The sequence below is a fragment of the Amblyraja radiata genome, chromosome 8 (genome assembly GCF_010909765.2).
Source record: "Amblyraja radiata isolate CabotCenter1 chromosome 8, sAmbRad1.1.pri, whole genome shotgun sequence".
In the NCBI taxonomy this organism is placed as follows: domain Eukaryota; kingdom Metazoa; phylum Chordata; class Chondrichthyes; order Rajiformes; family Rajidae; genus Amblyraja; species Amblyraja radiata.
In genome coordinates, this window is record NC_045963.1 from 25248846 (window position 1) to 25393024 (window position 144179).

The 144179-nt window shown below is 42.5% G+C and overlaps 4 protein-coding genes, 1 long non-coding RNA gene and 1 other non-coding gene across 11 annotated transcripts; 3 read left to right on the forward strand and 3 right to left on the reverse strand.

Annotated features, from left to right (window-relative positions):
• Positions 1 to 4246: 4246 nt before the first annotated feature.
• LOC116975970 lies at positions 4247 to 18412 on the reverse strand. Its single transcript, XR_004412826.1, has 3 exons — positions 18402 to 18412; positions 14985 to 14988; positions 4247 to 4428 (listed from the first exon to the last, which is right to left on the reverse strand). It is a non-coding gene; the product is annotated as an uncharacterized LOC116975970 (long non-coding RNA).
• Positions 17048 to 47256, forward strand: LOC116975966 (neuroblast differentiation-associated protein AHNAK-like). Of its 2 annotated transcripts, none has more exons than XM_033025415.1 (7): positions 17048 to 17235; positions 35181 to 35219; positions 37982 to 38138; positions 38283 to 38440; positions 38559 to 39063; positions 40649 to 40993; positions 42647 to 47256. In XM_033025415.1, the coding sequence occupies exons 2-7, from the start codon at positions 35217 to 35219 to the stop codon at positions 46798 to 46800; spliced, it is 5322 nt and encodes a 1773-aa protein (XP_032881306.1). In that variant the 5' UTR covers positions 17048 to 17235; positions 35181 to 35216; the 3' UTR covers positions 46801 to 47256. The 2 variants fall into 2 exon arrangements, with proteins under 2 accessions (XP_032881306.1, XP_032881307.1); XM_033025416.1 differs by having other exon boundaries at positions 17049 to 17235; positions 40649 to 41093; positions 43389 to 47256.
• Positions 47257 to 48231: 975 nt separating this feature from the next.
• On the reverse strand, positions 48232 to 79528 carry edaradd (EDAR associated death domain). The gene is made up of 6 exons (XM_033025424.1): positions 79392 to 79528; positions 61089 to 61141; positions 58849 to 58897; positions 57089 to 57168; positions 52252 to 52303; positions 48232 to 49864 (listed from the first exon to the last, which is right to left on the reverse strand). The coding sequence occupies exons 1-6, from the start codon at positions 79429 to 79431 to the stop codon at positions 49473 to 49475; spliced, it is 666 nt and encodes a 221-aa protein (XP_032881315.1). The 5' UTR covers positions 79432 to 79528; the 3' UTR covers positions 48232 to 49472.
• On the forward strand, positions 63323 to 63486 carry LOC116976557. The gene has a single exon (XR_004412975.1). It is a non-coding gene; the product is annotated as a U1 spliceosomal RNA (small nuclear RNA).
• hyls1 (HYLS1 centriolar and ciliogenesis associated) lies at positions 79525 to 104703 on the forward strand. Of its 5 annotated transcripts, XM_033025420.1 has the most exons (13): positions 83186 to 83377; positions 85779 to 85858; positions 86862 to 86963; positions 87492 to 87563; positions 88841 to 88932; positions 92572 to 92819; positions 94669 to 94727; positions 99099 to 99241; positions 99588 to 99648; positions 100224 to 100287; positions 104004 to 104085; positions 104177 to 104209; positions 104511 to 104703. In XM_033025420.1, exons 3-13 carry the CDS (start codon positions 86864 to 86866, stop codon positions 104640 to 104642), a joined length of 1086 nt encoding a protein of 361 aa, XP_032881311.1. In that variant the 5' UTR covers positions 83186 to 83377; positions 85779 to 85858; positions 86862 to 86863; the 3' UTR covers positions 104643 to 104703. The 5 variants fall into 5 exon arrangements, with proteins under 5 accessions (XP_032881308.1, XP_032881310.1, XP_032881311.1 ...); XM_033025417.1 differs by lacking the exons at positions 83186 to 83377; positions 85779 to 85858 and adding an exon at positions 79525 to 79594; XM_033025419.1 differs by lacking the exons at positions 83186 to 83377; positions 85779 to 85858 and adding an exon at positions 83097 to 83179.
• Positions 104692 to 120665, reverse strand: mrpl4 (mitochondrial ribosomal protein L4). The gene is made up of 9 exons (XM_033025423.1): positions 120507 to 120665; positions 116577 to 116658; positions 115513 to 115675; positions 111616 to 111667; positions 110896 to 111013; positions 108511 to 108617; positions 107447 to 107556; positions 107146 to 107219; positions 104692 to 104866 (listed from the first exon to the last, which is right to left on the reverse strand). Exons 1-9 carry the CDS (start codon positions 120567 to 120569, stop codon positions 104721 to 104723), a joined length of 915 nt encoding a protein of 304 aa, XP_032881314.1. The 5' UTR covers positions 120570 to 120665; the 3' UTR covers positions 104692 to 104720.
• Positions 120666 to 144179: the final 23514 nt, after the last annotated feature.

Genomic DNA, 144179 nt, shown 5'->3' on the forward strand with positions numbered 1-144179 from the left:
AATTGGTTGCACTGGATTTTATTTAGGGGTATCAGAGTAAAGGCGGCTGAATACTTTTGCACGCCACACTTTTCAGTTTTTTATTTGTAAAAAAATTTGAAAACCATGTATCATTTTCCTTCCACTTCACAATTATGTGCCACTTTGTGTTGGTCTATCACATAAAATCTCAATAAAATACATTTACGTTTGTGGTTGTTAGATGGGATGGATAGAGTCTTTATCCCATGATAAGAGGAGTCTACAAATATAGGGCGCAGGTTTAAGGTTTGAGTAGAGAAATTTAAAGATCTGAGGGCTATGTTTTACACACAGAAGGTGATGATGATCTGGAACCAGTCGACAGAAGAGATGGCAAAAGCAGATACAATTACAAAATGTAAAAGGTACTTGGATAGAAAATGCTTAAGTATATGAACCTAACGTAGGGTTTAGTATAGATGGGCATTAGGGTTTGCAAAGCTGAGATGGGCAGAAAGAGCCCATTTCTGTGTTGCACAATTCTATGACATTAGGTTTAAGGAGTGTTTGTGAGTTCTGGATTCCTGACGGTTTTAATTTGTGTTAACAAATACTCGACAGTAAATGGGTGTGGACTGAAGAGATTCAAAGGCTGCTCTCAGATGAATATGTTTTGAAGAGACCTACTTGTGAGATAAACATAAAAAGCTGAAGTAACTCAGCGGGACAGGCAGCATCTCTGGAGAGAAGGAATGGGTGACGTTTCAGCTCGAGACCCTTCTTCAGACTCGTCTCGACCCGAAAAGTCACCCATTCCTTCTCTTCAAAGATGCTGCCTGTCCCGCTGAGTTACTTCAGCTTTTTGTGTCTATCTTCGGTTTAAACCAGCATCTGCAGTTCCTTATTACACACTTCTCGTGAGTTTTGCTGTGTTCCCCTGTGACTATATTACTGATAACAACCGCATAAATATTGCTCATGCCAAAATTCCTTCATTATTTTAGCGTTGATTGGCCTGGCGGTATGATTTCTGTGGTTGCGATCTCAGGTGACTAAATGTTTAAGGCGTCGCCTTTAGTTACCAGTGAGAACAAAAGCATTTCTGACATCCACCAGTGCACCACTCCCAGAAACTCTCTATGGAATGAGAAACTTTGTTAGAATTGTATCAAATGCCTGACTTATGTTGTCTAAAAATTAAATACCTTACTATCTCATTGGTTCCCCTGGGGGAACAAATGCGGATGGGCGAGGAGAGGACTCGGTTGCTAGGCGACCGTGGAAGGTGACAGCTGAAGCCTGGGGCTTGCCTGAATCGGGCACTTCTCTTAACAACCGGAGCATAGACTAGACTTGGAAAATGTAGCCGAACATGGCGTCTCTTGTATGTGAGCTCAGTAGACAAATCTTTACAACTGCTAATCGGGGGTGGTATGGTGATACTCTACTCGACTGTTTCTCAGAGAAGAACACATGTGACAATAAAACATCATTGGGCCAACTTGCTGTTTTCAGTGACAATATCTCTGAAGCCCACTCTAATGAAGATCGCACTAGGGCCTGTAAAAGTCAAAGTCAAAGTAGCCTTTATTGTCATTCAGGCCTTGCAGTCTGAACAAAATGTTGTTGCCTTGCAGTCCTACATATAGTACAAAATGACAAAAACACACAATAAACACAAATTAACATCCACCACAGTGAGTTCACCAGGCACCTCCTCACTGTGATGGAAGGCAAAAGTCTTAAGTCTTTGTCTCTTCCCTCCTTGTTCTCCCTCTGCGCCGAGGCGATCCAGACTTCAGATGTTGTGACCCCGCCGGGCGATGGTAAGTAATGTCAGTCCTGCGGCTGAATCCGAGCTCCGCGAACGGGCCGGTTCAACTCCGCGGCCCGGGGTGGTTGAAGCTGCGGCCCTCCAGTCCAGCGGACGCAGCTGTTGTAATGTTACATGTTGAAATATTACATGTTGTAAATCATGTAATAGCTGCAGATTAATACAGCAAAGGATTCAGTAGCTGCTACATTGCCCAGATAGTGGCTGGAATGTGCAATTTGTTACCAATTAGTATATTGTATTCAGTTTTGGTCACCCTGTTATATGTAAGATGTTGTTAAGATGGAAAGTGTGCAGAGAAGATTTGCGAGGATGTTGCAAGGATTCGAGGGCCTGAGCTACCAGGAGAGGTTGAGCAGTCTGGGACTTTATTCCTTGGAACGCAGGAGGATGAGGGGTGACCTCAATAGGAACTTCTACAGATGCGCCATAGAAAGCATTTTGTCGGGATGCATCACAGCATGGTTTGGGAACAGCTCCATCCAAAACAGCAAGAAATTGCAGAGAATTGTGGACGCAGCCCAGCCCATCACACAAACCAACCTCCCTTCTATTGACTCCATTTACAGTTTACACTTCCTCGGCAAGGTCACCAGCATAATCAAGGATGAGTTTCACCCCGTTCACTCCCACTTCTCCCCGCTCCCATCAGGCAAGAGGTACAGAGGTGTGAAAACACACATCTTCTGTTTCTTTCCAGCTGTTATTAGGCAAATTAACCATTTTACTAACAACCAGAGAGTGGTCCAGAGCTACTATCTACCTCAATGGAGACCCACGGACTATATTTAATCGGACTTAACTGAACTTTATTTTGCACTAAACATTATTCCCTCTTTCCTGTGGATAGCTCGATTGTAACCATGCATTGTCTTACCATCGACTAGTTAGCATGCAACAAAAGCTTTTCACTACACCTCGGTACATGTGACTATAAACTAAATTAGCTAACTAAACTGAGGGTAATTTTTTTACACAAAAGGTGGTAGGCATATGGAACGAGCTGCCTGAGGAGGTAGTTGAGGCAAGCACTATCATAACATTTAAAATACCATTTGGACAGGTACCTGGATTGAAAGGTTAGAGGGATATGGGCCAAAAACAGGTAAGAGGGACTCGTGCAAATGAGACATGTTGGTCAACATAGGCAAGTTGGGCCTGTTTCCACAAGTGAGCAGGACAGGTAAAATACTGTAAAGGTCTCTTAGCTAAAATTTTCCAGAGCCCTAGTGAAAGAAGGCTTCTATACAGCAGAGGTGTTGACACAAAGGGGTGCCAGCAGTGCTGCTGGTAGAGCTTCTGCCTTACTGTACCAGAGACCCGGGTTCCATCTTGACATCGGATGCTGTCTGTTTGAAGTTTGCACGTTCTCCCTGCGACCGCATGGGTTTTCACCAGGTGCTCCCAAAGGCATGCGGGTTTGTAGTTTATTGCCCCTCATTATGAAGAAAGACTGGATAGACTCGGCTTGTACTCGCTAGAATTTAGTAAGATTGAGGGGGGATCTTATAGAAACGTACAAAATTCTTAAGGGGTTGCACAGGCTAGATGCAGGAAGATTGTTCCCGATGTTGGGGAAGTCCAGGACAAGGGGTCACAGTTTAAGGATAAAGGGGAAATCCTTTAGGACTGAGATGAGAAAAACATTTTTCACACAGAGTGGTGAATCTGTGGAATTCTCTGCCACAGAAGGTAGTTGAGGCCAGTTCATTGGCTATATTTAAGAGGGAGTTAGATGTGGCCCTTGTGGCTAAAGGGATCAGGGGGTATGGAGAGAAGGCAGGTACAGGATACTGAGTTGGATGATCAGCCATGATCATATTGAATGGCGGTGCAGGCTCGAAGGGCTGAATGGCCTACTCCTGCACCTATTTTCTATGTTTCGATGTTTCTATGTGTGTAGGGATTGGATGAGAAAGTGGGATAATATAGAAGGAGTGTGAATGGATGATCAATGGCCGGCATGATCTCGGTGGGTCGACGTGCCTCTTTGCATGCTCTACATCTTTTAAGCGTTCAAGCAACAAAAAAGCAATGTTGTTGGGCTGGATGGCTGCTCTCACTGCTCTTATTCCATTTAGTTGCAAGTGAGTGGTTTTGCAGCTAGTGAAGATGGTTGCGAAAGATTGCATCAGGATCTGGATCGATTGGCCAGGTGGGCGGAGTAATGGTTGACGGAATTTAATACAGAGAAGTGTGAGGTGTTGCATTTTGGGACGTTGAACAAGGGCAGGACCTATACAGTAAATGGTGGGCCTCTGGGTAGTGTTGTGCAGCAGAGGGACCTAGTACAGGTGCATGGACAGATAGATAAGGTGGTCAAAATGGCTTTTGGCATTTTGACCTTCATCGGTCAAAGTGTTAAGTATAGAAGTTGCAGTTTTATAAGACGTTGGTGAGACTGCATTTAGAATATTGTGTTCAGTTCTGGACACCTTGTTATAGGAAAGATATTGTCAAGCTCTAAAGGGTTCAGAAAAGATTTACTAGGATGTTGCCAGGGCTAGAGGGTGCAAGCTATAGGGAGAGAAGAGTAGGCTGGGTCTATTCCATGAAGCGTAGAAGGATGAGGGGGGTCTTATAGAGGTGTACAAAATCATGAGAGGAATAGATTGGGTAGATGCACAGAGTCTCTTGCCCAGAGTCGGGGAATGGAGGACCAGAACACGTAGGTTCAAGGTGAAGGGGAAACGATTGAGTAGAAATCCGAGGGGGTAACGTTTTCACACAAAGGGCGGTGGGTGTATGGAACAAGCTGCCTGAGGAGGTATTGAGGATGGGACAATCCCATGGTTTAAGGGACAGTTATACAGGTACATGGATAGGACTGGTTTGGAGGGATATGAACCAAGCGCAGGCAAGTGGGACTAGTGTAGCAGGGACATTGTTGGCCGGTGTGGGTAAGTTGGGCCGAAGGGCCTGTTTCCACACTGTATCACTCTATGACTATGACTCTAAGTAAAAGGGACTGGATTTAGTTCTGCAGATTATCAGGGAGCTGAGCCAAATAATGCAGTCGAGTTTTTTTACGCATGACTCATAATGTATGTGAAAGACGGTAGGACTCAGGAGCCTTTCGGGAACACCCATACATCCATTAGGCCGTAATCTAGTCAGTCCATCTTTGTCCGCAGTCCATCTTTGGGCTGCACCCTCCCATTCCTCAGCAATTCCAGTGCACGTCGAGATACCTGTCAAACATGGTGAGAATGTCTGCCTTCACCACTTCCTCAGACAATTTATTCATGAGTCAGGAGTGTTTAATTATTGCATGTACTGAAACAGAACAATGAAATTATTACTTGCCGCATCATAACAGGTTTCCAAACACTGAATAGATAACGTAATAAACCCAATATAGTGCAAAACAAAACAAAGCTCAAAGTCCCGAGTGCAACCGAGGCAGTTTGTAGTTCGGCCTGTAGTTGGAGTTCATCGTGTTCAATAGCCTGATAGTCGTTGAGAAGAAGCTGTTCCTGAAGCTGGACATTACAGTTTTCAAACATATACACCTCCATCCCGATGGCAGAAACATATAAAATTATAAAAGGACTGGACAAGCTAGATGCAGGAAAAATGTTCCCAATGTTGGGTGAGTCCAGAACCAGGGGCCACAGTCTTAGAATAAAGGGGAGGTCATTTAAGACTGAGGTGAGACTAAACCTTTTCACCCAGAGAGTTGTGAATTTATGGAATTCCCTGCCACAGAGGGTAGTGGAGGCCAAATCACTGGATGAATTTAAGAGCGAGTTAGATAGAGCTCTAGGGGCTAGTGGAGTCAAGGGATATGGGAAGAAGGCAGGCACGGGTTATTGATAGGGGATGATCAGCCATGATCACGATGAATGTCGGTGCTGGCTCGAACTATTTTCTATGTTTCTATGTTTCTATAAGTGAAATGAGAACGTGGCCAGGGTGATGTGGGTCCTTGATGATGTTGGCTTCCTTTTGAGTCAGCTCCTCCTATAGATCCCATCGATGGTGGGGACATCAGTGCCCATGATGGGCTGGGTAGTGTGCACCACATTTTCTAATCTCTTTCATTCCTAGTCATTTGCATTGCCAACCACTTCCCATAGAACAGCACAGCACATGAACAGATCCTTTGGGCTACAATGTCTGTGCCAAACATGATGTCAGGTTAAACAAATCTCCTCTGCCTGCACGTGATCCATATCCGTAAGATCATTAGGTTCCATAGAGACAGGTCTTTGGGGTTTAATGCACAGATACTTTTATGAATACATAGTGTCTATTACCCAGAATAGGGTGAATCAAGAACCAGAGGGCAGTAGTTTAAGGTGAAAGGGGAAAGATTTATTAGGAAACCAACAGGTAACTTTTTACACCCAGGGTGGTAGGTATATGGAACAAGCTGCCAGAGGAGGTAGTTGCGGCATGTACTATAAGGCATGTAAACACCATTTGGATGAGTACATGGGGAGGAAAGGTGTGGAGGGATATGGGCCACATGCGGGCAGGTGGGACTAGCATAGATGAGACATCTTGGTCGGCATGGATGGGCTGAGGAATCTGTGCTGCATGACTCTATGACTAACTCAGCGTTTATAATTCAAATTAATTACAAGAAGAGAATCCTACTGGGACTTAGAGGCCCAATCATTCATGGTGTTTTTTTGGAACTTAAGCAAACTTGTTTTGTTTCTTGCATGATCTACCTATGAAAATAAATTGACAATGTCAGGAATGGTTGCACAAAAGTTTTTATTAGCAAACTTAAGTCAATAGCACACACTTGTTTCTCGGTCTGAAGAATTTGGGCTCAAGTATCCCACTAAAGATATGAGAATAACAATCAAGACTGATCAAAATGAAGAGGAGTAGACCATGCTATTTGTTTAGCCAATGCAATTGTTTGCCTTTTGGGCGAATGTTCAGATTATATGGCATTTAAAAAATAGCAATGGAGTTACCCCAGTCTCATGGCAAATATTATCCCCGAATCAACACTGCAAAATAAAAATCTAGACATTATCACTTTGCCTTTCAGATAAGGTTTTGTGCAAATTGGGATGTTTCCTGCAACAATGACAAACGTTTAAAAGCTACTTCAGGGAACAAGGATAGGTGCTATTTCAGGTCAGGATTTTTCTTCAGACTGGGTCCCAACCTGAAATGTTGCCTATTTATGTTCTCCAGAGATGTAGCCTGACCCGCTGAGTTACTCCAGCAATTTGTTTCTTATTTTGTAAATCAACATCTGCACTCCCTTGTGTCTCCATTTAAGAGCTTCTTCATTCACTGAGCATGATTAGGGGTTGCCTCAGAAAGGCCAGCAGCATAATCAAGGACCAGTCTGATATTTCCTTTGTCCTGTATCTGTACACTGATTGATTGTAATCATTTACAGTCATTTCGTTGACTGGATAGCACATACAAAAAAGCTTTTCACTATATCTCGGTACACGTGACAATAATAAACTAATCTAAACAATCCAAAACTAGGAAAGCTTCTGTATAGTATAGAATACTTCCTTTGTTTGTTCACAACTCACATTTGAGGTATGTTTGACAGTGATTTTCAAGCACATTGGATTCATTCTTGCCCAATTGTTGCCCAATTGATTGAAAAATACAGCAGGGAAACAGGCCCTTCGGCCAACCAAGTCCATGCCCACCATTGATCTCCCGTTCACACGAGTTCTATGTTATCCCACTTGTGCATCTACTCCCTACACACCAGGGGCAAGTTCACTTTAGTTTATTGTCACGTATACCGAGGTACGGTGCCAGTCTGCGGAAAGACAATACATGATTACAATCGAGCCAGTGTATAGATACATGATAAGGGAACGTTTAGTGTAAGATAAAGCCAGTAAAGTCTGATCAAAGATAGTCTGTGGGTCATCAATGGGGTAGATAGTAGTTCAGGACTGCTCCCTGGTTATGGGAGGATGATTCAGTTGCCTGATAGCAGCTGGGAAAAGACTGTCCCTGAATCTGGAGGTGTGCGTATTCACACTTCTATAGCTTTTGCCTGAAGGAAGAGGGGAGAAGAGGGAGTGGCCTGGGTGCGACTAGTCCTTGATTATGCTGCTGGTGGGTCCCCATTTGTTCTCGACGGCTCCCCACCAGGTCTCTAAACTAAACTGAACTAAACTAAACTGAACTGAACTATCGTTCTGCCTTTGACAATTTGGTCATCTGCTCTCCTGTTATAGTGAGAAAGTACCTGCAGATATTTTCTCTCCTTTCAGAGAGGGACTGGGTCTTCCAGCGGGTTGAGTCAGGCCTGCTATCAGATACGGCCGTGGCTTGCTGGGATCCTCCTTGCCAGGATTCGGCTTGCTGGAGTACAATACCTTGCTGTGCTCCTCCCTCCGACCACCTGTACTGTGGCTATTATGAGCTTTATTCCCATGACCTCCCTATATCCAAAACCTACACGTAGCCTGCTGCCTGTTCAGGTGCCCCTCCCTCCTCCTGCATTTTCTCACCTTAGCACTGGATGGAACTAAGACATCACTACGCAACAAATGGTCAACAGAACTAAGCATGGGAAAAGCTCAGGAATAACACTAAAAGCTGTAGAACATATTCCTTTGGATAGAAAGGTGATGATACAACTGCTGATGGTAGTAGCATAATGAATTCTGAAGTGTATAGACACATCCTATCTGCTCAAGTTCAAACAAATGCCTCAAAACGCATTGGCCGGCGGTTCATTCTACAGCAAGACAATGATCCCAAACATACTGCTAAAGTAACAAAGGAGTTTTTCAAAACTAAAAAATGGTAAATTCTTGAGTGGCCAAGTCAATCACCCGATCTGAACCCAATTGAGCATGCCTTTTATATACTGAAGAGAAAACTGAAGGGGACTACCCTCCAAAAGCTAAAGATGGCTGCAATACAGGCCTGGCAGAGCATCACCAGAGAAGACACCCAGCAACTGGTGATGCCCATAAATTGCAGACTTCATGCAGTCATTACATGCAAAGGATATGCAACAAAATACTAAACACGACTACTTTCATTTACATGACATTGCTGTGTCACAAACATTATGTGCCCTGAAATGGGGGGGACTATGTATAAACACTGCTGTGATTTCTACATGGTGAAACCAAAATGTACAAAAATGGCCTTTATTAAAATCTGACAATGTGCACTTTAACCACATGTGATTTTTCCTATTACAAATCTCAAATTGTGGAGTACAGAGGCAAATAAATAAATGATGAGTCTTTGTCCCAAACATTATGAAGGGCATTGTAACCCTTGTTTTCCATCTCTCTCCACCCCCCCCCCCTCCTTGTTCTCCGACAAATCTTTGACTGTCCCCCTGATTAAAAGTTCTCTCTGCATGCTTCATTGACTACTTCTAGTTAACAATGATATATTCTACATTTTCCTTGAGCTTCATCCCCTTTGATGTGTCATTTTCACACCTTATACTTCCTGACCTCTGTGTCACCCTCTCCCCTGACTCTCAGTCTGAAGAAGGGTCCCGACCCGAAATGTCACCCATTCCTTCTATCCAGAGATGCTGCCTGTCCCACTGAGTTACTCCAGCATTTTGTGTCTATCTTCGGTGTAAACCAGCATCTGCAGTTCCTTCCTACCCAACACTTATCTGCCTGCACCTAACCCATATTCCTCCATTCCCTGGATATCCATGTGCCTATCCAAGGCGAAGCTGGAAGAGGGTCTGGGGAGTGATGGATGGATACAGGTGAGGGGGTGAGGGTGGGGTTGATTGGCAGAGAAATGTGAGGTGTTGCATTTTGGGAAGTCTAACATAGGCTGGACCTACACAGTGAATAGTCAGGCTCTGGGTAGTGTTGTAGAAAAGAGGGATATAGGAGTGCAGGTACATGGTTCCTTGAAGGTGGAGTCTCAGGTAAACAGGGTGGTCAAAAAGGCCTTTGGCACATTGGCCTTCATCAGTCAGAATATTGAGTATAGAAGTTGGGCGGTCATGTTGCAGTTGTATAAGACGTTGTAAGGCTGCATTTAGAGTATTGTGTACAGTTCTGGGTAAGATGTTGCCAAGCTGGAAAGGGTACAGAAAAGACTTAGGAGGATGTTGCCAGGACTAGAGGGTCTGACCTATATGGAGAGTTTGAGTAGGCTGGGACTCTATTCCTTGGAGCGCAGGAGGATGAGGGGTGATCTTATAGAGGTGTATAAAATCATGAGAGGAATAGATCGGGTAGATGCACAGAGTCTCTTGCCCAGAGTAGGTGAATCGAGGACCCGAGGACATAGGTTTAAGGTGAAGGTGAAAATATCTGATAGGAAACTTTTTTACATACAAAAGTTGGTAAGTGTATAGAACAAGCTGCCAGAGGAGGTAGTTGAGGCTGGGACTATCCCAATGTTTAAAAAACAAGTTAGACAGGTACATGGATAGGACAGGTTTGGAGGGATATGGACCATACGCGGGCAGGTGAGTCTCGTGTAGCTGGGACATGTTGGCTGGTGTGGGCAAGTTGGGCCGAAGTGCCTGTTTCCACACTGTATCACTCTATGACTATGAGATGGGAAGACAAGTGTGAGGTAAGGACATAACAAAAAAAAGGCTAACCGTGTCAGGATTCCAAGCGCCTTTACCAATGCAGTTTGTTTGTTGTAGTGGAATTCTACTGTCTCAATAAACAATAGACAATGGACAATTGACAATAGGGGTAGGAGTAGGCCATTTGTCCCTTCGAGCCAGCACCGCCATTCACTGTGATCATGGCTGATCATCCACAATCCATTCCTACCTTCTCCCCATATCCCTTGACTCTGCTATCTTTAAACAGCTCTGGGTAACATTTCTGTCATTGCAGATTTGTTGTGCAACAATACAACTTAAAATTATCTTTAGGACAAGGTCGTGTGTTCAGGATTCTCTACTGAGTTGCTGTTGCTGGGTGTGGCATTAGTTTGCATTATTATTTACAGTATAGTAACATGATGTGGTTGAATGAATTTCTGGCCTATTTGTTTTGGAGAATTACAGAAGCTTTTAATTTATAGAGTCATAGAGGGATACAGGGTGGAAACATGCCCTTTGGCCCAACTTGCCCACACTGGCCAACAATGACCCAGCTACACTAGTCCCACTTGCCTGCGCTTGGTCCATATCCTAATCGACCTCCTCTGGCAGCTTGTTCCATACACCCACCAGCCTTTGTGTGAAAAAGTTACCCCTCGGATTCCTATTCAATCTTTTCCCCTTCACCTTGAACCTATGTCCTCTGGTCCTCGATTCCCCTACTCGGGCAAGAGACTGTGTGCATCTACCCGATCTATTCCTCTCATGATTTTGTACACCTCTATAAGATACCCCCTCATCCTCCTGTGCTCCATGGAATAGAGACCCTGCCTACTCAACCTCTACCTGTAGCCCACACCCTCTAGTCCTGGCAACATCCTCATAAATCTTTTCTAAACCCTTTCAAGCTTGACAATATCTTTCCTATAACATGGTGCCCAGAACTGAACACAATATTCTAAATACGGTCTTATACAACTGCAACATGACCTCCCAACTTCTACACTCAATGCTCTGACTGATGAAGTTCTCAGGTCTTGGTACTTACTTGGCCCTTATCACATGTATGCTTCTCTGCATATGTCGGAAGTGTTTTAGAATTGAAGGAATTTCAGCAGATTGAGGTCACTTGTCCACCACCAACACACTAAGTGCTGGAGTAACTCAGCAGGTCAGGTAGCATCTCTGGAGAACATGGATGGGTGACCTTTCCCACCGGGAACCTTCTTGAATCTGAAGAAGTATCTCAACCCAAAACATCACTTATCCATGTTCTCCAGAAATGCTGCCTGACCTGATGAGTTACTCCAGCAGACTTCAGAGATACAGTGTGGAAATAGACCCTTCATCCCACCGAATCCGCACCGACCAGCGATCACCCCGTACACTAGCCCTATCCTACACACTAGTGACAATTTCCTTTTTTTTAACCAAAGCCAATTAACCAACAAACCTGCACGTCTTTGGAGTGTGGGAGGAAACCGTAGCATCCGGAGAAAACCCACAGTGTCCCAGGGAGAACATACAGACTCCGTACAACAGCACACGTAGTCAGGATCGAATCTGGGTGTGCACTTTCAAAGCACTTTGTGTCTTTTTGTGCACAAAGCGTTCCGACCTGAAACATCACCTATCCATAACCTCCGGAGATGTTGTGTGACCTGCTAAGTTACTCCAGCACTTTGTGTTGTTCCATGTCTGTTCATCCATTACAAATCTGGCAATTCATCATTGTGGATGACAGCTAAAGGACAATCTTATCTCATGAATGCTGCCTCACCTCTGAAAGCTATCTCTTTTATCTACACTGTACTCCTGCATTCTTTCTCTCTCTCATCTCATTCCCTCTTTCTTTTTTTGTGCTTCTATGACGTCTTTTCAATGGATATCTAATTGAAATTTGCAACCTGCAAGTGAAATGAAACTTTTTGAGATAACAGTCACTCACAGAAGCTCTGTGGTTTTAGTTGGAAGAAATGGACACGTGGAATATAGAGTTCTTGGAATGTGCAAGAGTCTTCGCTGAGATGTTTATTGGAAATGCTGTCCCAGATTTCTCGCAGAACTTGCATCCTCTACTGATTGGCACCCCAGGGCTGCAGAATGTGCAGAGGGCTCGGAGGGGAGTACAGCAATGGAAGACTGCACACACAACCTATAATTACTGGCGATGGACACAAAGTGCTGGAGTAGCTAAGTGGGTCACGCAGCATTTCTGGAAAAAAGGACGGGTGAAGTGTCGGGTTGGGATCCATCTCCAGTCTGAAGAAGGGTCCCGGTCCAAAACGTCACTCGTCTTTTTTCTCCAGGGATGCTGCCTGACGCGCTGAGTTACTCCAGCATTTTGTGTCGATCATTGGTATAAACCAGTATCTGCAGTTCTTTGTTTTTGTAATTACTGGCATTGCCTTCCCAGCTCCCACCCTCTCCCCCAGGAATGCAGTGAGAATACTGCCTGCAATCTGAGATCTGATCAATGCCTGCTCGCAATTTGTTTTTTTTAGCACCACATCGCTTGTGAAGTGGACACATTCCACAGCACTGAAACAAACAGGTGGAGCAAGAAGAATGTGGGGGAGCGGGAGGAGAGTGTTGGTAGGATGCAGAGATACTATTTCAGTTGAATCACAAGACAAAAAACCCAATGTACTGCAGAACTACAAGGTGTATTTGATTCCTCCAAAATAAACTTTTTTTATGTTAAAAAAATCTAAGAACTGCAAAAACTCCTCAGACATTCTCCATGTCTACATATTCAATGGTGTCATACTCAGTAGTTCAGTTTGGTTTGGTTTAGTTTAGAGATACAGCATGGAAACAGGCCCTTCTGTCCACCGAATCCCCGCCGACCAGCAGTCCCTCGCACAATGCATTTCGTTGTCTCTGTACTGTACACTGACAATGACAATTAAAATTGAATCTGAATCTGACTAGTTCTATCCTGCAGACCAAGGACGATTTACAGAAGCCAATTAATCTACAAACCTGTGTGTCTTTGGAATGTGGGAGGAAACCGAGCACCCAGAGAAAACCCACACGGTCAAAGGACAGACATACAAACTCCATGCAGTCAGCACCCATAGTCAGTATTGAACTCAGGTCTCTGGCGCTGTATCCTTGCCACTCATGTGGCCCCCTCAGGTGATGTTCCTTCCTTGTTTGAGGGGTTGCCTCACTATATCAGCAGTGGAAGAACCCAAGACTGTGGTCCTACCCCGCAGAGCCTTGGCGTTGGCTGCACCAAGTTTCACTGCGTCCCTCAGAACGTACTCCTGCAGTCTGGTGTGGGCCAGTCTGCAACATTCCCTGACGGACATTAAGTTTCCAATTTGATTTGGGTTTTGGTAAGATACCCTTCCAGCATCAAAAACTGTCCGCGTAATTAGGCTCAGTTTCCTTTGATCCAAGCTAAGGGCAAAAAATAATTTATGCTGTTTTCTGATGTAGATTGGCAGATGACCAAAGAACACCCAGATTTAACAGAAATAACAGAGGAACTTTTACTCACGTTGAATAATTCTTTAGAGGAAGCCGTGGTATCAGGGAATTGGCAGTTGGGTAACGTTATGTGTGTGGGAACTTTGGACCATAATATTGGTAGAAGCAAAATCATTGAATCATACCGCAAGGAAACAGGCCCTTTAGCACAAATCGTCCATGCTGACCAAGATGCCCCATCTAAGCTAGTTTGCCCGCATTTGCCCCATATCCCTGAAGGTAAGAGTTGGTTTTGGCATCGTGTTTGGCACAGATATTGTGGGCCGAATGGCCTTTTATTGTGCTGTACTGTTCTATGTTCTATCTCTCTAAACCTTTTCTATCCATGTACCCGTCCAAGTCAAGTCAAGTCAAGTCACATTTGTTTATATAGCACATTTAAAAAAACAACTCTGGTTGGCCAAAGTGCTTTACATTTGTTATAAGAATAGTATAAACAAACAAACTACATACATATATACATATAGCCCTCGCTCAGTGGGCGTCAGGAAAGGCTTGGGAGTATAGATAAGATTTTAGTCTTGACTTAAAGGAGTTGATGGAGGGGACAGTTCTGATGGGAAGGGGGATGCTTTTAAATGTTGTTATTATATGTGTCTCAACTCCCTCCTCTGGCAGCTCATTCCTTACACCACATCCAATATAGAATTTAAAAAAATCAGTAATGAATATCCTCATGGATTTCAAAAATAAAATTCTTGTTGGAGTACTGAAACATAGCCTGTTCATTTCCCTCCACAGATGCTGCCTGACCCGCTGAGTTACTTCAGCAATTTGTGTTTTGCTGTCATTCAATAAGATCTTTTCTAATATTTGTCTTCAGCCCCACATCGCTGCAATTAGCATCTACCCACTGATTTCAAATAATTTTTTACATTTCAAAAATAAACTTCATTCAGAATTAAAAATATGCACAAAACAAAATCTCTTCATATGTTCTCTATCAGTTTCAGCAAAACCAAAGAGATTGTGATTGACTTCAGGAAGCAAAACGGTACACACATCCCAATATACATTGATGACGCCGAATCAATAGCTTCAAGTTCTTTGGAATAAATATCTCCAGCAATTTGTCCTGGACTAGCCACATTGAAGCAACGAACCAAGAAAGCACACCAATGCCTCTACTTCCTTAGAAAGCTTAGCAGGTTCAGCATGTCCTCAACAGCCCTCACCAACTTCTACAGATCTGCTGTAGAAAGCATTTTATCGGGTGTATCACAGCATGGTTTGGGAACAGCTCCATTCAAGACCACAAGAAATTGCAGAGTGTTGTGGACGTAGCCCAGACCATCACACATACTAATCTCCCTTTCATTGGCTTCATCTATACTTTACGCTGCCTTGGCAAGGTCACCAGCATAATCAAGGATTAGTCTCATCCTGGCCACTCCCTCTTCTTCCCTCTCCCATCAGGCAAGACGTACAGAAGTTTGAAAATGCATTCCTCCAGATTCAGGGACAGTTTCTTCCTGGCTGTTATCAGGCAACTTAAAGCCCCTCTCCCACTGTACGAGGTAATTCAAGAGTTCTCCCGAGTTTCCCCCTGATTCGAACTCGGAGAATGCACGTAGCGGGTCCGTAGAAGTTCGTGGATGTTTCGTAGCGGCTTGTAATGCTAACGGTAGGTACTCGGGACATCTGGTAACTCGTGACGTTTTTTCATCCCTGCAAAAAATGTCCACGAGTAAAAAAATACTCGTGATGAAAAAAATTGTTACTTTTTATACCTACAGTTAGCATTACCAGCCGCTACGAGACATCTACGAACTCCTACGGACCCGCTACGGACATTCTCCAAATTCGAATCAGGGGAAAACTCGGAAGAACCCTTGAATTACCTCGTACAGAGGGACAGGGGCTTAACTATTCTGTCAACAACTAGAGAGCAGTTCTAACCATCTACCTCATTGGAGACCTTTAACCATCTTTAATCAGATTTTACTTGACTTTAATTGCACTACATGCTTTCCCTTTATCCTGTATCTGTACATTGCGGATGGCTTGAATGTAATCATGTATAGTCTTTACTTTGACTGGACAGCATGCAATAGAAAAGCTTTTGACTGTACCTTGGTACATGCAGGGGCGGAAATCGCGGGGGGGGGGCCAGGGGGGGCCAGGGGGGACACGCCCCCTCCCCCAGTTTTGAGAGGTGGGGGACGATCCCCCCCATTTTTTGTAATCCGGATTTTAAAACCCGGTGAAATCTCCGCTTTCCGCGAGACAGTGGAGGTGGGACTACTGATCGAGGGCGCCAATTTGACAAGAGAGACGTCGGTCAGCAGGCAAATGGGCAGGACATGATAATTCAGAGCGATCATTGGAGGAGGGAGGTGTCGGTCAGAGGCGGAAGTAGGGGGGGGGGAGGGTGGGACTGAGGATAGAGCGCGGTGATTGGAAGAGGGAAACATGCCAAAATACTCTCGGTAGCCCTGGACACAGACCTGCGCCTCATCCGCAGCCAGGATCGATCCCGGCTCTCCGGCGCTGCAATCGCTGCCGAACCGCCACTGGACCATCCTCGTCCCCACCCGAGTGCCCCCCCCGGGGGTGGCCAGAGACGTTGGGGTCAGACGGGAGCGGTACTCCCAGGCCCACAGCCAACACAGTGAAGCAGAGCTAAACCCAGCTCAACTCTGCCTGCCCCGCCAGGTTAACCTACAGCCCTGCCTGGACTTACAGGAACGACAGCCCAGGTTTACAGCCAGCGCGGAGAAGCAGGCTGTAAACTACGAGTTCCGTGCCTGACCGTACATGTGACAATAATAACTAAACTAAAACTAATATTCAATAGTCTCATACTCAGTACTGTTTACACTTATCTTTAAACAAAATACCCCTGATACTCACAGTGATTTCAAATAATGATCAGGGGAAATGTCCCCATCTGATTCCTTTCCCCCTATAGAATCTGGAACTGTTCCAGCTTGTGGGGCTCAGTTACCCTAACCATGAGGGAGTGTAGAAACAGTTGTTTATTTAAGAGTAACAAATGCTTCGAGCCAGAAATTTCCCTAGCAGGTACTTTGTAAATGACCCACTTTGGCAATGTTATTGCAGAGCTCAATAAGCTTTGCTAAAGTGAACTCAGGAAACGAAGAAGGGAGTAGGCAAAGTTATGTTGTGTTTCCAGGCTGCCTGTGTTGTGTTGAATTGCTCAGTGACTAAACCGGTGTATGCGTCCAGGCCCCTCCTCGAGGGGATTTTAAAACACACCTACCCAGTGTACTTTCTGATAAACCTGTCCGATGACTTTAGAAGTTGATAGAGACAACGGGTGTAGAGCGTCACTGCTCCAGTACACCTGCTACACTGGGAGAAGCAACACCGTGCTGAATACAGAGTGAACACACCGAGCGATATCTTGTACTTCAGGGGAACATTGATTTCACTTCAGTCAGTAACTACTAAAGTATCAAGACATAGCTGGCAGGTGAGCGGTGTTTTCTTGTGAATGTGCAAAACATTTTTTTTTTAAATCTTAACTTAGGACTGTTTTAGTTCTGGCTTGGGCTTAGTACCAGACTAATTGAACCCCTTGTCATTTGGTGGAATGCCTATAAACATGCCTAGGTTTATCTATATGATTCCTCTGCCAAAGTTTGGATGGAGATTTAATATTGCAAATTGAAATGGCGATCTGGCTGTACAGAAATTATACAAAATGCTGGAGTAACTCAGAAGGTCAGGAAGCATCTCTGGAGAACATGGATAGCCGATGTTTCGGATCGGGACCCTTCTTCAGACAGAAATTAGTTAATTGTCAATCGATTTAGATAGAAAGCAAATAATCTTGAAAAAGGGTTCCGACCCAAGATGTCACCTGGAGGTGCTGCCTGCCCGCTGAGTTACTCCGACACTTTATGTCTTTTTTCTCTAAATAATCCTGCATGTCTTCACTCAGCAATCAGATTTTTGATCGAGATTGCATTACAAAACTACCAAAGACTGTCAAAATTGTTTAATGGTAGGGTAAATCTCACGGCAAGAGGTCGAGTACTATATTGTTAAACTAACAGGTGTTGGTATTACTTAGTACAACTGAGTACTTAAGACAAGTACTTGATACTTTGTTTTTGTTTCCTCTTGAGTCTGCCAATTTGATCCTTGTGCATCCTCAGGTAGATGAAAAATGTGTTCTCTAGATATCAATGTGTTAAGGGCCTGTCCCATGAGCATGTGACTCCATGCGGCAAGCGCGACCTAACGTGGTCGCTTGAGCCATACGGCCTCGCGGGGCCGGTCCAACTTCGATCGCCGGAGCCGTATGGAGTTGTGCGGAGCTGGTCCCGACATCGGGCGGGGCTCCGAAAAACTGACCGTGTTTAAAAATTCCGCGCGGCAACGGCCTGCCGGCCCGCAACCGCCTCGACGCCGTACGTCACGCGCGAACTTCCCGCGGACTTCGCTCGAACTTCATGTCACTCACTCGACCTCTGCGCGGCCCCCGCTTCTGGTTTGGTCGCGCTTGCCGCATGCAGGCGCATGCTCGTGGGACAGGCCCTTTAGTGACACAAAACATCATAAAGAATTTCACTCTTTTCATTTTGAGTAAAATCACAAAAGAATACAAAGCTTACAATTTCGACAGAATATTACTACCTTTGGAAGTAGTGACACTTTTTATGGCATCATAAATGAGCACATTGACAGATTCTTGATTAGTATCGGTGTCAAACATTATGGGGAGGAGGCAGGAGAATGGGGTTGAGAGGGAAAGATAGATCAGCCATGATTGAACGGCGGAGTAGACTTGATGGGCCGAATGGCCTAATTTTGCTCCTATAATTTATGAAATTATGAACAATGACCAGAAGTTTAGACCATACGGCAAACGCGGCAGAGTTGCTTCCTCACAGCGCTGGAGACCCAGGTTCAATCCTGACTACGGATGCTGTTTACACGGAGTTTGTATATTCTCCCTGTGACCACGTAGGTTTTCCCCAGGAGCTCCAGTTTCCTCCCACATTCCAAAGACGTACAGGTCCGTAGGTTAATTGGCTTCAGTAAAAAAATTGTAACGTTTCCCTTATGTGTGGTGTGCGCTCATGTAATGGGGATCGCTGGTCGGTGCGGACTCGGTAGGCAGAAGGGCCTGTTTCCGCGCTATATCTTTAAACTAAACTCAGCGGATCTGGCAGCATCTCTGGAGAACATGGATAGGTGACGTTTCATTTTGAGACAGAGTTTCTGACTCGTTGAATTGCACTAGCACTTTGTGTCCTCTGCTGTTTCTAATTTCTACATTTTTCTGTACAAATTGGCTAGTTTTGAGACAAAGAGAGATTGAAAAGTTATAGCACCATTAATAAAATGTAGTCGAACCAAAAATAACCTGGATAAGTATAGGGGTACTTAAAATTCAGACTTCTGGAATAGGCCAGGAAACAATAAAACCAACCTGAGGGTCAACCAATACATGCCATTCCTTTTAATGTTTAACAATATCACACCTACCCAAAGCAAACCACACTCACACGCACGCACACACACACACACACACACACACACACACACACACACACACACACACACACACACACACACACACTCTCTCACACATTCACATATACACACACACACTCTCTCACACACACACACACTCTCTCACACACACACACACACACACTCACACACACACGCACACTCTCTCTCACACTCACACACACACGCGCACACACACGCAGGCACACACACACACACACTCACACACATTCTCACACTCACACAGACGCACTCACACAGACGCACACACGCACGCAGACACACACACACACACACAAAGACACACACACAAAGACACACACACACACACACACACACACTCTCTCTCTTTAAATCAAGTATTCCTGTTCCATTACCTGGGGCGTATCTTAGCCAGCTGGCCAAGCATGACTGCTTCTTCATCTACATCCATGCTTCTTATATGAAACAGGATATTTAGCATAAACTTTCTGACCCCAGTGGATAAAAGCAAAGGGAATTGGACTAAGTGGACTTTGGCCAATTATCTTGATGGATGAGTATGGGAAAGCCCTAGAGAGTGCTGAAGGACCATAAATGGATTGATTGTAATCATGTATTGTCTTTCTGCTGACTGGTTAGCACACAACAAAAGCTTTTCACTGAACCTCGGTGCACATGACAATAAACTAGACTGAACTGAACTCAGCAGGTCAGGCAATATCTGTAGAGAAAATGAACAGGTGACGTTTCGGGTTGGGACTCTTCTTCAGACCCGAAGGGTCTGCCCTGCTACCTGCAAACTGACTTCCCAATGAATATACATAACTATACATATACGTGAGAAAGGGCACTTTGTGGGACAGATGGAGAATGACTTTGATAATTAAATAGTTTTCTTACTGGTTTGGCAAGTAGCAGCATTGGTTAGGACCCAGCCTTTGCCTGAAGTGCTGAATGCTCTTCTGCAATTTGGTTCCCTTGAATATTATGAGCAGAGCAGAATGTGCAGCTAATATTAAATTGCATGTTGGAGGCACAAGGGACTGGAGATGCTGGAAACTTGAGCAAAACACAAAGTACCGGATGAATTTGGCAGGCCAGGCAGCATCTGAGGAGGGAATGGACCCTTCTGTGAAAGGGTCCCGACCCGAAACATCGCCTGCCTGTTTTCTCCACAGACGCTGCTGACCCTCTGAGTTCCTCCAGCACTTTGTTTTTGACTCAAGTGCCGTATCACACGTATATCTATAGGTGTACATTGCCTGCTATTGTCAACAGGAAATTTCTTCTCCATATCTTTTGTTTCATAACAATTGTAGCCTCCTAACAATATTAGCTTTAACAAGAACAAAGTCATAATTGTATTTTAATTGGAATTAGTATTGGTTTATTAACAGGCCCTTTGGTCCAACTTGTCCACACTGACCAACATGCCCCATCTACACTAGTCCCATCTGTCTGCATTTGGCCCATATTCCTCTAAACCTGTCTAAATACTGCTTAAACATTGCAACAGTCCCTGCCTCAACTACCTCATCCAGCAGCTTGTTCCATACACCCACCATGCTTTGTGTGAAAATGGTACCCCTACAGATTCCTACAGAGAAAATGCAGATTAAAAAGTGCATGTGACAATAAGTGTGTGCACCGTAATGAGGTAGATTGGGAGGTCAAGAATTCACCCTTATGCCCCTGACCCACTTAGGAAACCTGAACGGAAACCTCTGGAGACTTTGCTCCCCCACCCTCCAAGGTTTCCGTGCGGTTCCCGGAGGTTTTTGTCAGTCTCCCTACCTGCTTCCACTACCTGCAACCTCCGGCAACCACCTGCAACCTCCGGAAACCGCACGGAAACCTTGGGTGGGGCGCAAAGTCTCCAGAGGTTTCCGTTCAGGTTTCCTAAGTGGGACAGCGGCATTAGCTGATGAAAGGCCCATTCAAGAGTCTGATAACAGTGGGAAGGAAATTGTTCTTGAATCTGGAGGTATGTGTCATCACACTTTTGTTTCTTTTGCCCAATGGGAGAGGGGAGAAGAACCAATGACCAGGGTGGGATTGGTTCTTGATTATGTTGCCTGCTTTCCCGAGGCAGCAAGAAGTGGAGAGGAAGTCTTTAGACTTTCGAGATACAGTGTGGAAACCGGCCCTTTGGCACACCGGGTCCACTCTGAGCAGCGATCAGCCCATACACTGGCACTCTCCTACACACTAGGGACTATTTACAATTTTACAGGAGCCAAGTAACCTACAAACCTGTACATATTTGGAGTGTGTGAGGAAACCAGAGCATCTGGAGAAAACTCATGGGGTCACATGGAGAACGTACAAACTACGTACAGAGAGCACCCATAGTCAGGATCGAACCCGGGTCTCTGGTGCTGTAAAGCAGAAACTCTACCATTGTGCCACTGTGCCACCCCTGTGTGTTTAAAGAAAAGACTGGAGTAACTCAGCAGGTCAGGAAGCATCCCAGGAAAACATGGATAGGGGATGTTTCAGTTCGGGACCATTCGGGACGTGGCTGCTTTCACAATTCGTTGCAAATTTCTTGCAATCTTGGACAGTGCTGTACCAAACTGTGATGTATCCAGGTTGTTTCCGCTGGTACATCTGTAGAAATGAGTAGGATTAATTGGAGATGCTGAATTTCCTTTGTCTTCTGAGAAAGTAGGCATTGGTGTGGTTTCTTGGCAGTAAGTGCGGATAATTTTCAGATGGTTTATTTTGCAAAAAATTCCATTGATATGATCAATCTACAGAAACTGTTGATGCCTTTGTCTAATTAGTGGGAGGGAATATATTGGATAGCAAGCTTGGCCACTGAAGGCAACCAAAACTGGTTAGTAGGGAAGAAACCGAGTTGGAACAAAGGGCTGTTTTCAGTGTCATTGGTAATAATATCTAATGGAATCCAAACTTCAGGTAATGTCAAAATGAGAGTCATTTCTAATTATCTTGAAAGCCAAAGGAAACTGGAAGATGTGAATAAGAGAATCGTTAAATGGGCAAAAAGTGGCAGATGACAATTAGATTGCCATCAAAATAGGAAAAACTAATAAGACAAATGTTGTCTGATATTTGTATTGGTAAAACACATATTAAACTTTAGCAGACAACAGTAGGACGTGGCACTCCTTAGTCTCACAGAACTGGAAGGTGCTCAGATAATAGATTTACTCAGAAGGTTCCTGGGATAAAGAAACATACAGTTGTGAGGTAGATTCCATAAATCAATAAAAACGAGAACATAGAATATCAAACTGTAGAGCACAAGAACGGGTCTTTTAGTCCACAATATCTGTGCTGAACATGATGCCGAGATCACTATTATCTGCCTGCACATAACACTCCATTCCCTGTATATCTATATATCTATCCAAAAGTCTCTTAAATATCACTATCGTATCTGTCTCAACTCCAACCCTGGGGAATACAACTGTGACCATCCACCTTATCTATAGCACTGATAACTTTATAAATCTCAATAAGGTCACCTTCACTCCAGGGAAAACAGTTCCAGCCTATCCGGTCTCTCATTATAACTCAAGCCCTCCAGTCCAGGCAATATTCTTATGAATATCTTCTGCACCCACTCTTGCTTAATCACATCTTTCCAATAATACGGCGTCCAGAACTGTATGCAATATTCCAGGTCACACCAACATCTTGTACAGTAGTAACATGACGTCCCAACTTTTGTACTCAATGCCCTGTCAAGGCGAGCATGTCATAAGCCTTCTTCATCACTCTGTCTACTTGTGTCACCATTTTCAAGGAACTATTTACTTGTATCCCTTTCTGCTCTGCAACACTCGCCAGGGCCCTATCATTTACTGAGTTTGTTCTGTCCTGGTTTAATGTTCTAAAATTAATCACTTAGCATTTGTCGGAGTTAAATTCCATTTGCCAAACCTTGTGCCCATTTCCCAGTTGATTTTGATCCTGTTGTAGGCTTAGACCACTTCTTCATGTCCACCACACCTCCAATGTTGGTGTCATTCACAAACGGACTTGTCATACGAGCCACGTTCTCTTACAAATCATCAATATGTGACAAAACAACAGTTGACCCAGCACAGATCCCTGCGGCATACCGTTGGTCACAATCTGAAAAACTATCCTCCAATAACACCCTCTGTCACCTTCCACCAAGCCAATTTTGTAACCAATTGGTCAGCTCACCCTGGATCCCATGTGATCTGGCCTCCCATGTGGGACCTCGCCAAAGATCTCGCTAAGGAATGATGCGGGTGAAGGCATGAAAACAGTGATACATCTTTTATAGCACTTAACAAGATCTTGATCTTGTCTCAAGGCACTTTACAGCAATTTTGGAAGTGTAGTTATCATTGTGGATAGGACAGGTTTAGAGGGATACGGGCTAAACACAGGTAGGTGGGACTAATGTAGATGGGGCACATTGGTGAGTGTGGGCGTTGGGCTGAAGGGCCTGTTTTCACACTGTATGACTATTATAGTAGCCAGTTTCTAAATTGAAATGGGTTGCTCATCGTTATTCCCTTTTACATCAAATGTAGAAAAGAGAAATGGGGAATAGATAAATAGAATGGATCAGTTTATTTGGAAAGTATGGTTTACATGCTCAATCCATTGCCAAAATCTAATGCCAAAATAAAAAGGTTGAAGGATTTGTAGAGCCCATGTACAATACTTACTTTTATATTGCGCTTTTTTAAAATGTGTTTTTTATTTCCAAGTCATGATTGATATTGTGAACTATTCTACTTATGTCATAACATAATTATTTGTTAATGAAGGAAATTGAGGATGGACTTTGGAAAGATAATTGTTATGATTAATATGGTAATTTGTGAGTTGTGAGTCAGTGAAATAATGTTTCTTTTTCTCCACCCGTTGTCCACACCTCAACCTGGTATGTAGTTTGGATTTGCGGCTGGTGGAACAACAGTACAGCTCATAAAACCAACATTGAGCAAGACATGGTCCTGTAACTAACGTGCAAACTTGCCCTGACCATGGAAACCTTTGGACCTTGGGCTTTCTCGCCTTAATTCTCTGTCTATTGGCTTGTGTAAAGTTGAACCTTACCACAAGAAGATAAGAAATCGGAGCATGTGGGCCAATTAGCCCTTCGATTGCTCTCTATTCAATAAGACAGTTCAATAAGAATACTTCAATACCACTTCCCGCAGTTTGCCTATATTAAATCCTACAATATTAAATAATCTACTATTTATCTTCCTCTCTCCCTTAAATATGCTCAATGACTGACAATTGACAGTGGGGTACAAAAACATTCGAAGGATTCACAATCCTATGAGTTAAGACATTTCTCTTCATCACTATGTATTTGGTACCTTATCCTGACACATTCACAGAGTCACAAAATTAGAGCACAAAGTGGTGGAGGAACTCAGCGGGTGTCAGGCAGCATCTGGGGAGGGAATGGACAGGCAACATTTTGGGTCTTCAGACCTGACCCAAACATTGACTGTGCATTTAAATCCACCCCACTGAATTCCTCCAGCACTTTGTGTTTTGCTCAAGATTCCAGCATCTGCAGTCTCTTGTGCCTTCATAGAAATCCAGAATGTTTTTTTGTTTTAGAGGTACAGCATGGAAACCGGCCATTGAGCCCAACGAGTCCACGCAGACCAGAATCACCCATACACTAGTTCTATCCTATACACAAGGGGCAATGTACAGAAGCCAATTACCTACAAACCTGCACGTTTTTGGAGTGTGTGAAGAAACCGGAGCACCTGCAGACAGCACCCGTAGTCAGGATCAAACCCAATTATCTGGCACTGTGAGGCAGCTACTCTATCGCTGTGCCACTGTGCTGCCCCAAAGTTATGGCGCAGAAAATAATGTTGGAGCTTTATAGGACTTTGTTTAGGCCACATTTGGAGTATTGCAAACAGTTCTAGTCGCCCAATTACAGGAAGAAGGTGAAGGTTTCGGAAAGGATGCAGAGAACGTTTACCAGAATGATGCCTGGATGAGCTGCAAGGAGCAGTTAGACAGACTTGGATTGTTGCGGGGAGGCCTGATAGAAGTATATACAATTATGAGAGATCTCGACAGGGTAGACAGTCAGAACCTTTATCCCAGGATGGAAAAATGAATTACAAGAGGGCATAGTTTTAAGGTGAGAATGCAAAGTTTAAAGGAGATGCGTGGGGCAAGTTTTTTATATAGAGGGTGGCGAATGCCTGGATCACGCTGACAGGTAGTGATGGAAGCAAATGTGAAAGTGGCATTCAACAGTTTTAGATAGGCAGGGAATAGAGGGATATGGATCACATGCAGGCAGAGGAGATTAATATAACGACCAAGTTCGGTATGGACATTGTGGTCTGAATAGACTGTTCCTGCTCTGTTTATTAAAGTTCAGCATGATTTCCTTGCATTTATACACCAATGTCCCATGGATAAATTGATACTTTTGCAGTCTTTCGCAACCTGTCCTGCCACTGTATTGTCTGGCCACCTACCTGCAGGGGTGGTGGTTGATGGCACTTAAGAGATTTTGGATAGGCAAATGGTTATGCAGGGAATGGAGAAATATGGATTATGTGCAGGCAGATAAGAGTTGGTCTTAGATCACGTTCGGCACAACTGAAGGGCCTGTTCTTGTGCTATGTTTTCACCACTGTTGACTTTACCTAGTCTTACTTTAACTCACGAAAAGTTTCCAGCCTTTAATCCAACACTGACTTTTGTGGCCTGTGGCCCTTTGGAAGCGCTCTTTACATTAAAATCCCAAACCTCCAGCCCTGAGCACGATGATCTAGATGCCCCCCCGGTGAATAATAGAGAGATTGCCCTTTGGCCCACCAAGATTCCCAACCTGCGTATACTAACCTACGCATACTAACTAGGGACAATTTATTTTACAATTTACCAAAGCCAATTTAACTACGTATCTGTACAGTGCCCTCCATAATGTTTGGGACAAAGACTCATCATTTATTTATTTGCCTCTGTACTCCACAATTTGAGAATTTGTAATAGAAAAAAAATCACATGTGGTTAAAGTGCATATTGTCAGATTTTATTAAAGGCCATTTTATACATTTTGGTTTCACCATGTAGAAATTACAGCTGTGTTTATACTCATTTCCATTTCCAAATGCCCCCATTTTAGGGTACCATAATGTTTGGGACACATGGCTTCACAGGCATTAGTAATTGTTCAGGTGCGTTTAATTGCCTCCTTAATGCAGGTATAAGAGAGCTCTCAGCACCTAGTCTTTCCATCACCTTTAGAAACTTTTATTGCTGTTTATCAACATGAGGACCAAAGTTGTACCAATGAAAGTCAAAGAAGCCATTATGAGACTGAGAAATAAGAATAAAACTGTTAGAGACATCAGCCACAGGCTTACCAAAATCAACAGTTTGAAACATCATTAAGAGGAAAGAGAGCACCGGTGAGCTTACTAATCGCAAAGGGACTGGCAGGCCAAGGAAGACCTCCACAGCTGATGACAGAAGAATTCTCTCTATAATAAAGGAAAATCCCCAAACACCTGTCCGTCAGATCAGAAACACTCTTCAGGAGTCAGGTGTGGATTTGTCAATGACCACTGTCCGCAGAAGACTTCATGAACAGAAATACAGAGGCTACACTGCAAGATACAAACCACTGGTTAGCCGCAAAAATAGGATGGCCAGGTTACAGTTTGCCAAGAAGTACTTAAAAGAGCAACCACAGCTCCGGAAAAAGGTCTTGTGCACAGATGAGACGAAGATTAACTTATATCAGAGTGATGGCAAGAGCAAAGTATGGAGGAGAGAAGGAACTGCCCAAGATCCAATGCATATCACTTCATCTGTGAAACACGGTGGTGGGGGTGTCATGGCCTGGGCATGTATGGTTGCTGAAGGTACTGGCTCACTTATCTTTATTGATGATACAACTGCTGATGGTAGTAGCATAATGAATTCTGAAGTGTATAGACACATCCTATCTGCACAAGATCAAACAAATGTCTCAAAACTCATTGGCCGGTGGTTCATTCTACAGAAAGACAATGATCCCAAACATACTGCTAAAGCACCCAAGGAGTTTTTCAAAGCTAAAAAATGGTCAATTCTTGAGTGGCCAAGTCAATCACCCGATCTGAACCCAATTGAGCATGCCTTTTATATACTGAAGAGAAAACTGAAGGGGACCATCCCCAAGACAAGATGGCTGCAATACAGGCCTGGCAGAGCATCACCAGATAAGACACCCAGCAACTGGTGATGTCCGTGAATCGCAAACTTCAAGCAGTCATTGCATGCAAAGGATTTGCATAAAAAACTGAACATGCCTACTTTCATTTACATGACATTGCTGTGTCGCAAACACTATGTGCCCTGAAATGGGGGGACTATGTATAAACACTGCTGTAATTTCCACATGGTGGAACCAAAATGTATAAAAATGGCCTTTATTAAAATCTGACAATGTGCACTTTAACCACATGTGATTTTTTTCTATTATTCTCATTATTATTATTATTATCATTATTATTCTATTATTCTCAAATTGTGGAGTACAGAGGCAAATAAATAAATGATGGGTCTTTGTCCCAAACATTATGGAGGGCACTGTGCATCTTTGCAATATGGGAGGAAACTGGAGCACCTGAAGAAAACCCAGGCAGTCACAGGGGAAACGTACAAGCTCTGTACTGCCAGCACCGGTAGCCAGGATCAAACATGGGTTTCTGCCGCTGTAAGGCAGCAACTCTACTGCTGTGCTGCAACATTAAATTAGGTGCTGTTTAACTCTCAGGTCAATGCAAATGATCTTACGCTTGAAGAACAGAGGAGTTGTCTCTGATTAACCCTTTAGGCAATATTATAATAATACAATTTGCTTATTATCACAATGTCATTTGCAGGAGCAATTATTTATAACATAGATACATGGACAATAAATGCAGGAGTAGGCCATTCAATGTGATCAGGGCTGAGCATCCACAATCAGTACCCCGTCCCTGTCTTCTCCCCATACCCCTTGATTCTGCTAGCCCTATCAACCTTTCGATGATTGCAATTCAGAAGTACCTCATTAGTTGTCAATTCTTTGGGCATCCTAATTGGAATTAGCTGGCCATTTTATAAATTCAAGTAATTTTATCTTTCCTCTGGATTCTGGCCAACTGGCCTAATCTGTCTCTTGAGAGGCTGTAATCAAGTCAAGTCATGTCGCTACCTTCCTAGCTGTGGCGATTGTTCAGGTATGTAGGACATCCAGCAGGATCAGAAGTAATCCATCAACATTGTTTTGGTTACTTCCTTTAATGAAAACTTGTATGAAGGAATTCCGCTTCAGGGGGGGTCTGTGGATTTCAGCCTCATTAACATCTCCAGAATCATTTCCTAACCCACACTAATTTCTGTATGTTCCTCATTCGAAGCATATTTTTGGTTCTCCACAAATTCTGAGGTGTTTTTCTGCCTTGTACTATGCAATTACCAATCATTAAGTTGATCTCTTTATTGCCCATTACAAATTCTCTTGCCTCTGCATGTAAGAATCCCAAATTTAATTCTGTTTCATTTCATATATTTATTTATATCTTTTGGTGATTTTCCTATCAGCATTATATTTTCGCTTGTTCTCAATATCTTGATCATCCTCTATGGAATTTAACTGTACTTCCAATGCTCAGCTTTGCTCTGAGACAGGGTGGCATGGAGGTGCAGCTGGTAGAGACCTCGGCTCAATCCGGACCTTGGGTGCCATCTGTGCGGAGTTTGCAAGTTCTTCCCATGATCGCGTGGGTTTCCTCCGGGTGCTCCAGGTTCCTCCCACATCCCAAAGACACACGGGTTTGTAGGTTAATTGGCTTCTGCAAATTGCCCCCAGTGTGTTGGAAGAGGATGAGAAAGTGGGATAATATACAACTATTGTGAACAGGTGATCAATGGTCGGCATGGACTCAGTGGGCCGAAGGGCCAGTTCATAGTGTTGAATTTCAGAGAGCAGGTATTTCAAACCTTGGACTGAACGTATTCTTGAGATGCCCTGGTAAAAATTATACCAATGGGAATTTTGTTGGGGGAGGGTGCAGGGAATGCAGGAGGGTGGAAGACTACTCACTGACCCAACACAAAGGGTTTTGGTTGTTGGGAGTCAATAATCTCCACCTCAAGGTATCATTGCTATAAATTATTACTCACTGAATAGTGAAAGGCCTGAATAGAGTGGATGTGGAAAGGATGTTTCCACTGGTAGGAGAGTCCAGGACCAGAGGGCACAGTCTCAGCATAAAAGAATGTACCTTTAGAAAGGAGAAGAGGAGGAATTTCTTTAGTCAGAGAGTGGTGAATCTGTGGAATTAATTGCCATAGACTGCTGTGGAGGCCAAGTCATTGAGTATTTTTAAAAAGGAGATTGACAGTTCCTTGATTAGTAAGGGTGTCAAAGGTTACGGGGAGCAGGCAGGAGAATGGGATTAAGAGTGAAAGAGAGATCAGCCATGACTGAATGGCAGAGTAGACTCAATAGGTCGAATTACCTAAGTCTGCTCCGATGATTTATGAACATGAAATCTTCAGGGCAATATCCTGAGAAACTATGGCCAGTACTGTCAAGAAGGTGAGGCATACCAGCCTTTGCAAAGGTGCACAGGAAATATAACTCTGTAGTAGCTCTTGAAGTCAAAAACTTTGCGGTGGTTTTGCTGGTCTCTTGCTCAAGGACCTACTGAATGCATCTTGCACAGTCAGCTTGTGCACCAGAGAAATATCCAAAATGGCTATTGCATTCACCTATTTCATGCAAAAGGCCACCTTGCTCACTTTCGATACGATACGATACAATAGAACTTTATTTATCCCAGGAGGGTAATTGGTCTGCCAGCAGTCATAAAACACAAGACACAAGAAGGGGGAGGAGTTGTACAGTTTAATAGCCATAGGGAAAAAGGATCTCCTGTGGCGTTCTGTGCTGCATTTTGGTGGAACCAGTTTGTTGCTGAAGGTGCTCCTCAGGTTGACCAGTGTGTCATAAGAGGGTGGGGTGAGCTGTATTGTCTAAGATGCTCCGCAGTTGAAGAAGGATCCTCCCCTTCAAGGCCACCTCCAATGAATCCAACCTCCCCAAGGACAGAGCCAGCATTCCTGATGATCTTATTAATTCTGTTGCCGTCCGCGGCCTTCACACTGCTATCGCAGCACACAACAGTGAATAAGATGACACTGGCTACCATCGATTGGTAGAACATCTGCAGCATCTTACTGCAGATGTTGAAAGAGCGGAGCCTCCTCAGAAAGTACAGCCGGCTTTATCCCTTCTTGTACAGTGCCTCAGCAGTCCTGGACCAGTCTGGTTTACTGTCCAGATAAACTCCAAGGTACTTGTACTGCACATCCACACCCTTAATGGAGACAGGGGACAGGAGTGTTCTTCTCTTCTTAAAGTCCACCACTAACATCTTAGTCTTGTCGGTGTTGAGCTGCAGGTGATTCAGCCCACACCACTCAACAAAGTCGTTGACTATGTTGTGTTTGATGGCTAATAACTCACAATCGACTCTTATTGTTCCGAGCCTGTCATTGTGTTTATTTCAAGACAAAATGGCTGCGTTGAAACTAGTCAAGATGGCGGACTCATTCCGAGGAAAACATACATTTCGGGGCAGAGTCCTCTAGTGGTGACTGTAAGGACAGTTACCCAGACACAACATCCTGGGGGCATGAACATTGAATTCTCCCAATTTTGTTAGCCCTTGCTGTTTCCTCCCCATCCTCAGCCCTCGGGCTGTCTCCTCCCATCCCTCAGCCCTTGGGCTCCTCCTCCTCCTTTTTCCTTTCTTCTCCCCGCCCCCACCTCTCATCTACTTGAGAGACCAGACAGGACCTCAATTCATTACCAGATCCAAAAGATGACCTCTCGAAAAGTGCAGCATTCTTTCAGTACTGCTTTGAAATATCAATCTAGACCTTTGTCCTCATATCTTTGGAGGGTTTCTGAATCAAGAATCTTCTGACTTGGGTGGATTAGAGTCTAGAGTGAGGTAGTTTTAATTGAGGTAGTTTTAGTTCCATTTACTTGTTTAGGTTTATTATTGTCACATGTACTGAGGTAAATGAAAAGCCCTGTTTTGCATGCGATCCAAACAGATCAGATATGTCTGAATCAGGTAGATACAATGTTCAAACTCAAGTATAACAGATAGGGTAAAGGGGAAGATAGAGAATGCAGAATATAGTGCTCAACGTTGTCACGCAACAGGTCCATGGACATAAAGAACCATTGAATCATTAAACTAAACTCCAATGTCCATAATAGGGTAGAGGTGAATCAGACAGCACCCTACCCTATGGAAGGACCATTCAGAAGCCTGATAACCAAGGGGGAGAAGCTGTTCCCAAAGAATGATTGGATGTTATAAATCTATAAGATGAACCCCAATTATTAGTTCCACCTGAAAGTCTGACCAGTATACACAAGTGAAAATCCAGTGACTGGTTGGTTTAGAACTGATGCTTGAGAAAAGGTCTTTACTCAATAAGGACAATAATCTGGCAATGAAGTAAGCAAAAACATTGATTAAATGCGACGATGGAGAATTAGTCTACTGAACAGGTGACTTTCCATGCTTGGATGGTCTTCTCTCATCCATGAATGTCTGCTTCCTTCATTGGAACTCGGAGGAGAATCAAGTCAAGTAGCAAAGCGCCACTGTGCAGTACAATCTGTTATTTCAGACTCTGCCATTTGATGATGTCTCCCAACAAAACAAACAAGACTTGCTCTGCATGTTGATGTAGGGCGGGAAAGAATGTTGTAAATCCCATTACACAGGCCCCATTCTTCTCTTTTAACAAACAACCTCATATCCCTTTCAGCAAAACTGGATTATGTGCCAATCCTTTTTCTTCTTCTTTATTACCAGATGCATAGAATTGAGGAGGTCTACAAGTGTGTTTATTGTACCGATTGATAGGTTTTGCAATAGGATAATTATATTTTCTTGATTGGAGTGCTATGAAAAATGAAAATTGGGGAAGGACAGTGTACAGAGGGCATATCATTTTCTAGGTCAATTACATTTTAGCAATCGTTTTCAATTTTCTTTTTCATAGTGCATATTTATGCTAAGTAATTGTTCCATTCTGTCTGACACATCATCGTGACAGAGAGTGAGTGAGTCATACAGTTTGGAAACAGGCCCTTCGGCCCAACTTGTACATGCCGACCAAGATAACCTTGCCTTTCCCATGATTGTTCTTAAATGTATTGAGTCATTGTGAAAATAGAAGCATGATATAATTTAAATATTTAAGAAGAACTGTATTTAAAACTATACATTCTTCAATGCCTCAATGAAGATGAGTGCATTGACCACTGACTGCAAAAGGTGAATCCTAAGGGTGGGCGTGGCCATGATCCCTGAGAAATCTGCAGCAACATTTTTCGTTGAGTACCCACGTGAAGTATAGAGACTGAGGTTTTGGACATCCCATTCCTTCCACATGCAGCAAGTTCTGCCCTCAATAGTCTGCCCAATGGCCACATGTGCAACATCCTTTCACGGCATAAAAAAGTGTTTCTCCCTGTTGCAAGCATATTCAAAAATGGATAGTACAGAGAGGGCTCCCAGGATATGAATCACTGCCCTTTGGCCCCTATATTGTTGCTCCTGCAAATCTATCCAAGTGAACAATGGGACAGAGAACCTGGTGGGAATGGGAAGGGAACATCGGGACATTGGAGACTTAAAATTAGAAAATTGTGCATACGACACTGTATCTATGTCTACCTATGCTATTCCAATTTTCCAGAGAATATTCCAGGTGATGTATATTGAACAGATGAATGCTGTTATTGTTTACATTCTGAAATCATTTAAGAGATAAGGATGTATTTGTCTAGTGCAAAATATTACCAGAACCAGAATATCTAATCTCTAAATATACCGCGAGTCTGTGTATTTCCATTTAATTGCCAGCAAGCCTTTGTCAGTGTAGTACTGCCTCCCAGTGGGCCAATGATGCATAACACTGCTTTCCTGGAACAGAGATGTCCAAGATGCTATCCATTCTTTCAGGATTCTCTGCTCCTGGCTAAATTAACATTCCCACAATGATAGCTATAGCGTTAAATTTCTTTTCATCAATTGTTTCTCTCTACAGGCTGTATATGTTGGAATGCATTGTTATCAAAATAGCATGACCTGACAACTAAAAAACAGCATAACTTTATATATGGATAAGTGAATGGAAGTGAACGTGCATCTCAGATTTCCTTTAGGAAATCCTCAATTATAATTGTGTGTATTGTTTAGTAAGGGTGTCGAGCTTTATGGGGCGAAGGCAGGAGAATGGGGTTGAGAGGGAAAGACAGGTCAGCCATGATTGAATGGCGGAGTAGACTCGAGGGACGAATGGCCTAATTCTGCTCCTATGACTTACGAACATGTATTTGGTAGGGTTTAAATTATCAATAATGCAGGGAGAATCAAAGTTTTTACTATGCATTGTGGAGCAGACATGATCCAGGACATTGAGAATTCAATGATAAAAGGTAGAAGCAAGGAACTGCATATGCTGGTTTACACAAAAGGACACAAAGTGCTGGAGTAACTCAGTGGGTCAGACAGCATCTCTGGAGACCATGATGTTTTTGGGTTGAGAGCCTTCTTCAGGCTTCCGAATGGCCTACTCCTGCACCTATTTTCTATGTTTCTATGTTTCTTCACTTATATTAAAAGGTGTCTTGATAGGGACAGTAGATGCAGAACCAAAGTGTGCTGATTTTAAATTAATGTGTTTGCAGGAAATCTGGATTTTGTTTCATCCAACAGCAATGGATTTACAGCAAATACAATGCATCAAACTGCCAGACCATGTTCAGTTCACAAGTGATATCCCCAACAGGCAAATACCTCCTTGATAATCAGCATTTACAATACAATACAATACAATACCTTTTATTATCATTTGAACCTCACATGAGGTTCAAACAAAATTTGGTTTCTGCAGCCATACAAAAAAAGAACCTTGAGACACACACCAACACAATTCAATTCACATAAACATCCATCACAGTGAGTCCTCCTCACTGTGATGGAAGGCAAAACTTAAACATATCTCTCCCCTGCACTCCCCTCTCCCCCCCATGTCAGAGTCAAAGACAGAGTCAAAGCCCCCGGCGGGCGATGTTAAATGTCCCGCAGCCATTAAAGCCACACCGGGCGATGCAAGGCCACGCACCGGGTCTTGGTGTTGGAGCTCCGGCGGGCTCTTGGTGTTGGAGCCCCAGCGGGCGCTCACAAAGTCCCGCGGCCATTCCAAGCCGCGCGGGGCGGTGATGTAAGGCCCCGCTCCAGGTAATCTTCAACCCCGCAACTCGGGCGGGAGAAGTCGCCGCTGCGGAAGCCCCGAAATGCGGTCTCCCACCAGGGACCCGTGGGCTCCCGGCATTACCGTCCACAGACCTGCGGTAGGAGCTTCCGAATCTCCGGGTGTCGGGTCACAGCAACGCTCCACCACAGCTCCACCCGCTCCGGACTCGGCCAGCTCCGTGATGGTGAGTAAATCCGCAGCTCCGCGACTGGAGCCCCAGGTCATTCTTGTTGGAGGCCGCTCCACGTTGCAGCCCCAACGACAACGGAGACCCGACAAAGAAAAGGTCGGGTCTCCCGTGCAGGGGAAAGACCTTAAAGTTCCCCAACCCCACCCCACCCCACCCCACCCCCACACACATACCCCGACAAAAAAAACAATAAAAACTACATAGAACAAGACAGAATTTAGACTTTAAAGAAACACCATAAAGTACCAGCAGGCATCTGGTATTTGTGGAATGAATCAGTGAATTTGGAAACATAAGGAAGTTGATAGCAAAACTAAATAAGATGTAGTGTTAAAAGTTTTAAAATAATACGGACAAGATTTTCATTCTGCATTTCTGTTTTCAAGGATATATTTTGGAAAAGAAACGACTGAGACAATAAAATGGTATGTATTGTTTACACTACTAAACTAGCAAAATATTATTGATGATATTGGTGTGTTATTTGCCTGAAAATCCTGGTACTTTCTATGATTCTTACACTCACTCACTGCATTTTTTCGTCAAAAGTCTCTCTGATTTGTATCTCCACCTATTTATTAATGATTGAAAAATGTACCTCACAAAATGTTCACAATAATGAGAGCCCTCCTTCACTGGCATTTTATGCCTGCATTTTTGTTCTATATATTTAACCTCTGCAGCAACTCCTCAAGGCTGTTTCTATCACAATTCCCACAGTATTGAGGAAATTGGTGCAAGGGTGCTGCACTGCCTCTGTTTTCAACTGTAAATCACTCACCGTTTTAGATTGGATGTTTATTGTTCCCTCTTCATGGTTGATAGGCTTGAAATTGATTATTGGTGTATTGCTGTCACAGGCACTAAGGTACAGTGAAAAGCACTGTTTGCATGCTATCCAGTCAAATCAGACCATACATGAGTGCAATCAAATCATGCACAAGTATAATTGGTGGTGCAAAGAGAAAAATAACAGAGTGCAGAGTAGAGTGTTTACAGCATTTTAGCTACAGAGAAAATGTAGATAAAAGTGTAGTACAAGGCCTGCAATGAAGAAGTTTGGAAGATCAGGACTACACCCTTGCTTATGGGAGGACCATTCAGTCCTGGGAAGTAGCTGTACCTGAATCTTGTGGCATATGCTTTCAAGCTTTTGTATCTTCTGCCAAACAGGAGGGGAAAAGGAATGATTGTGGTGAAAATTGACCTTTATTATGTCGGCTGCTTTCCCAAGACAGCATGAAGTGTAGATGGAGTTTATGATGGGGAGGGCGGGGGGGGGAGGGGGGGGGGGGGGGGGGGGACGAAGGCATCGCCACCACTGATGCTGACTGGAGCATGTAAACAACTCACTTCCTGAAGTCAATAACTAGCTCCTTCATCTTGCTGAGATTTAAGGAGAGTCTCTTGTCTTGACACTATGTTATTAAGCTCTATCTCCTTTCTATACCTGGTCTCATCATGGTTCAAGATCAGAACCACTATGTTCATGTCATCTGCAAATGTGTAAGTGGAGTTAGAGCTGTATTTGGCCACAGTCGTGCGTGTGTAGGGAGTATAGTAAGAGGTTGAGAACGCATCCTTGTGGAGCACCAGTGTGGAGGATGTTCTGTCGCCTATCTTCACTTCTTCTTGCGTTTGAGGCAGCAGAGGTTATGTAACGCTCTCCAGACGCTGTAGCCAGTTCAATTTGCTGTTGTCGAGGGCCGTGAGGTCTACCCCTCCACCAGGGGGGCGAGGACAGTGCAGTTGAAAATGACGTGCTGCGCTGTTTGCTGATCTGCTCCACACATGCAGGCTGCTGATGAACGCAGCCCCCAGCGATGCATGTTGGCGTTGAACCGGCCGACCCCTGTACGGAGCTGGTTCAGGACGACCCACTCTTTACGGGGCAGGTCCGAGTTGGGTGGGGTTGTGGTGTTCGGTGCAACAGTGAATTGCGGAGGTCGTGAAGTCTGTTCGCAGCTGGTTCTCCAAGCTCCTAGTGTTGAAACCGGAGCCACAGAGGGTCACTGCGTGACGGGAGAAGGGGCGACAAGATGACAGGCATTAAGGTCCCAGTTGCAGTGGTTCAGGGCAAGGTGGTGCAAAGGATGTTTGGTGTCCGATGGGGCTTTGCACACCAGCCTGTGGGTGAAGTATTTTCTGCGAAGCTTGGCGGGTGCGATACCTGCGAGCACCGGCAGAAGATACATCAGGGTAGGGTGCAGGCAGCCGGTGATGATCCACATGGTGTTGTTGAGGATGGTGTCTAGCTTGCTAAAATGAGCGCAGCGGCACCATGCTGGGGCGGTGTACTCAGCGGCGCTGTACACGAGTGCAAGAGCATTGGTTCGGAGAGTAGATGTCCTGGCGCCCCATGACGATCCAGCCAAGCAACGCAGGATGATGTTCCGCGTCGAGACTTTAGCACGGAGAGCTTCAAGGTGTTGCTTGTAGGTCAGCTGCCGATCTAGTTTCACCCCGAGGATGTAGGAAATGGGTTATAGGGTAGGGGTGACCCATTGAGGGTGACGGTTAGCTGGCGTTGAGCTTCCTTGTTGTTCAGGTGAAAGGCTGTTGTGGTGGTTTTTGCCACACACAGTTTTAGTCTCCAGGTCTTAAGGTAGCTCGCGACAATTTCCATATCCGCTGAGAGCACATCCTCCACGATTGACCAACTCCTGTCCGAATGCAGGAGGGCCAGGTCATCTGCGTGTCCGTAGTGGCGCGAGGTCGTGCGTGGCAGATCGCTGATATAGAAATTGAAGGGCATGAGGATCGTTGATAGATCGCATGGAGATCGTTGGTATAGAGATGGAAGAGCCTATCTTCACGGAATATAGTATATGGTTCAGGGAGTCAGGAATCCAGTTGCCATTTAGGAGGCATTGAAAACATTGATATCAAATTCGCAAGTTAAACAGAATGAGATGTCCGAATAGAAGTATTATTTCTAGAGGCACAGGTAATGTGAATAGGTAAAGGAGTATGCATTTTGTATATAATTTTCCCCTTCTCATCCCTGCACTCCAAATCATTCACACCGAAGTGAGATTTGAAGTGTGAGTGGGTGGTGGGAGAGAGGGATTCTTTCCCTTTTGAACTGCAAAAAATATATAATTTTTCTTAAGATGAATGGATGAATGGTTTCACTTTAAAAGGATCATTGCAGGCACTTACATCCATATTTCCTTTTTTAAACTAGAATTTCAGCATGCACAGAGACACGACGGTGGTTCTCCCCAGCAGTGAAACAGCGCTCTCTGATGAACTTACCCTGACTGATTCACCTGGTGGAAGGGTTATCATTAAAGACATACAGCAAGACTCCCCTGTTGCAAGAGTTGGCACCCTGAAGAAAGGTGATTGTTCTTAATTATATATAATCCGGGTGCTCCAGTTTCCACCTTGAAATATATTTCAAGACTTTGTTATTTAAAGAAATTTAGTACATGGTAATATCACTCCAATATATTTAACCAAAATGTACCATTATTGTTTTGTAGGTGATCAACTAAATGCAGTAACAATACATTTTGACAATCTAAACAGTAAAGAGGTTGGCGAAATATTGAAATATACAGAACCATACAAAACAAGTCTAAAATTGAATACAAACGATGAACTCAGAACTCCAGCTTATGGATACAAACGTTCTTACATGGTAAAGATTCTTATTTACTTTTAATTTATACATATTCTCAGTTGAGGAACAAATTATTTACATCCTTTAACAATTCAAAGTTCTGTATTTACATTAAAATGACTTTCTGTCCTTTCAGGGAAGCAATGATCAAACTTACTTAAAGTTGTACAACAGCAAGATCAAGCCCCATCTTAAACTAGCAAAACCAAGTCTGGAAGCACGTAGTCTGATTGTTAATGGAATGGCACCTTCAATTGATGGAAGGAGTCCCAAGATTTCTTCTGAATTTGACACGAACCTAAAGGCTTCGCCAACTATTGGTTTGAACACCCCTAGTTTTGATATCAATGGTCCACATGGTAAAATACAAATGCCTGATGTTAAAGCTTCAACACCGAATGTTGAATCACCAAGAGGGGCCATTAAGATGCCAGGCATGGACTTCAAAGGTGCAGGTTTTGAAATGCCATCAGCACATTTATCTGGGATTGAGTCTACATCTCCGAAAGGGGGTTTTGATGGCAATCTGCCAAGCGCAGAACTACATGCACCAAAGTTTCAAATGTCATCACCCGATTTACATGGACCAAATGTTTCAGCATTGGACACAAACCTGAACTTTAAAGCACCTAATGTCAAAGGTAACAATGAATTTTCTCAAAAATAACAATACATATCCTAACACTCCTATCTTGTATTAAATTCATGTAATGAAGGAATAATAGCAAAATAATTGCTAAGAAATTTGCCATGAGTCACCGTAACCAAATAGACAATACATTCAGGAAGGCTGGTTGTACATCTTAAATCTAGTTACATTGAAGACACCTTCTTAAAGCGCTATTCAGCAATAAAAGACCTTATGTGGATTTGGATGGTAATCTTCCAAACATTATTTCTTAATGTATTATATTATAATTAATGTATTACTACAAAAGAACAAAGAAAGACGCAGAATATAATTTAGACTTTTAGATTGAAATTGTTGATTTGGAATAGTCAATATTTAAAAAAAAATTCATTTGTATCACCAAGAAACTTAACTACGGTATCAGGGAATGGAGGTAAATTCTGAAATTCAGCTTGGCATTATGGCCGAAGCTAATTACCAGTTAACATTAAGATTCCAAATTAATCTTTCCCTCAATGGTTGGTCGTGATACATCAATTCCAAAGCCTTTTATTGAACCATAGCTGATCTGCGCACGGTGGCGCAACGGTAGTGTTGCTGCCTTACAGCGAATACAGCGCAGGAGGCCCGGGTTTGATCTCGACTACGGGTGCTGTCTGTACGGTGTTTGTACGATCTGCCCGTGACCTGCGTGGGTTTTCTCAGAGATCTTCAGTTTACTCCCACACTCCAAAGATGTACAGGTAAGTAGGTTAATTGGCTTGGTAAATGTAAAAATTGTCCCTAATGGGTATAGGATAGTGTTAATGTGCGGGGATCGTTGATCGGCTCCGAAAGGACCTGTTTCCGCGCTGTATCTCTAAACTAAACTAAACTATTAATCACATAGAAATTCAGGAATGTAAAAATTGTCTACCCATTCAAATGTAGGATCAAGAGAACATGTAGAACTTCAATACCACACTGAAAGTGACTAGCTAATTTATGAGTTCAAATGTTTAAGAGCATGTAAAAAGTCATAAACACAACAGCTATTGATAAGATGGGCCTAAGGTATATGTAGCAATTAATACTTGAGATGTCGAACAATGAAATATCAGTATACCATCTTCCCATTAAAAAAATTTGTATTAGTGGGATGATTTATAAGGGAAGTATTCCGGACCCATATAATGTGATTATGCGAGGGATTAACTACTCTACAAAGTTGCATTCTTCACCATCCAGCAGACAGTTTAGGGAACATGATCATCAAGATCTTAGTCGTTGCATAAATACACCGATATTAAATAGCTCCAAAATTAAATGTTCCCCTACAAATAAGATTGTGCCTAATCGTTATTTTCAGCAGAAGGTGCAATTTGAAGGTTCTAAATTTAACGTCAGGATAAAATGAACACCAAATTAGATACAGTACAAATATCTAATGGCTGATCCTTAGCTGCAGGTGATACAGCAGAGAAATTATGTCATTTAAATAACCATGGGTGGGCAAATTGCAAAATAATGGTTTAGAACATGTTTTAACTGCGAAATAAAGCCATAATATTAAAAATGCTCTTCATTAACATGATAAAAAAATGTTTCCATTTCAGATGTCGGCCTCAATTTATCGTCACCAAATATAGATCTTGAAGCTCCAAACTTTCAAACTTCAAACATTGATGTAAGTGCTCCGAAGGTTGGTGCAGGAATAAGGATCCCGAAATTTAAAAAACCTGCATTTTCACTCACTGGAAATGATCCAAAAGGGCCTGAACTAGATTTGTCTATACCAGGGGTGAAGACAGATATAAAGACTCCTGATATGGATCTCAATGGAGGAGTAGATCTCCCTGATGCAACGGGGAATTGGAAAATGCCGAAAATGCCCTCCTTTGGATTATCTGGACCCAAAGGACCAGATGTGGAATTTGATGGTTCATTAAAAGCACCCGGTGTTGATGTGTCAGGTCCAGATCTTAAGGGGAATTTTGAATCTCCAAATGTTGACTTAAAACTTCCAAAAGGAGATATAGATGCAAGCTTGCCAGATGCCAAATTTAAAATGCCATCTGCCAATGCAGCTTACAATATGCCTGACATGAACCTTGATGTTCCTGACGTAAATCTGAAAGGCAAAGGCATAAAGAAACCTTCACTCAATATGTCTGCAGGAAAGATTTCAGCTCCAGATGTGGACCTCAACCTGTCCGCACCAAATGTGGACCTTGCTTCCCCAAAATTACAAGGAGATTTCAAAGGGCCAAAAATTGACATAAATGCTCCAAAGGTGGATGGCATTGACACAGAAGGAAAATTTAAGTTCCCAAAATTTAAAAAGCCTACTTTTTCACTTTCCGGAAATAAACCAAAAGGGCCTGAACTGGATGTATCTGTGCCAAATGTAAAGGCAGATATAAAGACTCCTGATGTGGACCTTGACGGAGGAGTAGATCTCCCTGAAGCAAAAGGGAAATGGAAAATGCCGAACTTCCATCTGCCCTCCTTTGGATTATCTGGACCCAAGGGACCAGATGTGGATTTTGATGGTTCATTAAAAGCACCCAGTGTTGATGTGTCAGCCCCAAATCTTAAGGGGAATTTTGAATCTCCAAATGTTGACTTGAAACTTCCAAAAGGAGATATAGATGCAAGCTTGCCAGATGCCAAATTTAAAATGCCAACATTTAGCAAGCCAAGTTCAAATTTGTCCATTCCAGACACAAGCCTGAATTTAAAAGCACCGACAGTGACAAGCGATTTTGATGCAAAACTGAAGAAACCCAATTTAGACATTTCTGGAATTAAGGGACCTGATGTGAACTTTGGCGGTAATCTTAAAATTCCGGATGCTGATATTTCATCTCCTGACCTTAACGCGGGATTCGGATCTGCTGGAATAGGTTTTAAAAAGCCCAAAATTAATGCAGCTTACGATATGCCTGACATGAAGCTTGATGTTCCTGAGGTAAATCTGAAAGGCAAAGGCATAAAGAAACCTTCACTCAATATGTCTGCAGGAGAGATTTCAGCTCCAGATGTGGACCTCAACCTGTCAGCACCAAATGTGGACCTTGCTTCCCCAAAATTACAAGGAGATTTCAAAGGGCCAAAAATTGACATAAATGCTCCAAAGGTGGATGGCATTGACACAGAAGGAAAATTTAAGTTCCCAAAATTTAAAAAGCCTACTTTTTCACTTTCCGGAAATAAACCAAAAGGGCCTGAACTGGATGTATCTGTGCCAAATGTAAAGGCAGATATAAAGACTCCTGATGTGGACCTTGACGGAGGAGTAGATCTCCCTGAAGCAAAAGGGAAATGGAAAATGCCGAACTTCCATCTGCCCTCCTTTGGATTATCTGGACCCAAGGGACCAGATGTGGATTTTGATGGTTCATTAAAAGCACCCAGTGTTGATGTGTCAGCCCCAAATCTTAAGGGGAATTTTGAATCTCCAAATGTTGACTTAAAACATCCAAAAGGAAAAATAGATGCAAGCTTGCCAGATGCAGAACTAACTGGAGGAAAGTTTAAGTTACCAGGGGTAAAGTGGCCAGGTCATAATCTGTCGTTGTCAGGTCCGGATAATGATCTGAACCTACCAAAAGGTCAGATAGATCTTTCTGCTCCTGACATTAAGGGGGATATCAAAGGTCCCAGCCTCGATCTCAAAGGCCCAAATATGGACATCAATGCTCCAAGAGTTAATATGCCTGATGCAAATGGAACATTAAAAATGCCAAATATAAAGATGCCTTCATTTGGATTTTCTGGGCCCAAAGGACCAGGTGTGGATTTTGATGGTTCAGTAAAAGCACCCAGTGTTGATGTGTCAAGTCCAAATATTAAGGGAAATTTTCAATCTCCAGATATTGATTTGAAACTTCCAAAAGGAGAATTAGATGCAAACTTGCCAGATGCAGAACTTAATGGAGGAAAGTTTAAGTTACCAGGAGTAAAATGGCCTGCCAATAAATTGTCATTGTCAGGTCCTGATAATGGACTGAAGCTACCAAAAGGTCACGTAGATCTTTCTGCTCCAAACCTTACGGGAGATATCAAAGGTCCGAGCCTCGGTCTCAAAGGACCAAATGTTGACCTTAATGCTCCGAGTGTTGGCATTCCTGATGCAAAGACAAAGTTTAAAATGCCAAGTTTACCTATGACTTCCTTTGGTATGTCAGGACCAAAAGTCCCTGATCTGAATGTTGATGGTTCTGTGAAAGCCCCTAGTATTGACATGTCGGCTCCAAATATTAAAGGAAATTTTGAATCTTCAGATGTGGACATAAAACTTCCAAAGGGCGACCTTGATATCAACATGCCCTATGGTGACATTAAGAAACCAAAATTTAAAATGCCAAAATTTAACATGCCAAGCACAAATATGTCCATTCCAGACACCAGCCTAAATTTAAAAGCACCGACAGTGACAGGCGATTTTGATGCAAAACTGAAGAAACCCAACTTAGACATTTCTGGAATTAAGGGACCTGATATGAATTTAGGCGGTAATCTTAAAATTCCAGATGCTGATATTTCATCTCCTGACCTTAAAGCGGGATTTGGATCTGCTGGAATAGGTTTTCAAAAGCCCAAAATCAAAGCAGATTACGATATGCCTGACATGAACCTTGATGTTCCTGACGTAAAACTGAAAGGCAAAGGCATAAAGAAACCTTCACTCAATATGTCCGCAGGAAAGATTTCAGTTCCTGATGGGAACCTAAACTTAGCAGCTCCAAATGTAGATCTCGCTGCCCCAAAATTACAAGGAGATTTCAAAGGGCCAAACATTGATATAAAATCTCCAAAGATCGATGGCAGTGGTGCAGAAGGAAAATTTAAGTTCCCAAAATTTAAAAAACCTAATTTTACCCTCAACAGAAAGAAACCTAAACTGGACGTGTCTGTGCCAAATGTAAAGGCAGATATAAAGTCTCCTGATGTGGACCTTGACGGAGGAGTAGATCTCCCTGAAGCAAAGGGGAAATGGAAAGCGCCAAGCTTACATCTGCCCTCCTTTGGAGGATTTGGACCCAAAGGACCAGATGGGGATTTTGATGGTTCATTTAAAGCACCCGGTGTTGATGTGTCAGCCCCAAATCTTAAGGGGAATTTTGAATCTCCAGATATTGATTTGAAACTTCCAAAAGGAGAATTAGATACAAACTTGCCAGATGCAGAACTTAATGGAGGAAAGTTTAAGTTGCCAGGTGTAAAGTGGCCACATAATAAACTGTCATTATCAGGTCCTGATAAAGATCTGAAGCTACCAAAAGGTCAGATAGATCTTTCTGCTCCTGACATCCGGGGGGGCATCAAAGGTCCAGGCCTCGATGTCAAAGGCCCAAATATTGACCTCAATGCTCCAAGCATTGATGTTCCTGATGCAAAGGCAAGGTTCAAAATGCCAAATTTACATATGCCTTCCTTTGGTCTGGCAGGACCAAAAGCACCAGGGCTGGATGGTTCTGTGAAAGTCCCCGATATTGACGTGTCAGGTCCAAAGATTAAAGGGAATTTTGAGCCCCCAAATGTTGACCTAAATATTCCAAAGGGGGACCTTGATATCAACATGCCCAGTGCAGAAATTAAGAAACCAAAATTTACAATGCCTAACTTTAGCATGCCAAGTGCAAACTTGTCAACTCCAGACACCAGCTTGAATTTAAAAGCACCAGTGGTGACAGGTGATTTTGATGCAAAATTGAATAAACCTAACTTAGACATTCCTAGAATTAAGGGACCTGATATGAACTTTGGTGGTAATCTTAAAATTCCGGATGCTGACGTTAAAGCGGGATTCGGAACTGCTGGAATAGATTTTAAAAAGCCCAAAATCAATGCAGATTACGATATGCCTGACATGAACCTTGATGTCCCTGACGTAAAACTGAAAGGCAAAGGCATAAAGAAACCTTCACTCAACATGTCTGCAGGAAAGATTTCAGCTCCAGATGTGGACCTAAACTTAGCAGCACCAAATGTGGACCTTGCTTCCCCAAAATTACAAGGTGATTTCAAAGGGCCAAACATTGACTTAAATGCTCCGAAGGTGGATGGCATTGATGCAGACGGAAATTTTAAGCTCCCAAAATTAACAAAACCTGCTTTTTCACTATCTGGAAATAAACCAAAAGTGCCTGATCTGAATCTGTCTGTGCCAGATGTGAAGGCAGATATAAAGACTCCTGATATGGACCTTAATGGAGGAGTGGATCTCCCGGAAGCAAAGGGGAAATGGAAAATGCCGAAGTTGCATCTGCCCTCCTTTGGAGTATCTGGACCCAAAGGACCAGATGTGGATTTTGATGGCTCAATAAAAACTCCTGGTATTGATGTGTCAGCTCCAAATCTTAAGGGGAATTTTGACTCTCCAGATGTTGACTTGAAATTTCCAAAGGGAAAAATTGATGCAAACTTGCCAGAAACAGAACTTACAGGAGGGAAGTTTAAGTTACCAGGAGTAAATTGGCCAAGTAGTAAATTGTCATTGTCAGGTCCTGAAAAAGAATTGAACCTACCAAAAGGTCAGGTAGATTTTTCTGCTCCTGACATTAAGGGGGATATTAAAGGTCCCGGTCTCGATCTCAAAGGCCCAAATATGGACATCAATGCTCCAAGTGTTAATATGCCTGATGCAAATGGAAAATTCAAAATGCCAAATTTAACGATGCCTTCATTTGGGTTTTCTGGACCCAAAGGACCAGGTGTGGATTTTGATGGTTCAGTAAAAGCACCCAGTGTTGACGTGTCTGCTCCAAATCTTAAGGGGAATTTTGAATCTCCAAATGTTGATTTGAAACTTCCAAAGGGAAAAATTGATGCAAATTTGCCAGAAGCAGAACTTAAAGGAGGGAAGTTTAAGTTACCAGGAGTAAATTGGCCAGGTAATAAATTGCCATTGTCAGGACCTGATAATGGACTGAACCTACCGAATGGGCAGGTAGATCTTTCTGGTCCTGACATTCAAGGAGATATCAGAGGTCCCAGCATTGATGTGAAAGCACCACATTTGAGTGTTTCTGAACCAAAATCGAAGTTTCAAATGCCAAAGGTCGAATTGCCATCCATCCGAATGTCTGGACCTAAAACACCAGATCTGGGTGTTAATTCTTCAGTAAAAATGCCTAGCGTTGATGTGGCAGGTCCTTCTATTAAGGGGAATTATAAATCCCCTGACTTTGGGATCGATGTTCCTAATGTGTCTCCGGGAAATGTGGACCTCAATCTACCAACAGGAAATATAAAAGGAGGTGCAGGTATTGACATGTCTGGATTAAACAAAAGAAACATGCAGGGTGCAAACATAGGTGTTAAAGATACAAAGTTCAGTGTTAGTTCTCCAAATCTGAATGGCGGATTTCGTGAAGTTGGTGTTGACGTGAACTCCCCAAATCCTTCTGCTCAACTGTATTCTCCCAAATTAAAAGTAAGCACAGATGAAAATATCAACATGCAGAATAATTTTTCAAGAGAAACATTTAAATTAAGATCATCCTCTGCATCTGATCTAGATGATGTAACTGCACAAGGAAAATACAATACCAATTTACAACCAAGAACATCTAGTTCCATAAATGTCAATGATCCCTCCGTGAGTAAAAAAAATAAGTTCAAGTTGTCAAAATTATTCAATTTTAATCATAAATCAAAGGGATCAGTTGATTTCACAAAGTCTCAGGCAGCAAAATCACCTGGAACATTTCAACCAAACTCTCTATTCCCACAGGTTGAGTTTGCTGTGTCTAAAGATTGACGATAAATTGCATTTGCTGCTATTAAGACATGATTTATTCCAGCAACAGATATACAATTCACCTAAATTAGCCTCAATAAATATAAATAATCATTGGTGTATTTCTACAATAACATTTTATTTGGCCTTATTTAGTAAAAACAAAAAGAATATTAAATTCAAAATGGCTGGCCCAATGCAGTAAATTGGGCTACTCTGGAATACTATATTTTTATGGATACACATTTAAAGACATTTAAGATTGTCGAGGCTAGTAGACCTGCTTCCCCACTGCAAAAATAAGTCCGGGTTCAAACCTGACCTTCACTGCTGACTGTGTAGACTTTGCAAGTTTCCTCCAGGGGCTCAGGTTTCCTCCCACATCCAAAGACGTGTAGGTTGGGTAGATCGATTGGTCCTTTTATATTTTCCCCAGAGTGTAGGTGAGCGAGTTGATGGGAATGTGCAAGAATAAAAGAAATAGGATTAATGTAGGATTGGTGTAAATGCATGTTCTGTGATTAGTGTGTACTCTGTAGATCAAGGCATCTCATTCCATGCTGATTAATTCTATAACTCTATTTCTAGCCTTTTGATGGGTTGTCGTGTGGGACTTACATGAAAGGATGTTTACTTAATGAACCTAAATGTAAAGTTAACAACCTGAAGAAATAGAAGGTAGACAATCTACATCGGTGAGACAAAGTGTAGGCTTGCCGATCATTTCGCCGATCACCTCCGCTCGGTCCGCTTTAACCAACTTGATCTCCCTGTGGCTCAGCACTTCAACTCCCCCTCCCATTCCGAATCTGACCTTTCTGTCCTGGGCCTCCTCCGTGGCCAGAGTGAACACCACCGGAAATTGGAGGAGCACTTCATATTCCGCTTGGGCAGTTTACACCCCAACGGCATGAACATTGACTTCTCTAATTTCCAGTAGCCCTTATTGTCTCCTCCCCTTCTCAGTTCCCCCTCAGCCCTCTGGCTCCTCCTCTTCCCTTCTTCTCCCCCCCCCCCCCACCCTACATCAGTCTGAAGAAGGGTTGCCTATTTCCTTCGCTCCATAGATGCTGCCGCACCCGCTAAGTTTCTCCAGCACTTTTGTCAACCTTCGATTTTCCAGCATCTCCAGTTCCTTCTTGAACAACTTGAAGAAATACTTTATCTAAAAATTCTGGAAGCACCTTTATTGCCTTGTACCATCCTTATCTTTGGAGATTAGATCTTTTTCAGTCTTTCTTACAGGGTCTTTTTTTATTCTAACATTTACCAATTTATTTGTGTATCAGCACAAAAATTTGGAAAAGTAAAAAAAACCCTAAATTGGCAAAACATTCAACTCAATTCTGATCTTCTTTGAAAGTGGCATCTCTAAACTAGGAACCTGATTTCAACTTTCATATTCATAAAATCTTGCAAGTTATTTTATTATCATGACTCAAGAGTCCAAAATTATACGCATCTCATATTTAATTGTCATCTTTGAATAAAGCTTCACTTCAAACTTACATGTAATGGAAATGTTCATACCAGGTAGTAACACATAGGGATAAGCTAAAGATATTTACTTAAAATAGAGGTATATATTTATAGACCAGGATTGTACAGGGTTTTCTTAATTCTTCAATATCAAATTCAATGTATAAAATAGTTTCTTTGAAATTTGAATGTAAATTTGAAATATATTGTGATTCTTGAATAGTCAAGCCTATGTATTAAATGTTATTGTTTTATTCTAACATAAAAGACTCCTGTTTTATTGAAGGAACCACGTTACAAGGATATTTATCGGAATATATTAACTCTGCATTGGGATAATTTGCTTGATTTTGTAACTGTTTTAATATGATGACTGCACTTTACCTGTACATTCTTATGTGGATAATATAATGCTTTCTTATTCAACATTTGTTCTGAACTCATTGATTTATGATTTCACATAAATGTTTCTGAAAATATGAGTTGCAATATGTTTCCTAAACCAACCAGGTGATTCATGATAACTGAAAATTGAAAGTATTGAAGGGCTACTACACATTACGGAGTTCTGCTATACTTTTTGCAACAAGTACACAGAATCTTCGCAACCATCCTGCTTTCAGTGAATTCAGATGTAAAATGTGTAGATGTATCAAGAATCCCTCTGATGGCTTTTAACTTTGTGTTAACGAATTGTCTTGATGCACTCCAAAATCACTATGCATTGATGCAAAATGCAAGCAAATATTTACTCCCAGTCTTTTACATTACAGTTTGAAACAAGCAGCAAAACAAAGTTATAACTGGAAAAATAATACTTGAATCTATTAAGATTAAAAAATATTCCTAAAGTTTCTAAGACCCGAACAAACAAATACATTCAGTCTTACCAGAAATTCAGTAGGTTTGGATTGTCCTGATGTTTCCAATTTAAAATGAGCTACATTTTTTAACAGGTATAGAATAGAAAGGCAGAGGAATAAATAGACACACAAATTATCACAATTCTTTCAGCTTTCCTATTGCTTCCTATTACTTTATATATTTCCTTTAAATGTTTAGCACTGAACAGTAAAGAGTAAACACCAAGACATCTAAGCTCCATCTCTAAGTGTTTGACACAAAATGACAGAAGAAAAAATGGAACTTTCCCGAAGTAAAATGATGACAACAGGAAATTATGAATATAAATTCTGAACTTCTTTTAACTTTGTTTATTTTGAATGCCACTGTTTAGGCCACTCTTTCTCTACCCACGCTTCCAGCACTTTCAGAATATCCACCCTTTTGTAAAACTTGCACAGGTCAATTAGCTGCGCTACAGTTCGGTCACTGTTCTTCAGCAAAAACTCTAAGGTTGGACTTTGCTGTTTCTGTTCCAAAAAGCAGAGTTCGTCATAGGTCATGCCCCATTTGCTGGCAAAGTTCCTCCAGTTTTTGATGGTTGGGTGCAGTGGATCCAGCTTTAACCTCAGTGTGTACAACAGATCTTCATCGTTCATCATGTCACCAATGCAAGGAGATGGAGTGATGCATGTTGAAGTTAACAATGACTTTCTGCATGTGGTTTCTAAACAATATGTGCATGAATTACTGTCTTTCACATCTGCAAATGAGAAGTGGAGAATAGGTTTAAGAAACTGCTCATCACTTAACATTTCATTGCATTTATCACTGAAAATGCCATATTTGAAATAACATTCCAAGGCTCTGCTGGAAAGTGTGCACATAGTCATTCACTAAAAGTTTAAATGTGATGGGTTTCTGCCACTACTACCCTTTGATGCAGTGAATTTCAGATCCATATCATTCACCAGATGGACAAAGTTTTCTTTCGCTCTGCTCAAGCCTATCCAATCATTCCTCATAGCTACAATTGACTAGATCTGGCAACACCTTCCTAAATCTTCCAAAATAGAGCAATCATTCCAGTAAAATCACATCTATCTCGTAATAAATACAGTGACCAGAATTATATGCAGTGCTTGAATTGTTGTCTTACAAGTGTTCTTTGCAATTCCTGCATAACCTGCTTGCACTCATATTCCTTGAATATGCCTGAAATTGCAGCAGGACTAGATGGAGAGCTTGCCAGGTCTGGATTTTTCCCAAGTTCCTGCCTTTCTTCCCTTAGCCCATATTCCTCAGCAATATCTCATCAATAGATGTGACAAATGCCCTCCTTCCCATAATTCTAAAATATTTCAATATATTTCCATCTATTATACTCTGAAGCAACACACCAAAAAACTATCGGAACAAAGCTTCACTGATTGAGAAGAATGCAAAAATCAATCATACGGAAAGTAAAAATATAATAGAACATGAACAGTACAGCACAGGAACATGACCTACGGCCCACAATGCCTATGCCAAACATGATGACAAGTTAATCTCTGCCTGCACATGATCCATATCCCTCCATTCCCTGCATTTACATGTGTCTATCTAAAAGCCTCTTAAATGCCACTATCGTATCTGCCTCCACCACCACCCATGGCAGCGTGATCCTGGCACTCATCACTCGCGGTGTAAAAGAACTTACCCCACGCATTTTCTTTAAACATTGCTCCTCCCACTTTAAAGCCATACCCTTAGTTCCTTGACATTCCACCCTGGGAAAAAGGTTCTGACTATCTACCTCATCTATGCCTCTCATCATTTTACATTCTTCTATCAGGATTCCCCTCAACCCCTGATGTTCAAAGAAAACAATCCAAAACAAATCCAACAATCCGAGACCAACATTTTTAGTACTCATCCACCTTTTTGTGACATCTCTTGAACTATGAATGCATGTAGATGCTCATATGGGTTAAGAAAGATGAATGAGTCAGAATGTTTCATCAGTGGCAACAATAGTAACCAAAATTCTAGATCTGATTATTCCCACCCCACGATAAACCAAAATGCATCACATGCTTCGTAGACCAATTGCAATCCTGGAAGTTTCCGTGAACATGAACATTACTAGCTTTCAAGAGCCTCGGGCCAATAGACAATGGGTGCAGGAGTAGGCCATTCGGCCTTTCTAGTCAGCCATTCAATGTGATCATGGTTGATCATCCCCAAGTTACGCAAGACTTCATCATGGCTTCTATTTGGTGCATGGAGGTCTGACATTGAGAGGAGTATGGATAACTGCATTAAATCAGTGGGTGACCTTGTATGTGCTACCAATGCTAGGGTATACACACCTTTGGCAATTGAATAATGAAAGGTCTTGGGGAGCAGATATAAAAAGATCCCAGTTTTCTAGGAACATCAGTATTCATTGCTATTGCCCGTGAGAATCTAGAATCACTGCTCAAGGGAGAAGATCGCTGCAGAGATCCAGAACTTCAGTTTTCTGAGAACACACCTTCCAGCTGCCTTATTTGCGGGTGGCTCAAAGTACCAACTCAAAAGCAGTGTGCGGGGGTTTCATCAGCTATGCTTATAGTCAGCAGCATGCAAAGAAATCCTAGAAATAATTCATCAAATTTATAAAGGGAATAAGACTCAATCTATGGTTCTAGATAGTTTCCCCGAATATCCGATCCAGAGAAAGATGCAGAAAAGTAATGCAAGCTACCTAAGGATTAGTACCTAAAAATAAAAGATCAAAAACCTGAGACTGCAGTATAAATGGCTGGTTTAAACAAAACTGTGTGTATACTTTTCGTGCAATATTTGTCAAAGTATCAAACTTCTGAACGGTCCTTCCTCATTGCGGACAATTGACTTGTTTTGAGAAATACACTACAATTCTGAGAACCTATATTCTGCACTCTGGTATTTTTATCTCCAATCTAACTTTTGTCCTTATGTTTGGGTTGATTTTATTCCTTATCGTATTATCTGATTTGATTAGAAAGCACACAAAAAAAAGCTTTTCATTGTACGATTCCGTATACACCTAAATTACAATTGATCATGTAGCATTTTACTTCAATCCAAATAAAAATAGGTTTTATGGTCATGACGTGGAATGATAGAAATGGTTCATTTTACCTTCTTCTGATAAACAATTTCCTTCAATGTGTTGACTCTCGTTATCTCCTGGCTGCATGAAATTACACAACAAAGGAGTTAGTATTATGTTCTTAAACTTGCAATATTTATTTGTAGTTCGGAGAAGAATAGTTAACCATGAAATACAAAAGCGTGGTTTCACATGCATGCTTTCAACATGCTTGCAATGATATCAGACCAGCCGTACTTTATTGATATACAAGATCCAATGCATCCAAATCACTGCAAACAAACAGTCAACTCTGATTAAACCTTAAAAAATGCAATGGCCATTTCCAAGAATGCCCTGGGGATACGGGGGATTCCTTCATGCTGTTCAAGTCAACCTAAATAAATACTGTACAATGTATACAAAAAGATGTGGATGCCTTCAATTACTTCTTATGACTTTTTTATTCTTCAACCTATTCCACAAGCAACCTCATTTCATACACTTTCACCTCAAATTCAACAAATTATTGGCTGAAAAGTTATTTTGTGCAGCACTCAAAAACTGACTGTACAAGTGAAAACTAAATTAATATTTTTCAAGGGGAACATTTTTGAATGAACTAACACCACATATTAATAACACATAGACATTTTGGTGCATGAATTTTGCTTATGCAGTGGAGTTTTTCTGAGCTGCAGTCATTCAATTGCCATCAATAGTTGCACAAAGCCAAAAGTTGGATTTTGATAAGATTTTCAACCACACAGGTCTGAATGCAGTTTCTAATCGCACTGAATGCCAATGTGCAAATGAAAGGATCAGATCTTCAGTGATTGGCAAAGTGCCGCACAACCTCCTGCCAAACAAACCTCAACATGATTGAGCCAAATGATGATCCGATCAATCACAAACCCGTACATTCCCAGTCAAAACGAATCATCATAAATGTCATCAAAAAACACCATACAAAGCAAAATGGTTCACTCTTCATCAAAGTAGAATTAAGTAGAATAAAATTAAATAAAATTAAAGAATTAAATAGAAAGAAATAAAGAAACAAGTCTGCACCGACCAGCGATCCTCGCACACCATCCCTAACCTACAGTTTAAGAAGAACAGTTTAAGTTGACCACAGTTTAAGCCATTTAGAACAAAGACGAGGAAACACTTTTTCTCACAGACAGTTGTTGAGTCTGTGGAGGGCCTCAGACCGGTGGAGGCCGGTTCTCTGGATACTTTCAAGAGAGAGCTAGATAGGGCTCTTAAAGATAGCGAGAGTCAGGGGATATGGGGAGAAGGTAGGAACAGGGTACTGATTGGGGATGATCAGCCATGATCACAGTGAATGGCGGTGCTGGCTAGAAGGGCCGAATGGTCTACTCCTGCACCTATTGTCTATGTCTACACACACAAGAGACAATTTACACTTTTAGCAAGCCAATTAACCTATGAACCTGTACGTCTTTGAATCCAGAACACCTAGAGAAAACCCACGCAGTTCACGTATAAACCCCATACAGACAGCACCCGTAGTCATGATCAAATCTGGGTGTCTGCCACTGTAAGGCAATTCTACCACTACGCCAACATGCCACCCCCGTGTGAATGGAAAAGTTGCATTTACAGTATCAAACTGGAAGGTCTCTCACTTTTCTGTTGTAGCTTTTCTTGACTTCTGCAATGCAAGGATTCTGAGGTGTGATTGACTTTTAATTCCACTGTTAGAGCAATGCAAACACTTCAAGTTCAAGTTCAAGTTTGAATTTATTGTCACATGCACCAAAAGGTACAGTGATATTTGAGTTACCATACAACCATACAAAGTGAAAAGCAACAAGACACACAGCCACATAAAGTAAAATTTAATATAAACATCCACCACAGCGGAATCCACATTCCTCACTGGGATGGAAGGTAATAAAGTTCAATCATCTTCCTCCTTGTTCATCCTTGTTTGCTACTAGATGTTTGTGCGAGGAAGCTGTTTCTCTGTACATGGTTCCGCAGATACCTGGATAGGTTCCTCTGCTCCTCTGTGAGGATATTGCCAACCCCCTTCCAATTATTGAAAGACGTCCTTCAATGAATGGAGGATAACTCCCTGGAAACTGACAGAGAACTGATTGTTTTCTGTGGTGACCCTTTAAGAAGTATTTTCTCATGTCTGAGCTATGATGAAAAATGTTACTAATTCGATAAATTTGACCTTTAATTCCTGTTTTTCCTGAAACAGGGTGGTGTTACATAAGGGTACCTTCTAACATTGTTGTGGAATTATGTGCTAATAAAGTACGCCATTTGAAAAAATCTGAAGCAGCATTAGGGAGGTTGCTGAATGCTATTTTAATGTTAGAAAAGTGGCAAAGACATATTTATGGGCAATGATCTTTTTCTTTGTTGTTTTCCAATTATCTGCTGACATTAATATTCATTCTTAATATATCACAAGAGAGAAATTTTAATTTACCTTCCTTAAACCATTGAACCATTGTTTCGTGTAATTGTAATGGTAATTAATTTATTAGCCAAATATGTAAAACCATTCAAGGATTTGCCATACAGTCATACCAAAAAAGCAACAAGACACTCAGCTACATAAAAATCAACATAAACATCCACCACAGCGGATTGTGATGGAAGGCAATAACGTATTATCTTCTTCTCTCCTTTGCTCCCACGGTTGGGGCAGTCGAACCATCCTCAGTCGGGACCATCAAAGCTCCCGCAGCCGGCGATCGAAGCTCCCACGATCAGGGCGGTCGAAGCTTTTGAAGTCGATCGCTAACTCCACGATGTTAAGTCCGCAGGCTCCCGCGGTTGGAGCTCCCAAAGTCGATCCCTAACAAAGCGAACGCCAGCTCCACCATAAGGAAAAAGTCGCATCTCCATCGAGGAAAGAGATTAAAATAAAGTTTCACCCACCCCCCACATAATACAAAACTAAAGATACACTAAAACATACATTTAACAGCAGACTAAAAACAACAAAAGAAGAAGACGAGACAGACAGTTGGCGAGGCTGCCATCGTACGGCGCCACCCGGTGGCTGCTTATAAAATAAATGTAGGTATTCCTTGATTTACAAAAGGAATGTTTCATTCAGGGAAAAATTGTAAAGTGAAAAGCATGATGGTTGATGTGGGCTCAGGTGCAGACGTCAAAGACCGGAGGGCATAGCTTTAAACTGAGATGGACAAAGTTTAAAGGAGATGTGCAGGGCAATTTCTTACTCACATAGGGTGGTGGATGCCTGGAATGTATTGCCAGGGTGGGGATGGAGACAGATACCAAAGTAGCATTTAAGAGGCTTTTGGATAGACACATGGATATGCAGGATTTTTAGGGATATGGATCACCTGCAGGCAGACTAGGATAGTTTAACTTGGCATCATGTTCGGTATGGACATTGTGGACTGAAGTGTCTCTTCCTGTGCTGTACGGTTCATTGTTCTATGTTCAAAAGGTACACTGAGGCTTTGACAAATTCAAAATGGTATAGAAGGGAGTATGAAATGCTAATGAGTGGAAATTGGTACATTATTTATGATAGCGATAAGGGCATACATTCTATGAGGCGGCACAGTGGTGCAGCGGCAGAGTTGCTGCTCTACAGCGCCATAAACCGTGGTTCAATCCTGACTTCAGCTGCTGTCTGTACGGAGTTTGTACGTTCTCCATGTGACTGTATGGGTTTTCTTCAGATGCTCCGGTTTCCTCCCAGACTCCAAAGATGTACATGATTGTAGGTTAATTCGTTTTGGTGAAATTGTAAATTGTTCCTAGTGTGTAAGATAGTGCTAGTATACGGGTGATCACTGGTTGGTATGGATTCGGTGGTTCGAAGGGCCTGTTTCTGCACAGTTTCTCTAAAGTCCTGAAAGTCTAAAGTAAAGTACAATAAAACAGTGGGAGAACATAGAACAAGTGTATGGGTGATTGTGGGTCGGCGTGGACTTGGTGGGCCTGTTTCCACGCAATATCTCTGAACTAAACCAAGCTAAAAACTAAACATATGATGAGATTGCACTGAATAGATATTACATATTTTATTAAATTATTTCTGATCCATTGGTATTATGCTGGGCAAGCACTTGAAATCCCCTAAATTCCAGAATGTATTTTGTGTAATTTCTGACGTTCAGCTTGGGCCTGAGACCACAATAGATGCTATGCACTGAAGAAGATGAGAAATATGCCAAAAAGAAAGTTGATAAACAGCCGTTAATACAGAAATATTTTTAATGTATGGATTAAGAATAGAAGGGAAAAACATCTGAAACTAATAGAACTGATTTGCAACTCTCATATACTGGAGCATATATTAGCAGCAATGATTGTCTAATGGGAAAGCTGCCTTTGGTTGTAATTGGCATGTACCTCAGATGGACGAATTCACCACAATTCATCAATAACATTCTACAACAAGTACCACGGGCCATTTGATTTTTCAATCCTCTTAAAGTGGAACCACTTTCTTACTTAATCATTCCTTACCCCAGGCAGTAGATGGGATTCCCAAAGGCTATTCAATGCAAAGATGAGGAGATGCTTGTCATTCATTTTTCATTTTCTCCTCCTATGACATTGTACACAGATGTGCTGTCAGGTGCACTGCAGGCTGTTCCAGAAAATTGTCAGCACAAGCTGACATTGCCATCTTGTTGCTCATATTACTTTGAAACCACCTTATTTTGATATCTCACTTCAGAGGGTGAAGGAGGTAGTATTGCCACAAGACCCTTGGGCAGATTGTGGGAAGAAGAGAGAAATTAAAGCATCTTTTCAACAAGCTGGCTAAAGTGAGGGCAGAATACTTTGAAACTTAATCTCTACATAAGCTCATAACCAAGGAAAGGAATAAAAAAGAGATAAACTTGTCCCTACCCGTCTTGTCGTCCAAGGCTGTGCAATTAAACGCTCCAGGTTAACTGTTGCTGTATCTTGTACCGGGAGATCTGAAGAACCTGTCAGCAATATTAATTGAGCTTTAATAGATACTGATAGGTGGCAGTATTCAAAAGCTATAATAACCAGTATGAAATATACCAGCCCCACCCCCCCAGCCCCTCAACATCTCCCAACTTTAGCTATATTATACAGGGAGTGAATAATTCTTGACAAGCCGATCCTGATAAAATATAGACACATGTTAATGACACCATCTCAACATTTGTGAACCACATCTTACACTTTTCTGCTTAACAGACCATATGGTGATAGAGCATTGTGGAGCTTGGGGCTCCAATACTCTGCAGTATAATGTGACATCTTACAGGTTAATGCATGCAGTTCTGCACAACGGAAAACAGCAGAAATACTGTTCATGAAAGATAATTAATGATGTCTCATCACAGGTAAGAAAGGAAGAAATGTTTTGCAGCACTCATGTTTCTTCAGTATTCTGGAGCTCTATATTAGCATCAATGATCGCTTAAAAGAAAATCCACCGCCTGCTTTGTTGATTTCAAATTAACAAAGTAGTGCTTCATTGTTGGGCATGATGTCATTTGAATGAAACAAGTAATTGAGGTTTAGCCTTTCCTTTCAGAAGGACATGAAAGATATTGGAATAATTTTGGTGAAGTACAGGGAAGTCATTCCTGATATCTTTTCCAGCATTTATTACTCAATCAACATGGAAAAATAAAATAGCTTTTCTTGCCGTTATTATTTTATTAGTTGTCATAATTGTTCTAAGCACATTTGCTGCCACATTACCTACACTAAGCAGTTATGGAGTCACAAGCGTTCAAAATGAATGTGCTTTCTTTCACTGTGTCCTCAGAATCTCTTTATATTAGCTTTATGTAGGGTTTACCTCCAAAAAGATGTTCGGGTTATTCCAACAATTCCAAAACAATTCGAAGTGAAGCATACTTTTCAAAATTTCCATTGTAAATGTACAGGTTGACTTTCCCTTATGAAAAATTGAATTCTGTTAGTTCTCTAGATGATCTGCGTTTAGATTCTGTATAAGGTTCTTGCTCCAGTTTCACGTCATGAGAGAGGCATGGAATGCAGGGCTCATGTTTCCGCAGAGAAACTGGAAAACTTTCAAATGTCATCACAGACTATTATTAGTAATTTCCCCAAGGATGCATCATGAAAGAAAGTCCCTGCAACAAATGTGCATTGATAGAAAATCAAGCAGAACTGAATCAGCACTCTTTTAAAAATGCTAATTACTGTAACCATATGAAATGTCTTTGTTCCTTTAACAAGGCACTGGTTCATTTATTCCAACATATTTATTTAGCAAATTACAGGTTTGTAGGTTAATTGGCTTTGCTAAATTGTAAAATTGCCACCTCTACTTCCTATATACTAGGGGCAATTTCCCAAAGCCAATTACTTAAAATCTGCACATCTTTGGGATTGGGAGGAAACCAGACCACCTGGAGGAAACTAAGCAGTCACCGAGAGAACATGCAAACTCCACACAGACAGCACCTGAGGTCAGGATCGAACCTGGTTCTCTGGTGCCGTGAGGCAGGAGGTTTACCAGCTACCATTGCGCCATCCATAAACTCTGACCCTACAACAAAATGACAGCTTTTATTCCCTATAAAACACATTGCAACTGCTTCATTCTGTTAGGTGAAAATTCTGTCTACCATATGTTCTTGGGTCAAGAATATTGATACCTTTAATGGAAACACTGCAATCTGTAGCTTGAATAGGATATTTTTCAATCTGCGGATAGAGAAAGATATGTATTACTTTACATATACTTATAGTCTTTCAGTTAATTGGTGACTATGCACAAATCCTCGCATTGGTTTTATCAGCGCAAAGTAACATGCTACTTGTATGTGGCCCAAAAGAAGACCATTCTTCAAGTGCATGGAGATGTAGAGAAAAGATGAATGAATCTTGGGTGCACATTCAACTGAGTTGATATGATAATTTACATTAATGAGATTTGGATAGAAGATGAACATCCTAATTTAATCATGTCCCACAGAAAGTATAGGGGATCTGGCTAAGGGGAACAAATACCATCAGTGTTTACTTCAACAGTTACAGATGATAGAACAAGAAGGAAGATTCAGCAGAAATATTTATGAGTAGAATCGAGAAATAGAAAAGGTTGTAAAGTGTCAGATTTTATTAATCATGAGATTAGACAAGCATGCAGTAAAAACAAACTAGTCTTAATAGAGAATTTAAACTTTTTAACAGATTTGGATCAACAAAAAGAGTGAATTCCAAAGTGCTCTGGACAGTTTTCGACATGCAAAGAGTGCTATAAGTTTGACACTTCCTTCCACAAATGGTGGTTGATTTGTCGTTTGTGCCAACTGTTTATTTTAAACCTGAGATTTATGTATTTCTGCAGAGCAAGAATATAAAGATATATGATATAGAGGCATGAGTTGCATGGAAATGGATAGAGGACAATTGGATTGTATCATGGGTCAGTCATCATCACCTTGTTGAACACAAATAAGCCACAGAGGTTAAATGGCTTGCCTCTAATCCCATGTTCCCATCGCTTGTGTTAGAGAATAAAACATTCTACACTGAGGGAGTAAAGTTCAGATAAAAATGTAATTTTCCCAAAACTCACTCACCATCAAAATACTAAGTTCTTTTGAGGGATAAATATGAATGAAAGGCAATTTAATTCTACCAATATTCAACCTTCCTATCTGTAAAAGGAGTGTACACTATATTGATGAAAAAGAGTGGCAAAGGTTTTTACAGGTGAATATCATTAGTATTCACTTCTTGCATTGCCATCTATATATATGTTACTAAAACTCTCATCTTGTTTGTTTGTTTGTCGGTTTATATGTACCTATATTTACACAAAAGCGGTACACGATACCGCTATAATTTTGCACCACCTTACTCACCATTGCCCTGTGATGTCAATTAAACAAGTTTTGTTCACATTGATGGTATATTTTACAAGTCATTGACATTTTAAACTTTACAAAAAACATTTATTTTCCACTTGCCCTGCCTGTCAGCAGTGTTCCACCCCACAATGACATCACAATGGGATCTCTTTACGTCAAACGCTCTGTTTAAAAAAACACAGCAGCGTTCCACCTCACAATGACGTCAAGGGGGTAGGGAGGGCAATGGGGTTATGGAGGGAGGGAGAGAGTGACTGAGGGTAGGGGAAAGGAGAGGGAGGGAGAGATGAGGAAGGGAGTGGGGGAGAGGAGGAGGAGAGGGGAGAGAAGAGGGAGGGTGAAGATGAGGGGGAGGAAGTGCTGGGGATGAGGGGGAATGGAGGAGGATAGGGGGAGGAAGAGGGATGGCGAGGTGCACTTGGGGAGGGTTGCCGTGACTCGGGTCACAACGGGGATCTCTGGCATCACAACGGGAACCCATAAGCCGCTCCTGCGCAGTTGGGGGCCATGGGTGAGTGGTGGAATATTGCGTTGGGGGACCAGCCCTCCCGTGTGACAGGGACCCACCAGGTACACTTGGTCTAGTTATTAATAAACTACGGGTCTCTGTCGCAATATGAGCTTGGTACAGTGCTCAAAATAGCAGATATATGCAACATATCCTGTGAAAGAAAATATTTCAAGAACATAAGTTCTATACACCTCAATCTATAAATTCCCTAAATACAAGGAGTAAGTGCTGGACATAATTTCAAGGGCTTGTGTCCATCATGTATAGCCTGATATGGTTCTATGATCTGGGTAATCATGGTCATCACCTGAATTTGGAGGCTTCAGGATTTGTGAATAGGATCAATAACTTTTGTGCAAATTTCATTCATCCAGAAGGATGCTTTGTTATTTCACAAGCATTACTAAAAATTATCATTCAACATCAAAGCAAGTAAGTGCATTAAGCAGAATCCATGTTATAAATGAGCATGTTCTGAAAAGGTTCACTAAGTGTACATTAGCCGTACCTTTTCTGAAGGGACACTAGGATCAGTGTCCTCAACAGCGACTCGGGCAACCTCTATTAAAAAATAAAATAACAAACGTCAATGATAACGAATGTCATAAATGCAAGACAACATAACTATGAACGTTGTAACAAATTAAGCACACGCATTTGCAAGCTTTTCTTCAAGGCAACGTGTTGAAATTGTGCTTCAGCTTGCTATTAATCCCAGACACTCACTTATAGAAAGTAGTGAAGAGAACTAGAGATCTTCACACAGAAGTAGGAATAGGACATTATACAGAAAGGATTCCTTCGAATCAACAGACATATGTTTTATTGACCGTAATTCAGCAACATTGGTCATGGTATGAAGGTAGAACATCTGACCAAGTAAGTCTGGCATCTGATGTAGGAAGCAATAGAAAAGGAGAAAAGGAAAAAAATAATTTAAATAAAAATCATTAAGAAATGTAAGAACACCTGTTATGGAAAGATGGAGTCATTGAGGTATATAGCAGGGAAACAGGAATCGGTGCAAATTGCCTACTTTTGATCTATCCCTGATGTGACTGATCACTATATTTCATATCAAACCATACCATTACCCAACAGCAGGCCAACACTAGGATGAGTAATTACTTCGGTACACAAAAATGCTGGAGAAACTCAGCGGGTGCAGCAGCATCTATGGAGCGAAGGAGATAGGCAACGTTTTGGGCCGAAACCCTTCTACTTCCATTGCTTGGACTTCTCTGAAGGAGCTCTGCACACTCTCATTTGTCATCTTATTGTCTCTTATTATGTAGCGTGGTTAACATTTTCCGAGATGAATATATGATTGCTTCTTTAAATATGATTGTACATATGTTGGCCTATATTTATCATTGGTAATGGGGCATTCGGACTTCTGATCAATCCTAGTTATTGTATAACATTGAATGATTGTGTCCATTGCCACACCAAATCGGAAATGCCCTCGCTCTTCAGGGAACGGGGATTCCCCTCCTCCACCATAGATGAGGCTCGCACCAGGGTCTCTTCCATACCCCGCAACACTGCTCTCTCTCCCCATCCCCGCACTCGCAACAAGGGCAGAGTCCCCCTAGTCCTCACCTTTCACCCTACCAGCCGGCAAATACAACAAATAATCCTCTGCCATTTCCGCCACCTCCAACGTGACCCCACCACTCGCCACATCTTCCCATCGCCCCCCATGTCTGCCTTCCGCAAAGACCGCTCCTTCCGCAACTCCCTTGTCAATTCTTCCCTTCCCTCCCGTACCACCCCCTCCCAGGGCACTTTCCGTTGCAACCGCAAGAAATGCAACACCTGTCCCTTCACCTCCCCCCTCGACTCCATTCAAGGACCCAAGCAGTCGTTCCAGGTGCGACAAAGGTTCACCTGTATCTCCTCCAACCTCATCTACTGCATCCGCTGCTCTAGATGTCAGCTGATTTACATCGGTGAGACTAAGCGGAGGTTGGGCGATCGTTTCGCCGAACACCTCCGCTCAGTCCGCAAGAACCTACCTGAATTCCCGGTGGCTCAGCACTTCAACTCCCCCTCCCATTCCCAATCAGACCTCTCTGTCCTGGGTCTCCTCCATTGCCAGAGTGAGCAACACCGGAAATTGGAGGAACAGCACCTCATATTCCGCCTGGGCAGCTTGCGTCCGGATGGCATGAACATTGATTTCTCCCAATTTTGCTAGCCCTTGTTGTCTCCTCCCCTTCCTTAACCCTCGAGCTGTCTCCTCCCATCCCCCTGCCCTCGGGCTCCTCCTCCTCCCTTTTTCCTTCCTTCTCCCCCCCCACCCCCCATCAGTCTGAAGAAGGGTTTCGGCCCGAAACGTCACCTATTTCCTTCGCTCCATAGATGCTGCTGCACCCGCTGAGTTTCTCCAGCATTTTTGTGTACCTATGAAATGTTAGTCTTTGATATTTGGCTTTACGTTTAAATACCATGAGATTTTCTCTTTACAGTTGGATAGTACTGATAAACTTTATGTTTGACTTGTTTTGCTTTCAGCATAACTTCTTGTAAACTATGACCTCTAAAATACTCTCAACAAATTGAAGCGTTGTCCTCACATTATATTTTCAGACATTCATTTTGTAGGTTAATTAGCTTTGGTAAAATTATATATTGTCCCGAGTGTGTAGGATAGCGCTAGTGTATGGGGATCACTGGTCAGTGTGGATGCTGTGGGCCGAAAGGGCATGTTTCTGTGCTGTATCTCCAAAGTCTGAACCAATACTTACTTGGCAGGGAAGAGACCGTGATCAGAAAAGTGGTTCTCCCAGGACGAGGCTCTCCCATTGCTCTTCAGGTGGGCTGACGCCTGCGATGTCCCCAAATGCGGGATACTCGACTGCAAAATTTGTGGTAGTGGGGGACTGCATTCACGCAAAAACAATTAAGGGCGGCACGTTGGAGCAGCTGTAGAGTTGCTGCCTTACAGCGCTTGCAGCGCCAGAGACCCGGGTTCGATCCCGACTACGGGTGCTGTCTGGACGAAGTTTGTACGTTTTCCCCGTGACCATGTGGGTTTTCTCCGAGATCTTCGGTTTCCTTCCACACTCCATAGTCGTACAGGTTTGTAGGTAAATTGGTTTGGTATAAGTGTAAATTGTCCCTAGTGTGTGTAAGATAGTGTTAAAGTGTGGGGATCGCTGGTCTGCGTGGACTCAGTGGGCCGAAGAGCTTGTTTCCGCGCTGAATCTCTAAACTAAACTCAGCAATGACCATAAAATTATTACAAATATATTTTTAAATAAATGGCTTTGTCCTTTCTTCTGCCGATCAAACCCGCACCCACCAGTATTGACCTATCACTTGCCACACTGTTCCATCCCCACCTCTCTTTCAATTTCCTCACTCACTTCTACAATCAGTCTGATGAAGGATCCCGACCCAAAACAAGGCCTATCCATGTACTCCAGAAATGTTGCCTCACCCACTGAATTACTCCAGCACTTTTGTCTTTTTCTGTAAACCAGCATCTGCAGTTCCTTGTGTCTACAAATATATTTTTGCTCCTTGGACTAATGATCTGTTGCTTAATTTTTATATAAGGCTTTTGGAGTTTGTAAAAAGGCAGTATGATTAATGCTTACCCTAAGGCAATACTGATGGTTTGATGTTTCATTTTCTGAAATTGGAAAGTTGTTAAAGTGTATGGAACTGTTCCACAGAGTTATTTTGTAAATCTACTTGATGATTGATGTTGTACTCTGCTGTCTGATGGAGTGAAGAATTAAGCCTTCAGGGCAAGACTTTTGAGAGTGAATAGTCTGCTAACAACAGTATAAGCGTAGCTACCATGGGATTTGGACACTTCTGTGCAGCATGTCAGAGTATGCATGCAGTTAAAAACTTCTGAATCATCAAGATTTGCCTCATCAGGAGTTATTACTTTCTAAGGACACAAAGGTTGGATCTGCAACGGTTGTAATGCAAGGCCAGTCACCCTGACAAGAAAGATATTTTAGGTGGGACATCAGAATTGAATCATTACACCAGTTTCTAGAATCAGAAGGTAGTGTAAGTCATAAGGATGTGGAGACATAGCCCGAACAATTCCGTAACAGAGAACTCTCTGATTTATGGACTGTTCTCAGGGACACAGTACGAGATGGACATCAAGTGCTGCTGGAAGGTCATCAACGGTGAAAGACACTCCTTGGTTGGCCCGAACCTTGTTAACCTCCAAGCAGAGCAAGATGTCCGTCAAGTAATGTGGCTAACTGGCCCACTCCACAGACTGCAGGAGTACGTGCTGAGGGACGCGCTGAAGCTCGGTGCATCCAACGCCAAGGCTCTGTGGGGGAGGTCCACAATCTTGGTTTCTTCCGCTGCTGCACATTGGGGGGCAGGGTGTGGTGGAGCCACCCCTCAAACAAAGGAAGGAATCTCACCCCAGGGGGCCACATGAGTGGCAAGGGTATAGTTATGGTTTTTGGGAACACTACAAAATATAACGCTAATGAATGTATGTGTAGCCGCGGAGAATGTCGGATGAATTTTGCCATGTGAGAACAGTGAGAAATGTAATGTGCTCTTAAATCTTTCATTCTTATAGGATTGGTCAGGTTTAAGGAGTGGTAAGTGGGGAATGGTTGGAGTTGTGACCAGTTGGGGAAGCAATGGGGGATGCAAGAGTGAGGCACATCGCTGACGTTCTTTAGATCATGGGTTTGTGGCTGCCACCATGTAATCTTTGAACTCTTTCCCTTACATAATATGGACCAAGCAATGTCTGGGACAGAGACTGGGTCTATTGATGTAATGAGGGACTGGTTTGTGGGGGGGGGGGGTGTAGAATGCAGGAGTTACTCGAAATAGAGGTCAATGTTCATACCGCTTGATTTTTAGTTGTCCAAGCAAAATATGAGGTGCTGTTCCTCCAATTTGTTGCGGAGGGAACTGTCTCTGTGGAAAGTAGAAAGGGATGAGGATGGGAAGATGTGACTACTGGTGAGATCTCATTGGTGGTGACGAAAATGTCGGAGGATGATGTGTTGTGTACGACGGCTGAGGGGGTGAAAGATGAGGAGTTGGGGGGCTGCCCCTGTTGTGACTGTGGGGAGCTGGAGCAAGAGCGGAACTACATGGTACAGAAGAAGCACGTGTGAGGACCAAACAATTTTTCCAATAGATATGGGTGCCTACATTTGACCCAATAAGAATCCACACTTTAGGAAAGTATCAAGAAAGGAAACTGTAACATAAATGTTGCAGGATCTTGTAGGGTTAGTGCCATTGATGAAGACTAGAGATAAGAAGAAACTACATTATCTTTGATCATGAAACATATTCCTCGCCATCAATTAAAATTGGTTGTATGAATGCCCTCATAAAAGGAAAAGTAAGGTATTTCTAGTCTTACTCGTGTTCTAACTGCGCTCTTTGGATTAGCATGTTGCAGTTGAAAGGTTTCGCTTTACATGTTTCCACATGTCAAAATCTTTGAAGTGAGGAACATGAGCTGTGAAGAAATGCGTTGCCTTATTTTTTTAATTATCTGTAGAACGCAAACAATTGGTTAACTCCTCAAATAATGTATCATCTTTACAATATCAAAACATAAAACGTGTGGCACAGAAAACTATGTGCTGTAGATTATAAAATATTATAAAAATATTGTTACAAATTATATAATATTCATAAATATCTAATGGATTCTAATGAGACCTTGGCCTCAGCAGTCAACTGTGTCGGTGGATATTGAACTTTCTCAATGAACGCCCACAGACGGTGAGACTTGGACCCTACACCTCGACATCCCTGACCCTCAGCACAGGAGCACCGCAGGGCTGTGTGCTCAGTCCGCTCCTCTACGCCCTATACACACATGACTGCTTGCCCCATCACCCCGCAAATAGGATCATAAAATTTGCGGACGATACAACCGTGGTGGGGCTCATCTCAAATGGGAACGAGGTCGCCTATAGAGAGGAGGTGCACAGACTTTCTGAGTGGTGTGCTCATAACAATCTCTCTCTGAACACTAAAAAGACAAAGGAGATCATCACTGATTTCAGGCGACATAGAGCGGAGCTCAGGCCACTGGAGATAGGGGGCGAGGAGGTGGAGAGGGTGCCTAGTTTTAAATTTCTGGGGATCAATATCAGTGAGGATCTTAAATGGTCTGTGAACTCTGCTGTAGTTGTAAAAAAGGCGCAACAGAGACTTTACTTCCTCAGAACACTGAGGAAGGCCCATCTGTCTGCTAAACTGCTGGAGTCTTTCTACCGCTGTTCGGTAGAAAGCATACTGACTTACTGCATAACTGCCTGGATTGGGAACTGTTCAGCAGCTGACAGAGCAGCTCTCCAGAGGGTGATAAAAACTGCCCAGGGTATCATTGGACTCCCCCTGCCCCCTCTGGAGGACATTTACCACTCCAGATGCCGCAGCAGGACCTGTAATATCGTGAAAGACATTACACATCCTTGTCACCGCCTTTTCACACTGCTGCCCTCAGGAAAAAGGTACAGGTCGCTAAAGTCACGCACTGCCAGACTCAAGAACAGCTTTTACCCATCAGCAATCTTGGAACTGAACTCTGTCTCGGGAGCGGGTTATGGGGAAGGAGGGGGGGTGGGAGACAGTGTTAATTTATGTAAATGTGAATCCATGGGTGGGTTTGGGGAGGGAGGGAGTGTAAAAAGTATGAGTATGTGAATGTTTGAAGTTCTTTTAAATGGAGAGACACAGTAATCTCGTTGTATGTGACACATGCAATGACAATAAAGCATTCTGATTCTGATTCTGATTTCTGGCTATATTAGCAGTATCTTAATGTTCATAATGATTTAAGATGGTCTTATTCAAGTTAAATTGATGTCCCAGAATTCTTCAAGCTGGGTAGCAATAAATGATTAAATTATTTTTATGTCACCAAAGTCATGTTGTTCCCAATGTTTTCTCAAGACCAAGTAATGTAGGAAAGTGGGAATAAAGAGTACCTTGCTTATGTTCGAGGAATTCAGCTAATAGGAATATTACCTGATATTGCCATGAAGGGAGTTAAATCTGGGCCTAGCATCTGAAACTATTCATTAGGATAGAGAAGGACAAGCAGATAGTACAGGGCTGAGGTAGCACCAAGGAGGGAGTATTGTAGAATGTTCTTAAACATCAATGTCTTCCTGATCCACCAGAGGGTTTGATGTCAAATCAACATTTGGACTATTCATTTCCGAATGTATTTACATAAGGTTAAGAAGATTAAGTCTTTAGCAGATTTTTTTGGATTTGCATTTTACTTCCTTAGGTTTATTCCAGATCCAACTTGGCCACCATTTTTTGACTGAGTATATCTGCTGCCTCAGAGATCCAGCAAACTAGGTTTGATCCAAACCTCCAGTGCTGGTGTGAGGAGTTTGCACTTTCTCCCTCCTGTTTCCCCCCACATTCCAAATGAAATGCAGATTAATAGGTTAACTAGACTCTGTATATTGTCTCTGGCATGTAAATGAGTGTTAGAATGAAGATGGGTTAATGGGACTGTGGGGAGAATAAAATGAAATGACTGCAGGACTAATGCAAATGGATGCTTGATGATAAATTGGTGTGGTCTTGTTGGGCAGGAGGGCCTGTTTCTGTACTGTGTGACTCCATGAGTGGTTCAATAGACAATAGGTGCAGCAGTAGGCCATTCGGCCCTTCAAGCCAGCACCGCTATTCAATGTGATCATGGCTGATTATCCATAATCAGTATCCCGTTCATGCCTTCTCCCCATATCCCCTGACTCAGCTATCTTCAAGAGCCCTATCTCTCTTGAAAGTGTCTAGAGAATCGGCCTTCACTGCCCTCTGAGGCAGAGAATTCCAGACTCACAACTCTCTGTGTGAAAAAGTTCCTCATCTCCGTTCTAAATGGCTTACCCCTTATTCTTGAATAATGTCCATGCTTGGTTAATTGCTAACATCAATTATCATCTGGCTTCTAATGGAGATACCAAGTATTCTGCTGGAATTGTGAAGGAAACTCTCAAGGACTTTTAGATTTTGTCACCAATTTCAATCGTCTTTCTTGAATCCATAAACCTCTGACATTGCTCATATGCCCCACTTGTATGACCTCAATGACTTTATTTGAAACTGAATTATTTCCAGATGACATTGTAGTGTTATTTTTGACTAGAATATTTCTGTTTAATTCTTGAAACCAAATTTAGTTGGACAAGGCTCAAGTATATTAAAAATCCCCACCTTGTCAAGATTTCTGCATGAATTGTTCTGTATTTCTGCAACAAATTGGCCAAACATTGTTTAATGCTGAGCTTTGAATATTCTTGCTTCTTGACAGCATAACCATTCAAACTGATCTCTTGGCTTTCTTACAGTTTGGCTTTCTTCCCAACCAATTGTTCAAGCGCTTTTGATTGCAACATGCGCCTTAATTTAGTTCAACAAAGAAACTGACAAGTTACTAAAGAACCTCCTGATGACAAGAAGGTATGAGAATATATTTGATACCACATAGTTTCATAAAGTTTGTGAAAAGAGTAGATTGTCAGTTTGGTCCTCCTGATTTCCCTCTTAAGTGCGCTCCTAAACCCTCCATACTCCCCAAGAGATTCACTGGATCCCAACTGTGTATACGTGGCATATGCCCTGCTTCTTTTATTTGGCCTGAGCCTCAATATCTTTTGGGATCCCCACTCTTCCCAATCTTGGCATTCACTCTAACAGGAACATGCTGGTCCTGAGCTCTCTCTATCTCACATTTAAACACCTCCCACTAACCAGCCATCTTTTTTATCTGCAAACAGCATCCCCAATCAACCTTTGATAATTCATGTTTAATACAGGCAAAATTGGCTTTGCTCCCAAATAGGACTTCAACATTTGGACCAATCTTATCCTTTTCCATAATTATTTTAAGAGTAATCATTCAGCGTTTTTTTTGGATCAAAATCTTCCAGTTACTTTACAACATTTACAATTATATCATTCACTTTGCGTCATAAGAATGATAGTTGCAGTTCAAGAGGTGAAACATGACCACCTTCTCAAAGACAGTTAGGGATAGGCAATAAATGAAAATTTAACAAAAGGAAATATACTGTTCCCTTTGTCAATTTATGATGTCCTCCGAGAGGCACAATGTGTCAAAAGATATTGGGATTTATTGGCTTTCATTTCCATGTTGAGATTTTAATCTGGCAGACCAAATATTTGTGATGTAAACAATGAGAACACCATCTCACTTCTCTCTACACTAAGGATCACAATATGTACACACACACATTGATAAAGAGAAAACAACACGTCCAACGTGAAGCACTAAATACCAGAATTGGCTGATGTCTCTCTATATTGAAGAACTTTATGTCATTCAATTTCCAGGCAAACACATGCGACAGGAATAGTACAAACAGATCAACACATTATTGCTGTCAACAATCTGTGCTAAAAAGGATGACAACAAAAACTGATACAGCGACAAGGTTGAGAAGAACCATCAATGTTCTACCATTCCTGTACAGGTTCCAGATTCAAGAGACTGATGCCAATGCATAACATAGCATTCCACTGGGGTCTCTACCTTTCCAATCCAGTCAGGCCTTGCATAGAATTGCATGTCTCTTCAAGGAAAATTCTTGGCTGATCATATTAAATTATTTTATTTTAATATTTCTGTAAAATATGTTTTAATATTCTTTCTTTAGTTACTTTAAAACAATTTTGTTCATTATTTGTCACTTGCATTTATATTTTTAAATAAAAGAGTTTATAAAAAGCCTGAAATAAGGTCCCAAGCCAAAATGTCATCGACCCATTTCACTCCATGGATCCTCCAGCATTGTGTGTTTTGTTTAAAAAGATTTACTGGCTTTAATAAGATACAAAAAGGTGCCTCCTGACAATTTTTATCCAACCTTTTTGAGGGAGGGAGATGTGCAGGGGAAGGGGCAGGATGAGCAGTACACGAATTGAAGACTCATCATCAGAGATCACGCAGTCAAGTATCATTGTATTCCTGATGGGTCAGTTCAGTGTGTCTTAACTTGCACCTGCAGGGCGATATATGTCCATATACAGTACATGAAATATATATGATTTCATGTATATTGCACTAACAGAAGGCTCAACAAGATGGAAAATCCAGACCTGAATATTATTTACTCTAAGATGATAAGTTAAACTTTATAGAAAATATTTCCCCCATCCTTAGCAAGAATTTATGAGTATTTAATGAATTTAATCACATATTCCATTCCCAAATCAGTTCTGACCTGGTAAGTTGGGTTTATGTTAAACATTTCTATGTTGGAATAGACCCAGGCTCATAGAAACACAACTCTTTATAACTTTAAAAAGTGTAAAATTAATTTTCTTCATCCACAAGGTAAATATTACATTTAGCTACACAAAGATAATTTGCAAAGGTACGCTGTTTTTATTTGAAATGTACGTTGATTTTAGCTAAATATATGAGGTAATTATAGTCATGGAAATTACAGCCCGGAAACAGACCTTTCAGCCCACCAGGTCCATGCTGGCCATCAGAAACCCATTTTTGCTCCAATCCTATCCAAATCCATTTTATTCCTCCACATTCCCATTGACAACTAAATGTTATCACATATCTACACATTACAGGTAATTTACAGTGGCCAATTAGTCTTGTTAATTGGTGAATTCGAGCTGTTAGGAAATATTTTCTGAAGAGAAGAGACCTTAAATTCTTGAATTGAAGCATATTTCCTTTTTTTAATTTTCCTCCATCATTGTGTATTTTACAAAACTTGTTCTGTCCATGTATTTGTCTTCTTCCCTGATCAGTATCTTTCTCAGCTTACCTCGCTCCCTACTATTTTTGTGATGTTGTCATTTCCATGCCAGCCACATAATAGAGAGAATAGACATATCCTTGCACAATATATACCAGTATATAATAGCTGAACTGTTTTGAACCAGTCCTCGTAGGAATTAATCCAAAGTATTTAACTCTGAACTACTTGACAGTTTATACGCATAATTACACATGTGGAAGCCCGAACAATGGTAAAATGTACACGTGTACATACATTACTCTTCTAGCACTGGACGGAGTACTATTTAAGAAAAATTAAAGCAGCTTTAAATGGAGTATAAATGGTGCAATGCTGTGATATAAACAAATGAACCTTTGTGCCTCATGTTCAAGGAACATTGTTATGAAAAGAGGTTTTAATTCACTGCCCTGAAGGTAAAGCACACTGCTGTTAGGCCTAAACCCTCACGTTGGTAGAAGCCAAATATGTTCATTGCCTCAGAGCCAGATCATTCTGCTGGTTCGACACTATTAAAATATGCTGTAATTTTTCAGCTGTAAGCTACCTTTATGAACACTTAAAGATGAAAAATATGAGTAAGTGTTCCATTTCAAAGCTATTTTCAAAATATTATATAAAATACATTCCAAAATATATAAGAGGGTATTATAGAGAAAGGGCTAGTCATTGCACTACTGATACATTATACAGCTTTACAGCCATTAGTAACTCATTACTTAACACACCTTTCAACAGTCTTTACAAATAATTTGATTTAGGAACACCAACAGTTCCCTTGAACTCTCTCCAGTAACCTCCAATCCAAGTATTCCCCATGTCGACTATAATTGCAAACAACTGTAGTCCTTTAACATTCTCCCCTCCATTCAAATGTACTGTCATTCTCCCTTTCACAGAGATGGAGAAAATAAAATGAAGATCCTAACCTATCTAGGACTCCTTCATCAATTATTGAGTTTGTAATTCTGCGAGGATAGAGGCACTGCTTGTTGGACACAACATAAATCTATTTGAGGAATTAAGCGTTTGTAAATTAACTGGGAGGAGTAACCACAAAATATTAATGTTTAACCTTAAAATAGAAGATGCAAAATTGTCCAAATTAATGTGGTAGCAACTGAAAGATATTCAAGACCACAACCCTTGGACTAATGTTGAGAATTTTATATTGTACGGCTTGGATGTGCCATATGAAGGTGGTAAGCTATCAACATGATGTTCTCATAAGAACTATCTTTAAAATTAAATCAAATGAATGGCTTCTGATCCTGTGACATCTCAGCTCCACAGGATGGTAAAGAATCTGAATAACAGAAAACTGTTATGAAGGTGGTTGCCGGAGGTTACATGCAACCTCCGGCAACCACCTTCAACTAGCATCGCAACCGGCTTTGACTAAAAAATTATCGATTTTTAAAAAAGCAACCTATTTTTAGTCGCAGCGGTGTTGATTTTTTTGAAATAATCGCTAGAACATAGAAGAAGCGGAAACCACTTTCGACCATTAGGGAGACTGACAAAAACCTCCGGGAACCTCCAAAGGTTTCCGTTCAGGTTTCCTAAGTGGGACAGGGGCATTAGGTTCACCACTGTATGATCCAGGAAATATTAAGTGACTAAGTTAAAAAAATTAATTGTTGAGAGTTGTGGATGTAGCCCATTCCATCATGCAGACCAGACTCCCCACCATTGACTCCACCTACACTTCACAATGCCTCAGAAAAGCAACCAATATAATCAGTCTTGCCCATCCCAGTCATTCCTTGGCCCCATAGCAGAAGTGTCCATGTTGCGGGGCTGGAAACTGGAAGTATCCCAAGCTAATTCTGCTACCACCATCATCTATTGCAAGAAGTGAAGGCTCCCACTGATTGTCGCCGACAGCTTGCGTCCTTTTCAGGACGGACAATGTCAACATTTGAAATATAGAAGATGGACACGAAAGAAGAAGTCATTCCTTCTTCCCACTCCCATCACGCAGAAGATACAGAAACTTAAAAGTGTGCACCACCAGTCTCAAAAACAGCTTCTTCCCTTCTGTTATCAGGCTTCTGAACAATCCTACCATAAGCTACGGTACTGTCCAATTCACCTCTACCTCATTACGGACATTGAACTTTATCTATGGAATAGGTGTACTACAATGCTGAAACAATATTCTGTACACTGTATATTCCTCTTAGCTCTACCTAGTGTGTTTGAGCTTGACGATTGTATTTATGTATAGTGTTATCTGATTTTATTGGATAGCAGGCAAAACAAAGCTTTTCACTGGACAATAAACCTAAACCTAACTATCCATTATATCAATGGAGGTGCAAATCTTAATCCGTCTAATTTGTAATTTAGAATAAGAACTGGCACATTTTTTTGCTTTGAAGTATGTCTAATCCTGGATCCAAGAGCCAATTCATCACTGTAAACGTTGGGGAATCTCCATAAAATTGAGCCGTTGCCACTGGATTCTATGGGAAGTCCTGCTGTGGAACATCTCGAAAGATGCTGCTCAGTGGTTCTGGACTTCCGCATTTGACTATAAACACAAGGAAGTCCTGGATTTGCTTCTACTTAACCAGGTAAAACTCGGCAGTCCTGTCCAGACCACTGCTACTCTTTGAAGAGCAGATTGTATGAATATTGAATCAACTCAAAACAATGCAAAGGACTTATCTAGCTATCAATGCTAAATTGATAGTTAATCAAATTTGCCATAACTAGTCAAGCACTAGAGCATTTATAAGGCGTGGAATCAAGTTAGATAACTAGGGCTAAAATACAAGACACATAATCTAATTGAATTAACAGGCCTGAGAGTCAAATGGCCTTCTCTCACAGTAATATTAAAGATTCAAATTTTCTATTATTTTCCAGACAAATAGTGACACAGGGAGAAATGTAATTGAATTGTAGCAAATAGCCATGATAAAACACATGAACAAAGCTCAGTTCAAAGATAACAGAGATATGATTGTAAATAATTTAGATATGGATTCTGTGAGAGTTTCTATGCACAGTTGACAAATACTGGTAAAATCCTGTTGAGACAACAAATGCTTGCTCAGCATTCCTGTTCTACAGTAGCTAATAGTTCAAAGGAAAATCACTTCTGACAATTGGCAAGGAAGGAGATAAAGGTGCAGCATCTTACTGTCATATAAACTTCAGGTGGGTTTTGCGGTTGTCATTACTCTTAGCTCATCAGCTAAATTGGAGTTTGTATTTTCCTTTCTTTGTACCACTGTCTCATTGTCATCTATATAAATTTTTAGACGTTTCTGGTGCAGAGATGTATATAGCACAGAATAAGAACGTAGCAGAAAGTGAACCATCTTACCCTCAGACATGTTTATTCAAATCAAATTTAGCTGTTTTATTTTATCCTAATCCCATTTACCTACCATGACTCAATGCTCCCTGACCATTTTGGCAATTTGATTATCAGTCTAAGAGCATGTTAGTTCTCTGTCACAAAGTTGTCTGCTAACTGCACCTAGCTATGTTACACCAATCTCCTGACGAAAGGATTCAGGGCAAAGAAAATTCAGGACAATATGACAACATATTTGAAACAAAATAGTGTGTTTACTGGAAATATGAAATACAGGTAGAAGATGCTAGAAATTGTTAAAACATTATGGGCTCATAGAGTCATACAGAACAGTCTTTTCAGTCCATTCAGTACAATCTGGCCATCTCACATTATATTCCATATCTTTTCTCCACACATTCCCATCAAATCCCATCCCTAGATTCTACCATTCACCTACATACTGGGGGCAACTTACAATGGATAATTAACCTACCCATAAGTTGTGAGAACAAGTCAGAACACACAGGAAATCCATGTTGTCAAAAGGAGACTGTAAAAACTGCATAGACAAGATTGAACCCAAGGAACTGCGAGCCAGCAGCTCTACTAGCTGCGCCACGGTGAAACACTGAATACTTCCAAAATGTTATTCCTTATAAAGCACTAATATCCAACGTCTTTAATCATTGTATTAGTTACAGACAGAACTGTCCTGGGAGTGAAACGAGTCTGCCTTTTTTCATGTAGAAATTTACACATATATTGTACAGCCCTAGTGAGACCACACCTGGAGTATTGTGTGCAGTTTTTGTCCCCTAATTTGAGGAAGGACATTCTTGCTATTGAGGGAGTGCAGCGTAGGTTTACAAGGTTAATTCCTGGGATGGCGGGACTGTCATATGCTGAGAGAATGGAGCGGCTGGGCTTGTACTCTCTGGAGTTTAGAAGGACGAGAGGATATCTCATTGAAACATATAAGATTATTAAAGGTTTGGACATGATAGAGGCAGGAAACATGTTCCCGATGTTGGGGGAGTCCAGAACCAGGGTCCACAGTTTACGAATAAGGAGTAAGCCATTTAGAACGGAGACGAGGAAACACTTTTTCTCACAGAGAGTTGTGAGTCTGTGGAATTCTCTGCCTCAGAGGGGGGTGGAGGTAGGTTCTCTGGATGCTTTCAAGAGAGAGCTAGATAGGGCTCTTAAAAATAGCAGAGTCAGGGGATATGGGGAGAAGGCAGGAATGGGGTACTGATTGGGGATGATCAGCCATGATCACATTAAATGGCGGTGCTGGCTCGAAGGACCGAATGGCCTACTCCTGCATCTATTGTCTATTGATGGTAGGTTACACCTCCATCCCCCATCTAGACGGTCTCAAGTGCCTCCAGTTCTGCCATGAACAGAGACACAATCAATTTCCCTCTACTAACATCCTCCTCCACCTGATGGAACTTATTCCCACCCTCAACAACTTCTCTTTTGACTCCTCCAACTTTCTTCAAGTGAATCACCCATGGGCACTCGCATGAGACCCAGCCATGCCAGTCTTTTTGTTGGTTACGTCAAATAGTAATTGTTCCATCGCCAACTCTTTCTCCGGTGTGTAGACCGACTGCATTGGGGATGTCTCCTGCACCCGATCAGAACAATGATTTTATTAACTACCACCAACTTTCTCCCTGCTCACAAATTCACTTGGACTATCTCGGACACCTCTCTCCCCTTTCTTGATCTTTCTGTCTCCATCACAGGGGACAGACTATCAACTGGCATCAACTACTAACCCACCAATTCCCCAATTATCTGGAATATATGTCCTCCCACCCTGCATCTTGCAAAGATGCTATCCTCGGTTCTCAATTTTTCCGTCTCTGTTAAATCACCTCCCAAGATGAGGTTTTCCATTATATGACATCTGAGATGTCCTCTTTCTTTTGTAAATGTGGTTTCTCCCCTTGTATCATAGATGGATCGCAGGGGCTATTGCATCCACAACTCACTCATTCCTTCCCACCCAAACCACCCCCTGCCCCGGTATTTCCCCCTGCAACTGATGAGATGTAACACCTGTCCCCCTATCACCTCCATCCAGCAGTCCTTCCAGGTCAGATTCACATCCACCTCATCTACTTTATCCAGTGTTTCCAATGTAGCCTTATGTACATCGGCGAGACCAAGTGTAGACACAGCAACAATTTTGCCAAACACTTACGCTCAGTCTGCCAAGGCCTACTTGATCTCCTGGTGGCAAATCATTTTAACTCCCCTTCCCATTCCCAAACTGACTTTTCTGTCCTGGGCCCCCTCTATTACCAGAGTGAGACTATATGCAAATTGGAGGAACAGCACCTCATATTCCACTTGAATAGTAGCCAATGGTGAGAACATTTAATTCTTTAATGTTTAGCAACTACATACGCCCTCCCGCTACCACCCCGTTCTTTTCTGCCCCTCCCTCCTGTGCCCCACCCGGGCACATCTATTTCTTCCCTCCCCTTCCACCTACATACCTTCCTCTAGCTTCACAATTTACAACACTAATCCTTTTGTCTAACACTTCTGTCTTTTCATCTCTGGCCTTTGCCTAATAATAACCCCCCTAACCTGTATACACCTTTCATTTGTCAACCCCTGCCCCTTCCAGCTTTCTTTCCCCAGCTCCCCACAATCAGTCTGAAGAAGGGTCCTGACCTGAAAGCTCACTTCTCCATGTTCTCGAGATGCTGTCTGACCTCCTACGTTACTCCAGACTTTGTGTCTTTTTTTTCACACCAGCATCTGCAGTTCCTTATTTCTACTTTATAATCATTCCTTTAAAAAAAACGAAGTAAACAATACTATGGTGTGCTATTTTCTTCTGCTAAGCTTCCCTATTCCCTTTGTCCTCACCTGCTGTTGCGTATATTCCACTTTCACAAGTAGGGCAGAAGGAGGTTTGCCACATCCACCGTAAAGATATTTTAGATTTGGAAGTGGGAAACAAAAATGTCAAGATAGGCCAACACTGTTATGATGTTTAGTTAAGTTGAAACAAAGTTGAAATGAGCATTTTCACATAATACAGTCGTAAAAAGAACTACAAACTGAAATCTACAAGAGAAAGTTAGGATACTTGTAAGGTCTCAAACATGCCAAGTGGGATCAAGGGCAGTCACGGTGGTGCAGCAGTAGAGTTGCTGCCTTACAGCAAAATGCAGCGCCAGAGACCTGGGTTCGATCCCGACAACAGGTGCTGTCTGTATGGAGTTTGTACCTTCTCTCTGTGATCTGCGTGGGTTTTCTCCAAGATCTTTGGTTTCCTCCCACACTCCAAAGACATACAGGTTTGTAGGCTAATTGGCTTGTTTAATTGACTTGATAAAAAATGTAAAAGTTGTCCAGTATAAAAAATTGTCCAACTTCCAGTGCTGCGTGATGCTCTACCTGGAGCTTTTCAGCGTACTACATCCAGATCCAGATCCAGGTCAAGTTGTGTTGAGTCAAGTCAAATCAAGTTTGGTCTTTTACCATATGCACACTTCTTCATGATTACATCTATGTACTGGGCTTAGGACAGGTCATCTGAGGTGTTAGTGGCCAGGAATCCCTCCACCACTGTCCCACTAATTAAAACTGCATTAAACACCACTTGTTTCATCAAGCCCATGCCATGATCCTGCAAGAGCACACCTTTCACTTTATTCAATCGCTTTTCTCTGATAGCTTTGCTATTATTTCTTCCACAAATATCTATTTCCTTTTGAAAGTGACAATTAAATCTACTCCCCGCAGGCTGACACACCATTTTCCTTGTGACAGTTTCTCTGCTCTAAAGTGAATAATCCCAATTTCTCCTGTCTCTTATCCCTTAGTGCAGTCTGCTAAGTCATTCCTGCACCCTCTTTTTGGCCTTCCTATTGTGCTATAATCGGAAGATAGACACGAAATGCTGGAGTAACTTAGCGGGACAGGCAGCATCTCTGGATAGAAGGAATGGGTGACGTTTCGGGTCGAGACCTTTGCTATAATCACGTGCTATAATCAGACTTGTTTCGAACAATCTAATTGCAATAAACATTGTGCGTTAGTCCACCAAAACAGTTGGCCAGGGAAACACCTACATTTGTTTTATCCTGGTGTAAGTCACCGGGAGTTTAAAAGTATGACATTCTTTATCTACCAAGCTGCCTGCACTGGAATACAAGTGGAAGTCACTAAATGTAAAAGGACATTTCCATTAAGCAATTGGCAGAAAAGTACGATTCATTTCTAAATTATCAGAGCAGTATAGTTACAATCGGAAGCGTTCTGGACAGCAGGGAAATTCTGAACAATTCTTTGCAAGGAAAGATAATAATGAGTATTTTTTAAATGTATGGTCATTTATTTTTAAATTTGGATTCAAGACAAAGTAAAATATCAAATCAAACACGAATTAATGTTCTGCAATCATTCACCATTACACGACTTGAGCCACCTAATATATTACTGACTTGAAGCCCTTGTACAAATTAAAACTGATCATATACGATATTCGATTGCTTATATTCTTCGGAATCAATATGCCCCAATCAATGCATTGCAAAAGAGAGCAATCGAAATGACAGACTTACTGTAAAACCACAAGCATCAAAACGTGGCGAGCGCATTGTCTTGCCTTTATTATTTTAAAAAACCCTGAGGAAATAAGGTAAAATCAAACAGACGGAGCAACAGCTGCAGCACAGGTTTACATTACCTTCAGACAATTGGCCGTCCAGTGGATCAAGGGTCGCCATGCGAGCAATGTCTGGTGAGGCCGGTCGGGAGAGCCGCTGTAAATGAACTGAAGCGAGAGTGGAGGGTGTGCAACAGTGCGGACAGTAGCGGGGCTCCACTTCCCGGGAATGGAAGGCGCGGTGCACAGTGTGTTCTTGAGAGGTGGACGCGCGCTCTCTATAGGTATGTCACTCAGCTGTGGAGAATGAGGCGTGCAAGTTGAAATGCTATTGCATTAAGTAGAAACAAGCAACCACATATGCTGGTTTACACAAAAGGACACAAAATGCTGGAGTAACTCCAACACTTTATGTTCTTTTGTTGTTGCATTAACCTGAATTATGAAACCGCGCGGAAATCCAGTGATCCAGTACTGCAGTGTGCGAATGGCACTATTGTTTTTGCAAATTTGGAACTGAACTTGTTCACTAAAGCATCGGAAAGGATGAATCTTGAAGACAAATGTCCTCTTACAAGCTGCCCACAGATTCACAATGCCCTCTTGTAAAATGCAGAGGGCCTTTCTAAATCTCAAGATTTGTACACAACACACCCAGTAGCTCACCCTTACTTTGCTAGTCACATCTAAAATAGAATACCAGTGGATTAGTCAAATGTGATATTCCTTTACATGAATCTTAGGTGGACTCTGCTCAGTCCTGTATTTTCTTCAAGGCATTCTGTAATTTTATGCTTCTTTTTACAGATTCCAGCATTTTATCGGTGTCAATGAAAGGCTAACAGGTCAGAAGTTACCTGCTTTCTCTTTCTCACCTCAGGTTCCTATGGACACACTGATGCCTACTATGTTCTGTTGTGCTGAAGCAAAGCAAGAATTTCATTGTCCTATCAGGGACACATGACAATAAACTCACTTGAACTTGAACTCTATAAGATCACCCCTCAACCTCCTGCACTCCAAGGACCAAAGTCCTAGCCTGCCCAATCTCTCTCTAGAGCTCAGGCCCTCGAGTCCAGACAACATCTCTACACTCTTTCCAGTGTCATCCTCCAGCACTTTGTATTTTACTCCTTATCCCTGAAACATAGCATGTAGTGGTGGAGCTGCTGCCTCACAGTTGGAGAGATCTGGGTACAATCCTGACCTCGGGTGCTCTCTGAGTGCAGTTTCCACGTTCTCCCTATGACCATATAGGTTCCTCCTGGAGCTCCGGTTTCCTCCCACATCCCAAAGACGTGCACGTGCATGTATATTAATGATTTGCTTGAAGGCTTTGTGGCCAAGATTGCAGATGATACGAAAATAGGTGGAAGGGCAGGTAGTGTAGAGAAAGCAGGGACTCTGCAGAAGGACTTGGAAAAGATTGGCAGGGTGGGCAGAGAAGTGGCAGGTGGAATATAGTGCAGCAAAGTGTGGAGTCACGCATTTTGGTAGTAGGAATAAAGGCGTAGACTATTTTCTAAATAGGGAGAGAATCCAGAAATCGGAGGTGCAAAGGGACTTTAGGAGTGCTGGTGCAGGATTCCCAAGAAGTTAATCTGCAAGTCGAATCAGTAGTATAGAAAGCAAACTCAATGGTAGCATTTATTTTAAGAGGGCTTGTGTACAAAAACAGAGATGTAATACTGAGGCTTTATAAGGCGCTGGTAAGGCCGCATTTGTGAGCAATTTTGGGCAGTATATCTGAGGAAGGATGTGCTGGCTCTGATGAGGGTCCAGAGGAGGTTTACAAGAATGATCCCAGGAATGAGTAGGTTAACCCACTATGAGTATTTGTCGGCACTGGGTCTGTACTCGCTGGCGTTTAGAAGAATGAGGGGGGACTCATTGAAACATACAGAATAGTGAAAGGCTTGGATAGAGTTGATGTGGTGAGGATGTTTCCACTAGTGGGAGAGTCTGGGACTAGAGGTCATAGCCTCAGAATTAAAGGATGTTCTTTTAGGAAGGAGATGAGGAGAAATTTCTTTGTCAGAGAGTGGTGAATCTGTAGAATTCTTTGCCACAGAAGGCTGTGGTGGCCAAGTCAGTGGATATTTTTGAGGCAGAGATGTAGATTATTGATTAGAACAGGTGTCAGAGATTATGGGGAGAAGGCAGGAGAATGGGGTTAGGAGGGAGTGATAGATCAGCCATGATTGAATGATGGAGTAGACTTGATGGGCTGAATAGCCTAATTCTACTATCACTTATGACCTTACGATGTTTGTAGATTAGTTGGCCTCTGTAAATTGCCCCTCGTGTGTAGGGAGTGGAAGCAAAGGTGATATAACATAGAACTAGTGTGATCAATAGGAACCTGAGGGGTAACTTTTTTTACACAAAGGGTGGTAGGTGTATTGAATGAGCTGTATTTGCTGGACTTTATCTTGCACTAAATGATATTTCATTTATCCTGTATCTGTACACTGTGGACAACTTGATTGTAATCATGTGTAGTCCTTCTGCTGACTGGATAGCTCACAACAAAAAAGCTTTTCACTGTACCTCGGTAAATTTTACAATAAATTAAACTAAACAAAACAAGTTGATAGACACAAAGTGCTGGAGCAACTCAGTGGGTCAGGTAGCATCTCTGGAGAAAGGGAATAGATGACTTTTTGGGTTGGAACCCTTATTGAGACTTCTAAACTATGGGAATGCACTCATCATGGGTAATATATGTGAAACAAATAAAAACAGTACATTAATAACCATTAACCATGGAATAGATAAGGTAATTGGATAGTGTATTTTACCCAGAGTAGGGGAATCAAGAACCAGAGGACATAGAGAGGGGAACAATTTAATAGGAACCCGAAGGGCAACTATTTCACACAAAGGGTGGTTGGTATATGGAACGAGCTGCCAGAGGAGGTAGTTGAGGTCAAGAGTCAAGAGTGTTTTATTGTCATATGTCCCAGATAGAACAATTAAATTCTTACTTACAGCAGCATAACAGAATATGCAAACATAGTAAACAATATAATAAACGAGAAAAAAAGTTCAGTATATATATATATGATTAAGGATAAGGGGGAAATCTTTTAGGACCGAGATGATGAAAACATTTTTCACACAGAGAGTGGTGAATCTCTGGAATTCTCTGCCACAGAAGGTAGTTGAGGCCAGTTCATTGGCTATATTTAAGAGGGAGTTAGATGTGGCCCTTGTGGCTAAAGGGATCAGGGGATATGGAGAGAAGGCAGGTACAGGATACTGACTTGGATGATCAGCCATGATCATATTGAATGGCGGTGCAGGCTCGAAGGGCCGAATGGCCTACTCCCGCACCTATTTTCTATGTTTCTATATCCTACATATGCACACATATACATCCATACATATAAAACAACAAACTAACAATAATAATGCAAAAAGACAAAACCAATGCCCCCAAGTCTATGTAGTTCAGAGCTTATTTGGAGGTTGTCGTGTTTAATAGCCTGATGGCTGTAGGGATGAAGCTGTTCCTGAACCTTGACGTTAGTTTTCAGGTTACTGTACATTCTTCCCGATGGCAGGGGTGAAATGAGTGTGAGGCCGGGATGGTCTGGGTGTCTGATGATGCGGCTGCCTTTTTGAAGCAGCGACTCTTGTAAATCCCGTGACATTCGGACAGGTACATTGATAGGAAAGGTTCAGCAGTATAGGGCCAAACGCAGGCAGATGGGGCGTATTGGTGGGTGTGGGGAGGTTGGGCTGAGGGGGCGTTTCACTCTGTATGACTCTATGAGACTTGCCTAGAGACGGCGACGCGACATCACTCGCTGTTTCCGCCCACAGCTGGCGCAGGCGCAGTAGCGCGGGTTCGGCTCATTTTAACGGTCGGTGTTTGAACCGTCGGTTCCTTCCCGCGGGTGGGCCCGCGCGCGGAGAGAGAGAGGGAGAGAGCGCGCGGCGGGTGGTGGCGGTGGCCCGGCTCGGCCCGCGCGCGGAGAGAAGGAGGAGGCCGGCAGCTGTCGGTCGGGGAAAAGAAGGACGGCACGGCACCGCACCGTGTGTTGCACCGGGCTGGGGCTCGGGTGAGATCTTAGCACCGTGTGTTTGGTATTAGAAGGTGGTTATGGTGGAGTGCAGGTGTTTGTAGCTGAGTATCGGTAGTCACGGCGGCTGGGGAGAGGTTGTGATGGCGATAATTAAAAGGAAAATAAACGTGCTGGAGGAGCTCAGCTGGTCAGGCAGCATCTATGGAGAGAAACACAAATATGTAAAGTCTGTAGAAATGCCCCGACCGGAAAGGTCGCCGATACAAGTACAGGTACTATGTTTCAGTTGTGCTGCTGCAAGTAAGAATTTCAATGAGGACTACAGATACTGGTTGTATAGGAAGGGTACAGGAACTTCAGGTGAGGGAAAAAGAGGAGGTGTGGGGTTGCGTTGTTGGTTAAGGAGGATGTCACTGCTGTGGTCAGAGGTGACATTGTGGATGATTCGTCTAGTGAGGCTATATGGGTGAAGCTGAGGAACAAAAAAAGGGATGATCACCTTGTTGCGGGTGTACTACAGACACCCGAATTGTCAGCGGGAATTAGAACAAATGTGATGGGAGATTGCAGACAGCTGCTGATTAAGTAAGGTTGTTGTAGTAGGGGATTTTAACTTTTCCAATATAGACTGGGAAAATCATAGTGTGGAGGGTTCAGATGGGGTGCAATTCCTCAAAAGTGTTCAGAAGAGTTTTCTTAAGCAGTATGTGGAGGCCCCCGCACGTGAGAGTATTGGGAAATCGGGAAGGGCAAGTTAATGAAGTGTGTGTGGAGGTGCTTTTTGGGACCAGTGACTAGGTTTAAGATAGTTATGGATAGGGACGGAGAGGGACCACGTGTTAAAATGCTCAACTGGGGTAAGGCCAACTTTGAGGGTATGAGAGAAGGTCTCGCTCAAGTTGACTGGTGCAAGCTCGGGATGTGTACGTCTCGTTATAGTGAAGGACAAAGCAGGCACACGTAAGGAAGCTTGGCTGACGAGGGAGATTGAGACGTTGGTCAAAAACAAGAAGGATGCATGGGACAGGTATAGGCAGTAGGGATCAAGTGCATCCCTGGAGGAGTTTCGGGAACTCAGGAGTAAACTAAAAAAGGAAATCAGATGGGCAAAAAGGGGCCAGGAGGTAGCTCTGGTGGATAGCATTAAGGACAATTCCAAAAGATTTTATAAATACATAAGTGGGAAAGGTTAACTAGAGAGAGAGTGGGACCTCAGGAATCAAAGCGATCACCTCTGTGTGGAGCCACAAGAGATGGGCATGGTCCTAAATGAGTATTTTTCCTCTGTGTTTATTGAGGAGAAAGACAATAGTATGGAGGAAATTGGAGCAATCACTGGAAGTGTCTTGAGAGCAGTCAGGGTTACTGTCGAAGAAGTACTGAAGGCAGAGCTGTAGATGTTGTGTACATGGACTTCAGTAAGGCGTTTGACAAGGTTCTGCATGATAGGCTGCTCTGGAAGGTTAGATCTCATGGGATCCAAGGAGAGAGAGAGAGAGATAGCTGAATGGATAGCAAATTGGATCCATGGAAGGAAGTGCAGGGTAATGGTGGAAGATTGCGTCTCAGACTGGATGCCTGTGCCTAGTGGTGTGCTTCAGGGTTCGGTGCTGGGCCCGTTACTATTTGTCATCCAGATCAATGATTTGGATGAGAACATACAGGGCAAGATTAGTATGGATCTCTATTCCATGGAGTGCAGGATGTTGAGGGGAGATCTTATAGCGGTATACAAAATCATGAGAGGAATAGATCAGGTAGATGCACAGAGTCTTTTGCCCAGAGTAGGGGAATCGAGGACCAGAGGACATAGGTTCAAGGTGAAGGGGAAAGATTAATAAGAATCTGAGATGTAACTTTTTCACACAAAGGGTGGTGGGTGTATGGAACAAGCTGCCAGAGGAGGTCGTTGAGGTTGGGACTATCCCATTGTTTAAGAAACAGTTGGACAGGTACTTGGATTGGACAGGTTTGGAGGGATATGGACCAAGCGCAGGCAAGTGGGACTAGTGTACCTGGGACATTGTTGGCTGGTGTGGGCCTGTTTCCACACTGTATCACTCTATGACTCTTAACGACGGATTCTGGTTTATGCCGAAGATAGACACAAAGTGCTGGAGCAACTCAGGCAGCATAACTGGAGAGAAGGAATAGGTGATGATTCGGGTGGAAACCCTTCTTCAGACTGAGAGTCAGGGGAGAGGGAACCGAGAGATATGAAAAGCTACATAGAATAAATTAATGAAAGATATGCAAATAGACAGAACACAGAGGGGGTGCAGTGAGATAGGGCGTTGCAGAACCTTAATACACAAAAGGACACAAAGTGCTGGAGAAGTTCAGTGGATCAGGCAGCATCTCTGAAGAATTTGGATAGCACTGCAAATGTTCTCTGCAGGCGTGAGCTACTCGAGCACTTTGTGTCTTTATATTTTAGGAGGTGGTTATGGCTGGGTGTCGGTTGTCATGGCAGTGACAGTGAGGTTGTAATGGCGATAATGTGTTAAAAATGAAAAGGAAAGTGCTGCAGAAGTCCTTATCTTTCCTTTTTGCTGGAGGTTCTCAGCTGGTCAGGCAGCATCTGTGGAGAGAAGCACAAAATATCAGCGTCTGCAGAAGGGTCCCAACCTGAAAGGTCGCCTATTCATTCCCTCCAGAGACGCTATCTGGCCCGCTGAGGTACTCCAGCACTTTGTGTTTTGCTCAAGATTCCAGCATCTGTAGTTCCTTGTTTCGCAATGTGTGGAGGAAAAGGATTGACGATGTTTTGGGTCGAGATCCTACTTCGCTGTTTTCACCACAACCCTCCATCCCCATCTCCAATATTGAACAATCAGTCTTCAGCAGAGGTCTTGCCTTCATACACCTGTGCCACACTTCAACGAGTTTCAAGCCAGGCATGATGTCAAGCTTTTTCTGTCGCTTCGGGGCATATTTCTCCGACAAGGAGCCCCCTTTCTCCCGCATTTAACTGTCCTCCTCTTGTACTCCCATTGCCTGCCTTCTACCCTCTCTCGATCTTTTCCTCTCTAACTGCCCCCTTACCCACCCCTAATCTCGCACATTTCGAACGTGCAGCTCTGCTCTTTCACTGACAATCCCAGTATTGTCATTGGGGGTGAAAAGGGAGGTGCCATTTATAGTAAGAATATTTCAGACATTAATTCGTTTTGGGATGTATAAAGGATTCTAAAGATCATAACAATGTACAATATTATTTCCATAAAATGAATAGAGTTAAATTTTTGGGGCAATCAAGGCATTTAAAAGCATTTAATTTGAAATGAGGATGTAAAAGATTTGCTGCAGCTTCTGTGGCTACTCAAAATGTAATCAGTATTTACACATTATTTTATCAGTGTCCTGATATGTCAGCCGTTTCTTTCTGGAGATGTAACCACTGTTTTCTGTTTTTAATTTATTTTAAATGTTTTCACAATAATTGACCTTGGTCTATATTCTCTGAAAATACATCAGTAAAATTTGGCAACAGTCCAAACAAACATTTTTGTTTCTTCAGTAATGGCAGGACTTAATTTCACTGATCAAGATATTCAAGAGCAGTTGAGTTTGTTGGGCTACCACAATGTCCCACAACATCAACTTTGTGAGTTCAGAAAAGGTAAGAAGTTGCATTACACTGATATGTATTTGTATTAAATAACTATGTATTCCATGAGCAAACTGTTTTACACCCTTAGAGATTCACCGCTACTGGTTGGGTTTTTACTTTTAATTCTTTCCTGAAGAAGGAGATAATTAATGGTATATTGCAAATTATATAATCTTGACCAAGTGGACCATTTTGAACTGACCAATCCTGTTTAAACCAGGCTGAAGAAGTTGAGGTAGAAGAACATATGATTGCCTGTTCCTAAGATTGAGCACGATGTAGTGCATCTTCTAAGAAAGTAATGGAACGTAACAGCTATCAGGATATCTTACTTAATGAAGAACATCCAAGTTCAATATCAACATTCCTAAGTCTTTCTCCTTCAGCAAATTCTCGAACATCTTGCTTTATTACTATTGATTTATTATTGCTTTAAGATAAACTAATGGCTATTAAGACAACATAGTAATATCTAATGAATAGTTCAGTCGAATAATGACCATGGTTAAATGCATTAATGCTGTTTTGTTTTTCCAGATCTGGAAGAACTGATCAAGCATGAGAGTTCAAAGAGTCAAGGCTCCAGTAAAGCCAGTTCAGAATCATGTGGTACTGTAAAGCCGTTAAATTATTTTTGCAATATTTTTGATAAAACAACTTGTCAATCAAAGTGGGATAAAGCAAGTCAAATATAAGCAGTGAAACAGTCTCAATCTGCATTTTAAATCTCAACTCTGTGGGAGAATCAAAAGTTGGGAGGACTTCTTTGAGCCATCAACATTTGTGGCTTTGGGGAGATATGAATGGTGAATCAATCAAGTAGATTTGATAGGCTGAATTCTGCTGATATCACATGAACATGCTCAATTAAAAAAAAAAAATCTTAATTTATTATTGCAAACCCCAGTCCCTGGCAGACATTCCTTTCCATAAAATGAATGGAATTGCACCATGTGCCACATTGCTGTATAATTCTCTAATGTACCATACATACAAAAACACATTACAATACAATACAATACAATTTATTGTCATTTGTTGTTGGTAAAGAAATGTCAGTAGTTCACCAACTTTTTAAAAATCATTCTTTGGGATATTCATTTGTGACCATTATTTCTTGTCTCAGCCAAATTCATGTCATGTGAATAGCTTAATTTCATCAATACTATAGTAATTCACATACATTTTACAAAAAAAGTAAATGGAATTATTGATCTGTTGTAATAATAATAATAATGGATGGGATTTATATAGCGCCTTTCTAATACTCAAGGCGCTTTACATCGCATTATTCATTCACTCCTCAGTCACACTCGGTGGTGGTAAGCTACTTCTGTAGCCACAGCTGCCCTGGGGCAGACTGACGGAAGCGTGGCTGCCAATCTGCGCCTACGGCCCCTCCGACCACCACCAATCACTCACACACATTCACACACAGGCAAAGGTGGGTGAAGTGTCTTGCCCAAGGACACAACGACAGTATGCACTCCAAGCAGGATTCGAACCGGCTACCTTCCGGTTGCCAGCCGAACACTTAGCCCATTGTGCCATCTGTCGTCCCGATCTGTCGCCATCTGTCGTACCTACACAGAATACAATTAAACCAATAAAAGCATGTTAATTACAATTATTATTGGGCCAGAAAAAGCAAGTTTGAAGCAAAGTATCAATTATCGATGAATTTTACCTGTAAAGTGTTATATTCCTTCCAACAAATAGTTTTTCCGTTTCCATGGCTACAAAATTTGTACTCTTCTGAAGTTTCCATCAATAGTTTGAAGATTAGAACGTATCAGGATTTGCTGTATTTAAATTCACTAAGTGGTAAATGTTTGTGAAGGATGCTGCTTTTTTTTGAAAATGTGATATGGTATTTTCCTATCAAGATATACAGATGAAAAGTAGTTCCACACAACAGCCCATTTTAGCAACCCAACCTAATGATCGACGAGAGTTCAACTCTGAAAAAGAGAATCGGGTGAGTAGAATATTGTTTTCTAAATGATGGAGAACTGGAGAGAGGCTATAGCTAAAGATTTTGTCACGGTCAAAAAAACTGAATATTGAAACTCTTGAAAAAGTATTGAAAATTGAACAACTGAAAATATAAAAACTGAATTTCGATATAATTTGGCCGTTTTTGAAAAGGAGACCATTTAAGGGAAATTAGGTAAAAGTTTCTCTAAAGTGTCACGAGTCATTGGAACTTCATGAAAGTGCAATAGAAGCTGAAATTTTGAATATTTTTGAATAATATTGTTTTTTTGATAAATGATTGTTTAGAGCAGGGTGGTACAGTTGAGGTTACAGTCAGGTCACCCATGATCTTGTTAAATAGAGGGCTTTAGACCCAGATGACCTACTACTTAGTCATGGTGATATACAGCACAGAAACATGCCCTTTGGCCCAACTTGGCCTTGCCATCCAAGTTGCTTAACTAAGCTAGTCCCCCTTGCTTGGGTCTGGCCTATATTCCTCCAAACCGTTCCTATAGGGTGATTTCACGAAAGGTCACTGGAGCGTAGATCCACACCCACGTGACCGAAAATTTTAACTGGGGGACAAGCGTCACTTCAAAACACGCACTTTCACACCCGTTAAAAACATCGAAAACGGCCAGTTTTTGAGCTGCAATTAACTGTGCCAGTCGGGGTGACCGTGAGGCACAGCTACCTACATTTACAGTCCAAAAAAAAGATAGAAACTAAGGTAAATTCAAGAGGGAGCTGAAGGTGTAAATACAGCGGAAGTTGTTATCGGACATTTGCCGTGGAGATTTAAAGATCCAAAATATCGGGAATTATCGCGTTTGCTCGCTGCATTTCATCAAAAGTAAGGCATTATTGACTTTTTATCTTTATTCATTTGTTATATGAAAAGTATTAAAAGTTAAAAATCCGTCAGTAAAATTGCAAAATCGCCCATGGTTCTCAGGTGGGTTTTAACATGCAAAATGAAAACGCTTCTGAAGCTCCATTTACCATTTAAATAATCGTAAACTATCAATGCATTTTGAAATAAATTTTACTGAGATGTAAGCTAAGGAATGTTTAAATGGAATGATGTCAACAATCCTGATTGGGCACCCACTGTGAGCAGGATAGACAATGTGCACAAGAACGCCATCAACTTGCAGAGCTATAGATGCTTGAGCTGCAACCAAATCTGCTTTAATACTCTCTTCTTGTTGCACGTGCATGGCGTTCTTGTGCACATTGTCTATCCTGCTCACAGTGGGTGCCCAATCAGGATTGTTGACATCATTCCATGCTGCAGGCTTGTCTGTTATTACATGATAAATAAATAAATAAATAAGTAGTTTGGGTGATTGTGCAGGCTTGAAACAAGAAACATTGAGAAATATATTTTGGCAAATAATAAAATGTCCTGCTTTTGTCCAACTAACAGCTGACAATTATCCCATTCCTTAGCTTGCATCTCAGTAAAATTTATTTCAAAACGCATTGATAGTTTACGATTATTTAAATGGTAAATGGAGCTTCAGAAGCGTTTTCATTTTGCATGTTAAAACCCACCTGAGAACCATGGGCGATTTTGCAATTTTACTGACGGATTTTTAACTTTTAATACTTTTCATATAACAAATGAATAAAGATAAAAAGTCAATAATGCCACTTTTGAAATGCAGCGAGCAAACGCGATAATTCCCGATATTTTCGATCTTTAAATCTCCACGGCAAATGTCCGCTAACAACTTCCGCTGTTTTCACACCTTCAGCTCCCTCTTGAATTTACCTTAGTTTCTATCTTTTTTTTGGACTGTAAATTTAGGTAGCTGTGCCTCACGGTCACCCCGACTGGTAACAGTTAATTGCAGCTCAAAAACGGGCCGTTTTCGATGTTTTTAACGGGTGTGAAAGTGCGTGTTTTCCTATTCACTAACATGTACCGGAAGTGACGCTTGTCCCCCAGTTAAAATTTTCGGTCACGTGGGTGCGGATCTACGCTCCAGTGACCTTTCGTGAAATCACCCTATACATGGGCCAGCAATGGGAAGAATTTCTGGGAATAACTTGGAAGATGCAGGGTCTTTTCATTCCAAAGAGGAAGAAAGATTCTAGGGGGAGAATGAGGTGACCATGGCTGACAAGAGATATCAAGTACAGTATAAAACTAAAAGAGAAGGCATATAACATTGCAAAGATTAGTGGGAAGCCAGAGGATTGGGAGGCGTTTAAAGAACAGAAGGTAACTAAAAAGTCAATATGGGGAGAAAAGAGGAAATACGAAGGTAAGTTAGCTAATAATATAGAAGAGGAGAGCAAGAGTTTCTTCAGTTATATAAAGAGGCAAGAGTGGACGTGGGATCGCTAGAAAATGATGCAGGAGAAGTGATAATGGGGAATAAAGAAATGGCAGAGGAGTTGAATAACTTTTTTGCATCAGTCTTCACAGTGGAAGACACCAGCAATGTGCCTGAAATTCAAAAGAGTCGGGGTGGAAGTTAGTAGAGTGGCTATTACTAAGGAGAAGGTGCTTGGTAAGCTGAAAGGGCTGAAGGTGGATAAGTCATCTGGATTGGATGGACAGCACCCTAGGGTTCTGAAAGAGGTGGCTTCAGAGATTGTGACGGCATTAATAATGATATTTTAAGAATCACTAGAGTCAGGAGTGGTTCTGGACGATTGGAAAATTGCCATTATTACCCCGTTGTACAAGAATGGAGCAAAGCAGAATAGTGGGAACTATTCGTCTGACTTCAGTGGTTGGTAAGATTTTAGAGTCCACTATAAAGGGTGAGGTTACGGAGTACTTAGAAGTACACGATAAAATAGGCTGACGTCAGCATGGTCTCTTAAGTCTTTTACCTCTCACCGATGCCCTCTAGTTTAGCCTTCCCTACCATGGTGGGTGGGAGCGGCATGGGGTCTCGCTACTCACTTTCTCTTTGTCTCTCATGATTGTATAAACATTTATAAGGTCACCGCTTGGCTTCTGGGCAGTGGGCAGGTGCTGTAGACCTGCATGGGAAGGTAGACGCTCCTGCCCCCACGAGTCTTTGGCAGATGAGGACTCGTCAGCCTGGGAAGGCAGTCCATCTAGGAGAGGGAGAACTCTGATTTAAAACCTCCACTGCCTTGTGGCCATAGTTAGTCATGGAAAAGGCTCCAGGAGTAAACCTCAAGAAAATCCGTACTTGGAGCCCCTCAGGCAGTTCGTCGTTGTTTACAACCTCGTTCTGGCAGCTTCTGCGACGGCGCTGGTGCCAAACTGTAACGGCCCTGCTGTTCCTTTGGATCGATCAGCGACGTGGAGAGGGGGGACATGCTGCATGAGCAACAGCCTGTCCTCCATTTGACATTGCCCAGGCTTGCATCCGACCAGTCATGACCGGGGAGGGCCTGCTATACCCCTTGGCCACCTATGCATCTAGGAAAAAGGTCCAAGCTTATCGAGCCTGTCTTTATAACTCAAAATCTCCAGACTCGGTAACATCACTGTTACTTGTATCTTAACACGGTCGAAATGAGTCAGCTTGTTGAGATTATCTCCTGAGATCTAAACTAATCCACGGAACCTGAGTTCAATGACTTGCCTATGAAATAGTTGTGCATAAATTATCATTTTAATTGGTATATTCCTTGATGTTTATAGATTTCATATACGAGGGAGATTTTCCAACGTTTTCCTACAGGATTTCATCAGTCTGACACATACAGCAGATATACAGTGGCACCAAACCTGTTCAGAAGCACATCAGCACCGTCAAAGTTAATTCTTCAGAATAGCCCTGATCAAGAGAGTGATATCAGTCAGATGCAATCTGAGAACAGTGGGACGAGCAGCCCTGAAACGTTCCCTGAAAACACTAGGAAACCGATTATTAAGAGAAAAGTGTTAAGGTATGTAAGCTGACAATGATTTTGTATGAAGACTAAATATGTTAACCACATTTTCCAACTAAATTGAAGTGTTGAAATAATCCTTTAATCCTAAATTTCAATGTCCCAAAATATTTTTAAGCATGCTGTTCTGAATAACCTGTAATGAAATTGAGGATTCTTAAGTCACTACACTTTTCTTTGTTTCCTGTAAGCAAATTAAAAACATGTTGCATATTATATCCTTGGTAAATATTTATTTGAATTTTTGAATTTATAATGCTTTTTGTAAATGTCAATTTTTTGCTTTTGTAAATTTAGACCAACATTAATCCTGTTTAATTTAGTAAATTTAGACTAACATTAATCATGTTTGATTATCAGCGATTTTCTCCTGTTGGGACTGTTTGATTTTTCCTTACTTCTCTTGAAGATAATTAAGCATTAACACAATTCTAGAGAAAAAAAACTGCTGCAGGAACTCAGTCGGACAGGATGATGCCTGACCCACTGAGTTTCTACAGCATTTTGTCTCTTGCTCTAGATTCCAGCATTTGCAGTTTCTGGTGTCTCCAACACAATTCTAGACTTTTGTAGCTCTGTGGTTTTATTTGTGATTTCAGGTACAGCTACAGAGAGCTCTTAAAATACAGAAAGAACATACATTTTTTTTGCTGTTCCGTGGAAATATTTCAAAACATGTTTCATGTTTATACACAGGAACAAAAGTTACAAATACCCAATGTTGTATGATTTTAAATGGTTGAGAGATCTGTTAGAGATCCGGTAGGCGGCGCGACTCTCGTCAGCTGCGGCCTCTGCAGTCCGTCTGCGTTTTTATTATTTTATGTCTATGTTTTTATGTAGTTTTTGTTATTTTTGTTGGGGTATGTGTGTGGGGGGGGGGGGGTGGGGGTGGTGTGGGGGGGTTGGGGGTAACTTTTAAATCTCTCCCTGCACGGGAGACCCGACCTTTTCTTTGTCGGGTCTCCGTTGTCGTTGGGGCTGCAATGAGGAGCGGCCTCCAACAGGAAGACCGGGGGCTCTGGTGCCGACTACTCACCTCACCGTCGCGGAGCTGGCCGAGTCCAGAGCGGGTGGAGCTGTGGTGGACGCTGCTGCGACCCGACCCCCGGAGATTCGGTGGCTGCAACTGCGGGTTTGGCGGGCGGCACCGGGAGCCCGCGGGTCCCTGGAGGGAGTCCGCTTTTCGGGGCTTCCGCAGCGGCGACTTCTCCCGCCCGAGTTGCGGGGTTGAAGAGCACCTGGAGCGGGGCCTTACAGCACCGCCCCGCGCGGCTTGGAATGGCTGCGGGCTGCGAGCGCACGCCGGGGGCTCTAACACCAAGACCCGGTGTGCGACCTTGCATCACCCGGCGTGGCTTTAATGGCCACGGGACAATCGCCATCGCCCGCCGGGGGCTTTGACTTTGACTCTGACATCGGGGGGGAGAGTGCAGTGGAGAGAGAAGTTTTTTTGGCCTTCCATCACAGCAATGTGATGGATGTTTATGTAAATTATGTTGTGTCTTGGGTCTATTTGTTTGTAATGTATGGCTGCAGAAACGGCATTTCGTTTGGACCTCAAGGGGTCCAAATGACAATAAATTGAATTGTATTGGAATTGTATTGTATTTTCTCCATTCTCACATTTTTTAGACTCTGCCCTATTATTACAATTTTTTTTTAAATTGCAAAATAAGAGATTAAGATGAAGTATTCTGTTCCTATGAAAATTGTATTAGAATTTGGAAGCTGATCACTTTCTCATATTTTGCATTCAATTTCTAGTTTGTGTTGTGCATGTATTAGATGCAAATATGATTACTTTTGTGATGTATTTTTTTTAATGCATTGCTCTATAATGCAGGAAGAAGAATGGACAGTTGCATGTCTGTGATGAATCAACCTTCACTGAAACTGATTCTGGTAAATACCACGGTCTGGCTGTCTTCTCAGTCTTTGGGGCATCCACGTTATTATGAGTTATTGCAGTACAGATTATTCCATTAGGAAGATTGCCTAAAATAAGGTTTGCTTCTCTGTTCAAGTATTGGTTCTACAGTAAATGAATCCTTCAAATCCTCCTCTAAGCCTCTTACTGTTATTTTCCTTGTGAAAGAGCTAGTAAGCCTGTCCATCTGCTGAAATGTGTTGCTTACTGTGAAATAGAAAGATAGACTGGTTGTTAATTAAGAAATCGTGTATAAATCAATACAATGGCAGTGATAATTTAAAAAAAAACGAACCTGCTTTCGAATAAACAATTTGTAGTAAATGATAATACTCCCCAGCCTTTGGAGATGTCGAAGGAAGAGGCTTCCTAGACCATCATTGAGTCAAAACAAGATAGATTCACAGGCTTAAACCAACTATACGTTAACTACTTGCACTGAATGGAATCGAAAAGTTTGTCCTCGAACACAGATTTATTTAGCCATCATTGCATTCCCAGTAAACATGAATCTTTTTTCAACTGTATTTTGGGAACATATGATGATCATTTATTGGGGGGGGGGAGGGGGGGTTGGCTTGATGGCTTAATTACACATACTTGGTTTCTTTGGTTCAAATGCATGTAAAATGCAATGTTCAGAGCTTCTTGGTAATATTTATGAAAACTTTATGTTTTTAGTGGTTAAAAGTAAGATGGGAAGGTCAATGTATTGCAATGACAAGTTTGGAACCTTTGTGCCTCGTCTAAGGTCATGACATATGGATACTAAATATAAAACCACGTGGCCAGATTTGTTTTCAGTTTTGTATTCCAGATGAGGGAAGGGACTTCAAGTGCTATGGAGTGCAATGGTGTCCATTTTGTTTATTGGCATTAGGGACTGCCAGGTCACACACGTATAGGCACAATGTTTAGATCAAAGTATATCTGCTTCATTCTCCAAAAACTTAGTGACTAATGCTGAAATGTGCTTCATTCTGAAGTGAAAGATACAATAGGCATTACATGTTAAAACAATCTGATTGAGTTTTTCACTATTCTACAAGCTACAGAACTATTTCACCAACAACCTCAAGGGACCACCCATATTGAAGCAGCGGCCAAGAAAGCACTCCAATGCCTCTACTTCCTTAGCAGGCCTAGGCAGTTTGGCATGAACCCAACAACTCTTACCAACTTCTACAGATGTGCCTTAGAAAGCATTTTATCGGGATGCACCACAGCATGGCTTGGGAACAGCTCCATCCAAGATGGCAAGAAATTGCATAAAATTTTGGACGCAGCACAAGCCATCACACAAACGAAACTCCCATCCATTATCCCCATGTATAGCTCATGCTGCCTCAGCAAGGCCAGCAGCATAATCAAGGATGAGTCACAATCTGGCCACTCCCTCTTCTACCCTCTATCTTCAGGCAACAGGTGAAAAAGTATACATCCAGATTCAGGGGCAGTTTCTTCCTAGCTGTTATCAGGTGACTGAATTATCCTACCACAATTATAGAGCAGTCCTGAATTACTATCTACCTCATTGGAGACCCTCAGACTATCTTTGTTCTGACTTTACTGGCTTTATCTTGCACTAAACGTTCCTCACGTTATCCCCTTTATCATGTATCTGTACTGTGAATAGCTCGAATGTAATCATATATTGTCCTTCCGCTGACTGGTTAGCATGCATCAAAAATTCTTCACTGTACCTCGGTCCATGTGACAATAAATAAACTATTTAGTTTCCTATCAAATATGATATGAGGCAAGAAAAACCTGCAAATGTGTAAAGCACCAAGTTGTAGATTAATTCTACTGCATGGCAGTGTTATGACTGGTAGTGTTTTTATGCAACACAATATTGGAATGAATCGGCTCTGTCTGACGCCACCATTGCCCTTAAGTGACTTGCAACAGGTTTTTCACTCTTTCATGTAAATATTTTTCATCTAGTTTGAATTTATTCAACTTCATTTACAAACCGGAGGACTGGGAGAGCAAATCGGAGGACTGGGAGAAATTTAGAACTCAATAGAGGAGGACAAAGGGGTTAATTAAGAGGGGGGGGGGGAAGAGCATGAAAGAAAGCTTGCGGGAAATATAAAAACACTTCAAAAGCTTCTTTAGATATGTAAAAAGGAAAAGATTAGTGAAGACAAATGGCAATCAGAGACAGGTGAATTTATAATGGACGACAAGGAAATGGCAGAATAGTTAAATGAGTAGGTACACAAAAAAGCTGGAGAAACTCAGCGGGTGCAGCAGCATCTATGGAGCGAAGGAAATAGGCAACGTTTCGGACCGAAACCCTTCTTCAGACGGAAGTTCCTTCTCAGAACTGCAGTTCCTTCTTAAACAGTTAAATGAGTACTTTGTTTGTGTCTTCCTTAGTGAAGACAGACCCAATCTCCCAGAAATACTAGGGAACCAAGGATCTAGTGGGAGGGAGGAACTGAAGGAAATCTACATTAGTCAGGAAATGGTGTTCGGTAAACTGTTGGGACTAAAGGCAGATAAATCCCCAGGGCCTGATGGTCTGCATCCCAGAGTATTCAAGGAGTTGGCCCTAGAAATCTTGGATGCATTGATGATCATATTCCAATGTTCTCTTGTCTCTGGATCGGTTCCTGTGGACTGGAGAGTAGCCAATGTAACCCCACTTTTTAAGAAAGGAGGAAGAGAGAAAATGGGAAATTATAGACCAGTTAGCCTTCGGTAGTGGGGAAGATGCTTGAGTCGATTGTTAAAGATGTTATAGCAGCGCATTTGAAAAGTAGTGACAGAGTCGGTCAAAGTCAGCATGGATTTATGAAGGGGAAATCATGCTTGACTAATCTTCTGGAATTCTTTGAGGATGTAACAAGTAGAATATGTCCATTCACTGGGAGAGCCAGTGGATGTGGTGCATCTGGACTTTCACTAAGCCTTTGACAAGGTCCCACACAAGAGATTAGTGTGCAACATTAGAGCACATGATAGTGGAGGTCGGGGATTGACATGGATTGAGAACTGGTTGGCAGACAGGAACAAAGAGTAGGAATTAATTGGTCCTTTTCAGAATGGCAGGCAGTGACTAGTGGGATGCCGCAAGGCTTGGTGGTGGGACCCCAGTTATTTACAATATATATTAATGATTTAGATGAGGGAATTAAATGTGACATCTCTAAGTTTGCAGATGACACAAAGCTGGGTGGCAGTGTTAGCTGCGATGAGGATGCTATGAGTTTGCAGGGTGACTTGGATAGGTTGGGTGAGTGGGCAGATGCAGTATAATGTGGATAAATGTGAGATCCACTTTGTTGGCAAGTACAAGAAGGCAAATTATTATCTGAATGGTGTCAGTTTAGGAAAAGGATGTGCAACAAGACCTGCGTGTGCTTATACATCAGTCACTGAAAGTATGCAAACGGGTACATCAGGCAGTGAAGAACACTAATGGCATGTTGGCCTTCATTGCGAGAGGATTTGAGTTTAGGAACAAGGAGGTCCTACTGCAGTTGCGCAAGGTCCTGGTGAGACCGCACCTGGAGTATTGTGTGCAATTTTGGTCTCCTAATTTGAGGAAGGAAATTATTGCTATTGAGGGAGTGTAGCATAGGTTCACCAGGTTAATTCCCGGATTGGCGGGACAGATATATGATGAAAGAATGGATCGACTGGGCTTGTATTCACTGGAATTTAGAACGATGAGAGGGGATCTTATCGAAATATAAAATTCTTAAAGGATTGGACAGGCTAGATGCCGGAAAAATGTTCCCGATGTTGGAGTCCAGAACCAGGGGTCACAGTAGGCCATTTAGGACTGAGATGAGGAAAAACTTCTTCACCCAGAGAGTTGTGTGAGCTGCAGAGGACAATTCACTGGATGTTTTCAAGATAGGGTTAGATTTAGCTCTTGGGGCTAATGGAATCGAGGGATATGGGGAAAAAGCAGGAACGGGGTACTGATTTTAGACGATCAGCCATGATCATATTGAATGGCGGCGCTGGCTCGAAGGGCCTACTTCTGCACGTATTTTTCTATGTTTCTATTCTAAGTAGTAAGTAAGCAAGCTCTATCTTAACACGTATAATTGAGTAACCAAGTTGTACAGACTGATAGCACTATAATGATGATCCTTCATGAAAGTTCTACAGCTAGTTAAAATTGTAAAGAATTTCTTAACCTTCTCACTTCAGAGGGAGTAGGCAAAATTTAGGAAGATTGTTAGTCTATCTACTGCTTATTCATGCCCTTGGAGAAATTAGTTCTTCCTTATTGCTTAAAGTCAATTGTACTTGTACAAGAAATGCTGGAGACCTTTTGTATTATTTTGTAAATATAACTATCTTTTGATTGGCAACTTTAAAAGATGCAGGCAGTGAATTGGGACAGAAGATCAGCAAATTTGATGTCCTTCGCAATAAAGCAGAATCTGACACAGAAAGTGAAGAATTCTTCGGTCTACCTGGAAGGCGACCAAATTCCACCCAAACTTTCTTTGCCAAAAATCTGGTAAATAATTCCTAATTATTGTTGCCATTCGGGACAAGGATATTAAACCTTCATTTCGTTGGCATGCAAGATCAAATTCTTATTGTAATTTTAAAATGTGGAATTAATCTTTATTTTTTAGATTACAGAACTAAACACAATTGATTTTTGGTTAATCACATTTTGAGATGAGAGAGACCTTATGGAGTGCATTGACTAATCTCAATTAATCTTGTGTGCATTCAGCACTAATATGCATGGTAAAGGGATCTTGTACTGATGAAACCAGGTGATTATTCCCTGGTTTGTCGAGAACATATGAATAAGACAATATGATAATTTAGAAATATTTCCCTCTCCACTGCAGTGGAACGAAAATCTTTTGGGAGGTGAAGGGTACAGTTGTCCCTCAAATGCTCCAAAGTCATGTAAGTGATTTTTTTTTAACTTTAACATGTATTAGCTTCTAATTTAACACCACATTTTTGTACAAAGATAATAATATCCAAAAGATGTATTCTAATTAAGTATTATTAGAAATCAAAGACCAAAAATTAAACCAGTTTCATATGTTTGTTTTTAGTTTTGCTTACAGAATGATGGTGCTTTTGTTTGCACTCTGGAACTGGCTATTGATTGTGTAGTGTGTTTATTGACCCATGGAAATAGTATAGAAACTATAACGGTGGTTTGTATAAAAAGCTTTTGCACTTCAACACGTAGCAGGTACTCTATTCAGTAATGCCAGTGGTTCTATTTCCCCTAAGAAATTGAACTGAGACAAATGCCTGACAAATTGGGCATAAAATCCTGTAACACCATGGATTTTTTGGAAATTTCTCTTGATTCCTCAAAGACAACTTAACTGGGCATTCATCCTGGTCGTTTATAAAACTAAGCTTTAAATTAACTATGCTTTAAGATATTTTAATGTGATGGAAGTTTACACTTTCGAACCAAATTTGCTCATTGTTATTAACTTTTTCAAATCTATGTGTGGAAGTTATTAGACCGGTAATGGATCATCCTCATACAAGAAACTTAAAGAAAACTGATCCTGTGGCAAAGTGAGTGCTGAATTCATAATTATTTCAATTTCATATACAAATCGTAAATTTGCTTTCAACCATGCTACCTTTGAACTGATCTGATCCTCCCATGAACTTCACTCTGCAACTTGTTCATTTACATTTTCATGAATCAATTTAGGTATATTCAGTGCTCAATTGAGGACTATACAGTGGCGCAGCAGTAGAGTTGCTGCCTTACAGTGCCAGAGACTAGGGTTCAATCCTGACCTCGGGTGTTGTCTGTACAAAGTTTGTACGTTCTCCCTGTGACCGCATGAGTTTTTTCCGGGTGCTCCGGTTTCATCCTGTGTTTCAAAGACGTGCAGCAATGTGGGTGACTTGGCTTCTGTAAATTGTCCCTGCTGTGTAGGATAGAATTAGTGTAGACAGATTGCTGGTCGGCATGGACTTGGTGGACGGAAGAGCCTGTTCCATGATGTATCTCTAAAACTACAATGCAACAATCAGGAACTTTAGGATTCCGTATTGCCTTGCATCAATGGAAGTCACATGCTCAACTGAATCTCTTCAACCTGTTTTTTCTACCATACACCCAAATAGGGATAACAGTGTAGTATGTTTGCCTACTTACTTGCTTTTAGGACATGAGGAAATTGGAGCTCCCAGGGAAATGCACCATCACAAGGAAAATGTGTATACACCAGAATGGCAGCCAAGATCAACATTGAGCAGCAGCATAGCCTCCCACAATTCCATCACCCTTTCGTTCAAACAACTTTGGCCCTGACCCGAAATTCTGCAGTTGAAAACACAACTTGAGTTGCATTTATTGATTCAGATTGATAATTGGTGCTGTAGGAAAGAACTGCAGATGCTGGTTTAAATCAAAGGTAGACACAAAATGCTGGAGTAACTCGGAGGGACAGGCAGCATCTTTAGAGAGAAGAAATGGGTGACGTTTCAGGTCGAGTCCCATCTTCAAACTATGTCAGGGGAGTGGACGGTAGAGATAAAATGTAGTTGGAGACAGCAAGACCGGTGGGAGAACTGGGAAGTGGGAGGAGACGGAAAGCAAGGGCTACTTGAAGTTAGAGATGTCAATGTTCATACCGCTGGGGTGTCAGCTACCCAAGGAAATATGAGGTGCTGTTCCTCCAATTTGCGCTGGGCCTCACTGACAATGGAGGAGGCCCAGGGCAGCAAGGTCAGATTGGGAATTAAAATGCTGAGCAACCAGGATATCAGGAACGTTTAGGTGGACTTGTTACGAGTGGGGGGAGGGGGAGCAACAGCGGAGCTGCTGGATATCGAGGAGACCCTGGTGAGAACCTAATTTATAATGGAAGAAGTGGAACCCCTGTTCCCTGAAGAATGAGGACATCTCCGATGACCTGGTATGAAAACCTAATCTTGGGCGCAGATGCGTGTAGATGGAGGAATTGGGAGTAGGGGATAGTCTTTACAGGAAGCAGGGTGGGAAAATGAGTAGTCGAGATAGCTATGGGAGTCAGTAGGTTTGTAGTAGAAATGCCGCAAGAAATGCAACAAGTGTCCCTTCACCTCCCCCCTCGACTCCATTCAAGGTCCCAAGCAGTCGTTCCAGGTGCGACAAAGGTTCACCTGTATCTCCTCCAACCTCATCTACTGCATCCGCTGCTCTAGATGTCAGCTAATTTACATCGGTGAGACCAAGCGTAGGTTGGGCGACCGTTTCGCCGAACACCTCCGCTCAGTCCGCAATAACCTACCTGACCTCCCGGTGGCTCAGCACTTCAACTCCCCCTCCCATTCCCAATCCGACCTCTCTGTCCTGGGTCTCCTCCATTGCCAGAGTGAGCAACAGCGGAAATTGGAGGAACAGCACCTCATATTCCGTCTGGGGTCCTTGCGCCCTTATGGCATCAACATTGAATTCCCCCAATTTGGCTAGCCTGTGCTGTCTCCTCCCCTTCCTTCACCCTCTAGCTGTCTCCTCCCACCCTCCCATCCGCCCGCCCTCGGGCTCCTCCTCCTCCTCCCTTTTTCCTTCTTTCTTTCCCCACCCCCCATCAGTCTGAAGAAGGGTTTCGGCCCGAAACGTCGCCTATTTCCTTCGCTCCATAGATGCTGCTGCACCCGCTGAGTTCCTCCAGCAATTTTGTGTACCTTCGATATTCCAGCATCTGCAGTTCCCTTTTGAACGGTTTGTAGTAGATGTTCGGTCAATAGTCTGTCTCCTGTGTTGGAGACGGTGAGATCCTAAAACGGTAGGGAGATGTCGTAGATGGTCCAAATGAATTTGAGTGCAGGATATAAATTAGTTGTGAAGTTGATGAAGTCAGTGAGTTCTACATGGGTGCAGGAGGTAGCACCAAAGCAGTCATCAATGTAATGGAGGTAGAGTTCAGGGATGGTGCCAGTGTACACCTGGAACAGTGATTGTTTGAGGTACCCAACAAAGAGGTAGGCATAGCTGGGGCCCATGCGAGTGCCCATAGCTACGCCTTGAATTTGGAGGAAGTGGGAGTAGTCGAAGGAAATGTTGTTACGGGTGAGGGCCAGTTCTGCTAGGCGGAGCAGTGTTAGAATCAGCTGGTACTGGTCGAGGAAGAAACTGAGGGCTTTAAGACCTTTCTGTAGAGTAACTGGACATCCATATTAAAGATGAGGGAGTGGGGCCTGGAAAAAGGAAGTCATTGAAGAGACGAAGGGCATGTGCGGTGTCTTGGACATAGGTAGGGAGGGATTCGACGCAGTCGAGGTATTTGCAAATTAATTCTTTGGGGCATGAACAAGCAGAAGCAATGGGTTTGCCAGGGCAGTTCTGTTTGTGGATTTTGGGGAGAATAAAAAATCGGGCCGTGCGGGGCTGGGGAACGATAAGGTTGGAGGGCAGACAGCCAGAAGTAATTAAATCAGAAATAGTGTGATATTAAGGTCTGATGCTCGTTTGTGGGATTACGGTCCAAGGATAAGGAGAAGGTGTCTGAGTTGTCACCTGTCCTCAGCCCGGTAGGGGTCTGTGTGCCAGACTACCACGGCACCTCTCTTGTCGGTGGGTTTGATTATCTATTGGTGCAAGCGGCATCTGGCATTTTCATTTTCTTGGGCATGTAGGAGACTAGCAGTTTGATGAGGGAGAAGGAAAATAGATCAGTTTTCTTTCCATTTGTTAACTATGCAGCCAATCTTTTTTCCACCCCACAGTATTTATACTTTACATTTAAAGTTAGTTTTTGTACCTCATCTTGAATCAATGTATGCAACAAAAGAACTAGCATTTACTGGAGATATTTAAATTATTTCATCCTGTTCATTTTTACCAATACAAATTCAAGCTTTAAATCATGTTTTTTTCTGCATCTCATGCTGCAGTTAAGTTAAGGCCTGTCACACTGTATGAGGTAATTTAAGAGTTCTACCGAGTTCTCCCCCGATTCGAGCTCGTGTCATGTACGTAGGAGCTTGTGGATGTCACGTAGTGGCTCGTACGAGTAACGGTAGGTACTCTGGAAATCCAGTAAACTCGTGACGTTTTTTCAACACTGAAAAATGTCCACGAGTAAAGAAATACTTGTGATGAAATTTTAAAAAACTTTTTACTCGAACAAGCCGCTACGAGACATCCACGAGCTCGAATCAGGGGAGAACTCAGAGAACTCTTGAATTACCTCGTACAGTGGGACATGCCCTTAAATAAATTTGGACAAATTTAGCAGCGCAAATGTTAATGTTTATAGTATTCTGGGCATAGATTTTATTTTTAATTTCAGATATTTTGAATACAAACGAAACTGGGAAACTTTCAAAACACCTGGAGAAAAAGATAGGAAAGAATTACGATGGGGGATAAGGGTATGTATGCAACTATTTCATAAGGAAAGCTACAATTTCTAAAACATTTTAAATTCTTGGACTAACCTCTCAATCATCACTGTTTTATCAGGAACAAATGCTTTATAAAAGTCAACTACCTCTGGTAAGTAATCTTTGTTTTCCTGCAATCTTTTCTGCAGCACAAGCACTGCAGAACAGTGTTTGTCGCCTTAATTAGATTTACAAAATTTAAGCACTTTCCAAAAAAGTAATGGATTTCTAATCCATATTGTTTTAGTATCTACAGTATTTCTAATTGCAAACTTTGCCAAGAGCAATGAGTTAATTAATTGAAATCACTTACTGAAAAATGATTTCCATTTTGAATTGACAATCTGGGTATTAAATAAGTTTCTAGATAAGTACTTTATCAACAATAACTTCTCTTGAATTTTTCCGTTCAGAAACCTCAACATATTTACGTTCCAAATAATTATGTTGTACCAACGGAGAAGAAAAGATCTGCTTTACGATGGCAAATAAGACACGAGTTAGCACATGGAACTGTTCCACAGAAGTTTTTCTGCGCATTGTAGCAGTACAAACTATATGCCTATGATTTTAATGAAATAAGAAAATAAAAGGTCTTTTTCTTAACACCTTTACATTTATTCTTAAGGAAAGTCTCTATAAGGTAGTTTGAATGGATAAAGGGGGGAGAATCTGGTATCATGCCACAAGAGTTTTTTCTCTAGAAGATTGACTGCATCCAACGTAAGAACCAGGGTCTCATGTTTCAGCATGCTATGCACATTCAGCCCTGAAAGAGAAAACAGCAACATTTCAGAAAACTTATGCAGCAAAAAATAATTTAACTTGTAGTTATATCAAGTTAGCATAAAGTACAAGTCCATACTACTACAGGTGCACAACCTTTTATCCGAACATCCAAATAACGAAAACCTCCGAATAGCGGACATTTTTTCGGTCCTTGAAGAAAGGTCCTTGAAGACGTTCAACGAGGGCGGCCCGCAGAGGTGACAGCGGAACCTCCGGTCGGTCCTCGAAGAAAGGGGAACTAAATCCCCATTCATAAAAGAGAAGGTGAGGGTATATTGCGCGGGAGGGTTAATAATTGACAATCTGCTGCTGCCTGCCCGCTGAGTTAAAAAGTTCCCACGGTAGACTCACGATACACAGTGTATCGTGAGTCTTGCGTGGGAACTTTTTAACTCAGCGGGCAGGCAGCAGCAGATTGTCGCTCCCTTCAGTTTCACCTCACCTACACCCCTCTGCTTCCCGGCCATGTGTGTGACCCCTTCCCTCCCCTCTCCAGCTCCCCGCCCATTGCACCGGTGCGGGGGCTTTGCACTGTCTTCACGTCGGCGATGCCTGCAGGTCAGTGCCAGTCACCGGAGACGTCAGGACCAACGGGACACCGACCCCCAGGCCCACTGCAAGCACGGAGATCCCAGAGACCCACAGCCAGCAGCAGCCCAGCCCCGTCCCAACTCCAGAGGAACACGCTCCCTGTAGGGACAGAAGCTGATGGTGTGCAAGGTACGTCTTGTTCTTGGGGTTGCGGATGAGGGGGCGCAGCTCGGGCTGTGACGTCTCCAGCCACCCCCCTGTACAGGAGCTGAGACTGGGAACTGTGGGGTTGTTTGCAGAGGGAGGGGGCAAGGGCGGTACAGTTCCCACTCAGCTCCAGTCCAGGGGGGTGGCCGGAGACGTCAGGACCAACGGGACACCGACTGCGAGCACGGAGATCCCAGAGACTCACAGCCAGCAGCAACTCTAGCCCAGCCCCGCTCCAACTCCAGAGGAACCCGGGTTGCGGATGAGGGGGCGCAGCTCGGGTTGTGGGCGAACTGCCACTTGTCGCTGTAGCGGCCCATCGGGGAGCGGGTTCCTGTTGGTCCTGACGTCTCCGGCCACCCCCCTGGACAGGAACTGAGAGACGTCAGGACCACCAGAAGCCGCTCCCCGATGGGCCGCTACGGCGACAAGTGGCAGTTCGCCCACAGCCCGAGCTGCGCCCCCTCATCGGGACACCGACCCCCAGGCCCACTGCAAGCACGGAGATCCCAGATCAGCAGCTCCAATTCCAGAGGAACACGCTCCCCATAGAGGCAGACGCTGATGGTGTGCAAGGTACGTCTTGTTCTTGGGGTGGCGCAGCTCGGGCTGTGGGCGAACTGCCACTTGTCGCCATAGCGGCCCATCGGGGAGCGGATTCCTCTGGAGTTGGAGGGACAGGGAGACACAGCGGCTTTTGAGAATGGTGGGCAATCACTTCCAAAGTTCTGCCCACACAGTCAGTACATCTCTCCTACACTTGTCTCCCGCACTAAGATCATCTCGCAGAGAATGATCCCAGCCTAACCCTCCCTATTCTCCTATTCTGCAAGAAAAAACTACATTGAAGACTCAAACTCGCGATCGAGTAACTGCCGGGATCGAGGCGCAAACTCGCGACCTTGCGGATATGAGCCGAGCACTCTACCACTGAGCCAGCCGTTAAAATCTAAGCTAAAAATCTCCAATCCGAAAGCCGAAAAATTCAGAATTACGAAAAGTGTCTGGTCCCAAGGCTTTCGGATAAAAGGTTGTGCACCTGTACTATAATTTAAGCTTCAGATAAAAGGTTGAGGGATGTGGGCCAAATGCAGGCAATGGGACAAATTATAGATGGGACATCTTGGTTGGCATGGAAACACACCCCTGGCCCAACTTGCATTACTCTGAATTAATGGTATTATTTTTGAATAAATAGGGAATTCTGACCTTTTAGACAGGAATTTATATACACAGGTTCTGCATCTTATTTCCCCATATAACACGTTGTCCTGGAATAGAAATAAAGGCTAATCTATGAATGATGAGTCTATTAAAGCGAGATAAATTGCCTTCGCACATCTAATATCTAAATCAATTGTGAGAAAACGTATGGCAAATTGCAATCTACTGTTCTCCTTTAAGAGTGTTTTGATGTGGAGAGACTTGAAAGAAGGTGGTAGTTGCTATTTGCTTTTCTTCCCTCTTCACTGAACATTGACTACTCTGACCAATCAATATGAATTCAAAATAAATACTTACCTAAAACAGGAATCACTGTTATTGTTTTGGAATTTTTTGTTGCCTCCAATATATTTTCTGGCATGTCTTCATTACTAAAGGAATAAAAAAGTGTTATTCCATTTCATGATGTAGAGGCCATTTAATTGTTTCCTCTTGTTTTGAAAGATTTTTTGGTTGATATGTATAGAGGTAAGAGTTAATTTTAAATTCTGATGGGATTAAATGGCTTTTACTAATTCTCAAGCCAGTTGTATCCAATAACTACAGGTTGTAAATGATTCACACTTTGTAGCAAGAACAACAAAAGAAAAGTACTCACGCATCAACAATAAGAACAGAGTCTCCCCAGTCCCTATGTAATGCCAGGTCACGAAGATATTCAGGGTCTGGACTGGGCATCTCCAAGGAATCAATAATATGAAGGTAATCCTGAGAAGCAAGCCATCACATTAATGGGAATTGCAACAGTACATGGTGTTTTAAAAGTCAAAAGGCAGTGATGGAACATCCTTACAATATGTTGCATGTCCAATAGTTACACTGGCAAAAAACTTAAATATTTATAACTACCTTGCATACCATTTATTCAACATGAGCCACCAATATAAATCAGTCAATGTAACAGATTAAGCAGATTATTAGATTAGAGCTACAGCATGTAAACAGGCCCCTTGGCCCACCGAGTCTGCGCCGACCAATGATCTCGCAGCCACTAGATCTATGCTATCCTAGTTTTGCACTCCATACACTAGGGGCAAGTTACAGAAGCCAATTAATTAACACATCTTTGAAATGGGAGGAAACCAGAGCACCCAGAGAAAACCCACGTGATCAGAGAGAACGTACCACTCTATTGACAACACCCGTAGTCAGGATTTAAACCAGGTCTGGTGCTGCAAGGCAGCAACTTAGCCATTGTGCCACCCTTCAACCCATCACAACTGAAGGACATTACACCAAGCAGATGCCATGTGGTTATTAAATAAATAAAATTCTGTATGCAATTATAATATAGATGATTCACAGCTCAAATCACAGCATAAAACAGAACTATTTTGTATATAACACGGTAATATGCAGAATCTGATTACATATATTAAAAAAAGTTTGATTAAAATAATGCATACTACTTGCACCAAAGATATTTCTTTCAAACTGCACTTTGCTCTTTACTAAAAAATTCAATCACATATCAAGTAAATTTGGATCATGCTTTCTTGAGGAATCTGTACAATATGCTTAAGAAGTTGGTGGACCGGATACAAGAAGAGGAGCAATGAAGAATATAATTCCTAGTCACAACTAAGAAAAGCATACCAGTCATGCAGTCACACAAGTGAAAAAGCAGATGTTAAATTTGTAAATCAGGATAAATGCACTTACCTGAGCAAACTTCATGGTGAGAGCTACTTTCAGACCCATTACACGAACTTTCATGGGCAACATATAATAGTAGCTTGTTGGTCCTCGAGGACCATGGGAAATACCGCCTATGAAACAAAATATATTTTATGCTTGGAACAGATCTTTGCCCAGCATATCATTGGCTGAATTCTTCCTCCACCCTGTGCTCTAAAAATGCCTTGCAACAATTGTTTCAATAGCAAAAATGATTTTACATTTTAAGACAAAGGAATTTACATGAAAATGGTAAAAGCACTGCTACTTTAAAAAATATAAAATCTGCATTCATCCCAAAATGGTGCATTAATCTAAATAATAACATTATTCAAATTTTAAAAGCCTGGTTTTCTCCAATCATTAAAAAATCTTCTGTTAATTTAATCCGTATTTTTTAAGGAATTGTAGCTTGCGCACTCTTCTAGGGATAAAACAGGAGGGAAAAAAGATGGGCTTCTTTGAAAACAATGGTTAAAAGAAACATATTTTTTAAAGCAGTTTAAAAAATTGCCTTTTATTTATTTAATATACAATAGGTGCAGGAGTAGGCCATTTGGCCCTTCGAGCCAGCACCGCCATTCAATGTGATCTTGCTTATGGATACAAAGGACATTTATTATCACATACACCAATTGGTGTAGTGAAGTTTGACTTGCCATTGCAGCACACAAATAAAGATAAGACACAACATCAAAGAATTTAACAGTAAACATAAAAACATTGAAGGCAGCAAAAGTCCAGTCCCGTCCCCTGTTCACCCATAGTCGGGCCTATTGAGGCCTCTGCAGTCGCCGATACGGCAGCCCGATGCTTCAGGCCCTCTCGCCAGATGATGGAGTTCTGGCGTCGGGTCAACACTCTCAGCGGCTTGGAGTGTCTGGGGCGGCCGCTTCCTCCCCGGAGACTGCGGCTCCCGGAGTCCACGGGCCGCGATGGTCGGAGCTCCGACCCTGGAGATCTTGTCGTGAGATCCCAGGCTACGCGGTGTTTAAAGTTCAGCGCCGCCCGCGGCTGGAAGCTCTGCAGACTGCAAATCGCAGACCACAGTTGGAGTCGGCGGTCCCAGCACTCCGGAGCTTACTGCACGGCGACTCAGGTAAGGCATCGCTCACTCCACGATGGTGCCTCAGTGCTAAGCCGCCGCCGAAGCTGAAGTCCGGGCCGGACCTGGCAGGAAACGTCGCTCCAGTCTGCCCATAGGCCGCGAGGAAGGGGCGAAAACACGGCTCGGAGAAAAGCCGCATCTCCAAACAGGTAGGGGCTGAGAAAAATAGCTTCCCCCTTTCCCCACCCCCCACATAAAAAGACTAAAAGACCTCCAACACAAACACTTTTAACTAACTACATTTTTTTTTTTTAAGGGTCAAAAGACTAACAGCTGCTGGCAGGGCAGCCATATTCGACGGTGCCCCCCTAGAGGCGTGCACAGCCTAAAGTTGTAGGACAATTTGTTCTATTCGATTGTGCACACCGGGTTGATTGCATTCGTCGAAACAGGGTGGACTAAGTGAAGGTTGCAATCTTCCACCCCATTCAATGTGATCATGACTGATCATCCCCAGTCAGTACCCCGTTCCTGCCACCTCCCCATATCCCCTGACTCTGCTATCATTAAGAGCCCTATCTAGCTCTCTCTTGAAAGTATCCAGAGAACCGGCCTCCACCGCCCTCCGAGGCAGAGAATTCCACAGACTCACAACTCATGAGTGAAAATGCATTTCCTCATCTCCGTTCTAAATGGTTTACCCCTTATTCTTAAACAGTGGCCCCTGGTTCTGGACTTCCCCAACATCGGGAACATTCCTCTAGCATGTCCAAGCGCTTAATAATCTTATACGTTTCAATAAGATCCCCTCTCATCCTTCTAAACTCCAGAGTATACAAAGCCCAGCCGCTCCATTCTCTCAGCAGACAACAGTCCCGCCATCCCGGGAATTAATAAAGATGGGCAATGCCAGCTTTTATGTCCATTCCTCACTTAGCACTCAAAATATGTTCCCAAGAACACTAGCTTGAAAGCAATCAGTGCTGAAAAGGTCATAATCTCATTATAAATTGCCAGCCTCATCCCTGTATTTCAGTTTAGACAAGTCCTTATGACTGACTTTGCAAGATCCATTGGATTGAGTGACTCGTCTAGGGGAGATGTCCCATCTGATTTGGTAATGGTGCTGAAGGTGATCAGAGAGGTAAAGAAGGATGTTATTTTGAGTAAAATTACATGTTCAATTTATAACTACTTATATTTTCAGTACAAAATAGTAAATCATTGGAATGTAAGATCCCAAAATGAACACAAGGTAAAGTTTATGCAATTCAACAGAATTACTGTGATGAATATGGATTATTTAAACAATAGATGGTTACCTCCTCTCCATACTGGTGATCGGATACTTCCTTGCCGAGCCCTACCACTTCCTTTCTGTTTCCAGGGCTTTCTGCCTCCTCCTCTTACTTCAGCTCGAGTCTTCACTCTGGCATGACTCTACAAATAATAAAACATGCCAGAACCTTATTTCTTCTCCCTTTGAAATTTAGTCTACTCCTCATTTACTTCAACGTTAAATTTCGATGGCATCTTGCAATATCTTGAATTTAAAATTACATTTGGAGCAGATTAGATGCAGATAAATTATTTCCTCAAAATGTAGTAAATATTAGGAATTCAAGGATGTGGATTTAGATCGACTGAATCTTTAAAGACTGAGGTGGTTACATTTTGTATGGAGCAAAGGAGATAAAGTAGCATTAAGGCACAGATCAGCTATGATTTGACTAAATTCCAAAAGAGATTCAAGCAGCCATGTTGCCTAACATTGACACAAAGTGCTGGAGTATCTCAGCAGGTCAGGCAGCACCAATGAAGACATCACCCATCCTTTTTCCCCCCAGAGATGCTGCCTGACCGGTTGAGTTATTCCAGCACTTAGCATCTATCTTTGGTATAAACCAGCATCTGCAGTTTTGTTTCTATACTTTAGCTATTTTGCTTTCCTGTATTTCTAGAACACTCAGACTCAAGACCAAATTTAGTTCTGAGCACAACTGCCTGCATCCTGGTCAAATAATTAAAGAAAGACTACTTACTATTCTTTTAAAGTTTTTCTGCCAAATTGCAACTTCGTGTAGAATATCAATTCTGTTTAAAAGCAAATAAAAAATCTTTTAAAAAGCATCAGTCAATAAAAATGTTGCCCAACATAATTTCACATAATAACAATAGCATTGCGTTGGATAAAATATACAAGATATTTTCCAAGAATTGCATTCTAGCATATTACTTTTTATAGAATTGCCTTGGCCAATTTCGGCATCATCCCCCTCCCCTCAAACTCCAAAGATTGATCAGCGCCTCATCCATGAGTCCGAGCATCTACATTCCTCTGACATCAGTAAATCACCTCTACAGTGTAAGCAAATTCCAAGATCCACTGCAGCAACTCATTAAGCCACTTTTGGCATCATGCCCCAACACGCAACCTCATCATTCAAGGAAATAAAGGAGACTGTCAAAACAAACCAAATGCAAGCCTTGGATTTTCCAAGACTGGATATAATCATTAATTCTCTTTCACCCCTCTGTAATGAGCCAAAGAGTAAATATAGACTCTGGAGTCATTGACAGGAGAAATTTCCTCATAGTGCTCACCGTATCAAGCTCCAAGAATCTTCTATTTTAATGAGATCAGATCTTACCGGGATTACCTACACCCGAATATGGACTCTTACACATGAATAAGTGTTTGGGAAATCAGCTGTTTACTGGGGGTGGGGTGGAGGAAAAACAGGGCATTTCCACGAGTTTTCTCTCCTGCTAGCTCCAACAATCGGGCTGGGTCAAGCTGAGCAGATCTGTGAGACCTGACTTTATGGCACTCTAATAAATTGTGAAGCATCATTTTCCTTTCAGAAATCCACATTGACTCAGCATAAATCATGCTATGATTTTGTATGTGCTCAGTTATTCCTTGATAACCTTGATTTCCTTGATTTCAGCATTTCTCAATAACTGACTTCAAGCTTTCCTCATCTGCTACTCTCAGATTTCTTACTCACTTTTTTAAAATAGCAAAAATAATATTCCTAAGGTAGACACAAAAAGCTGGAGTAAGTCAGTGGGTGAGGCAGCTGTGGAGAGATGGAATGGGTGACGTTTCAGGTTGAGACCCTTCTTCAGACTGATGTCGGGGAAAGGGCGGGACAAAGATAGAAAGTAGGCTGAGACAATAGGACTAGTCGGGGAACTGGGAAGGGAATATTCTGAAATGTTGGGCAAGGAAAATTACTGAATTGTTGTTTAGAGAATACAGTGCGTTGTGACAGCACATGTAAGAAAGGCCTATGACAGTGTCAAAAATATTATACACCAGGCGTGTATTAAGCTTTACAAAAAGAGGGGTGGCATGGCATGATTACAAAAAATTTATGTGAAAGAAATGCACACGCGAAGCAAAGACCCTTGCGGCCGGGGTCCAGAAGCTCTGGGGTTTTAGATGCTCTCTGGTGCATTCTGAGCCTTATTTTGGAGCATTTTTGCACCAAATTTATGACCAATATTTCAGAAATAATTTTGGTTGAGTCAAGAGTAATGAGTGGTTGGAATGGGATGATTGGGGTCATTGTTGTATACATTTTAAAAAATCAAGAATTGAAGCTGTCCTTGTTTTAATAATCAAGTTGTACTGTAAAATGTTATGTAAAATGTTATAAAGGAGAATGCAAACACTGCAAATAAAATACTGTAAGTTTTTGCAGTAAATAAAATCTTTTTTTAGAAAATGTTTTGTGTGTTGATTTGATTGCGTTACTGTTTGACTGTGCACATTAAAAATATGAGGCGAAATGAAAGTCGCAAACTATGGAATTCATATTGACTTGACCCACAAGTCAAGTCACTTTTATTTCTATAGCACATTTAAAAAACAACTCTCGTTGACCAAAGTGCTTTACATTGGTGGAGGTACTAACGTTATACAACAGTGGTTCATAGATTAAGTACATACATAAATACATACATAGAGCCCTCCCTCAGAGGACGTCAAGAAAGGCTTGAGAGTAAAGATGTGTTTTAAGTCTCGATTTAAATGAGTCGATGGAGGGGGCAGTTCTGATGGGAAGAGGGATGCTGTTCCACAGTCTAGGAGCTGCAACCGCAAAGGCGCGGTCGCCCTGAGCTTATGCCTAGACCGCGGGATGTTCAGTAACCCTAAGTCGGCCGATCTGAGGGACCTGGAGGTGGTGTGGTGGGTAAGCAGACTTTTGATGTAGGTGGGGGCAAGCCCGTTAAGGGCTTTGTAAACATAAAGAAGGATCTTAAAATTTATTCGGAACCGCACAGGGAGCCAGTGGAGAGAGGCCAGAATCGGGGTGATGTGGTCCCTTTTTCGGGTGCCCGTCAGGAGTCTCGCTGTGGTGTTTTGGACCAGTTGCAGGCGGGACAGGGAAGATTGGCTGATGCCTGTGTAAAGGGAGTTGCAGTAATCGAGGCGGGAGGAGATAAATGTGTGAATGATCTTTTCGAGGTTATCAAACTGGAGGAATTGTTTTATTTTAGCTATCGTCCGAAGCTGGAAGAAGCTAGCTTTTACCACGGCATAGACTTGTTTGTCAAATTTCAATGCTGAGTCAAATATCATGCCAAGGTTTTTGACGTGAGGTTTGCGTAATGGGGTAAGGCTACCAAGGCTGCCTGCTATCGTTTTGATTGAGTCCGAGGGGCCGAGAAGGATGACCTTCTCAGTAGGTTACGACGGACTGAGCGGAAGTGTTCAGCGAAACATTCACCGAGCCTGCGCTTGGTTAGCTAATCTGCTCAGACATGACCAGAAGATGAATTCTGGAAAATCACAACTAATGTAGCCACTTCTCTTCAGAAGATGCAAGTTGAGGGGATTTTTTATGGCCTACTTTATCTTGTACCCTCTAATACCATTCAACCATATCACTGCAGAGGGTATTAGATAATTTAGCTGTGTTTGTATCAATGACCAATTTATTTAATATCGCTTCAAACATTCAGATACAGAGCCTTAAATTCCCCCACTTTGTTTAGTTTAGATGAACGACATGGAAACAGGGCCTTCGGACCACGCCGACCATTGACCACCCATTCACATTAGTTCTATGTTATCCCACTTTCCCTATACAATTGGGGCTATTTACAGAAACCAATTCAACTACAAACCCAATCATCTTTGGGATGTGGGAGGAAACCTGAACATCTGGTGCAAACTCCACAAACATAGCACTAGAGGTCAGGATCGAACCTGGATCTCTAGCGCTGTGAAGCAAAGGCTATACCAGCAGTACCACCGAATGCTATGTGCCGCTGTACTTTTTAAATCTCCCATTACCCCAGGCCCTTTCAATTATTAAGTTTAAAGTCTTTTTACAGCTTGTGCGCTAAATTTATTTGTACTCTAGACAGGGACTAATTTATGAATTCAACATGATGCAGGGTGGTACAGCTGGTAGAGCTGCTGCCTCACAGCACCAGAGGCCAGAGTTCCATCTTGACCTCAGGTGCTGTCTGTGTGGAGTTTGCACTTTCTCCCTGTGATGGAATGGGTTTCCTCCCACATCCAAAAGATGAGCAAATTTGTAGATTAATTGGCCTCTAAATCTCCGCTAGTGTGTAGGGAGTGCGTGCAAAAGTGGAATAACATAGAACTAGTGTGAACGGGGGAATTATGATCAGTGTGGACTCAGTGGGCCAAATGTATGTCCAAATTTTAAAAAATGTTCTAATTGCTTTAGAGTGGTCGTATTAATCAAACATTGTCTTCATTTGCTTTCACGTTTATTTGTGTAACCGACACAAACCTGATTTTGTGGGGTAACAAACTTGTCATATTGGGTCAAACTTTTGAATCTCGGCAATAACCCAGTATTGCCAAACCAATAAAACGATGAAGGAAAGTCACGAAGATAATCTTAAACAATTTAGTTTGTATTTCAATTTTAATCTTAAAATGTAATAAATACCTTGGAGGGACTGCAAAGACATCAGGATGTAATTCAATGACACCCAATTTCTCATCAAACTCCTGTAGAGACTCCAGCCAAGCTTGTCTGGGCTTGAGATGTGAAGGAATAGCAATCTCACACTTTCTCAAGACAGGCTGTCCAGCATCAATTGGGGCGGGTCCTGAAATATATTGAACAGATAGGATAAATGCACAGAATTATTTACCCAGAGTATGTAAATCAAGAACCAGACGACATAGGTTTAGTATGAGAGGGGCAAGATTTAATAGGAACCCGAGCGGCAACATTTCCACTCAGAGGGTGAATGGATATATGGACCAAGCTGTCAGAGGAGACAGATGAGTTAGGTGCTATAACAGCAATTAAAAGGCAGTTAACAGGTACGTGGATGGGAAGGGATCAATGGACGGTTGGCCAAATACAGGCAAATGGGACATCTTGGGGCACACAATGGGGCATCTTAGTCAGCATGGATAAGGTGAGCTGAAGGTAGACACAAAATATTGGAGTAACTCAGCAGGACAGGCAATATCTCTGGAGAGAAGGAAAGGGTAATGTTTCGGGTCAAGACCCTTTGCCTGTTTCTATGCTGAATGACTCGCTCTCTATAACAGCTGTTCTTGAAAGCAATACCACCTATGTACTTTGTAAGATTTTTTTAAAAGACATAACAATACACATTACTTCATGCTGAACGGGTATCCTAGTAAGTAAGCTTCAGCCTTTTGAACCTTTAGCAACAGTTAATGACCAAGAACCAAGTTACTGAAATCAGAATCCTTTGGACAAAAGATAGATTGTTTTGTTTTTAAGCCCCCTTCAAGAAGCCAATTTTATTTGTCACTTTGTCCATTCCCTCCACACAGATGCTGCCTGACCCACTCAGCTCCTCCACCACTTTGTGATTTGCTCAAGGTTTTGCAATTTCCTGTGTCTTCAGATGATACTTACAAACTCAGAAACAAAAAGGCAGAGATTCTTCCAGTGGTATTTTACTTTTTATATTGATCCAAACATGCACTTAAGAGTTTTATTAGCTTAAACAATACTGAATAGCATACCTTTCCTTTCTTTCTTAATTATGTTTGTTTGGAGCAGGAGATTTGCTGGCAACTCATTTCCTCCTGATAGAACGGACACCAACTATTTCAAGAGCACAAAAGAACATGTTCAATCAATGCAACAGTAAAATGTGCACAGTCCCACTATCTTCAGACACACATTCTCTATTTAACTGAATAACTAGTCTGAAGAAGGGTCCCAACCTGAAACATTACCTACCCATGTTCTCCAGAGATGCTGCCTAACCCAATGAGTTGCTCCAGCACTGGATTCTTTTATCACTAACTATTTGATTAGTGGCGGAGGTAGAGCTGCTGCCTTACAGCGCCAGAGACCCGGATTCCATCCTGTCTATGGGTGCTGCCTGTACGTTCTCCGTGACCATGTAGGTTTCCTCAAGGTGCTTTGGTTTCCTCCCACATTCCAAAGACATGCAGGTTTGTACGTTAATTGGCCTCTATAAATTGTCCCCAGTGTATAGGATAGAACCAGTGTATGGGTGATCGCTGGTCGGCGCAGACTCGGTGGGTCGAAGGACCCGTCTCCACGCTGTACCTCTAAAGGATGTTTTTTGCAGGACAGTGAGAGTGGGCAGGGAAAGGTTCCCCCCCAAAAAAAATTGGGACTCACTAGAGGGAAAGGGAGAGACTGCAGTCAATGGATGTGTTAATTTATACATTTCTAACTGACATACTTTGTGCAGATTATCAGATGTGGTCAGAATGTCTGACAGTGATAAGAGAGACAATATTTCAGTGGTCTAGACAGCCAATTGTGCTTGCATAAGCACAGATCTTATCCTCTGCCTCAAGATATTTTCTCTGCAATATGATGGATGGGTTAATTATCCAGGAAAAGAGACTTGGAAATATTATTAACAATATCATCAGATATGTGGTGAGAAATGTCATCTCTGGCCCAAAGGTAGCATATTTCTCCAGGATCAGAATACAGTTGGTTACATTTCAACGTTGACTCTAATGTTAAAATGCATTCTCGGGAAATTATTGCTCTGGCAGAGATGCATCTTGAACCAAGCTTTCTTGTACTCACGAGTGCTACCGTCACGCAGAGTGGAAACAGGTCCTGCGACCCACGCAGACCAACTTGCCCCTTCTACACTAGTCCCATCTGCTTTTAGCCCATATATCTCTCTAAACTTATTCTATCCATATACTTACCTAAATATTTCTTAAACGTTGCAATAGTACCTACCTTAACTACCACCTCCATACTTCCAGCTTGTTTCATACATCTACTACCCTTTGTGTAAAAAGGATACCCCTCAGGTTTTCATTAAATCTTTCCCCCCTCACCTTAAACCCATGTCCCCGGTTCTCGATTCCCCTACTCCTGGCAAACACTTTATGTTAACCCGATCCACTCCTCTCAAGATTTTGTACACCTCTATAACATCACCCCTCATCCTCCAGCACTGCAAGAAATAAAGCCCTAACCTGCTTAACCTTTCCCCATAGCTCAGTCCCTCGAGTCCTGGCAACATTCTGGTAGATCTTCTCTGAACACTTTCAAGCTTGACAACATCTATCCTACAACATGGCGACCAAAACTGAACCCAATATTCTAAATGCGGCCTCAATAGACACAAAATGCTGGAGTATCTCTGGGACAGGCAGCATCTCTGGAGGGAAGGAATGGGTAACGTTGCGTCAATACCCTTTTCAGCTAAATGTGGCCTCACCAACATCTTGTATAAAACTGCAACATGACCTCCCAACTTCTTTACTCAATACTATGACTGAAGAAGGCCAATGTGCCGCAAGCCTTCTTGACCACCCTATCCACCTGTGACACCACTTTCAAAGAACTATGCACGTGTACTCTCTATGCACGTGTACCTCTCAGGTGAATGTAAAGGATCCTTTGAGACCTGAAAAGCAGAGAAGTCCTCATAAACATTCTGGATGACAACCCTTAGCCATAGTCAAGACAAATTAACAGGTCAATATTACCTTGTCATTTGAGAGATTTTTGTGCAAAGTGATTGGCAATTTCCCAATTACAACTGTGTTTACTTTAGAAAAATACTGTTACTGCAAATTGAGGAGTCATGAATGATAGATAAATATAGGCCTTTCTTACAAAAAGTCACTCTTTATTAAAAATTACTTAGCAAGAAATTGCAGCTATCATTGTGTAGTCGGGGAAAAATAATTAACAAATACAAAACGTTGGTAAGGCCACATTTGGAGCATTGTATTCAGTTTAAGAAAGATAGTGTCAAGCTGGAAAGAGTGCAGAGAAGATTTGCAAGGATGTTGCCAGGAACACAGATTTGAGGGCCAGAGGCATAAGGAGAGGTTGAACAGGCGAGGAGTTTATTCTATGGAACGAGCAGACAGAGGAGGTAGTTGAGCCAGATACTATAACAACATTGAAAAGGCATTTGCATGGTACATTGATAGGAAAGGTATAGAGGGATATGGGCCAAGCTCAGGCACGTGGGACTAGTGTAGATGGGCATCTTGGTCAGTGTGGGCAAGTTGGGCTGAGGGCCCGTTTCCCTGCTGTACGACTCAAAATATTTTTAAAATGCCACGAATGACAGATAGTTTAGATAGGAGGAAAGATAAAATGGCAGACAAACAAAAATTGTTGGATACAAAGGGAGTAAATTAGAAATTCAATTCATGAAAACAGAACAAGTTGAAATATAGGCATACTTGACACGATGCAAAAATAGACAATAGACAATAGGTACAGGAGTAGGCCATTCGGCCCTTCGAGCCAGCACCGCCATTCAATGTGATCATGGCGGATCATCCCCAATCAGTACCCCGTTTCTGCCTTCTCCCCATATCCCCTGACTCCACTATCATTATGAGCCCTATCTTGCTCTCTCTTGAAAGCATCCAGAGAACCGGCCTCTACTGCCCTCTGAGGCAGAGAATTCCACGGACTCACAACTCTCTGTGTTTCCTCGTCTCCGTTCTAAATGGCTTACCACTTATTCTTAAACTGTGGCCCCTGGTTCTGGACTCCCCCAACATCGGGAACATGTTTCCTGCCTCTAGAGTGTCCAAACCCTTAATAATCTTATATGTTTCAATAAGGCACCTCTCATCCTTCTAAACTCCAGAGTGTACAAGCCCAGCCGCTCCATTCTCTCAGTATATGACAGTCCCTCCATCCCAGGAATTAACCTTGTAAACCTACCCTGCATTCCCTCAATAGCAAGAATGTCCGTCCTCAAATTAGGGGACCAAAACTGCACACAATATTCCAGGTGCGGTCTCACTAGGGCCCTATACAACTGCAGAAGGACCTCTTTGCTCCTATACTCAACTCCTCTTGTTATAAAAGCCAACATGTCATTTGCTTTCTTCACAATACAGTAATACATAATGTAATAAAAGTAATACATAATGCATTAGCTGTAGAGATACAAAATCTCCAAAAAAGTAATTGGCCTGATATTTACTTCTCTTGAAGTCCCTATAATCCATGCAATTTATAGTGGAATACAGGTCCATCGTCGATTTTCCAGCAACTGATAGTCCGGCAACTACTTTAACCTGGACAAAATTACGAGAGCGTACTTGAAATCTCCCTGCAAGGATATTGATTCCCCTCCAGTTCATGTGAGACCGGTCCCTCCTGTACAGGTCCCACCTACCCTGGTAGAGTGTCCAAAGATCCACAACACTGGAGCCCTCCCTCTTGCACCAGCTCCTTAGCCACATTTTTAAACTGCACTATCTTTCTACAAAAAGACACAAAGTGCCGGAGTAACTCAGCGGGTCAGGCAGGCAGGCAGCATCTCTGGAGAACATGGATAGGTGCTGTTTCTCCACAGATGCTGCCTGGTCCACTGAGTTACTCCAGCACAAGTTGGTGTCGTTTTTGTTGTAAATCAGCAGTTGGTCGTGTCCGCATTTTGACCTATTGCCCGCCTGGGCCGCCCTTACCCTCGACCCGATATCCCGAGCACAGCCCGGGCGGCAGACGCGCAGCAACGCGGCCATCAGCATGTCCTTGCCACGGCCCCGCAACCCCTATCGTGGGATCCTCATGTCCTGCGGCGGCGCCACCGTCACTCCGCCATGCTGACCGGCAAGCAGGTTGCAAACCTCGCGAGGTTAAACCACGTGAAATCCCGTGCTGGCAAACTCACGCTTGAATAGCGCGCCCTGAAGCCGCGCGGCTGCCATCTTGTTGGTGGGCAAGCTGATGACGTCAGGCCGCCACAGTTCCCCCTAACGGCGGATGGGGGAATTGACACGGAACCAACTACTCCTTTGAGGAACGTTCAGGTCACAATTGTAACACCATCATAGAAACATAGAAAATAGGTGCATGAGTAGGCCATTAGAATCATAGAATCATAGAAAGTAGGTGCGAGAGTAGACCACCAGGTCCGTCGAGCCCGCACCGCCATTCACTCATGGCTGAACACTAAACAGACACACTTACCCACAAACAGTAGACACAAGACACAGAACACAAGACACTACCCTCCCCTTTATACCGCTATCACCCCTCTCCACCCCAAGAACCGCGTGATCTCCTGGGGGAGGCAAAAAACCGGATAAAAACCCAGGTCCAATTCAGGAAAAAAATCCGGGAAATTCCTCTCCGACCCCAATCCAGGCGATCGACACTTGTCCAGGAGATCATTCGGCCCTTCGAGCCTGCACCGCCATTCAATATGATCATGGCTGATCATCCAACTCAGTATCCTGTAGCTGCCTTCTCTCCATACCCCCTGATCCCTTTAGCCACAAGGGCCACATCTAACTCCCTCTTAAATATAGCCAATGAACTGGCCTCAACTACCTTCTGTGGCAGAGAGTTCCAGAGATTCACCACTCTCTGTGTGATGAGTCACAGACTCATACAGCACAGAAACAGGCCATTCGGCCCAACTCACCTCTGCCGACCAAGATACCCCATCCAAGTTAGTCCCATTCGCCTGCGTTTGGCCCATATCCCTATAAACTTTTCCTATCCCTTTACATGTCCACGATTTTTATCCTATCCATTTTCTGAAAAGATGCTGTCTGACCCACTGAGTCACTCCAGCATTTTGTGTCTGTGCATGATTTTTACTAATTGAACTTTTTTTTTTTGTAGAAAGGACAAAGCATGACCTGCCACGGGGAACTCAGTGGGTCAGTCAGCATCTGTGGAGGAAATGGACAGGTGATGTTTCGCGTCAGTACCGTTCTTCGGTGTTGCTCAAGCTTCCAGCATCCGCAGTTCCTTATGTCTCTGTTTCTCTCTCCATGGATACTGCCTGATCTCCTAACTATTTCCAGCATTTTTGTTTTTAGAACATGAATCATGTGTTTAGAACATGAATCTATGACATTGCTTTCAATTATAATTTATTAATTTCAATGGTAGACAAAAGTGCTGGAGAAACTCAGCGGGTGCGGCAGCATCTATAGAGCGAAGGAAATAGGCAACGTTTCAGGCCGAAACCCTTCTTCAGACTTCCAGCACTTTTGTCTACCTTCGATTTTCCAGCATCTGCAGTTCCTTCTTAAACAAATTATTCATTTCAATGTTCGTTCTTCCTCAATACTTACATTGGGGTGGCACAGTGGCTGCCTGACCACTTCGATCCTGACTACGGGTGCTGTCTGTACTGAGTTTGTACGTTATTCCTGTGACTGTGTGGGTTTCCTCCGGGTGCTACGGTTTCCTCCCATGCTCCAAAGATGTGCAGGTTTGTAGGTTAATTAATTTCTGTAAATTGTGAATTCTCTCTAGAGTGTAGGATAGAACTAGTGTGAACGGCTGATCGACAGTCGCGCGGACATGGTGGACCGAAGGGTCTGTTTCCACACTGTAAAATTACTAAAGTAAAGTAAACTAAAGTGAAATTCAGCAATCTGAATTATTTTATCTCCAGGAGGATGATCTCAAGAACAAGTATTTGCAGGCTGAGTTAGTTGAGACCAGAACTGCACAAAACAGATCCAAATTCAATCTTTAATCCTCCTCAAGTTGAACAGTCTCAAGAAGAGTTTCAACCCGAAAACTATTCCTTTTCTCCAGAGATGCTGTCTGTCCCGCTGAGTTACTTCAGCTTTTTTTTGTCTATCTTCAGATATCAACTAACTCGTCAGCAGGTGTCAGCCTTGGCCTATTGGAAGCATTTCTCCACCAACAACTCTGGAAACTTGCATTATATAGAGGGAGGGGGCACTGTTGGAACTGATTACCTTTTGATTGAGATGTTGAACCTGCCTGCACTCTTGAGTGGTCATTAACCATCCCATGGTGTTTATTTGAAGAGGTGAATAGTATTTCCCCTGGTAACCAACTAACATCTATCACTCAAACAATATCATTAAGTCACGGAAACTATCTCCACAACAACAACAATGTCTATTGACACAGCGTGGTATAATTGCAATGTTTAAAAAACATTTAGACAAGTACACGGACAGTAAAGGCTTAGAAGGATATGGGCCAAATGCAGACAAATTGGACGAGCTCAACAACCTGCATGGACGGAAAATAAATGCTGGTTTATACCAAAGATAGGCACAAAGTACTGGAGTAACTCAGCGGGTCAGGCAGCATCTCTGGAGATAATGGATAGGTGACGTTTTGTGTCGAGACCCTTCTTCGGACTGATTCTAGTGGGGGGAATCTGGAAGAGAGGTTGGAGTAAACATTCCTCCTTCTCCCTGCTCCCATCTGCCAGAAAATACAGAAGCTTGAAAGCGCACATCACCAGACACAGGAACAGCTCCTTTCCCTCCGATATCAGGCTTCTGAACAGTCCTTCCATAAGCTAGGGTACTGTCCGATTCACCTTGACCCCATTGTGAACATTGGACTTTTAGATTAGATTTGATTAGATCCTTTATTTGTCAAATTGTCACAGACATTTATTTTGTGTCTGGAACTGGTGCACTGCAATGCTGAGAAAGATATTCTGCATTCTGTACCTTTACATTTGCTCTATCTATTGTACCTGAGTTTGACTTGATTGTATTTACAATACAGTATAAAATGCTTTTAACTGTACCTCGGTACATGTGACAATAATAAAGCTAAACCTATTTAACCTCACCTTGCCTGTCTTACCTTTGAGGCTTACTGGCCCTGAATTCTATCTTCCAATCAATCTTTCCACATTAACCTGCTACTCAGGTGCCCCCCCCCCCTCCCATTTTAAACCTCCTGGGTTGACCCAGCGAACCTCTCTGCCAATTGTAGCTTTACAGTCCCTCTTGTTCAGGTCCCACCTACCCTGGAAGAGAGCACAATGATCCATACATCTAAAACCCTCCCTCCTGCACCAGCTCCTAAGCCACATGTTAAAACTGCACTATCAAGCTGGAAAGGGTGCAGAGAGGATTTATGAGGATGCTTCTAGGACTCAAGGGCCTGAGCTATAGGGAGCAGTTGAGCAGGCTAGGACTCTATTCCTTGGGGCGCAGGAGGATGAGGGGTTACCTCATAACGTGATCGCTGGTTGGTGCGGACACAGTGAGATGACGGGCCAGTTTCCGCGCCATATGTCTAAGTCTAAATTCTACGTATCTACAATATATCTATTCCTTGTCTCACTAGCACGTGGCACACAGTTAGCATGAGATCACAACATTGGAATTCTTTTTTTTTGGACTTATTATCTAACTCCCTAAATCCTCTTTGCAGGACTCCATCTGCCTTCCTACCTATATCATTGGTACCAATATGGATCACGACCTCTGGCTGCTCATTCTTGCCTCTCAGAATGTCCTGGGCTTGCTCAGGGACATCCTCGACCCTGATATGCAGGGAGGCAACAGACCATCCTGGAGTTTCGTTGTGACCATGGAAGCACCTGTCTGTGCCCCTGACTATGGAGTTCTCTATCATTACATATCTGAGACCCACACCACCCAGGCCACACACTCATTTCGGGAAGAGAGATAGGAGCCTGAAAACTGTAACGTCCAGGTTTCGGAACAGCTTTTTCCCTACAGTCATCAGGCCATTAAACTCTACAATCTACAAATAAGCTCTCAATCACATAGACTTGGGGGGCATTGGTTTTGCACTATTATTGTTTGTTTGTTTGTTTGTTTGTTTGTTTGTTTTATGTATGTATGTACAGCTATGGTTAGGCATGTATGTCTATATATATACTTTTTTTTCCCATTTATTATAATGTTTTCATATTCTGTTGTGCTGCTGCAAGTAAGAATTTCATTGTTCTGTTTGGGACATGTGACAATAAAACACTTTTGACTCTTTTGACTCCTGGACTGAGACCTATCTTGCTATTCAACAGAGCCAGATATGAAGCCACAATCTTGGATGCAGACACTAATTTCCATTGAGAGGCCTTCACCACCAACAGTATCCAAAATGGTGTAATTGTTTGAGGGGGAGACAGCCACAGGAGAATTCTGCACAACCCACCTCCCCTGGTGGTCACCCATCTATCTGGCTGAACCTTTATTGTGACCATCTCCTGTAACTCCTGCTTGTAGCCCTCTGCCCTCTATCTGCTCCACAGTGTGTCCAAATGCTCCAATCGGACCATGTGGTCTGAGCAGAGCTGCAACTGAACACACTTCCTGCAAATGTAATGGGCACTATGATCCCTGGTCTTCCACATCTGACAGAAGGAGTAACCACTCCAAGTCAAGAGTCAAGAGTTAAGAATATTTTATTGGCCCAAAAAAAGAACAAAGAAATTTGTACCTGCAGCAGCACAACAGATATGTAAACATAGTATTCTGCAAACACCAAAAGAAACAACAAAAGCAGATTAGGCACCTACCTCAGAATTCTATTCAGAGACAACAGCACTGCTTTCAATACCCTTCTCCGTGGATTGTCACCTTGTCGTGGTGGACAAGCTTGTGTGGTCCTGAGATCCTGAGAGCGATGCCGTCTGGAGCTATGCTCCTGGTAGGGTCACCCATGGCGGTAAGGTCGAGGGGGAGGTCTCTGACAAAGTGCAATCCAACCAAGACCTCAACGGTGGAGGATGATGGCTGACTTTAGTGGAGCATCACAACGGCTGGGAAGGCGGATGAAGGTTGCAGCAGAAAAGGGTCCTGGGTCGTCTTGGACTCCATGTCACTGGATCCTGACCCAGATCTGTCAAGGACCGTGGGGTGGCTCCCCATGTTAAACAAAGTCACGCACAGGCGTCCTCCCTATAGGGAATCCACCCTAAGAGAAGAGGACAGTCATACTCGTTTCGAGTGACCGCCGATGATGATGATGCTTTCAATACCATTATCCCATCCAAGCTCATCTCCAAATTCATGGAACTTGGATTCCGCACTCACCTCTGCAACTGGATCCTCGACTTACTGACCAACAGACCACAATCAGTGAGAATAAAAGACAAATCTTCCTCAACACTGGTGCCCTGCAAAGATGCATTCTCAGCCCCCTTCTTTACTCCTTATACACCCACGACTGTGCAGCCAAATACAAATCCAACTCAGTTTACAATTTTGCAGATGACACTCACCGTAGTGGGCCGGATATCAAATAATGATGGAATGGAGATTGGGAATCTCGTAACCTGGTGCCAAGACAACAAACTTTCCCTCAATGTCAGCAAGACAAAAGAGACAGTGATGTTGTTTGCCCCAGTTTGCATTGGCGGCGCAGAAGTAGAGATGGTTGAAAGCTTCAAGTTCCTAGGAGTAAATAACACGAGCAACCTGTCCTGTACCAGCCATATTGAAGCATCGACTAAGAAAGCATACCAACGCCTCTACTTCCTTGGAAGGCGTAAGAGGTTCAGCATGTCCCCAACAACTCTCATCAACTTCTACAGATGCACCATAGGAAGCATTTTATCAGGATGCGTCACAGCATGTTTTGGTAACAGCTCTATCCAAGACCGCAAGAAATTGCAGAGAATTGTGGACACAACCCAGAATATCACAAAAACCAACCTCCCTTCCATTAACTCCATCTACACAACGCTGCCTCGGTAAGGCCACCAGTTTCCTGCTAAAGTGGAAGTCCTTACAACCTTGTAAACTGCTCTAGCTCCTCCTCTCTGCTATGAAGCCTGACGATCCTGGGGAGGTGTCAACCTCTCATTTTTACCAGGAAATTTGGATTTCCATGCACGCAGGTCCCAACTGTTCTGATAGGACTTGAAACTTTTACTCCATTTCACTCTCCACCGATGCTGCCTGCCTGCCTTTGTATTTTCATTGCAATACTGAACACAGAAAATATGAATATCATATTCTTTCAATATAAAGTATAAAATAATGCTCTACAGCATTGCATTGTTGCCTTATTTATATCTTTCTTTGAATTATTGCAGCAAGGAAACAGGCCCTTCGGCCCCACCCGTCCATGTTGACCCAGGTACCACATCTAAACTGTTCTCATTTGCCTACATTTGGCCCGTTGGCTGATTTTGACACCGTTTTCATTCTCCGGTTCCAAGAGCATGTGGATTTCTGGATCGTACCATCAATATTACCCATGGTTGATGGTTACGCATAGACCTCAGCATGACACACACGCACACATGAGGGATGAACGAAATACGTAAGTACAAAATGTATAGGTAAGAACTGCAGATCGAAGGTAGACACAAAATGCTGGAGTAACTCAGCAGAACAGGCAGCATCTCTGGAGAGAAGGAATGGGTGACGTTTTGGGTCGAGACTCTTCTTCAGAATGTACTCAGACGCATGTAATTAGATGTCAACACAAGCGTCACAAATGTTTAACAAATTGGCTGCCTGATGTCAATGGTTGTGACATTTGGTGCACAAAAAAGGGACCCCGTGCCAAGAGTCAACAGACATCGTCGGGTATGTTTAAAGTATACTAGCCACAATAGCTTCAGGCCACATTTGCTAATGTACTTGACTAGAAACTGTAATGTAAGCTGTCAGGCCGTGACTAGAGACAGTTTTATCGCCAATAGCTTTAGGGAAATACATAAAAAACCAATAGAGATGTAATGGTGGTTTTCCGAAGTGAAAACATGACCTAGTTCCATGCAATACTGGAGAAAAGTATCACATTTTAGTATTTCCCTGAAAGAACAAGGGGCGGCACAGTGACGCAGCTGGTAGAGCTGCTGCCTCACAGTGCCAGAGACCCGGGTTCGAATCTGACCTCGGATGCTAACTGAATGATGTTTGCACATTCTCCCTGTTCCCGCATGGATTTCCTCCAGGTGTTCCAGATTCCTCCCACATCCCAAAGACATGCAAATTTGTAAGTTAATTCATATCTGTAAATTGCTCCAAGATTAAATAGGAACCTGAGAGGTATCTTTTTCACACAAAGGGTTGTGGATGTACGGAACGAGCTGCCGGTAGAGGGAGATGAGGCAGGGTTAAGAAACATTTAGGCAGGTACATGGATAGGACAGGTTTGGAGCAATATGGGCCAAACACAGGCAGGTGGGACTAGTGTAGATGGGACATGTTGGTGGGTGTGAGCAAGTTGGTCCGAAGGGCCTGTGTCCACAATGTATTACACTATGACTATGACTCTAAAAGTTGTCACATTTAAGGCGCCATCTTGTACCCTTTATAAAAAATGTTTGAGTCTTAACTTGGCCATATTGGCCCGTTTTCCTGGTGACGGCACTGGATCAGACTTGCAGATTGTCGCCCTGGCCAGGAGACGTGTCGATGTCCTCGACCTTTGCTTCGCCGCTCAGTGCCGCAGCAGGCTGCGTCCGTTCCGCACGTACATGGCCTTGAAATACTTTCCTCCTGGTTTCTGGAATGATCCAACTTGACATTAGATAGTAAAAAAAACTAAAGGCTGGGATTGTGAGCCCATAAAGTATTCAAGTTAATAGTCTAACAAATGGTCGTGACGCCTAAGTGCCCAACATACTGAAGCAATACAATACAATACAATACGGTTTTATTCATCACATTGCACATAAAGTGCAAGTGAAATGAATTTGCCAGCAGCGGTACAATGATAAAGAACACACAAAAGCACACAATAAAATTTAACACAAACATCCACCACAGCATTCATCACTGTGGTGGAAGGTACAAAAATGTGGTCAGTCCTCCTCCATTTCCCCCCGTGGTCGGGACCTCAACCCTCCGCAGTCGCCGCTGTGGCGTCCAGATGTTCAGACAAGGTAAGTCCAGGTATGTCCTGAATCGGCTCTTCCCCACCGGAGACCGCGGCTTCAGGCTGGTGTAGGCCGCAGGCTGGCGGTCGAAGATTTAAAGTTCGCGCCGCAGCCAGAAGCACCGCAGACCGCAGGGCCGGCAGTTGAAGCTCCCCTGTGCCAGAATGGAATTATGAAATCTATTGTGCAGGTAAATAGAGTGATAGATACACACAGCACAGAAACAAGCCCTTCGGCCCAACTTGCCCGTGTTTGGCCCATATCCCTCTAAACCTTTCCTTTCCTTGTACCTGTCCAAGTGTCTTTTAAATGTTGTTGTAGCAAATGCAGACATATAATATGGTGAATGGAAATTGCATCTCCACCCACTTGGAAACCCTGTACAAAGCTCTTATTGAAATTCCGGTCGCAGTGACAGGTTGTTGGATCCCGATCAGGACGAAGATCCATCAAATTTAATTGGAACTGTCCTCAACTATTGCATATTGATAAACCTCAGTTGGGTTTCAATTTGTTTTCCAAAGTGTGTAGACCAAAAATCAAAGAAGTTTGGTGATTGTCCTGCAATGCTGATGGCATCTCCTCAAAGGACCATTACATGTTTCTTCATTTATCTCAATGTCTTTATTTTTCACCAATTAAACTTCCCTGCCTTCTCTATTGCTTTTTTTTTCTAGTCTCTTTCCTGGTCTTCTACTTGGTTAGAAATTAAACAATGGTGGCACAGTGGGATAGAGTTGCTGCCTCACAACATCAGAGACTCGGGTTCGACCCTGACCAACGGGTGTGACTTATGGAGTTTGTACGTTCTCCTAGTGACCGTGTGAATTTTCTCTGGTTTCCCCGGTTTCCTCCCACTTTCCAAAGATGTTCAGGTTTGTAGGTTAATTGGCTCCTGTAATTGACCCCAATGAGTGGATGCAAAACTGTGATAACATTGAACTAGTACACGGGTGATCGTTGGTCGACGCGGTCTCAAGTGCCTGTTCCCAAAACTCTCTAAATCTCCAAAATGTAAACCATTAATAATAAAGCGGTTATGGGGCAGGGTAAGGGAAAATATTCACGCATGTTCGCGCAGTTTTCCCAGTTCTGATGATGGGCAATGGAACATGGAACAGTACAACACAGGAAGCAAACTCCTTGCCCACAATGTCCATGCTGAACACAATGTCAGCATGCACACTAATCTCCGCTGCCTGCACGTCATCCATATCCCTCAATTTTTTGCATATCCATGTGACTATCTAAAAGGATATCGTATCTGCCTTCACCACCACCACTGGCAGCATGTACCAGGCACCCACAACCCTCTGTGTAAAGAAACGGCCCATGCATCTCCTTTAAACTTTAGACTAATGTTAAACTTATGCACTCTTGTATTTGACAAACGGGAAAATGGTCCTGACTGTTTCCGATAGGACTTGAAACTTTTAATTCAGTTCACACTCCACCGATGCTGTCTGCCTTTGTATTTTTATTGAAATACAGAACATAGACAGAAAATATAAATGTCATATTCTTTTAATTTAAAGTATAAAAGAATGTTCTACAAAATTGTATCATTGCCCTATTTATATCTTCTATTGAATTATTGCAAGGAGGAAACAGGCCCTTTGGCCCCAGTCATCCGTGTCAACCAAGATACCCCATTTATGCCACTCCCATTTGCCTACATTTGGCCCATATCCCTCTAAATCTTTCCTATCCATATAATTTGTATATTTTTCAACTGTTTTAGGTGTTTTGTTTTAGAGATAAATGCGGAAACAGGTCCTTCAGCCCACTGAGTCCGCACTGACCAGCGATTCCCACACATTAACACTATCCTACACACACTAGGGACAGCTTACACTTCTACCAAGCCAATTAACATATAAACCTGTAGTGTGGGAGGAAACCAAAGATCACGGATAAAATCCACGCGGTCACGGGGAGAACGTACAAACCATACAGACAGGACCTGTAGTCGTGATCGAACCAGGGTCCCTGGCATTGTAAGCGCTGCAAGGCAGCAACTCTACCACTGCACCACCATGCTGCACTGTGTTTATTGTGGTACTCATTTTATTGAGGCTTATGGCTGGCCAATTATTTAGATATTTTAGGTAGTTTAGTTTAGTTTAGTTTGATAACGTATAAAGCAGTAAAAGTGAAGCTCTTCATATCCACTCGTTCATCCTTGTTTTCCTATATCATTTTATTAATAGAAGATAGGGGTCAAGGAAAGAGCGTTCACATCGCGGCCCTGTTTCCACCAATCTTTCCACCACCACGCACAAGAAGCACAAGAAGCGACAAGACAGACAGCATTGTATGCAGATGCCGAGAGGTGTGTTCAGCTCTGGCTGAACAACTTCTAATCCTGTGTGTGGACTCGATAAGAAGAAGAAGAAGAATAGAAGATAAACCACAATAGTTCTGCAAATGAGGTTTTGCATTGTTTTCTCATCATTTTACGTTCTATTGACAATAAACCCCATCTTATCCAATCTACCCGTATAACTATAGCCTTCCATTCAGAGTAATATCCTGGTGAATCTCTCCTCTACTCTCTCTCTCTCTCTCTCTCTCTTCTCTCTCTCTCTCTATTGCCACCATATCCTTCCTGTAATGTGGTGACCAGAACTGTACATAATACTCCAAGTGCAGTCTAATTAATGTTTTGTACACATCTGCAGTATGATGTCCCAACTCTTAGATTAAAGATACATCATGGAAACAGGCCCTTTGTTCCACTGAGTCCATGCCGACCCTTTCACATTAGTTCTACGTTATCCCACTTTCTCATCCACTCCCTGCACACTTCGGGACATGAAACCTACAAACCTGCACGTCTTTGGGATGTGGGAGGAAACTGGTGCACCCAAGCACAGGGAGAACATGCAAACTCCACACATACAGCCAGCACCAAGATCAGGACCGAAACTAGGTCTCTGGCGCTGTGAGGCAGCAGCTCTACTGCGCCGTTTAGTGCTGTGGACTATTCCACCAAAGTTAACATAGAAACATAGGAAATAGGTGCAGGAGTAGGCCATTCGGCCCTTCGAGCCTGCACCGCCATTCAATATGATCATGGCTGAGCTCAGTATCCTGTACCTGCCTTCTCTACATACCCCCTGATCCCTTTAGCCACAAGGGCCACATCTAACTCCCTCTTAAATATAGCCAATGAACTGGCCTCAACTACCTTCTGTGGCAGAGAGTTCCAGAGATTCACCACTCTCTGTGTGAAAAATGTTTTTCTCATCTCGGTCCTAAACCTGGTGAATGAAGAAACATGAAGCACACTAGGGCCGTAGGTCATCTCAGTGTGGTCATACACTTGTTTGGCAACAAACTAGGACCTGTGAGAATAAGGAGCATAGATTAATTGCACCTGTTTGTTATGATTACAAACTACCGATTTTACAAACTAATGAGTAATTAACATAAAAAAGATAGAATGTTTGACCTTTGAGACTGCTGCCTCGGATTAGCATTTGCATGCTGCATTGCCCTCACCTTGTCAATCCCTTGAGGAAGCCCAGTAGCCACAAGTGAATGAGCTATTCTCTGTATGCTGCTGTCGTTTGGTTAATCATTTCCCCAACACACCAATTTATCCAACACTATCCGATTATTTTTTTTTAATCTATTTTCACTCAGATGGTCATGGATACATGGAATGAGCTGCCTGAGAAAGTAGTTGAGGCAGGTACTGTGACAGCATTAAAAAGATACTTGGACAGGTGCATGGATGGGAAAAATTTAGAGGGATTTGTGCAAATCTGGGGCAAATAGGACAAGTATGGTTGGGACATCTTGGTCGGCATGGATGGGTTGGGCTGTAGGCCGTTTCTGGTTCAGTTTAGTTTGCAGACACAGCATGGCAACAGGTCCTTCGGCCCACCCAGTCCACGTCGACCATCGATCACCCATACACTAGTTCTATGTTATCCCATTTTCGCTCTAGGGCAATTTAACATTGAAACTTACCGAATAGTGAAAGGCCTGGATAGAGTAGATGCAGAGAGGATGTGTCAACTAGTGGGAGAGTGTAGGACCAGAGGCCATAGCAGAATAAAAGGACCTACCTTTAGAAAGGTGAGGATGAATTTCTTTAGTCAGAGGGTGGTGAATCTGTGGAATTGAATGCCACAGACGGCTGTATTAGGTATTTTCAAGGCAGGGATTGACAGATTCTTCATTAGTAAGGGTGCCAGGGGTTATGGGGAGAAGGCAGGAGAATGGGGTTGAGAGGGAAAGATAGATCAGCCATGATTGAATGGTGGAGTAGACTCGATGGGCCGAATGCTCCTATGACATAAACTTCTGAACTCATGACTGAATTCCTCTGATCCATTGCGTCCAAGTATCAAGACTAAAAATACCAGTCAATGAAAGATCACAGTAAGGAGGCTTCAAACTAAAGTTTACAGGCTTTCTTAATGTATAGCTTTACGGTGAAAAAGACAAAGATTAATGGCGATGTGTGGGGCAAGTTTTGTTTACAAGGGGTGGGAGCTGAGAATGGGCTGCTAGGGGCGGTGGTGGATGGAGATTCGTTGCAACCATTTAAGGGTTTTTTGGAAAGGCTCATGGATATGCAGGGAATGGAGGGATAGGGATCATGTGCAGGCAGGTGAGATTAGTTTAGCTTGGTATCATGTGCGGCACAGACATTGTGGGCTAAAGGATGTGTTCTTTTACTATACTGTTCTATGTTTTATGTTTAGAATTTTGTTTAGTTTTAGAGATGCAGCGTGAAAACAGGCCCTTCGGCCCACCGGGCTAATGCCGACCAGTGATCACTCATACACTGGTTCTATCCTACACCTTAGGGACAATTTGCAGAACAGCCACAACAGTTACAACTAGAGAGCAGTCCTGAACTACTACCTACCTCATTGGAGAGCCTCGGACTGTCTTTGATCGGACTTTACTTGCTTTATCTTGCTCTGAATGTTATTCACGTTATTCCCTTTATCATGTAACTGTACAAAGTGGATGGCTCAATTGTAATCAGGCATTGTCTTTCCGCTGGTACACAAAAATGCTGGAGAAACTCAGCGGGTGCAGCAGCATCTATGGAGCGAAGGAAATAGGCAACGTTTCGGGCCCAAACCCTTCTTCAGACTGATGGGATTGTCTTTCCGCTGACTGGTTAGCACGCAACAAAAGCTTTTCACTATACCATGGCACACGTGACAATAAGCTAAACTCAAATTCAAACTCAAAGAAGCTCATTAACCTACAAACCTGTATGTCTTCGTAATGTGGGAGCAAACCGAAGCACCGTGAGAAAACCCACGAGGTCACAGGGGGAACGCACAAACTCCGTACAGACAGCACCCATAGTCAGGGTCAAACCCAGGTCGTTGGTGCAATAAGGCAGTGACTCTACTGCTGCGCACTGTGCCTATATTTGAAGGGGGGAAAAACTGCTCAGAATTGCTTCTTAGGATTAATTGAGTTAAGTGTTCAACTACATAGCCTAGGTTGTGTTATTGACGGAAGGGGTGATGGGTGGATGCCTCGTTATATCCCCATATAAATGTCGACTCCAGCTCCCACCACAGCCGCTGTGATCATTTACAAGGAGCTGAAACTTTACGCTTTGTAGGTTGAAAACAGTGAAGAGGCAAACTAAACAGCAGACTTTTATTTTGTGTAACCTTTGCTGGGCTGGCTTTGCAAGCCAATTCTTTATTTAATATGCAAGTTATTTGACACTACTGGAGGAACAGTGATACTTATAGAAAGACAGATGGGGCAACTTAGTAAATAAGCAATAAGATCCTGATCAAAGTGTCATTAATCTCAGTTAAATAAAGGTACTGGATCCTGTGACTTTCAAAATAAAAGAAGTCAGGGTAATGCATTAAATATGGCTTGGGGCTGTCTCAGGAAAGACTGGTTGAGATGATACTAGAACTGGCCTCACCTTCCTCAGCCTAAGGACAGAGCTAACCCATCCAGGTTCCTATCCTAGTGACCATCCAATGACCCCTGCAGGAAAGGTTCATATTGGTTGATCATAGTCCAATCGTCAACTGTATCTGTTAACAGGTTAATGAAGCTCACATCCACCATTGTAAAATGGACATCCCAGCTTTGCTTGGCATCTTCAAGAGGTAGAGTCATTCAGCATGGAAACGGGCCCTTCAGCCCAACTTGTCCATGCTGGCCATGATGCCCATCTACACTAGTCCCACCTGCCTGTGTTTGGCTATAAACCTTTCCTATCCTAGGTCTGGATAAAGTGGGTGTGAAGAGGATGTTTCCACTGGTGAGAGAAAAGGGATGTTTCCATTAGTGGGAGAGTCTAGGACCAGACGCCATAGTCTCAGAATAAAAGGACGTACCTTTAGGAAGGAGAGAAGGAGGAATTTCTTCAGTCAGAGGGTGATGAATCCGTGGAATTCATTGCCATGTAGGCTTCAGTGGATAGTTAAGCTGGAGATTGACTGATCCTTGATTATTATGGGGTTATGGGGAGAAGGCAGGAGAATGGTGTTGAGAAGAAGGATAGATCAGCCATGAATGAATGGCAGAGTAGATGTGATGGGCCGAATGGCCTAATTCTTCTCCTATAACTTATGAAATAAGTCCATAGAAATTCATAGCTGAGGTTAAGAATGTTCAAGAGCGTCCAATTTAGTTTAGTTTAGAGATACAGCGTGGGAACAGGCCCTTTGGCCCACTGAGTCTGCACCGACCAATGATCCCCACACATTAACACAAACTTACACACACCAGGGACAACTTACACTAATACCAAGTATACAAACCCTAGCCAATTAACCTATAAACCTGTACATTTTTGGAATGTGGGAGGAAACCGAAGATCTCAGAGAAAACCCACGTGGTCACGGAGAGAACGTACAAAACTCCGTACAGACAGCACCCGTAGACGGGATCGAACCCAGGTCACTGGCGCTGTAAGGCAGCAACTCTACCGCTGTGCCTCCATGCTGCCCTTGTCATATAATTGTCATACAATTTGTATATGTACTGAAAAGAGACAATGAAATCCCTACTTGCAGCAGTATCACAGGTCTGTAACCACCGTACTTCACATATAGTTGTTCGGCTCAACTTGCCCACGCCGACTAACACGCCTCATCTATGCTAGTCCTACCGGCCTGTGTTTGGCCCACATCCCCCTAAACCTATCCTTTCACGTACCTGTCCAAATGTTATTTAAATATTGTGAAATTACCTGCGTCAAATACCTCCTCTGGCAACTCCTTCCATACACCTACCACCCTTTGTGTAAAAAATGTTCCAATTTAGGGGTCTGTCCCACTTGGTGATTTTTTCGACGACTGCCGGCATCATTGACTGACGTATCAGGTCACCGAAAAATTAGCGGCGTGATGACGTACGATGCGCGGTTGTTTTTCAAATGTCGCAACATTTTATTTGTCGCTGCTGGATTTTGAAATGTTCAAAATCTTTTGGCGACACTTATATGATGCCAGCAGTCGCCGAAAAAAATCGCCAAATGGGACAGGCCCTTAAATCTTTCCCTTCTCACCTTAAATCTATGTCTTCTAGTTGTTGATTCCCCTACTCTAGGTAAAATAATCTGTGCATTTACCCGATCTAATCCTCTCATGATCTTATACACCTCTAAAAGATTACCCCTCATCCTCCAAAGTCCTAAGCTGCACAACCTCTCCTTATAGCTCAGGCCCTCGAGTCCTGGCAATATCCTCATGATGATAAGTAACTGATTTATTTGATTGGGTCAGTCCAACATTGTCCTGGCTTCCCCTAGAAATGACCAGCAACGAACTCTCCTGAGACAATGTAGACCTGGTTCTCCTTCAAGAATGACTCATGCTTGGAAATAGCTGGTTTAATTTATCAAAATAAATGAAAAAATAATCCAGAAATGATCTTCACTCTGGCAGTACAAGAATCAACTTCTGTTTGTGTAATATCACGAGTCAAGGCAAGTGAGTCAAGAGTATTTTATATATACATACTGAAACAGAGCAACAACATTCACTCTTGCAGCAGCACACCAGGATTGTAAACACAGTACTCAATAAATAATATAATGAATAAATGTTTTTTAAAAATGGAGTTCAATAACTAAAAAAACAATATAATACAAATAACAAAACAAAGCCTGAAGTCCCTAGTGCAACTCAGGCAGTTTGGAGATCAGAGTTTAGTTGGAGTTCGTAGTGTTCAATAGCCAGATGGTCATTGAGAACAAGCTGCTCCGGTTATAGTTTTCAGGCTCCTATACCTTCTTCTCGGTAGCAAGAGTGCAATGAGAGCGTGGTCAGTGTGATGAGGGTCCTTGATGATGCTGGCTGCATTTTTGAGATGGTGCCTCTTATGAATTTTAGTTTAGTTTAGTTTTGAGATGCAGCACAGAAACAGGCCCATCGGCCCATCGTCTGTGTCGAACAGCAATTTCCATACACTAACGCTATCCTACACAATAGGGACAATTTACAATTATTACCAAAGCCAATTAATCTACAAACCTGAAGGTAGACACAGAAATCTGGAGTAAATCAGCGGGACAGGCAGCATCTCTGGAGAGAAGGAATGGGTGACGTTTCGGGTCAAGACCTTTCTTCAGACCTACACCCTACAAACCTGTATGTCTTTGGTATGCGGGAGGAAACCGGAGCACCGGGGAAAAACCCATGTGGTCACGGGGAGAACGTACAAACTTCATACAAACCCGGGACTCTAGCGCTGTAAGGCAGCAACTCCACCGCTGTGCCATCGTGCAGCCCAAATTTCTAGGCAATAAGTCCTAACAATTAGTAAAGTTTACTTTGAAGGCAAGATTATACTTCTGATTAATTTATATTGCAATTAAAAGGACAGAAGATTTGTTTTCAGAAGAAAATACTCAGGTATTCAAAAATATATTTTAAAATAATGAAAATATTGAAGTAGAATAAAATCAGTCAGAGATCTCTGCATGAGACAATTAATTTGGGATATTTAACGCAATATTTATTTATTTATTTATTTTACTCTGCTTTATTTTTAAAGAGTACTACAAATCTCTGAGAAAAATTAGAAAAAGTGGCACTCATTCCATTCTGAAGAAGAGTCCCGACACAAAACTTTGCATTTTGATCAAAATTCCAACATCTTCAATTTCTTGGGTCTCCATACTAGATCATGTCTTAAACCTTATTTTCGCATCGTGCCTCAAAGGGCTTTCAATACAGTCAGTTCATTTTTAGGTTTGGATTTAGGTTTATTATTGTCGGGTGGACTAGGGTACAGTGAAAAGATTTGTTTTGCATGATATCCAGTCAGATCAGATACTACTAAACTTAAATACAATCAACTCACACTCGTACAATAGATAGATCAAAGGAAAGGATACATTTAACATATCCTTAGGTGCCTTGTGCCAATACGATTCTTACATTTCTTAAATTATATTCTAAATTTCCTTTAGAATGTCCTTAACAGGGCTTTAGAAATGCTATTTATTTTTTAGTTTGAGCTTACTAGAATAACTCGACTGATTAAACCATTGGAGTCATATAAGAGAAAATACTGGACATGTTCATCAAATCAGACAGCATCTGTGGAGAAAGTAAACAGAGTTAATGTGAAATAAATGATATTTCATCAACAACCTGAAAGGTGAATCATCCTCAATAATTCCAGCCTTTTTTACTTCACTTTAGTTTAGTTTATGTCACGTGTATCAAGGTACAGTGAAACTTAATGACATCTGAAATTTGTTACTTAATTAAATATCACAATTAATTTACTATTGCAATATTTGAGAAATATTTAGGCAGGTACATGGTTAGGATAGGTTTAGAGGGATAGGGGACAAACGCAGGCAGGTGGGACCTAGTGTAGATGGGGCATCTTAGTCGGTGTGCACAAGTTGTGCCAAAGGACCTGTTTCCACACTGTATCTGTGACTCTATAACAATTAAAAAGGATTAATGCATTGATTTTTTGAGTGAACTAAATGCAGGAGCAATTAGTTCATTATATTTGTTTATAGTCTCTTGCTGTTTTGAACCAATGTAAAACAATGACACCGATATATGCTGCCTTGACATGCAACTGACTTTATTAACACCTGACTTTATTAAATCAATGTTGTCCAGGTTCAATTTTGATATGAAAGAAACTTTCAGCTATGATTGAATGGCGGAGTAGACTTGATGAGCCGAATTAACTAATTCTGCTCCTATAACTTATGAACTTATTCGGTTTTCTGCTACTAACGTAATCAACCTATCGAAGGAGACCAAATTCAGTGGCTCATCATTCCTTGCCCATAGATTCTTCCAATCCCATTGAATCCATTTTAATATTGTTTTATGTCGTGATCAAGTGAAAGATAAATGATACAAGCCCAGTCTTCTATGACTATTTTAACACATCCACCAATGTCAATTGCGCCTTCATTAATCTGTCTTTAACTTACAGGTATATACAACAGATAAGATAGACACAAGTCTGCGGCAACTCAGCGGGTCAGGCAGCATCTCTGGAGAAAAAGGATGGGTCACATTAGTTCCTATTAGTTCCAATAGGACAAATAAATTTGAACTTTGAACTTTGAGCTTCCAGAAACAAAGAACTGCAGACGTTGGTTTGTACCAAAGATAGACACAAGGTGCTGGAGTATCTCAGCAGGTCAGGCAGCATCTCTGGAGAAAAAAGATGGGTGATATTGGGTCGAGACCCTTCTTCTGACTGAAAGTAGGGGGTAAGGGAGGAGGGAGGTGAAGAGCTGGAGGCAAGAAAAGAACAGGACCAATCAGGGCAATTGTCAATGCATTCGCCAACATTAAGATTCAATATCACAGTCATAGTCATAGAATGATACAGTGTGGAAACAGGCCCTTCGGCCCAACTTGCCTACACCTGCCAACATGTCCCAGCTACACTAGTCCCACCTGCCAGCATTTGGTCCATATCTGTCCAAACCTGTCCTATTGATGTATTAAATGTTGGGATAGTCCCTGCCTCAACTACGTCCTCTGGCAGCTTGTTCCATACATCCACCACCCTTTGTGTGAAAAAGTTACCCCTCAGAAACTCTGTGCATCTACCCGATCTATTCCTCTTGTGATCTTATACGCTCTATAAGATCACCCCTCGTCCTCCTGCGCTCCAAGGAATAGAGTCCCAGCTTATTCAACCTCTGCCTTTAGCTCAGACCTTCTAGTCCTGGCAACATCCTCGGAAATCTTCCCTGCACCCTTTCCAGCTTGACAACATCTTTCCTAATAACACGGTGCCCAGAACTGAATACAATGCTCTAAATGTGGCCTCACCAACGTATTATACAACTGCAACATGATCTCCCAACTTCTATACTCAATACTCTGGCTGATGAAGGACAATGTGCCAAAAGGCTTTTTGACCACCCAATCTACTTGCAATTCCACCTTCAGGGAGCTATGCACCTGGACTCCTAGATCCCTCTGCTCTACAACACTACCCAGAGCCCGACCATTAACTGTGTTGGTCCAGCCTATGTTAAACGTTGTAGAGTCGTAGAGTCATACAGAGTGGAAACAGGCACCTCGGCTCAACTTGCCCAAAGATTCCCTCAAACCTCCACACGTGGACTGTAGAAAGTATTCTTACGTTATCAATCAATCAATCAATCAATCAATCAATCAATCAATCAATCAATCAATCAATCAATCAATCAATCAATCAATCAACCTTTATTGTCATCTTGCAAGCAACAGTTGTACAGTGCAAAATGAGAAGACGTTTCCCAGGGAATACCAGAGCATCGCACATAAATCTTAAACATTTTACACATAATAACAATAAAAACAATCCAGTCCCTGATGAAACAGTATAAATAGTTAAAGCAGGTAAAAACAGCAACATTAAAACACAGTAAAAACAGTCATTAAAATGTCCAGGGCAGCTGATTTGAGTGGCCAGTCCCAGAGTTATTAAATTGTCAGTGCAAAGCCGCAGAATCAGGTGGAGTGACTGTTTAGCAGCCTCACAGCCTGTGGCAGGAAGCTGTTTAGCAGTCTGGTAGTCAGGGCTTTGATGCTACGGTATCTCTTGCCTGATGGCAGGAGATCCAGGTGTGTGTGGAGGGGGTGCAGTTTGTCCTTAGCTATTCTCAGAGCTTTTTTCAGACTGCGGCTCTGAAATGGCAACTGATCTGATATGGCAACTGCTCTGCTCTGGACCACCTGAACCTGCAGAGAGTAGTGAACACAACCCAGTCCATCACAGACTCGTTGTTTCCTTCCATCCAGTCCATCTTCACCGTGCATTGCATCAGGAAGGCTGCAGGTATCATCATAGGTACCCATCACTCTGGCCATTCCCTTTTCTCTCTTCTACCTTCTGGGAGAAGGTACAGGAGCTTGAAAGCTTGGATGGTCAGACTTAAGAACAACTTCTTTCCCACTGCAATCTGAATTCTGAATCAATCACCTATTTCAGACCCACTTCCCAGACGTTTATTGTTTAGAGTTTAGAGTTTAAAGATACAACATGGAAACAGGCCAACCATCGATCACCTGTTCATGCTGTTCTACATTACCCCACTATGGCACCCACTCTTTACACACGAGGGAGCAATTTACAGAGTCCGATTAACCTACAAACCTGTACGTCTTTGAGATGTGGGAGGAAACTAGAGCACCCACATTCAGGCAACCCACATGTTCACAGCGAGAGTGTGCAAACTCCACACAGACAACACCTGTGGTCAGGATCGAACCAGGGTTTCTAGCGCTGAGAGGCAACAGCTCCATCAGCTGCACCACAGTGTGGTCCAAGGTGTGGCCAAGTATTCTCACTCTTAACTCCACCTCATTCGGCTATTCTGTTATCGTACTTTAATACTTTTTGCAACCAATTTGCATTGTACTACAATCTTATTCCATTCTGTTTTGCACTCATTGCATTTATTATACTGTTCTCTGTGTACTGTTTACTTTGTGTGCTTCATGTAACTAATGAATCGCCCCTTGATGTGGAAGTTAATAAACTAATTTGAATCTGAATCTGATGTTCCTACATAGCGCTTTAAAAAAACATCTGAAGTTCTTAGTAAAGACACAAAATGCTGTAGTAACTCATTGGGTAACTCAATAGGTCAGGAAGCATCCCCAGAGAACATGGATAGATGATGTTTTGGGTCGGTACCCTTCTTCAGACTAGTAACGTGTTCCAGAAAATACAGCATAGTTTAGTTTAGCGATACAGCGTGGCAACAGGCCCTTCGGCCCACCAGGTCCGCACTGACCATCGATCAACTGTTCACTAGGTGAATGTTATCCCAGTTTCACATCCACTCCCCACATACAAGGGACAATTTACAGCAGCCAATTAACCTGCAAATCTGCACATCTTTCGGAAGTGTGAGGAAACAGGAGCACTCAGAGCAAACCCACATGGTCATGTAACGGGGAACGTACAAACTCTGTACAGACAGCACCCGTAGTCAGGATTGAACCTGGGTCTCTGGTGCTGTAAGGCAGCAACTCTACCGCTGCACCACTGTGTTGCCCCAATTCATCATTCATAGGATTAGTTATCTCTTTGCAGTGTTCAGACTCACATAGTCACGCTGCAAGATCAGAATGTAAATCAAAGAGAATGCTTTGAATGTATCAAACTCACACATTTAGCAATCAGTATGCAATCTCCATACAGCATGGAAACAGGCCCTTCGGCCCAACTTGCCCACACCAACCAACCAGTGCCGGATTTAGATGGACAGGCCCTAGGCTATTCCACTTGTAAAGCCCCTCCCAATCCCCTACCCCAGCTTTGAAGTTAACGTTTGCCCTCGCTTTCTTGTTAAGGAGGTCAACATGGCATTCCTGTGCTTCTCTGAGTTTTCATGAGTTTGGATAAGACAGGGGTTTTGCCAATCATCAAACCCTTCAGAAGCTAAAGATGTAGCAGAAGATGAAATGTTTGGAAAGAGTTTACAAACAAAGCAATATATGCGGTCTTTTGAGGGAGAATACACAAGCCACTCTCGGCTATATGTTTCTCCATTAACTTTTGTGAATAAAAAATACCCTCCATGGTAAAACCTAGACTGCTTTTTATACACTCGCTTGGAATTTGAAAATGGTCCACAACGATGCTGAACTTGAGAGGGGCCCCTTTCTACCCAATAGGATACGTCCTCATGTGATAATTCTGTCCACAAACCAACGTCTGTTACAATTGAAGGGTTTCAGCCCGAAACGTTGCCTATTTCCTTTGTTCCATAAATGCTGCTGCACCCGCTGAGTTTCTCCAGCACTTTTGTCTACCTCTGTTACAGTAGATCTATGTTTGGCATCATCTATATCTGAGTCTGGAATACCTTGGACTTGACCTACCTTACCAGGTGTGAGCTGAAAATTCTGACTTTCCACATTATTTTCTTGTCTCTCTTTAGCCTCTCCATGTCCATTAAGTGACTCCTGAATTAGTTCTATATTTTCATTTTGAGCCGGCATCATGGCTGCTTTCTCATATTCAGCTTGCTGTTCCACATCCTGCTTCGCTGTTTCTGTTTCAGAGAGGTTTTCTTCTGGTTGAATGCTAGTGGTTGGCTGGATATCTCCACCACATTGATTTCCTTGTGTTAGTATCAATGTATCTGCTTCACCGCTGGCACTTGTTGCCTCTGTCAGTGGTTGATGCAAGGAAGCAGTGATTGATCTTAACTTCTTTACCTTATCATTTTCAAGTCTCTTTCTCTTGCGCTTGCTAGCACCACTCTCAAATCTTTTACTCATGCTCAGATTAGAATCTGAAAATAAAAAGTAAAATTAATCTTCAACAGTTATTAGAAAGGAAAACATGAAGGGGCATTCTCACAAAATGGCAGCATCTCTGGAGAAAAGGGATAGATGATGTTTTGGGTCGGAACCCTTCTTCAGACTGGACAATCATGCTCCTCTTCATTACAAGGTCACAGGAGTTTTACCTTTCCTTGAACACAATTGTGGTTCCTACTTTCATATTCATCAGAGATATTTGTGAGCAATTTTGGGCACCATATCTGAGACAGGATGTGCTGGCTCTGGAGAGGGTCCAGAGGTGGTTTACAAGAATGATCCCAGGAATGAATAGGTTAACCCATGATGAGCGTTTGTCAGAACTGGGCCTGTACTCGCTGGAGTTTAGAAGAATGAGGGGGGACCTCATTGAAACATACAGAATAGTGAAAGGCTTGGATTGAGTTGATGTGGAGAGGATTTTTCCACTGGTGGGAGAGTCTAGGACTAGAGGTCAAAGCCTCAGAATTAAAGGACGTCTTTTTAGGAAGGAGATGAGGTGAAATTTCTTTAGTCAGAGGGTGGTGAATCTGTAGAATTCTTTGACACAGAAGGCTGTGGAGGCCAAGTCAGTGGATATTTTTAAGGCAGAGATAGATAGATTCTTGATTAGGTGTCAGGTGTCAGATGGTATGGGGAGAAGGCAGGATCATGGGGTTGAGGGGAAGATCGATTAGCCATGATTGAACGGTGGAGTAGACTTGATGGGCCAAATGGTCTAAGTCTACTCCTATCACTTATTTTACCTTTTTAAA

Excerpts from the sequence above, each read along its gene's own strand:
- LOC116975966 (XM_033025415.1), top strand. Across the intron at positions 38,139-38,282 it reads AGTTGGCACCCTGAAGAAAG|GTGATCAACTAAATGCAGTA; the intron begins GTGATTGTTCTT and ends ATTGTTTTGTAG. Across the intron at positions 40,994-42,646 it reads TTCATTAAAAGCACCCGGTG|GTCAGATAGATCTTTCTGCT; the intron begins TTGATGTGTCAG and ends ACCTACCAAAAG.
- edaradd (XM_033025424.1), bottom strand. The coding sequence starts at position 79,431 with ATGGCGACCCTTGATCCACTGGACGGCCAATTGTCTGAAG. Across the intron at positions 61,142-79,391 it reads GGACGGCCAATTGTCTGAAG|AGGTTGCCCGAGTCGCTGTT; the intron begins GTAATGTAAACC and ends ATTTTTTAATAG. Across the intron at positions 58,898-61,088 it reads CTAGTGTCCCTTCAGAAAAG|ATTGAAAAATATCCTATTCA; the intron begins GTACGGCTAATG and ends CTCTATCCGCAG.
- hyls1 (XM_033025417.1), top strand. The coding sequence starts at position 79,540 with ATGGAAGGCGCGGTGCACAGTGTGTTCTTGAGAGGTGGACGCGCGCTC. Across the intron at positions 79,595-86,861 it reads TGGACGCGCGCTCTCTATAG|TAATGGCAGGACTTAATTTC; the intron begins GTATGTCACTCA and ends TTGTTTCTTCAG. Across the intron at positions 99,649-100,223 it reads CTCAAATGCTCCAAAGTCAT|TTATTAGACCGGTAATGGAT; the intron begins GTAAGTGATTTT and ends TATGTGTGGAAG.
- mrpl4 (XM_033025423.1), bottom strand. The coding sequence starts at position 120,569 with ATGCTGATGGCCGCGTTGCTGCGCGTCTGCCGCCCGGGCTGTGCTCGG. Across the intron at positions 115,676-116,576 it reads AATTAAGAAAGAAAGGAAAG|GACCCGCCCCAATTGATGCT; the intron begins GTATGCTATTCA and ends AATATATTTCAG. Across the intron at positions 107,557-108,510 it reads TCACCATGAAGTTTGCTCAG|GATTACCTTCATATTATTGA; the intron begins GTAAGTGCATTT and ends CTTGCTTCTCAG.